At 43.3% G+C, this 144179-nt stretch overlaps 1 protein-coding gene and 1 long non-coding RNA gene across 3 annotated transcripts; both read right to left on the bottom strand.

Annotated features, from left to right (window-relative positions):
* Positions 1-26359: 26359 nt before the first annotated feature.
* On the bottom strand, positions 26360-115777 carry SORD (sorbitol dehydrogenase). 2 transcript variants are annotated; one of them, XM_073586864.1, is made up of 10 exons: positions 115637-115776; positions 96036-96233; positions 84956-84989; positions 78066-78230; positions 74115-74274; positions 72071-72189; positions 70429-70494; positions 55372-55547; positions 28170-28291; positions 26360-26869 (listed from the first exon to the last, which is right to left on the bottom strand). In XM_073586864.1, the coding sequence occupies exons 2-10, from the start codon at positions 96108-96110 to the stop codon at positions 26704-26706; spliced, it is 1083 nt and encodes a 360-aa protein (XP_073442965.1). In that variant the 5' UTR covers positions 96111-96233; positions 115637-115776; the 3' UTR covers positions 26360-26703. The 2 variants fall into 2 exon arrangements, with proteins under 2 accessions (XP_073442965.1, XP_073442966.1); XM_073586865.1 differs by lacking the exons at positions 26360-26869; positions 28170-28291 and adding an exon at positions 28486-28674 and having other exon boundaries at positions 115637-115777.
* On the bottom strand, positions 58399-60934 carry LOC141098990 (uncharacterized). The gene is made up of 3 exons (XR_012234398.1): positions 58923-60934; positions 58747-58813; positions 58399-58668 (listed from the first exon to the last, which is right to left on the bottom strand). It is a non-coding gene; the product is annotated as an uncharacterized lncRNA (long non-coding RNA).
* Positions 115778-144179: the final 28402 nt, after the last annotated feature.

Genomic DNA, 144179 nt, shown 5'->3' with positions numbered 1-144179 from the left:
GCCCCGGGGCTGAGGACTCTGTTCAGCGGTTAAAAGATACATGGGCAGAAGTCTAGCGGCGTATATCTAGGTCTCAAGGCAGGTATAAGTTTTTCGCGGACAGGAAACGAACACCTGGTCCCATGTTTCAGGTGGGAGAGAAAGTTTGGCTCTCCACGTGAAACATTAAGTTAAAGATTCCGTCAGCCAAGTTGGGCCCCAAATTCATTGGCCCGCACAAGATTGTGGAAAAAATCAACCCAGTAGCGTACAGGCTGTGCCTTCCACCCTCTTTCAAGATCCCTAACGTCTTCCATAGATCTCTACTGAAGCCGTTTGAAGCAGTCCGGGGAGAATCCGAGTCCGCTGCTCCTCCGGTTTCGGTTGAGGGACATGTGGAATATGAGAATGGTCACATCGTAGATTTTAGGTTGGTACTGCGGTCAGTACAGTACCTAGTTCATTGGAAAGGGTATGGGCCGGAGGACAGGTCCTGGGTGCCGGCCCGGTTGATGCATGCAGATCGTCTGGTTCGGGCCTTCCATGCTAGGTACCCGGGCAAGCCTGGGGGTCCAGAGGCCCCCCGTTGAGAGGGGGGTACTGTCATGATACCAGTGCTGGATGACCGGCACTTCTAGGGTTAATGTTCTGATCTCAGTGCAGACTCACACCTGGGACCTATTATGGTGGCCTCTCATTGGTTCTGGGGAGGCTTCTTATAGCCTCAGGAAGCTCCCATCCCCATCAGTTATACTTTCGCCCTTGGCATTGTGTGGTGACCCCTGAGTGTGTTAGTGCTGTGTTCTGGTTGCTTGATTCCCTGTGTATGACTCAGTCTGTTCTCTGGATATCGCTTTGGATTCGTCTTGGTACCTTCTACGTCTGTTTGGTTTTGATCTCTGCTTGGCCCTGACTTTCCGTTCTGTCTCATCCCTGGTACTGTACTGATATCTTGTGTATGACCTTTGGCTTTGTCTGACTTTCCATCTGTTTATCCCTCCTGTACCTCACTTGCCTGTATTGTGCTTGACCTCTGCTTTGCCTGACTCTGAGTTTTCTACCTTCTCTGAAAGCAGGATGCTAAGCCCCGCCCCTAGCAGTCACATGACCGTTCACATGACCATAGGTCCTATGCCGGCTTGCTAAACTTCTACATTCAGGTCCTGTGCATCTTTATTTTCCGGCTGTTCTTGTCCCCAGGGGTCCCTACGGTGCGGGTGAGTCCCTGCTTAGCGGAGGCTGTACGCCGGTGCTGTCAGGACCCTGACACTTCAATTGCCTTTCATTTGCTAGAATTTATTCTTATGACACAGCAGACTAATAGTCTCCGCTTCAAGGAGACTATACTTGTTATCATATATGTTCTCAATAGTCAGCAACAACATGTTCTGGATACATGGTAAACAAGATATGACCCTGGGGTAAACGGTGAGAGCCACATGAGCTCCATAGAATTACATATTGTGGTAAATGGTATAAAACATTGCCTTGTGTTTCATTACGTCGGATAAAAGTGATTTGCCCACGACCTGTGTGTGCAGTCTCCTTTGCCTCCAAGCGATTGTAAATTAATGGCGCAAACGCCTAATTTGGCCTCACTGGTGATCTAGCATATCTGGCTCTGGGTCAGAACGAAAACAGCTACAACACTCTCAAGCAGAGCCTATCTCTCGCTCTGTACATCCACAGCTGACTTGTTTTGCCTGCGGGCAAGTCAGTCACTTTGCCAATAAATGTACCAAGTGTCAGAAAGAGTCACAGCCTCAAGTGGCCTTGGGGAGAGGCTCACTAGTTCCTGTTGTGGTGTCACCCAAATTGGGTCTTGGGGTATCTCTGATGTTTGGGTCGGATATTCTTGCAGCGCAGGCTTGTGTGGTCTCAGGGGCTGAGGGCAATTTCATGTCCACTACCTTTGCCCAATGGCATGCTATCCCATAAGTTATGCTACCTAAGCCAATGTCTTTTCGGGTAGCTAAGGGGTCTGTATTGCCAACCCCATCAGACAGTACCCCTTAACCTCACTGTGTCTCAAAACCATCAGGAGATAATCTCTTTTCTTGTTATTTCCAAGGGTATGGATGAGGTACTTTTGGGGATACAGTGGCTGCGCCTCCATTCTCCCCAGGTTGATTGGGCAACGGGGAGCATACAAAAATGGGGTAGTTTTTGGGAAAGCCTGTGTCTTAAAGCCCAGGTATCCCCAGGCAAGCTTTATATACCTCCAGGAGCTTCGGCCGACCAGCAAAAGCACATCTATGCCTCCCAGCGTATGGCGGTTTTGAAGCATGTCAAATGTCACGGGGGAGGGGGGTAAAATTAGGTGCTGGGATTTTTCTGCTGCACGGGATAGATCCCAATCCTTGTCTGGTGCTGTGGTCTCCCATTCAGGCTCAACCACTTAGATGACTGCTCAGCACAGACTCCAGCCCCAGTGCCTTGCCCAGGCTCATACTGCACATGTAGTTGCGGCTGGCTCTCCAATTAAGCCTATGGTGACTACTAGTTTACACATGCAGCATTGCACTCTGGAGCCTAAGTCCACATTTCATCCTACTGAGCATGTCCGGGATGTGGCGCCTTCTCAATGGTGCTCAAGCATCACTTGGTCTGGTTATGTGGCAGTTTCTGATTGGTCCACAGGCAAGGTCCTGTCTGTCTGGACTTGAGCTGTATGTATAAAAGGTCCTCTGGAGCGCACACCTGTGCGTTAACATCATGTGTGTTTTGTGTGTTGGTGGCTACTTTACCACCTGAATTCATGTATGCTGCCAATAGCACTGTGAGTTTTGGTCTAGACAGGCAGTGCAGGGTGGGAACTCCCACTTGAACTTAGCATCTGCACAAGGTGTCCTCAGGCGCGCATGCTAAAGCACACCGTGTGTCAGAGAAGGGTCAACCACCAGCTTAGTCTTTCCTGGTGGGTTAAGTTATAGGGACCCCAATTAGTATTTTTCTATATGCCTGTGGAATCTAAAAGGGTATAGTCCTTTTTGCTTTGCTTCATAGTACTGCTCTGTGGGGTAACAGAGCTTGTTACTTTGCGCTCTGTGCACATTGATTAACATTTAACACAGTGTGCTTTGTGTTTTCTTGCAGCCTTTCTCTGCCATTGTGCTAGCTGCTGTTTCTCCATCACCACACAGTGGACCCCGGGTTGCGAACGCACCTTATAATTTCTTATTTGGTGCGTTCCACCAGTCCTAACACGCGGAATACCTATCCTGGTCTGAAGTACTGGTGCGCACCTATAATAACCCTTTCAGAGGATATGGGAAGCAAGATGTGCCACAGTCCGCGCTGCTGAATCCACAAAATCACCTGGGATGCAAGATGTAGTAACAAAGTACTGCTTTATTCCTTCCTACGTGTTTCGGCGCCCTTCCTGGCACCTTCCTCAGGGATATTACACCAGCCATAGGAGCAGGGAATTTATAGCCCCTTCCATTAGCAATTATGGGTGTGTTCTGTTTACATATGATGTCATAATGGTCATCACTGGGGGAGGGGCCAGCATTTTTGGCACAATTTCACACAAATAACATAATAAAACAAGAAAATCCTTCAAAATACTTGCTAAAATGTACATAAAAATCCTACCAGTAAAATGATATAAAGACCTTCATAAAAATTGCAGCGGAAACATTGCCAAAGTATCCAGACTGTCAATGCAAAAACAAAAAATTTTTTTTTAAAAACATTATCTCCCGACTTTCAGGGTAGTAGAACCCATGTGTTTACTGGTTTCATTGTTTTCTCTTGTGACTTATGTTGAGCGCCACCGTTCTGCTGGTATCAGTGCCTTTGGAACATAGGTTCTATGAACTATTTTTTCACAAAACTATCCTGTTAAATATGTGATACTATGGTTTGTTAAAAAATTATTATAAAAAATTGCAATGAACAATTTTCTTTATTTTTGTTTTGTAGGAGGGAATCAAGGAGCGATGCCACTATTAAATAAAATGGATTATTTCTAAAATTAACTGCTTTTAAAAAACTTTTATTTTTATTTTCATTTTTATTTTTATTATTTATTATCAATAAAGAATTATCTAAAAATTACTATTATATAATCGTATTATTAAAAATGGCCAGAAGAAAGTATCTATCATCTTCCGTATAGTTATGGTCACTATTTTATATATTAATTGTGGTGGTGTCACCCATGAAACGTGTGTCTTTTGGTCTAGCACACCTGGGTTCAAGTCACAGGTCTCCATGCAGGCATAAATGACATCGTCTTTTGTAATATCAGGAAAAATTATAAATTGTTATGAGCTTATGCATATTAAATTAGGGAATTGTGAAATTCTAGATAGGATACCAGCTTTGATATATATTTAAACAAAATAAATGTGTCATTAGGTGTATGTGAGACATTAAGTGTTTAGATATACCCGTGCGATCAAAAAAGTAGTCAGACGAAAAAATAAATAAAATGAAAAAAGATAGAATGAAAAAATAAAGTGAGGTTTGCTTAAGTGTGTGACATAAGGATGCAGGAATTCCTCCTACTATGGTGCGCCTTTCTTACCCACTCAGGATGTGACCAAGAGAGGGGGGGGGGTTGGGGGATTATAATTTATATTAGTTCTGAAATTATGTTTAGCCCTCTCGGTTTTAATGTGTCCAGTTTAAACATCCAATATTTTTCACGTTTTTTGAGCAGCTCGAATCTGTTGGGTATATTCACTGCTATATGATCGATCGGGGTTATCTTGATTGCTGTTGCATCTCTGTTATGATACGTGTCATAATGGAATGACACTCCATGTGCTCTATACCCACTATTTATATTTGAACGATGTTTGTTTAGCCGCTCATGAAGTGGTCTGATAGTTCTGCCAACATACTGCATGCCACATGGACACTCAAGCAGGTAAATTACAAACTCTGTAGAGCAATTCATGTCATGTTTAATGGTAAAGGATTCATTCGTTGATGCGGATTTAAAGCTGCTTGTCTGTTGGATGCTCCGACAACAAAGGCATCTATTTTTTCTACATTTTGATGTCTTTTTCTGCAGTACTTTGGCATAATTCGTGGTTGTCTTCTGTTTGAGCCTACTAGGAGCTATTATCCCTTTAATGTTTGGCGCCCTGCGGAAAGTAATTCCTGGTCTATCAGGTACAATGGATTTTAATATTGGATCACTTAGAAGTAAGTGCCAGTGTCTATGAAGGCATTTTTTGATTGACTTGTGACAATTATTATAAGTTGTTATAAAATTAAATGCTTTATTCTTCTCTGTCCCTTTTCTGTCTTTCTGTATAAGGAGGGTTTCTTGCGGGATTTCTCCACTGTGCTTTTGTGTGCTGGATATCAACTTTTTTGGGTATCCTTTCTCTAGGAATCTTTTTCTGAGTATTTCAGATTGAGAAGTGTAGTCATCCTTGGAAGTGCAATTCTTCTTAATCCTTCTAAATTGATTGGCCGGTATATTACGCAGCCATTTTGTGTAATGTCCACTCCTGAAGTCAATATATGAATTCCTGTCCGTAGGCTTAAAGTATGTTTTTGTATGTATCCTTGTGCCATCAGAGAAAATTGTTAGGTCCAGGAAATTGATGCTTTCTTCATGTATTGTTCATTCAAAATTTATCCCCCAGTGGTTATTAATGATGTCACTGAAAAACTCCTCCATGTCACCAACTTCCGTGTCCCAGATCAGGAATAAGTCATCAATAAACCTTTTATATAAAACCAAGCCATTCTTGTATTTGTTTCCACATATATGTATGTCTTCAAAAAGACCCATAAAAAGATTAGCGTACGAACAAGCTGTTTTCGAACCCATAGCTGTACCATACTTTTGATGGTACATGTCACCATCAAAGGTGAAAAAGTTATTGTTTAATATGAAATTTAGGCCATCCAGAATGAAGTTGATGTTCCTTATATCCAATTGTATGTCTCTTTTTAGGTAGTATTCAATACAGAGTAATCCTATTTCATGACCTATATTCGTGTACAATGATGTAACATCCATGGTGACAAATCTATATGATTTTTTCCATGTGATTCTTCCCAAAATCCTGATCATATCCGTAGAATCCTTAATATAGCTTTCTAATTTCACCACGTATTTCTGTAAATTTCTATCAATATAGGTGGCAAGGTTACTTGTCAGGGAATCAATTCCTGAGATTATTGGTCGCCCAGGGGGATTGTCCAAGCTTTTATGAATCTTGGGCAAGTGGTATAGGAATGGAATGGGGGGTTGCCTTTTTATTAGAAACTTCTTTAAGTCCTTATTGATTATCCCCTGTTGGAATGCCATGTTTATTTTTTGATTGTGTATTTTTGTTAATGTGGGGTACGGGTTATTTTTTACTTTCTCATAGTATTTAGTTTCCGACAATAATCTTAATGCTTCTTTTTTATAATCATTGGTGTTTTGTATCACTATGCCGCCCCCCTTATCGGCTGCCCGAATTACTATTTCACTATTCTTACCCAAATTTTTCAGGGCTTCTCTCTCTTTCTTCATGAGATTATTCTTATCCCCCCTTAAGTTGCCGGCTTTCTTCATTAAGGTGTCCTTTTTAAGATCTTTTAATAGTAAGTCTTGGAACGTCTCTAGTATATGACCCCTACTTTCCAAAGGATAGAAATTGGATTTTGTTTTCAGAGTAGGATCAGATGGTGCTTCACTTTTGTTATCTTTCGTGTCATCTGGCTTTAATAAGAAATGCCTTTTGAGAGTCAACCTCCTAATATACTGATGCACATCTATAAAAAGTTTAAAATCGTCTGGTTGGTTCGTGGGGCAGAAAAGTAAGCCCTTATTCAGAAGCTCCTTTTCTTCTTCTGTCAATGAATAATCTGATAAATTAATGACATTATTATTAGTTACCGTTATCTGTTTCAATCCCGGAAAGTGATCTTTGCTTTTTTCTTTATTTCCTCTTCCTCTCTTTCCTCTTTTTTTCTTTTTCCAAGAGCGGGACTGAAAAATTTCGTTATATTTTGATTTGTTACGTTTACAGCAGCTAAAAAAGGAACTATGCCATTATTTTGATTTTTTGAGTTGTCTAATATAACCTTTTGTGTAGGGGTATTGCTACCTGTTTCTATAGGTGTTGGTGTTACTATACTGATTAAATCCTCCTGGCTCTGATCAGTTTCTGTAATAATGATTAAGTCGGGTACAGAGTTTTTATTGTTTTTCAATGGCTTATTATTGTCATGTAATATGATTGGGTCTAGGGGCCTCTCTCTGTTGATTCTATCGATGAGTTCTTTGATTTTGTTAAGATGTTCATCAACATTAACTGTTCCAGTTCCAACAGGTTTTGGATCCTCTGCATTATTATGTACTTGTGCTACAGTAATGACTTGATTGCTGCTAGCTGGCTCGTTATTGGATGCTTCTTTGTTTATATTCCTATCCCCATTGATTAATCTTGTCATGCTGCTAGGTAATTTCTCTATCACAATGAAACCCTCATCATCCAATATTTCATCTGGCAAAAGGCTTGACTCCTCTTTGCTATCTATTTCCTCCTCATCCATTGTCTCAATTTCATTAGTGCTCACAGTCACCGTAGATCTTAGGTTCAGTCCCTGTGTGCTGGATTTTTCAGGGCCGTACCTAGACACTGTTTTTGTCTCTGTCTGCATTTTGTTCCCGGTAGGTGCTATCTCCATATTATTCTTCCTAAAATCTATAGTATTTTGACTGTCTTGACTATTACTAGTGTTATTTCTTGTATCTCTCTCACCAGGGGTCTTACCCCTCCTGAAGATGTTGGAGAAACTCCTTCCTCTATGCTCTTTGTGGTGTGTGGGAGTTCTATTCCTCCTATATGTATTATTCTCCATCTCAGGTTTGTACTGGGAATAGTCCTGTCTATCTCTGTTGAGCTTCCTGGACTTCCTAATTACTGTATCGTGTTCGATTTGCGTCAAACTAGTGCTGATATTAGAATATATTCTTTTAAATTCAGTACATGCATTAAACCTATTCAAGCTTGCACTGATTATGTTAATTTCTTCTGTTGCAGCATCTGCAAGTTTTGACCTTTTATCACATAAAATACTCAACAGCGTGTTCATACATTTTCTCAAAACAAAGTTCCAATTTGTAGTAAAGTCATTATCATCAGGAAATGGAGAATTCAATACCAATCTTAGCCCCCTGGGGCAGATGTTCTCCTCTATGTAAACAGCCAAAAACCGGGCATCAATGCCATACTGCACCTCCTTTTTGAGGGCATCCTCCAAAGCATGCAAAAGTTCCTTCATAGTCTTAAGTTCCTCATCGCCAAAGTTCACACCACCAGTCACATTATCCTCAGAAGATGTTCGACCAGTACCTATGGTGCGTTGTATCAACTTCTCTCTGGAAGCAAATCTTCCATGCAAATAGTCCATCTTATCACGCAAAATTTATGCAGCACTCTGTTCCAAAACGGGATGCTAAGCCCCAACCACCGTCACTCTCCCACAGAAACGATGATTCACTGTATCAATACAAAAAGGGTGGGGGAACAAGAGGCGCAATAGTGCCCTATCACTAGTGACACTACGATGTGAGTGGTGTAATGCAGTTCCACTCACCTATTCTGGTTGTGTGACCCACAACTGGCTTCAAGACATAACACAGTATCAGCTGCTGCAGGACCTCCACCGACCACTCCAAAGTGGAAAAACTGCCAGAGAATATGGGAAGCAAGATGTGCCACAGTCCGCGCTGCTGAATCCACAAAATCACCTGGGATGCAAGATGTAGTAACAAAGTACTGCTTTATTCCTTCCTACGCGTTTCGGCGCCCTTCCTGGCACCTTCCTCAGGGATATTACACCAGCCATAGGAGCAGGGAATTTATAGCCCCTTCCATTAGCAATTATGGGTGTGTTCTGTTTACATATGATGTCATAATGGTCATCACTGGGGGAGGGGCCAGCATTTTTGGCACAATTTCACACAAATAACATAATAAAACAAGAAAATCCTTCAAAATACTTGCTAAAATGTACATAAAAATCCTACCAGTAAAATGATATAAAGACCTTCATAAAAATTGCAGCGGAAACATTGCCAAAGTATCCAGACTGTCAATGCAAAAACAAAAAAATTTTTTTTAAAAACATTATCTCCCGACTTTCAGGGTAGTAGAACCCATGTGTTTACTGGTTTCATTGTTTTCTCTTGTGACTTATGTTGAGCGCCACCGTTCTGCTGGTATCAGTGCCTTTGGAACATAGGTTCTATGAACTATTTTTTCACAAAACTATCCTGTTAAATATGTGATACTATGGTTTGTTAAAAAATTATTATAAAAAATTGCAATGAACAATTTTCTTTATTTTTGTTTTGTAGGAGGGAATCAAGGAGCGATGCCACTATTAAATAAAATGGATTATTTCTAAAATTAACTGCTTTTAAAAAACTTTTATTTTTATTTTCATTTTTATTTTTATTATTTATTATCAATAAAGAATTATCTAAAAATTACTATTATATAATCGTATTATTAAAAATGGCCTGAAGAAAGTATCTATCATCTTCCATATAGTTATGGTCACTATTTTATATATTAATTGTGGTGGTGTCACCCATGAAACGTGTGTCTTTTGGTCTAGCACACCTGGGTTCAAGTCACAGGTCTCCATGCAGGCATAAATGACATTGTCTTTTGTAATATCAGGAAAAATTATAAATTGTTATGAGCTTATGCATATTAAATTAGGGAATTGTGAAATTCTAGATAGGATACCAGCTTTGATATATATTTAAACAAAATAAATGTGTCATTAGGTGTATGTGAGACATTAAGTGTTTAGATATACCCGTGCGATCAAAAAAGTAGTCAGACGAAAAAATAAATAAAATGAAAAAAGATAGAATGAAAAAATAAAGTGAGGTTTGCTTAAGTGTGTGACATAAGGATGCAGGAATTCCTCCTACTATGGTGCGCCTTTCTTACCCACTCAGGATGTGACCAAGAGAGGGGGGGGGTTGGGGGATTATAATTTATATTAGTTCTGAAATTATGTTTAGCCCTCTCGGTTTTAATGTGTCCAGTTTAAACATCCAATATTTTTCACGTTTTTTGAGCAGCTCGAATCTGTTGGGTATATTCACTGCTATATGATCGATCGGGGTTATCTTGATTGCTGTTGCATCTCTGTTATGATACGTGTCATAATGGAATGACACTCCATGTGCTCTATACCCACTCTAACCCGTACCCCACATTAACAAAAATACACAATCAAAAAATAAACATGGCATTCCAACAGGGGATAATCAATAAGGACTTAAAGAAGTTTCTAATAAAAAGGCAACCCCCCATTCCATTCCTATACCACTTGCCCAAGATTCATAAAAGCTTGGACAATCCCCCTGGGCGACCAATAATCTCAGGAATTGATTCCCTGACAAGTAACCTTGCCACCTATATTGATAGAAATTTACAGAAATACGTGGTGAAATTAGAAAGCTATATTAAGGATTTTACGGATATGATCAGGATTTTGGGAAGAATCACATGGAAAAAATCATATAGATTTGTCACCATGGATGTTACATCATTGTACACGAATATAGGTCATGAAATAGGATTACTCTGTATTGAATACTACCTAAAAAGAGACATACAATTGGATATAAGGAACATCAACTTCATTCTGGATGGCCTAAATTTCATATTAAACAATAACTTTTTCACCTTTGATGGTGACATGTACCATCAAAAGTATGGTACAGCTATGGGTTCGAAAACAGCTTGCTCGTACGCTAATCTTTTTATGGGTCTTTTTGAAGACATACATATATATGGAAACAAATACAAGAATGGCTTGGTTTTATATAAAAGGTTTATTGATGACTTATTCCTGATCTGGGACACGGAAGTTGGTGACATGGAGGAGTTTTTCAGTGACATCATTAATAACCACTGGGGGATAAATTTTGAACGAACAATACATGAAGAAAGCATCAATTTCCTGGACCTAACAATTTTCTCTGATGGCACAAGGATACATACAAAAACATACTTTAAGCCTACGGACAGGAATTCATATATTGACTTCAGGAGTGGACATTACACAAAATGGCTGCGTAATATACCGGCCAATCAATTTAGATGGATTAAGAAGAATTGCACTTCCAAGGATGACTACGCTTCTCAATCTGAAATACTCAGAAAAAGATTCCTAGAGAAAGGATACCCAAAAAAGTTGATATCCAGCACACAAAAGCACAGTGGAGAAATCCCGCAAGAAACCCTCCTTATACAGAAAGACAGAAAAGGGACAGAGAAGAATAAAGCATTTAATTTTATAACGACTTATAATAATTGTCACAAGTCAATCAAAAAATGCCTTCATAGACACTGGCACTTACTTCTATGTGATCCAATATTAAAATCCATTGTACCTGATAGACCAGGAATTACATTCCGCAGGGCGCCAAACATTAAAGGGATAATAGCTCCTAGTAGGCTCAAACAGAAGACAACCACGAATTATGCCAAAGTACTGCAGAAAAAGACATCAAAATGTAGAAAAAATAGATGCCTTTGTTGTCGGAGCATCCAACAGACAAGCAGCTTTAAATCCGCATCAACGAATGAATCCTTTACCATTAAACATGACATGAATTGCTCTACAGAGTTTGTAATTTACCTGCTTGAGCGTCCATGTGGCATGCAGTATGTTGGCAGAACTATCAGACCACTTCATGAGCGGCTAAACAAACATCGTTCAAATATAAATAGTGGGTATAGAGCACATGGAGTGTCATTCCATTATGACACGTATCATAACAGAGATGCAACAGCAATCAAGATAACCCCGATCGATCATATAGCAGTGAATATACCCAACAGATTCGAGCTGCTCAAAAAACGTGAAAAATATTGGATGTTTAAACTGGACACATTAAAACCGAGAGGGCTAAACATAATTTCAGAACTAATATAAATTATAATCCCCCAACCCCCCCCCTCTCTTGGTCACATCCTGAGTGGGTAAGAAAGGCGCACCATAGTAGGAGGAATTCCTGCATCCTTATGTCACACACTTAAGCAAACCTCACTTTATTTTTTCATTCTATCTTTTTTCATTTTATTTATTTTTTCGTCTGACTACTTTTTTGATCACACGGGTATATCTAAACACTTAATGTCTCACATACACCTAATGACACATTTATTTTGTTTAAATATATATCAAAGTTGGTATCCTATCTAGAATTTCACAATTCCCTAATTTAATATGCATAAGCTCATAACAATTTATAATTTTTCCTGATATTACAAAAGACAACGTCATTTATGCCTGCATGGAGACCTGTGACTTGAACCCAGGTGTGCTAGACCAAAAGACACACGTTTCATGGGTGACACCACCACAATTAATATATAAATTAGTGACCATAACTATATGGAAGATGATAGATACTTTCTTCAGGCCATTTTTAATAATACGATTATATAATAGTAATTTTTAGATAATTCTTTATTGATAATAAATAATAAAAATAAAAATGAAAATAAAAATAAAAGTTTTTTAAAAGCAGTTAATTTTAGAAATAATCCATTTTATTTAATAGTGGCATCGCTCCTTGATTCCCTCCTACAAAACAAAAATAAAGAAAATTGTTCATTGCAATTTTTTATAATAATTTTTTAACAAACCATAGTATCACATATTTAACAGGATAGTTTTGTGAAAAAATAGTTCAGAGAACCTATGTTCCAAAGGCACTGATACCAGCAGAACGGTGGTGCTCAACATAAGTCACAAGCGAAAACAATGAAACCAGTAAACACATGGGTTCTACTACCCTGAAAGTCGGGAGATAATGTTTTTAAAAAAATTTTTTTTGTTTTTGCATTGAGAGTCTGGATACTTTGGCAATGTTTCCGCTGCAATTTTTATGAAGGTCTTTATATCATTTTACTGGTAGGATTTTTATGTACATTTTAGCAAGTATTTTGAAGGATTTTCTTGTTTTATTATGTTATTTGTGTGAAATTGTGCCAAAAATGCTGGCCCCTCCCCCAGTGATGACCATTATGACATCATATGTAAACAGAACACACCCATAATTGCTAATGGAAGGGGCTATAAATTCCCTGCTCCTATGGCTGGTGTAATATCCCTGAGGAAGGTGCCAGGAAGGGCGCCGAAACGCGTAGGAAGGAATAAAGCAGTACTTTGTTACTACATCTTGCATCCCAGGTGATTTTGTGGATTCAGCAGCGCGGACTGTGGCACATCTTGCTTCCCATATTCTCTGGCAGTTTTTCCACTTTGGAGTGGTCGGTGGAGGTCCTGCAGCAGCTGATACTGTGTTATGTCTTGAAGCCAGTTGTGGGTCACACAACCGGAATAGGTGAGTGGAACTGCATTACACCACTCACATCGTAGTGTCACTAGTGATAGGGCACTATTGCGCCTCTTGTTCCCCCACCCTTTTTGCATTGATATAATAACCCTTTGGCTCATCTTAAAAATGCGAAACTAGGAGCTCTGGAGCAAAGATGAGTGGCTAGGATGGCAAAGTTTCGATCTAAAATCACCTACTAGAGATGTGTTGGACCTCCAACCAATATCATAAATTATCTATCCAAAGGATAAGTCACTAACCCCCTGAGGACCCCTTTACCGTGACAAAGACCGTGACAAAGATGTGCAGTACTGTCAGTGACCGGCTACTTCATCCTAAATGTGAAAGGGAGCGCTATCGAAAGTCCTTCCTTCCTGCTGCAGTTAGGCTGTATAACCAGCACTGTTCAAAATGGAGAACGAACCAAACAGTGAACTGATAGATCCAAAGTTGTGATAGTCCGGTTATATCTTTTTTTTTCGTATATGTACCTACCTACTGTCAATGTAATGCCTTTATGCATCTGTATCTGTACTTGTTCCTGCCTTGCTGCTGTAATGCTCTGAATTTCCCCATGGTGGGACGATTAAAGGATTATCTTATCTTATCTTAAATGGACTTTCCTCTCTGCATCAATGTCATACATGTTGACATTACAGTGAGATTTGTGCACTTTGTGGGGCTTAAGGGGGTTTTACACTAAGCAATATCGCTAGCAATATCGCTAAATCGTCACTGGTTTTGTGACGTTATAGCGATATTGCTAGCGATATCGCTATGTGTGATACTTACCAGCGACCGGCTCCCCCGCTGTCCATCGCTGATCGCGCGAGAATGTCCGGCTCCATTTCTCGTCATCTGCTTCCTGCTGGGCTTCCTGCTGTGACGTCCAGCGACGCGTGGAGGCGGGCGGGAGGACGCAGGATCGCTGTGTGTGAATGGTAAGTATCGTGCGCTGCGTCGCTGCTGCATCGCTGTGAGATCTTTCTGTATGAAAGCTCACTAGCGATCATTTAGCGATGCACCAGCGATCCTGACCGGGTCGGATCGCTGGTTGGATCGCTGGTGCATCGCTAAATGTAAAAGGGCCTTTAGAGTTGGGGGCAGTATTTGGATTTGGGAGTGAGGATTTCCTGGAATGTTTTTTTTGAGAGCTACATTGCTATTCCAGCATCTTTGAGCCACTGTAACTTCACTTTTTATTCTGATTTTTGGGAAGCAAATAAAAAATAAACAGCAATTTAGGAATTGTCTATTTTTAAGGTCATTTTGCAACATTCACTGTGCAATTATAAGAACGTTATTATTCGGGTACATGTGATTACAGCGATGCAAAGGTTAAATAGTGTATTATATTTTGCTATTTTTGCATACAAAAACTTTTTTTCCCCATAAATGTATTTGATTTTGCATCACCCTCTTGTGAGAGCTATAACTGTTTTAATTGTCCACCAAAAGAACTGTGTGGGGCTTGTTTTGTGTGGGAACAGTTAGTTTTTATCAATATTTTGAACTAGATAATATTTTGATGATTGACTTGTTCCCGATTTTTGTTTCCATTGATACTATATTGAAATTGGATTTTTCTTATACTTTGCTGTTTGCATACTAAAAACTATTAATTGCCTTAGGCCTGTTTCATACTTCTGTTGTTGGCGGACAGCTTACATCCGCCAAAAATAAAAAGTAGTGGATCCGCCTCCGGATGTCAGCAGCCGCTAAATTGGTCGGATCCGGCAAAGATGAAATGTGCAAGAGAGAGAGAGAGATTCTCGCCGCTCCCGGAATGGCATTTCATGGTTAAAATTCTTCCCGGAGTAAAGCTTCCGGGCATGGCAGATCTGTCAAAAAATGGGTGGGACGGACGACCGTCAGTCAAGATCCGCCACTAATGTAAGTCTATGGGGGAAAAACCGGATCCGCCCCTTTTTTGACGGATCCGTTTTTTTCAAAAATTGGCGGATTTTAACTGACGGCAAAAAACGGAAGTGTGAAACAGGCCTTAATATTTTTTTTAGAATCACTATATTTTGATAGCTATAACCGTGTTATATATTTTTGCCAACAGACTAGTATTAGATACTGTTTTTGCTGAACAAATTGATGTTTTCAGTGATACTAATTTTTTTTTGTATACAACTGTTTGATCATTTTATTCCATTTTTTTATATGTCAGTCTTTTTTTCCATGCTTTTTACTGTATAGTTTAGACAAAGGGACAGTTATAGCTCAAGTTGCAGCAATGTTAAATGTATAATTTTTTGTTTACTTTTTGTTACATAAGGACTTTATTTAATTTTTAGTACATTATATTGGAATTTTTAGCTTTCTAACATAGACCCTCTATGTGACTTAACTTTTAGATAGTCTGATCAGTGATCTTGTCATACCACTATGTTGCAGAATATTTAGACCTGTCAGTTATATTGTTAATGGAGGATTGTTAGACTTTGCTTACAGCAGAGCCTTACAGGCCACCATAGCTGTTAGGCCTGGGGTTGCCATGATCAGGTTAATGAGAGAGCCCCTCCCTGTAATAACAATTTAGTGTAGAGGCCGCTGTCGCTATTTCTCCTAATGCCTATTTCTATAGCATCATCATATTCCCCAATGCTTTACAGATATGGTCATCACTGTCCCCATTAGAGCTCAGTATCTTAATACCCTATCAGTTTGTTTTTGGAGTGTGGGAGGAAATCAGAGTACCCAGAGGAATCCATCGCAAACACGGAACGAACATACAAACTTCTTGCACATGTTGTCATAGGTGGGATTTGAACAAAGTGCTGCAAAGTAACAGAGCTAACCACTGACCCACTGTGCAGCCCATATTGTTTTTTATGTCAACATCTAAAGAGTTAAATGGCCACAATCAGTGAGTGCTGAAGACTAATTGTCTGGGGTTTACCGAAAAAGAAGAGGAGCCATAATAACTGCAGCATCTGATTTCTCTCTCCTACTCCTGCACTGATTAGAAGCACTTCACATTCATATTAAACTGTGTAAGTTGGTTTTGGCAGTACAGAGGTTAATCTGTTCAGTTGAGAGCTTCTGGACACTTTTCTGGGTTAAGGCTCTCAGCTGTGCACTGTTAGCCACGCCAATCTCCTATATAATCTGGGCCCTGGCTAGCACTCATGGTCAGAGTTAGCTTATGCTGCATGGCTGGTGGTGGTTGTTATTTGAGAAGGCATTCAGTGGATTTATCTGTGACTATTGCTAGGTTTTGAGTGTGTGAAAATTCCCTTGCTTCTTCTACTTTGGTTTAGCGCCATCCTCCACTCCCCGGTGTTTACCTCTGTGGTTTATGTGTGTATATTTGTATGATTGGTATTTTCCTTTATCCTTGTTCGTATTACCTTGTTAGTCTGGTTGCTGTATTTTGGTACACTACTACTCCCCTCTTCCCTGGGTGGGGCAAGGGTATAGACAGAGGTCGAATTCAGGAGCTAAGGCAAGGTACGTGGCCCCGGCATCCTCACCATCAGAAGTAATCCAGGGAACAGAGCGAGCTAGGGCACCCCTAGCGATAGGAACAGTGAAGGAGCCCCTGCTATTGGGACATCCGACAACAGAGTCATGACAGTAATAGCTATAATATACAGCCGACACCAACAGTGGAAGAAGCTTGCTCGGTTTGCGACCTGCTTCATCATCTTGCTGAATATATGCGGCGATGGTCGGGAACCTCTTGCCATACATGTATGGCAGATGTTGGAAGGCTAACAAAAAGTTCCATGTCATTCTAAAACTGAGTTACATCTGGAACTGGAGTTGTCATATACAGTCATGGCCAAAAGTATTGACACCCCTGCAATTCTGTCAGATAATATTCAGTTTCTTCCTGAAAATGATTGCAAACACAAATTCTTTGGTATTATTATCTTCATTTAATTTGTCTTAAATGAAAAAACACAAAAGAGAATGAAGCAAAAAGCAAAACATTGATCATTTCACACAAAACTCCAAAAATGGGCTGGACAAAAGTATTGGCACCCTCAGCCTAATACTTGGTTGCACAACCTTTAGCCAAAATAACTGCGACCAACCGCTTCCGGTAACCATCAATGAGTTTCTTACAATGCTCTGCTGGAATTTTAGACCATTCTTCTTTGGCAAACTACTCCAGGTCCCTGATATTTGAAGGGTGCCTTCTCCAAACTGCCATTTTTAGATCTCTCCACAGGTGTTCTATGGGATTCAGGTCTGGACTCATTGCTGGCCACCTTAGATGTCTCCAGTGCTTTCTCTCAAACCATTTTCCAGTGCTTTTTGAAGTGTGTTTTGGGTCACTGTCCTGCTGGAAGACCCATGACCTCTGAGGGAGACCCAGCTTTCTCACACTGGGCCCTACATTATGCTGCAAAATTTGTTGGTAGTCTTCAGACTTCATAATGCCATGCACACTGTCAAGCAGTCCAGTGCCAGAGGCAGCAAAGCAACCCCAAAACATCAGGGAACCTCCGCCATGTTTGACTGTAGGGACCGTGTACTTTTCTTTGAATGCCTCTTTTTTCTCCTGTAAACTCTATGTTGATGCTTTTGCCCTAAAAGCTCTACTTTTGTCTCATCTGACCAGAGAACATTCTTCCAAAATGTTTTAGGCTTTTTCAGGTAAGTTTTGGCAAACTCCAGCCTGGCTTTTTTATGTCTCGGGGTAAGAAGTGGAGTCTTCCTGGGTATCCTACCATACAGTCCCTTTTCATTCAGACGCCGACGAATTGTACGGGTTGACACCGTTGTACCCTCGGACTGCAGGGCAGCTTGAACTTGTTTGGATGTTAGTGGAGGTTCTTTATCCAACATCCGCACAATCTTGCGTTGAAATCTCTTGTCAATTTTTCTTTTCCGGCCACATCTAGGGAGGTTAGCCACAGTGCCATGGGCTTTAAACTTCTTGATGACACTGTGCACGGTAGACACAGGAACATTCAGGTCTTTGGAGATGGACTTGTAGCCTTGAAATTGCTTATGCTTCCTCACAATTTGGTTTCTCAAGTTCTCAGACAGTTCTTTGGTCTTCTTTCTTTTCTCCATGCTCAATGTGGTACACACAAGGACACAGGACAGAGGTTGAGTCAACTTTAATCCATGTTAACTGGCTGCAAGTGTGATTTAGTTATTGCCAACACCTGTTAGGTGCCACAGGTAAGTTACAGGTGCTGTTAATTGCATAAATTAGAGAAGCATCACATGATTTTTCAAACAGTGCCAATACTTTTGTCCACCCTCTTTGTTATGTTTGGTGTGGAATTATATCCAATTTGGCTTTAGGACAATTCTTTTTGCGTTTTTTCATTTAAGACAAATTAAATGAAGATAATAATACCAAAGAATTTGTGTTTGCAATCATTTTCAGGAAGAAACTGAGTATTATCTGACAGAATTGCAGGGGTGTCAATACTTTTGGCCATGACTGTACATATGGGTCGCCCTCCCACACCCAGGGCAGTGGGGTACTCAGTACCAGGCCAGTGTCAAGGTGGGAATGTGTCACAGCAACGGTGACCCGGTCCGTGGCCCTGGGTGCCCAATATCAATGGCGGTGATGTTAATGGTGTTAAAGTTTATTAGAATAGTTCGTGACGCCACCCGTGGTGTTTTGGCAAGTAAGATGTTGAGCCAACGCTGCATGCAGATCCGCTGGGACTGATGGTGTGGTGCAGCAAAGATGGTGTAGCTCCCCACAGGTGGAGCTGTAGTCCCAGGGCAGTGTAGGTGCAATGGATGAGGAGAGGCGCAGAATGGTATGGAGGCTGGTACCCAGGTGTAGTGGTGTGGGAATAACTGGAGGACACCCGAGTATGCCGTTCTAAAGATTTACTCAGTTTGCAGTTCACTCAACAGCCTGCCTCCGTACCGTGTTCTCCAGGTCAGGGCTCCAGCCAATCTCCAGGCAGGATAGGATTCCACACTCCGCCAACATGTACCTTACTGAACGACTCCTCCAATGCGCCTTTAGGTGCGAAGTACTCCAGTACTTAGTTACCCTGGAATGCCTCTCTCTAGGTGTTCCTAGTCTTTACTTGTATGACAGACAGCTGTAGCCTGCTTCGGGGACTCCTCACTGCGTCCCGGCTCTCTATTCAGTTGCTGTTGTGTCCCAAGTCTATGATGGGAGCAAGGCGTTAGTGGCTCACTGCTCCTCCGGTGTCTGTTGACGGACATAAAGATCCAATCAACCTCGGGGACCAGGCCCCGGCCTTTGCGTTCTATTCTCCTTCGTTCCGATCTGTTCTCTCTCTCTTATGGAAGGTTAGGTTATCAATCTTATCAGTCTCTTTCTCTGGTCTTTCTCGTGCCAGCAGCCCAGATCACTGGGACCTGCTGCAGCATGTCCTTCAGACACCCATCTTCTCTCTACTAACCAACCAACTCACCCCCTAACTCTCACTCTTCCCACTCTTTTATATCATCTCACTCCACCCGCCTCCCAGCACATCTCGTGTTATGAAGCAGGGTTCCACGAGGGGTGCTCTGCTAACCCCCAGCCTGAAGCTGTTAGGTGGCCCCACTGAACTATCCTGTGTGTGGAATGCAGGTGTGGAGCATGGTCAGGAGTTCCCACCTTACCTGGATGGTGGGGCACTACACCTTAGGAGAAGGTGCAGTACCTCTGTGGTGACTGAAGCCTCAGGGGCGCCACACATACTCAGCTTATACCGATATGACTTGCATAATAAGGTGACAAAAGTATGTTTCCAGCGCAAATAATATACAAGCCCTGTAAGCTCCCTGTCCTATTAGTAACTGAATATAATAGGATCATATTAATAAGTATATTATACATTTGTTGAATTTGTGCTGATTTTTCTTGTTTAGTACAGGCCATGTTCCAATTTAACTTAAATTCTGCGTTTTTGTGCAGAAAAGTTGTTGCATTCAGCAGATCTAGAAAAGTACATGTGATTTCATGAACAAGCATTCTCAGGGCTTTTAAAAACATTTTGGGGAGTGTTTTTTCCTCTACAGCCTCTAAGTGGAAAGTGAAAAAACAAATGTGAAAAATGTAAATGCCTTGTTAAATGCGGAATCACAGCATTTCCGTGTAACAAAAAAGCATTACAAACTGCTGTGTCAAATCTTCACCAAACTTCAGTGAAAAAAAAAAACAAAGTGCAACATATCTCAATAAGAAGACAAGATTGCTATTGTGCATTTTGGGGTGGACATCTATTGAAAACGTGCTGAAAAAATGCAATACTAGAAATCCATGAGGTTTCCCCAGTATTGTGTGTTTTGTCTAATAACTAATAGTTTTTTCATGAAGCAGCCAAGTGATTATTATGGACAGCCAGGTTGGCAGGTTATAGCTTATCTACAGACTGGATAAGACAAAATACAGTAGATAAGATATCAATGAGTAAAGGCCCTTTTACATTTAGCGATGCACCAGCGATCCAACCAGCGATCTGACCCGGTCAGGATCGCTGGTGCATCGCTAAATGATCGCTAGTGAGCTTTCATACAGAAAGATCTCACAGCGATGCAGCAGCGACGCAGCGCACGATACTTACCATTCACACACAGCGATCCTGTGTCCTCCCGCCCGCCTCCACGCGTCGCTGGACGTCACAGCAGGAAGTCTCAGCAGGAAGCGCCCGACGAGAAATGGAGCCGGACATTCTCGCGCGATCAGCGATGGACAGCGGGGGAGCCGGTCGCTGGTAAGTATCACACATAGCTATATCACTAGCAATATCGCTATAACGTCACAAAACCAGTGACGATTTAGCGATATTGCTAGCGATATTGCTTAGTGTAAAACCCCCTTTAGGGAGAAGTTGTGAATTCTTGAGAACAACTCACACTTATTACATAGAAGGATCTAAATTTAAACTGTTAATCATTACAGTTTCTGTGCTTCCAACAAACTCAATGTTCCTTTTAACCAGGGCAGTGATTTCGCAGAGAAGATCGAAACCTGCAATTTATATTTACACAAACATTGTCTAATACATGCTGTCGTACCCACATCATTATTGAAGCAGAAAAGTGTCAGGAAAATGCCAGCAGTGTTTGTCCTTAACCCCTTAACGACCAAGCCATTTTGTAGGTTAATGACCAGGCCTTAATTTTGAAATCTGACCACTGTCACTTTATGTGCTTATAACTCTGGAATGCTTCAATGGATCCCGCTGATTCTGACAATGTTTTTTCGTGACATATTGTACTTCATGATAGTGGTAAAATTTCTTCGATATAACTTGCGTTAATCTATGAAAAAAAAATGGAAATATGGCGAAAATTTGTTAAAATTCTGCAATTTTCAAACTTTTAATTTTTATGCCCTTAAATCAGAGAGATATGTCACAAAAATAGTTAATAAATAACATTTCCCACATGTCTAATTTACATCAGCACAATTTTGGAAACAAATTTTTTTTTAGGAACTTATAAGGGTTAAAAGTTGACCATTTTTACTATATTCACAAAACCATTTATTTTTTTAGGGACCACCTCACATTTGAAGTCACTTTGAGGGGTCAATATGACAGAAAATACCCAAAAGTGACATCATTCTAAAAACGGCACCTCTCAAGGTGTTCAAAACCACATTCAAGAAGTTTATTAACCCTTTAGGCACTTCATAACTTTTTTTCCCCACAATTTTTTTTTATTTTGTCAAGGGATTCAGGAGAAAATGAATCACAATATTTGTTGTGTAATTTCTCCTGAGTACATTAATACCCCATGTGTGGAGGAACACCAAATTTTAGGCGCACGGCAGTGCTCAGAAGGGAAGGAGCATCATTTGAGAATTTGAATGTCAAATTGGCTGGAATCGAGAGCGGACGCCATGTCGCATTTGGAGAGGCCCTGACGTACCGAAACAGTAGAAACACCCCATAAGTGGCTCCATTTTGGAAACGAGACCCCCCAAGGAACTTATCTAAATGTGTAGTGAGCACTTTGAACCCCCAAGGGCTTTACAGAAGGTTATAACGTAGAGCCGTAAAATTAAAATAATCATATTTTTTCCACAAAAATTATCTTTTCATCCCCAATTTCTATTTTCCCAAGGGTAACAGGACTCCAAAAGTTATTGTGCAATTTGTCCTGAGAATGCTGATACCCCATATGTGGGGGTAAAACACTATTTGGGCGCATGGCAGAGCTCGGAAGGGAAGCAGCGCCATTTGACTTTTTTTGGCTGGAATTGAGATCGGACACCATGTCGCGTTTGGAGAGCCCCTAATATGCCTAAACAGTGTAAACCCCCCACAAGTGACCCCATTTCAGAAACTAGACCCCCCCAAGGAACTTATCTATGATGTGTGGTGAGAGATCTGAACCCTCAAGGGCTTCACAGAAGTTTATAACATAGAGCCATAAAATTAAAAATCATATTTTTTCCACAAAAATGATCTTTTCATCCCCAATTTTTATTTTCCCAAGGGTAAAAGGACCCCAAAAGTTGTTGTGCAATTTGTCCTGAGTAAGCAGATACCCCATATGTGGGGGTAAACCACTGTGCGGGTGCATGGCAGAGCTCAGAAGGGAAGGAGTGCCATATTGGAATGCAGAATTCGATGGAATGGTCTGCGGGCATCATGTTGCGTTTGCAGAGCCTCTGATGTGCCTAAACAGTGGAAATCCCCCACAAGTGATGCCATTTTGGAAACTACACCCCCCCAAGGAGCTTATCTAGATGTGTGGTGAGCACTTTGAACCCCCAAGTGCTTCACAGAAGTTTATAATGTAGAGCCATGAAAACAAAAAAACTCATTTTTTTCCACAAAAATGATCTTTTTGCCCCCAATTTTTTATTTTCCCAAGGGTAACAGGAGAAATTAGACCCCAAAAGTTGCTGTGCAATTTGTCCTGAGTACGCTGCGATCCTTGGGAGGCAGAATGCACAGATCCACAAAAGGTGAAGAATTGGTTTTATTTTTTATGCCGTTCCTCATGCGGTATTAGTGATTAGGCGACTGTATTCTTCGGGTCGTTGCGATTACAGCGATACCAGATTTATATCATTTTTTCATGTTTAGCTTCTGTCACACACTAAAAGACGCTTTTTTTGGAAGACTATTTTGTAAGAAATTTTTGCATCGCCGTATTTTGAGAGCTATAATTTTTCCGCATTCTGGCCGACAGAGTCATATGTGGGCTTGTTTTTTACAGGACGAGCTGACATACTCGTATTTATTGGTATCATTTTGGGGCACATAACGTTTTTTGATCACTTTCTAGTCCGATTTTTGTGGAGGCAGAATGAACAAAAACTAAAAATTCAAGAATTGTTTTTTTTTTCCTCTGTTCCGCATGTAATAATAATAAATTTTATTTCTATAGCGCCAACATATTCCGCAGCACTTTACATTTCAGAGGGGACTTGTACAGACAATAGACATTACAGCATAAAAATAATCACATAGATCATAACAGATACCAAGAGGAATGAGGGCCCTGCTCGCAAGCTTACAATCTATGAGGAAAAAAGGTAGACACGAAAGGTGGGTGGTAACATTTGCCCTGATTGTTTGGACCAGCCAAAATGTTAAGTGTGTAACAGTACAGACACAGAGGGCTAATAGATGCATAAGGCATGTGGGAACATGATGCAGGGAACCTGGTTATGGTAAAACTATTGACTGTGCCACACAGGGATATTTAGGTTAATGTGTTGAGGCGATAGGCCAGTCTGAATAAATGAGTTTTCTGGGCACGCTTAAAATTGTGGGGATTGGGGACTAATCGTATTGACCTGGGAAGTGCATTCCAAAGAATTGGCACAGCACGTGTATACTCGTAGTCTTGGAGACGGAAGTGGGAGGTTCTGACTATTGAGGATGATAACCTCAGGTCATCAGCTGAACGGAGGGCGCGGGTAGGGTGGTATACTGAAACAAGGGAGGAGATGTAGGGTGGTGCTGAGCCATGGAGAGCTTTGTGGGTGAGGGTAATAAGTTTGTACTGGATTCTGGAGTGGATGGGTAGCCAGTGTAATGACTGGCACAAGGTAGAGGCATCGGTGTAACGATTGGCGAGGAATATGATCCTGGCTGCAGCATTCAAGACAGATTGGAGAGGAGAGAGTTTGGTAAGAGGGAGACCGATTAGAAGAGAGTTACAATAGTCGAGACGAGAATGAATAAGAGAAACAGTAAGAGTTTGTGTGGAATCAAAAGTAAGAAAAGGTCGAATTCTAGAAATGTTTTTGAGATGCAGATAACAAGAGTGAGCCAGTGATCAGATGTGGGGGGCAAAGGAAAGCTCAGAGTCAAGTATGATCCCAAGACAACGGGCATGTTGCTGGGGAGTAATAGTGGAACTAGATACACATATGGCAATGTCGGGTATCAGTACATTAGTAGAGGGAGGAAACATGAGGAGTTCAGTCATTGACAGGTTCAGTTTCAGATATAGGGAGGACATGATGTTAGATACAGCGTTTAGACAATCGCTGGTGTTTTCTAACAAGGCAGGCGTGATGTCAGGAGAAGTGTATAATTGGGTGTCATCAGCATAGAGATGGTACTGGAACCCAAATCTACTGATTGTTTGACCAATAGGGGCAGTATACAAAGAGAAGAGTGTGGTAAAATTAGTATGGCAGCTTTATTCTTCGGGTCACTATGATTACAGCGATACATCATTTATATCTTTTTTTGTGTTTTGGAGTTTTTTACACAATAAAAACTTTTATAGAAAAAACAATTATTTTTGCATAACTTTTTTATATTCTGCTGATGGACCTGTATGGCAGCTCGTTTTTTGCAGGACAAGATGACGTTTTCAGCGGTACCATGTTTATTTACATCCGTCTTTTTGATTGCGTGTTATTGCACTTATTCCAAGTGGTATAAGCGAAAAAAGTATAATGTGCTACTTTTTTGTGTTTTTTTTATGACGCTCATTGAAGGGGTTAACTAGGGTGACGCTTTTATAGATGGGAGTTTTACGGATGCGGCGATACCAAACGTGTATTTTTTTGTTTATTTTATTTTTTTTACATAAAAATGTATATTTTTAGGGGAATTTTTAGGAGATTTTTTTATTGTTTTTTTACAGTTACGATTACAAAGTTTCCTTAACACTCACCTGGGTCTTGAGGGTCTTTTTTAAATTACCTACAGACTAGTATATCAGTGTGGTTTTACAATGCAGAAACCAAGAACAGAGAGGAAAACAACACATTCAGATGCTGATCTGGCAAAATATAAACTAAAGACAAAAGTCAAGTTCACATGATGAGTTTGTGATGTTGCGTATTTTCACTGTGCAAAAAGTTGCAGCGTCTTACAATTCCAGCAAAGTGGATAGGATTTATAGAAATCTCATGGCCACTGTGATTTTATTTTTCCGCTGTGTAAACTCACCTAAGTGTGTGTTCAACCCCTTTCCGACATTGAGCGTAACAGTACGCCGATGTCGGACACTATCCCTTTGATGTGGGCTCTGGAGGTGAGCCCACCTCTTTTCCAGCACCTGTCAGCTGTCTTGAACAGCTGACATGAGCCTGCAACAGCCATGGGTGGAACTGCAATTCACCTACGGCTGTTAACCTGTTAAATGCCACTGTCAAACTCTGACAGCGGCATTTAACATGCGCTTGCGGCAAGCGCGCCAGAAATCCCGCCCATCGGCATCCGTGTCACATGATCACGGGTCGCCGATGGGTTGGCATGACAACTAGAGGTCTCCAGCAGCTGACTGGTGGTTGGTGCTCGTAGTAAATAAGCAATTCTGCTACAGAGGTGATCTGATCATCGCCTGTATGTAGCAGAAGCGATCAGGTTATGGCAGCTTCTAGTCTCCCATGGAGACTATTGAAGGATGCAAAAATGTAAAAAAAAAAGTTTTTACAAATATTAAAAAAAAGTTCAAATCACCCCCCTTTTGCCCCATTCAAAATAAAACTATAATAACAAATATCAAACATACACTTATTTGTTATTGCAGCTTTCAGAATCACCCGATCTATCAATATAAAAAAAAGAATTAACCCGATAGCTAAATGGTGTAACAAGAAAAAAAGTCAAAAAGAGAAATCAAGCGGCAGTATCAACAAATTTAAGAAAAACACATGTAGAAAATGCAAGAAAACTGATAAATTTATTAGGTGCAAAAAACTCACGAAAAACTCATTCTGGGAATATAGTCCAACGATCATCCTGTAGTGTAATCTAAAAAGGTACCATACTTAAATAAATGGCTAAATACATTTTGAGAATTTATTACATTTATTTTGTGGAATTACATGATTGGTCAGAAATATAAATTCAAATACTAGTTTCTATACATTTTTATTTAGGATAAAATTTATGAAGGAAGTATTTCTTGAAACACGATGCAAGGTACAGTTCATTTTTTATATTACTAGCACGTGCCCTCAAATGTAGCTCAAAGGAATATTACAGGTGACGCTACTTGTTTCATGGATTCTGGTCATTCTGGTCACATTTCAACATAACTTTCACTCCTTCTCCTCTCATTGTGGTTTCAAAGGCTTCCAGTGCTTTTTCTAAGGGAAAGCGATGTGTAACCAAAGGAGCCACGTTCACTCTTTTAGAAGCCAGCATTGAAATAGCCATTGGCCATCTGCAAGAATAGAGATTGTACGTTTTCATCAATATACACTCACTGGCCACTTTATTAGGTACACCATGCTAGTAAGGGGTTGGACCCCCTTTTGCCTTCAGAACTGCCTCAATTCTTCGTGGCAGAGATTCAACAAGGTGCTGGAAGCATTCCTCAGAGATTTTGGACCATATTGACATGATGGCATCACACAGTTGGCGCAGATTTGTCGGCTGCACATCCCTGATGCGAATCTCCCGTTCCACCACATCCCAAAGATGCTCTATTGGATTGAGATCTGGTGACTGAGGAGGCCATTTGAGTACAGTAAACTCATTGTCATGTTCAAGAAACCAATCTGAGATGATTCGAGCTTTATGACATGGCGCATTATCCTGCTGAAAGTAGCCATCAGATGTTGGGTACATTGTGGTCATAAAGGGATGGACATGGTCAGCAACAATACTCAGGTAGGCTGTGGCGTTGCAACGATGCTCAATTGGTACCAAGGGGCCCAAAGAGTGCCCAGAAAAAATTCCCCACACCATGACACCACCACCACCAGCCTGAACCGTTGATACAAGGCAGGATGGATCCATGCTTTCATGTTGTTTACGCCAAATTCTGACCCTACCATCCGAATGTCGCAGCAGAAATCGAGACTCATCAGACCAGGCAACGTTTTTCCAATCTTCTACTGTCCAATTTCGATGAGCTTGTGCAAATTGTAGCCTCAGTTTCCTGTTCTTAGCTGAGAGGAGTGGTACCCAGTGTGGTCTTCTGCTGCTGTAGCCCATCTGCCTCAAAGTTCGACGCACTGTGTGTTCAGAGATGCTCTTCTGCCTACCTTGGTTGTAACGGGTGGCAATTTGAGTCACTGTTGCCTTTCTATCAGCTCGAACCAGTCTGCCCATTCTCCTCTGACCTCTGGCATCAACATGGCATTTCCGGCCACAGAACTGCCGCTCACTGGATTTTTTTTCTTTTTCGGACCATTCTCTGTAAACCCTAGAGATGGTTGTGCGTGAAAATCCCAGTAGATCAGCAGTTTCTGAAATTCTCAGACCAGCCCTTCTGGCACCAACAATCATGCCACGTTCAAAGGCACTCAAATCACCTTTCTTCCCCATACTGATGCTCGGTTTGAACTGCAGGAGATTGTCTTGACCATGTCTACATGCCTAAATGCACTGAGTTGCCGCCATGTGATTGGCTGATTAGAAATTAAGTCTTAACACACAGTTGGACAGGTGTACCTAATAAAGTGGCCAGTGAGTGTATATATATATATATATATATATAAAATATTATTAGAACTTACGTATTGCAGTATCTGAAAATGCCCCTGATATCAACCTCTCGCACAGCAGCATTCACAATAGGTACATTGACCATCGCTGGACCCAAACCAACAAGTATTAAAGTACCGCCAGAACGTGTTGCCTGTGAATAAGCATACAAAAAATAAATAAATTAAGCAGAAAGTAAAAAAATCACCACAATCACTACTGACATTAAGAGGAAACTCGACATTTCCAGAATTCAGAGCCTCTCACCAATCTAAAAGGTGTTTCTCAGTCTTTTGATAAAAGTCTGAACACTCTATGTGACTGCAGACTTCTGAATCGAGATAGCGTGCGGTTTGCACACGGTCAAGATTCACCTGGTGATAGCAGACGATCACATGTCTTCAGGCCACATTCTGAATAGACATAACTGGCTTCTCTCAATACAAGTGAATTAAGATAAGCTGAGCAAATACTTACGATCATGTGACCGCCTGCTGTCGCCAGCAATTCTGGTGAATCCGGATAGAGCACCGTATGCTGTCAAAATTAAAAATGTTGAAGTCACACAGAGTGACTGCAGACTTTTACCAGAAGACAGGACAACCCCTTTAATGTCTGACAGTTTACAAAATTAAAGGGAAAATGTCAATCAATTCATGCTATTCAAAGAAGGACAGCGTGTATCACGAGTCACAACTGCAGACAGGTATATTGTGGTCTGAAATGTGTTTCAGAAAAAAACAGTTTTAAACTCCAGCCGGGGACCATAGGAAGAGATAAGTCTAGTCTAGTCTGACTGACAGGTCTGCCATAATTTTCATGAAATCTCAGAAGCTTTCTGCAGCTTATGGTGTAATCTTGTCATTTTAATGTCTTTATCTTTGGTTTTATTATGATGTTTCTGTTAATGCTTTATAAAGATTTGAGCAGTACCACGTGAAAAGGATCTTGAATCCCTCTATCTAACAGAAAGCCTAGCTTGTGTCAAATGGTATATATGAATGCGCATACAGCAATTGTCTGCATATTTATCTAGACCACTGCCAGCACTTTTATTCTTGTGCATAAGCTTGCTTAGTCAAACGTGAACCTGTATCTGTCAAAGGTTCTATTTGTTTGCAGGCTGATGACAAAAAAAAAATTCCTGTTAGCTTTAACCACTGCCCATAATGCAAGTATAATGTTGCCCAGGGAACAGATGAGATAGGATTGGATCGGTGTACTTGTAGATAGCCAAGGACTGATAAATATGAACCCACCGGGCCACGTGATATGGGCCGACGCATTGAGCACATGGATGGGAAATTAAGTTGATAAGTGAACTATCATGCTAATTACGTTCTCTCCCTCCAGTAACGCAGGAGATTTTTACGTTCCAGATTTATATTTAGTTCCATGACTGAGTTTGTTTAGTTGCATATAGTAAACTCCGGCACACTAAAGGGGCCTTTACACATAGCGATATCGCTAAAGCGTCACCGACTTTGAGACGTGCTAGCGATATCGCTATGTGTGATACTTGCCTCCGACCAGCTCCCCCGCTGTCTGTTGCTGATCGCGCGAGATCGTGCAGCTCCATTTCTAGTCAGGCGCTTCCTGCTGGGCTTCCTGCTGGCGCCGAAGAGCGACGTGTGGACACGGGCGGGAGGACGTCAGGATCCCCGCGTCTGAAAGGTAAGTAACGACCACTGCTGCGTCGCTACATCACTGTGAGATCTGCCTGTGTAGCAGCTCACTAGGGACCATTTAGCAATGCACCAGCGATCCTGATCGGGTCGTATCGTTGTCGGGATCGCTGGTGCATCACTAAATGTAAAGGGGCCTTAAGAGTTCAAGAAAATATCCAATTTATTGAAAAAATGTTTTACACTCCGCAGCCACAAAAAATACAGGTAGTACAGGTACATAAGTCAACGTTTCGGCATAATCCCTACTTTATCAAGAAATACCTGTTTCTTAAGTAACGTGAGTCTCCGAGCGACTGAGTCCTAGGGGTAGTGAAGCGATAAGATGCTGTCCCCCAGCTACGATTGTTGACAGGGCAATATATTTGTAAATAAAGGATGGCTGGGGGGATAAAAAAAGGCAGAGATGAAGGGGGTTTGCCATTTTCTATCACTGCCAGAAGGAAATGCTGCCCAGCTGCTGTACCTGCTATGGAGGCCACCCTGGATGAGCTTCGTATGAAGCTGGGAGAGGAAGGTGCTCTTGTATGCTTGCAGCACTTCCTGCAGGAGCCAGAGGGCGATGCTGCCTGACCAAACACCGGATACAGAGTGAGCGGTGAGCAGGAAGCGCTCAGACAACACCATGGAGAAGTGCCAGAAGCTGTGTCGACATCATTCCGGGGCACGGACATGCACACTGGATCCAGAAACAAAAGGAGGAAAGTGTTCTATTTTCCTTCCCAGATACGCAGTCAATGGAGCTCCGGAAGATGGTGAGGACAAAAGGGGTAATCCGATTCCCCACATAAAGAAAGGACAAGGCTGGTCCCAGTTGACCACCGGCTGGAAATGGCCGTTGCTGGTCTTGGGGCTGCCAGTACTGCAGCTGAAGGACCAGCCAATGGAGAGGTCTTCAGGTGGGACCAAGCGCAAGACACCTTATCTGAAGGTGGTGAGTATGAGCCTCAATCTGCAAGCACCTCACACACCTTACACAAACTGTCACAGGTGCTAGGTTCACTCAGGGATCTACTCCAGCCCCCCCAACTAACATCACATGCTCAGCCAGTGTATACTCCAGGGGCCCAGGTGTAGCAGAGGTATGGAAGCACCTGGACGATGGCCTGGAGGATGAAAATAGAGATTACAGGTTTTCAATTACTCCCATTGCATCTGGTGTTAAAGGGGTGGGACAGGACTGTTACAAGGAAGCTCTAGTTTGTACAGTTTCTCCCTTAGGCTATCACTTATCTTCAGCTATTAAAGGTAAAATATGAAATAATGAATTTATTGCTATCCTGTCCTTGTTGCCAGCCTCTAAGGAATTTTTAGCAAGGCTGGACAAGGACGAGAATAGGCATAAACCTATTGCTAGGTCCTTTAATAATTGGCTTCAAGCATTTTGTATATACAATAGTGTTTTGGGGAGAAGTTCCCCAAGAAATGCTCCGGGATATTTCAAAATGTGGAAATAGTTTTGGAGGCATATAACAAATTTGATAACTTGAGTTGGAATTTTTATAACAAAAACTTTATACAGATGTTGGCTATATACCCATCATTGAGATGGGGTGTTAAAGATGTGGGTTTATGGCTTAACCTAATGCTTCCAGGTAAGCCATCTAACTTCCAAAAGTCAGGTACCAACTCAAACCACCTTTAAGAAAGGTACATGTTTTGCCTTTAATGAAACACAATGTAAATGGCCTAATTCTTGCAGGTACAAACATGAATGCTCCTTTTGCGGAGGGTCGCACCCGATGGTGAGGTGATTTAAAAAAGCAAACCTGCCGGGTCCGCCATCAGCAAGGGAGTATTTCAATAAAGGGATCGAGTCCAGTAAGTCTGGAGAACATGCAGCGGTGGCTCGGACGGCATCCAGATTGCAGGATGGCCAAGCTGCTAACTGAAGGTTTTAATTACGTTTTTTAAATCCCACAGTTTATGGGTGAGGGTTGTGTCTGGGTGAATAATTTAAAATCTGCTGAACTGCATCCAGAAGTCGTAGGAAAGGTGGCGGGTCCTTTTATGGCACCACCCTTTGTCAATTTCCATTTATCACCTCTTGGCATAGTTCCTAAGAAAGAGCCAGTCGCTTTCCGTTTAATCCATCACTTATCCTACCCATACGGTTCGTCTTTGTATGATAGTATGGATAACACTGCTATATCTGTTACTTATCTTTTGATAAGGCTGTCAAGCTGATTAGAGGGCCAGGAGCGCTAATGGCGAAAGCCGATGTAGAATCAGCTTTTAGATTGTTGCCTATTCATCCTAGTGGTTTTAATTCCTTAGGTATTCAGTTCCATGGATGTTTTTACTTTGACAAATGTTTGCCAATGGGATGTTCGGTTTCCTGCTTTTACTTCGAGGACTTTACCTTAGGGATGGGCGAATCCTGAAATACTTGGAATCGCTAGACTCTAACGAGTCCGACTCGGAAAATCGCTATTCGTTGCAAGTCTAGCGAGTCCAATGTTAATGAATGGGGATGCGAGTATTGCAGCAATTCCTGTGCTGCCATTTTTTTTACTCTTTACTCTCGAAAGTGGCCCCTAGCTTAGCGATTTATCCCTAGAGCACAGAAAATCGTTTCTACATCACACTAGAAGCTAAACAGGAAGTCGCCTGTGCTAACCGATTTACTGCACAGGCTGATCTGATATTCTGCACACACAGGCAGATCTGATCTGCACACACAGGGCGATCTGATCTGTACACACAGGGCGATCAGATCTGCACACACAGGCCCACCAAAGATGTGTAGCAGACGTGATGCAGAGAGGCTGATCGGCCTGGTTGAAGAGTGGCCCCAGCTGTGGCAGCCCACCCACCCTGGCTATGGTGATGAAAGACAGTGAAATATGGCTTGGAGGTCCATCGCCAGAAGTATGTTCCCGTCATTTGATCACGCTAGAGAAGATGGGCAGGCAAACATGGGTAAGAGTTATGTGATGTCATTTCTTCTATTTTCTTTTACTGTTCCCTTTTTTGGATTAGGAGAGAGTGAGATTTCTTGTGTCACCATTGGCGTCTGTGACGCACTGAAACCGTGGTACCCAGCACCGGGCCGGGGTCTGCTTCACTGGGGGATGTGATGTGACCCGTGCTGTAGTCTCAGGGGATGCACAGTGCAAAGGGGATAACTACAGGGGATGTTTTAATTAAACGTTTTTAGGAGTTATTGTTGGGACGCCACCCAGAATAAATGTGGCTATTTACTGCCACCGTTGCTTATGACTGGCTGGGGATGATGGTGAGGGGCAGCTGAGGTGGAGAAGCCCTTTCTGGGTAGGGCTGGGATCCCCAGGCAGGTTGTAGTAGATGGATCTTGATGTTGGTGATGGGGAGGCTGATGCAGGTCTATGCTTGCCTTAATTGGTCTTGCAACACTTGTCTTCACACTGGATCCTGCTGCAGCTACTTTATTAAAAGCGACTCACACACTGGTCAGTGTTTACCGGATGTAACTCAGCTCTGACTTTCTGGGTCTTTTACAATCACAGATGTTACAATTCTTTTCACCTTCCTGTTACAGAGGTTCAATTCTTTACACTTCTCAATTACACCTCTTTACACTTCAACGGGGACACTCTCCTTTCCCTCAGGGACTCTCCTAAACTGCAGACAGGTTCCTTCTCTTGCCAGACCCCTCTCTCTAAATGGTCCTTCCATGTTTCTCCTTCTTCTCTCCCTTCTCTGTACGTGTACGGTATACTTAACCATGGGTACAAAGAGGGCAAGAAGTGCATGTCTATTGTATGTTTGGGCCTATTGCTTGATACCTGACAATGTGTGATCAAATCTGATGTCTGTATTTTATTTATCTGCTTGCAGTTAAAATGATAATCAAGAGATGGAGGAGCTGCCGAGACCAGCATAAGAAGGAGTACGAGCGGCAGTTATGCCGGGGCCCACATGCTGCACCACCGTTGCGGGTTTATGACCACTATCACAGATTGGCATTCCTTCGTCCATTTGTGCGCCTTAGAAGGTAGGATATGTCAGATTTTTATTTGCCCATAACTTTAACATTTGTAAGATTAGACACTATGTCTGATGTCCCTAATTTAAAAATGTTACTTGGCCCATTACCTTAATCAGGGCTGGCAAAGTTATATTTGTTTATGTTGGACACACAAGGGTAAATGTAAGTGTAGGTTTGCATTAATGTTGGTAATTTTTACCTTGTGTTTTTCCTATCTCAATCCAGCAAATGTGGGCTGACATTTTTTTTGTGCTTACAAATAGACCTCACCGGCAAAATCCCCAAAATGTGGAGGTTCCCCAAGGCCAAGGCGCAGATGAGGAGGCCGGTGTTGCACCTTTGCAACAACGAGACAGACCAGCCCAGCAACAGCCTGTGGAGGAAGCATGGGAGGGTATGCAGGCGGATGACAACCAACCCGTAGCTGATCAGCTTCCACCACCTTCACCACCACGGGCTGCAGAAGAACATGCTGTGAGTGGTATGGCTCTGGCAGCTCCACCAGTTCATGGGCCATCCGGTTTTCAAGATGCTGTGGTCCCCTTTAGCTCTGGCCATGATCTTGAGAACTCCAACAGTGGTCCTGGTCCAGTTCCCTCCTGCACTGCCCCAGCTAGTTTTCTGGTTAGCTCCACCCCAGCTCCATTAACTTGCTCCTCTGTCCCTGCTCTGGCTCCCTGCCACTATGTTCCTTTGCCGCTTGTGTCCACCTCTGGCCTCACTGCTCCATCCTCGTCATTTGGTCTGGATTCTGTGGCCTCCTCCAGCTTGCCCAGTTTCCTTCACCCCCAGCTTGGCACCTTTCCCCAGATATGTAGCCCGTGAGGTTGAGGAGAATTTCTTTGCTCCCTGGGAAGGGGGGGGGCTGGCCATCCAATGCAGAGACCAATGCAGTACAGTGGGCGGCTGCCTTTGCACACAGTCTCATAGGTAGTCTCACACATATTCCACGTGAGCGGAGACGGCATGCAAGGGCAGCCTTCCAAATACTACTTGAAGCAAATGTGCCCCCCAACAGCCCCACACGGGTATTAAATATGCTTGAGGATTGGCAGCGTTCACCACACAACCTCATGGCTACTTCAACCCGCCAGCAGCCAGGGCAACCAAGAGCCGTGCAGGGCTACCAGAGTCAGGATGGACACCCTGTGGAACATAACATATGGCGTCCATATCAGCCATTACTTAATGTGCCCAATGTTGGAGGTTTGCCAGAGTATCACAGGCCCTTGGCTGAGGAGATACAACAGGCGCTCAACGTGATCAATGTTCCTGTAGATGAGGGTGACCTGGATGTCAATGTGGAACAGAGTGGTGGGCCAAGTTACCATGTACTCTAATTGCATATGGACATATGGAATTTTCTGTCCAAAACTTTTGTTTTTTTTTGACAATTAAACATTTAATTGTCTATATTTGAGATACTGTAACATTCTTTATTTTTTGGTTTGTTTTATTTTTTTTTTTTTTCTTATCCCCTTTCTGTAATTTTTTTTTGTTTTTTACGTTTAAGAAATGTGGCTTTTTGTGGCATTGTGATACATATGTGGAAAGAAGGAAAGAGCAAGACAAAAAATTTAAGTAAAAGAAAGCCAACAGGCATGAAAGTGAACCACAGAAATAAAAACAGGGTTTTGCCAGCCACACAACAGCTGTATGTGTCATGTGTTCAGTACACCACTCAAAACATGTTTTTTGAACTATCACACACTTTTCACATGAGCACTTAAGCAAGACAGTTTATGTAATACATGGAAGGTGGGATTTCGGCTGCGGTTACATTTGCATTTGGAATTGGCAATCATGATCTATTAATTGGGGCCACACCACGAGGAACTCCAAAAATCAGATCCGGGTAGATTCTCCAAATTATACTTTTTCTCCAATAGGTCAACACCGGTGTTTTCTCAAAAAAACATGAACGGCATCTGCAATTGTAAACGCAAATGTAACCGTAGCATTAGCCATTTTTGAGACCCAACACGAAGCGCTTTGACAGAGGCACAACGCTTGAGTCAACAAGTAAAGTGTAAGGCTGGCCAGGCCATACGGGTGCATATTCGGGCCAATGACTTAGAGATACAGTGTAAGAAGAATGCTGAGGGCCTAGCTGCATTTGGTGACATGTTGCCAGTCCAACACCACAACATGTCCACATAGCCAAACTGATGTATGTATTTCCCCAGAATATGTACTTCTCCAATGTGCAGATGGTTTGTCAAATTTTGTACGTCAGAGTAAGGCCTCTTTCACGAGAGAGAGAGAGAGTCTTGTTTTGTCCGGCACCCAGAAAGAAATTCGGGTTAAATCAGTGTCTGGAGGATCCGCCAGAGAAAAAAACGTTGCAAGCTCCGTTTTGAATTCTTTGAGGATGGTGACGGACAGCAACTTTTGGCGGATCCTCAAAAAAACCGGATGCAACGGACAGCAATCCGTCACAATCCGCCATTAATGCAAGTCAATGGGGAAAAAAAACGGATCCTCAAAAGAAAATTGAGGATCCGTTTTTTTCAAAACCTGGCGGATTGTGACTGATTGTAAAAAACGGAAGTGTGAAAGAGGCCTAAAGTGTTTGGCACCCCTGCCGAAATGCACATGCGAGTTCATGGTGAAAGACATAATTTGGGCGGACATGTGTGTGCCTTTTTTCCAACCAAAATCAAAACAGTTAGTTGTGGTTTGGCAACTGTTGAGCAACTAATTTGATGATGTGTATTGTTTACATTGCCACATGGAGTATTACCCCCCAAAACCAATGATGATCAGGAGGACCATGTTGTGTGATGTTTGCTAAGGTTAGCAGATATAGTATTTATGGCAACACTGGTTATCCATGAACATTCCAGGGAAATGCCCCCTCTGGGCTATTGAAATAATGTATAAAACATTCACAGACACGCAGTCCCTAGTGCTCATACAATATACTTGCTTGTACTGGGAGCATAGTACATGCAATACCCACTATGCAGGCATAGGCTTGGTGCCTGGAAAAATTAGCCCAAGGGGCTTTAGAAAAAATGTATTAAAGAATAAAGGGCGCGTGGCCCATACAATATACTAGCTTGCAGTAAGAGAAATTCCCACTATGTAGGCATAGGCTTGGTGCCTCCAAAAATTGGCTCAAGGGGCTTGAGGAAAATTTTTTAAATAAAGCAGGGCGCGTGGCCCATACTAAATACTGGCTTGCAGTAAGAGAAATGCCCACTGTGCAGGCATAGGCTTGGTGCCTCCAAAAATTAGCCCAAGGGGCTTTAGAAAAAATGTATTAAAGAATAAAGGGCGCGTGGCCCATACAATATACTGGCTTGCAGTAAGAGAAATGCCCACTATGTAGGCATAGGCTTGGTGCCTCCAAAAATTGGCTCAAGGGGCTTGAGGAAAATTTTTTAAATAAAGCAGGGCGCGTGGCCCATACTAAATACTGGCTTGCAGTAAGAGAAATGCCCACTGTGTAGGCATAGGCTTGGTGCCTGGAAAAATTAGCCCAAGGGGCTGTATGGAATTGGATGCAAATACACAACTCTGAAAAATCCTCACAAGTGGATGCACTTGTAAATTAAAATGAATCAAACTGATTGTGTATTTGTGTTATAATGCAGCAAATGTTGCATGAACATTACTAATCAAAGCGACTGAGATGAGGGACATAGAGATATTTCCAGTTAGAAAAGGGCATAATGTTAAAAGCGCAATCTCACAATCCTAATAATCGTGATTATGTTACCCTAGGTTTGGGTACTGTCATCTGGAGGGCTTAGGAACTGTGATGATATCCAGTCCTTGTTGAACTTTATGAGAGTCAGCCTGTCGGCATTTTCTGTAGTAAGGCGTGACCTTGTCTCAGTGACTATACCCCCAGCGGCACTGAAAACACGCTCTGATGTCACGCTAGCAGCTGGGCAGGCCAGCACCTCCAAGGCATACAAAGACAGCTCTGTCCAAGTGTGAAGCTTCGAAACTCAGTAATTAAAGGGTACAGACGGGTCGGTAAGGAAGCTGGTACTGTCACTGACATACTCGTTCACCATGTTTGACAATGTTTGTCTCCTACTCAAGGTGACCGCATGCACACTGCGTTGCTGATTGGAAGGTCTGTTGAACATCGCCCAGTTGGTGGACATCTTACCCCCACCTCTTCTTGACATTGTGGGCATTTGTGTCCCAACCAATTGCTGCTGTTGCAAACTGCTGCTACTTCGGTGTATAGCGAAGTCAGACGGTGATATTGTCATCAAATTCTCTACAACAAGACTCTTGAAATGATCCATAGTTAAGCCCCTTGGTGACTGCAACAGCAGCGACGGAAATTTATCTTTGTAGCGTGGGTCCAGAAATGTTGACAACCAGTAGAGGTTGCTGTCATAGATGTTAATGACGCGTGGATCTTGGGACAGACATTGAGACATGAAGTCAGCCATGTATGCTAAGCTGTAAAGACTCATCTCTTCGGTTTCACCCGAATGATGGGCACTACGCATCATGGCCTCTAAATCTGTCTCCGCCTCCACCTCCTCCTCCTCTTCAGCCCACCCATGCTGTACCAACATAAAGCTGGGGTTGGGAGTACCATCAGGGTTCACATCAGTGCCACGGAACAAGAAATCTTCATCCTCATCACCCTCATCGCATTCTTCTTCCGGACCCAATATTGCCTGCTGATGTTGGCTTGGCTGCCTAGGATCAGCGATGTTCAAATCTGGCTCCATAGCCATCCGCTGGGCCCTCAAAGCTTCTGTTTTCAGATTCATGAGGGATTCTTTGAGCAGACAGAGCATGGGGATGGTGAGACTGATAATCGACTGATCACCGCTGACAAGTTTGGTGCAGTAATCAAAGTTCTCCAGCACCTCACAAATGTCAGCGATCCAGACCCACTCCAGACCACTAAGGTGTCTTGTCTGACTTCCGGTGTGACGGGCATGTTGCAGCTGATATTCCGCTATTGCCCTCTGCTGCTCATTCAACCTTGCTATCATATGGAATGTAGAGTTCCAGCGTGTGGGCATGTCGCAAATTAGCCGGTGTTTGGGCAAATTCAATTGGTTTTGAATGGCAGAAAGACTTCCAGCCGCCGTGGAGGAATGTCGGAAATGGGCGCAAATTCTCCTCACCTTCTCTAGTAGGTCAGATAATTCGGGGTATGTTTTAAGGAATTTCTGAACTACTAGGTTCAGCACGTGAGCCATGCAAGGTACGTGTACAATGTTCCCAAGCTTCAGTGCCGCCACAAGGTTTCGACCGTTATCGCTGACAACAAGACCTGTTTGGAGTTGCAGTGGGACCAGCCACTCATCAGTCTGTTGCTTAAGACCTTTCCACAGCTCTGTTGCAGTGTGAGGTGTGTGACCTAGACAGATGAGCTTCAGAAGAGCCTGTTGTCGCCTTGCTGAAGCGCTACTGCAAAGCTCCCAACTTGGACGTGATATTGCGGGCAAGTCAGCAGTGCCAGAGGAAGTTGAAGAAGCCGATTGGGTAGTGGACGTATATGATGAGGCGGACACCCGGAATGATGTTTTGCCCACTATTCGCGGAGTTGGTAGGATCTCACATGGTCCACTTTTAAAATTTGGGACACTCTCCACCAGGTTGATCCAGTGAGCCGTTAGTGATATGTATCTGCCCTGTCCACAAGTACTTGTCCACGTGTCCGTAGTTAAATGGACTTTGCCGGTTACAGCATTTGTTAGTGCACGCTTTAAGTTGTTTACCACGTGCTGGTGTAACGCGGGGACGGCACAACGTGAGAAAAAGTACCGGCTGGGAACGGAGTATCGTGGTGCTGCCACAGCCAACAACTCCCGAAAAGACTCTGTTCCCACAAGCCTAAACGGCAACATTTCGACAGCTAACAACTTAGCAATTTGAGCCGTCATTTGTTGAGAAAATGGGTGCGTCGATTGGAACTTCCGCTGCCTCTCATACAGCTGTGGCACAGACAACTGCACGTTTGGCGCAGACTGACAAGTGGCTTGACTACTGTCATGTCTGTCTTGTAACGCAGCTTCGGAGGAGTACGTCTGAGCATGACCTGCTGCATGAACACTAGATGGTGAAGGATGGATCTGAGGTGGAGTGGAAGTGTTGGGATCAGAAGCCACTGATTTTGAAACCTGACGGGCCGACCACTGAGTTGGGTGCTTAACAGACATGTGCTTACGCATACTGCTGGTGCTCAAGTTTCCTTTTCCCTGGCCTCTGCTTAGCCTTGCATAGCAGATGTTACAGATCACTACATTTGGTACTGATGGGCTATCCTTAAAAAATTCCCACACAAGGGCTTTTTGTCCTTTATGTTGTATTGGAGGCACAGGAGGATACCTCTGTCCAACACCAACTGTTGATACAGTTTGGGCAACAGTTGACACAGTTTGCCTTCTGGAGAAAGGAGTAAGCCTTGGTGCTTTTGGCGGTGGTACATAGCCACTTTCCTCCTCCGGGATGCTCTGTTGGCTATGCATTCCAACAGTCCATGTTGGATCTGTGGTCTCATCAACCCCTTCCTCTTCAAAGTCTTCAGGATAACGTGACTGTTCAGGCTGGCCAGATGAGATGAGTGTCTCCATCATCATCATCATCGTCGGCAACCTCCTGAGATGCTGTATGCCTTTGGTGAAAGTGGCTTTCTACAGTAAGAGGTGATTCCAAACTTTGTCCATGAATAGACCTTACGTCTTCTTCAAGTATCTCGTCAGGCAGTGACAAAGAAACTCCAGATTCAATCAGGGGCTGGTAAGAAGCAAATAAATCATCAGAGTGACCGAATTCGCGGTCACAATATTCCTCTGTCTGCCGATGGGTTGAGGAACTAGGAAGAGTTTGAGGATTGGATGACCCTGCGTTGTCTGTAGCGACACTAGACCTAGTTGTCAAGGACGATTGTGTGCTGCAAGAACCAGTGGTTGAGGTCTTCTCAGCCATCCAAGATGTAATCTGGTCTTGCTCTTCCGGCCTTAAGAGACGTTTTGGTTGAGTACTGGGAAATTTAGACAGAAGAAAGGTCGATCTATCAATCTTCTGTCTACCTGTACCAGTGCCTTGTTGTGCATGACTGCCAAGGCCACGACCTCGTCCCTGTCCCTTTGCAACCTCTTTTTTGGGAACTTGTTTTTTTTGGGACATTGATGAGAAATGCAGATGTTAGCTGTAATAATCTGAACAATAATTAGCAGTTAATACTTGCTAATAGGAGGACAATCAAGGCTAGTGATGCGTATTGGCACAGCAGGAAGGTAACGTGCGTGCTATTAGCTGGTAACAGAGAAGCCCTGCACTCTCCCTGAAAAAATTGTTTAGTGCGCAAAGGCAGTCACCTAGGTGGACTGTGGTGCTGTCTGTGTCACCGCTCTGGGGTGAAGTGCGTGCTGTAACTTAGCAGAGAAGCGACGCACTGTCCCTGAAGAAATTGTTTAGTGCGCAAAGGCAGTCACCTAGGTGGACTGTGGTGCTGTCTGTGTCACCGCTCTGGGGTGAAGTGCGTGCTGTAACTTAGCAGAGAAGCGACGCACTGTCCCTGAAGAAATTGTTTAGTGCGCAAAGGCAGTCACCTAGGTGGACTGTGGTGCTGTCTGCGTCACCGCTCTGGGGTGAAGTGCGTGCTGTAACTTAGCAGAGAAGCGACGCACTGTCCCTGAAGAAATTGTTTAGTGCGCAAAGGCAGTCACCTAGGTGGACTGTGGTGCTGTCTGCGTCACCGCTCTGGGGTGAAGTGCGTGCTGTAACTTAGCAGAGAAGCGACGCCCTCTCCCTGAAAAAATTGTTTAGTGCGCAAAGGCAGTCACCTAGGTGGACTGTGGTGCTGTCTGTGTCACCGCTCTGGGGTGAAGTGCGTGCTGTAACTTAGCAGAGAAGCGACGCACTCTCCCTGAAAAAATTGTTTAGTGCGCAAAGGCAGTCACCTAGGTGGACTGTGGTGCTGTCTGCGTCACCGCTCTGGGGTGAAGTGCGTGCTGTAACTTAGCAGAGAAGCGACGCACTCTCCCTGAAAAAATTGTTTAGTGCGCAAAGGCAGTCACCTAGGTGGACTGTGGTGCTGTCTGCGTCACCGCTCTGGGGTGAAGTGCGTGCTGTAACTTAGCAGAGAAGCGACGCACTCTCCCTGAAAAAATTGTTTAGTGCGCAAAGGCAGTCACCTAGGTGGACTGTGGTGCTGTCTGCGTCACCGCTCTGGGGTGAAGTGCGTGCTGTAATTTAGCAGAGAAGCGACGCACTCTCCCTGAAAAAATTGTTTAGTGCACACAAGCAGGCAGCGTGCGTGCTATTAGCTGGTGGGATAGATAGCAGCAACGCACTTGTCTGCCACAGAAACAATAACGCTGCAGGGGTAAATATGACCCCAATAATATCTGGTGGAAAAAAAAAAAGAATTTGCTCAGCTATGCTTCTGATTTCAGCTCTGATGGAAGCTGAGTGAGTAAGCTAAGCTCTGAGAATGGTGCTGTATGCACTGTAAGGCTGCTCCTGCCTTTCTCCCTGCCTACAGTCCTCTACAGTACTCCTCCGTCCTGGTAGTTCTGAAAATAATTTTTGTGTTATATGTGAGGAATCTTGAGGTCCTACACTGACTAACAGTCCCTAGATCTGCTCTGTCTCCAACTCGCCCTGCACTAGCTCAGATCGTCACAGGAATGTGCCCAAAATGGCGGGGGCAGGGTTTATATACAGCCTTGCCTGTGATACATGACATAGGCATCACGATGGACAGCAGACAATCATAGTAGTGCTCTTCACAGTTTTCTCACCTAACAAACTAGGCTGTCTCTGAAAATTAACATATTCTGTATTCTGCGAGTCCCGAATACAGTATATAGGAGTCCTAGAATCGCTAAGAGTTGCTGCTGACAGCGGGACACAAAATCGCTAAGAAACTAGGATTGCTTGTATTAAACTCTGAAAAAACTAGGATTGCCATTGATTTGCATTGGACTCGTTACTGTGCGAGTAATCGCTTGGAAACTCGCAGAGTACCGACTCCTGCGAGTCCCCTACTACTCGCAGAGTAACGAGTCCTAACGAGTAGATTCGCCCATCCCTACTTTACCTCTTTTATTGAATGGGTAACAGCGTTGAAATGTATGAAAAGGAGTATAGAGCACTATCTCAATGGCTTCATGTTTGTAGGTTCTAGAGATTCATCTGTATGTGAAAAAGTCCTGAATACATTCCAGACTGTTTGCAATGATTTTGGTATCCCATTAGCGGTAAATAAAACAGTTTTACTAGTTAATTGTATTGAATCCCTAGGCATAACTATAGATTCTGTTACCGGTGAGTTACGTTTACACGTTTACCTTTAGCTAAGGTTTTTAAATGCGATACAATGCTTGCTTGTTGCATAAGAAGAAACCTTCTGCTAGAGAAGTGTAATCCTTGTTGGGTTCTTAAAGCTTTTATGCAAAGAATTAGGCATCTGTCTTCTTGCATCCATGCTTTCATGTTAAATTATTGAAGGATGCAAGGGAGGATTTGGAGGTTTGGCTAGAATTTTTTGAGTCGTTCAATGGTTTGTCAATGTGGCGGTCACAGTTTGTCCTGGATGAACAGTTGTTTTTCTTTACGGATGCTAGCAGCGTTGGTTTTAGTGTTTTTCTGGATGGCGAGTGGTGTGCTGGTAGGTGGCATCAGGCATGGATAGATAAGGGTATTACAGATAATGGCCTTCTGTTAGCATTATTTCCCATACTGGTAGCAATAGTTATTTGGGGTAGGATGTTGGCCAATAAAAATATTATTATAAGGTCTAGTAGCAAGGGTGTTTTATATTCTACGAACTGTCTTTCTAGAAAGCAAGAACCCCTTAAACATGATATGGCGTAATGGGGAAGGGGAACATCCAACCACCATCACAATGTGCATAAGCTCAGGAAATCGAATGAAAACCAGGAGAAAACACAGAACATGCAATAAAAAATAGTCAAATTTTATTAGCGTAAAGTACTACAGATAACATGTATATAACGATGTGCTAATGAGAACAAAAGCAGACAGTATCCACCCAAATTACCCTAAACCTCCATGTAGATGGAAGACATAGCCCCAGACCATGTCCCTGAGAAAGTCCATAAACACCAATGCAAGGTAAAAGAAACGCCCAGGCATAGTGACCTCAATGTAAACATCATGAGGTTTACAATAATGAAGGGCGTCAGTATAATAGAATAAACTGTCGAAATGAGCTGCGAAGGAGTATGGAGAAAAGAGACCTCAGTGGCACTTACCGGGGCTGGGAGGATAGGGGAGACCTGGCTGTACCACCTACAGGTCTCCCCTATCCAGTATGCTTATGCAGGAAAAATATTAGTATTCGTCCTCCTGGGAGGAGCAACTTTCTCATTCAAAGTTCTGGCAAGCCTTTAACGCAGTTCCAATTTGGGAGCATACTGAGGAAGTGTCTGCCCAGGCTTAGCTTGGGTGAGAGATATTTTTCTATCTCTTCTTTCCGGATTTGAGCTGCGACGGAGGCTGCCAGGATTGCTTTAGGTGAAGCATTTATTAAGAAGTTATGGAGATGGGCTCAAAGTGTTATAAATTGTACATTTGTAAATAATGTGAAACTAACTTTTGTTTGTAGCTTTCTTAAGTCTCACAGTGTGGATACTAGGCCATCCTTTCATTCACTGGGCTGACTGGAGAGCAAGGCAACAATGTTATGGATTGAACCTGTCCATATCCCCTGATTTGGTCAGGGTGTTTAGGTTTGGCATCAGGGGACAGAAATGTAACAGTCTCATGGAACAAATGTCTTTTGATGTACAGCAAGTTTCCATCCCCAGATGTTATCATTATTCACCTCAGAGGGAGCGACATTGGGAAATTTGGAACTGTTGATTTATAATTTCAGATGAAACACGCTTTGTTAGAGTTAAAAAAAATATGTTTCCTAATACCATGTTAGTGTTTTCTGAAATTACTCTGAGGTTGCTTTGGTCTGAACCTGTGGACTTGAAATTTTGCGAGAAGATTCGCAAAAGATTAAATAGGTCCATGAGCAAATTTATGCCGTCAATCAGCGATTTTGCTTTTTGGCATGTTGACTTGGAAGGTGGAGTGCCAGGCCTTTTTTGGAATGATTCAGTGTATCTTTTGGAAATAGGCATTGACTTCTTTAACCGTGATTTACAGGCTATGGTGGAATTGGCCCTTGGTGGGGTGGGGCCACTCTTACCTACATTTGGTTAGGCAAGGTGGCCGTGGGGTAAGTCCTTCAGGAAAATGAATGAACATCAGGTTTTGTATATGGTTAACGGGCTTGAGCTTTTGCTGAGCTGTATTTAGTTATAATTTTAAAGTTTGGTATGTGAATTTTTAATAAAGGCCATGGCCAAATAATTTCCAACCAAGTCAACTTGTCTTGTGTATTAATTAAATATGGTATGGTAAGTTTATGAATGCTAAAAAAAGGGGGTTCTTTTGCAGGAATTGGCTTTGTAGTGCCATGATACAACCTGGACATTTAGGAGGGTTATATGTAAGGGGGTGTGGGCTTTACCCCTTAAATTCTTATGCTGCTACTTATGTTCACCTATACATAATTGCTTTGTATCATATATTTATTGCTGTTATCTGCATTATACTATGTGTAAGATAGGGACAGTGCAGTTAGGGAAAAGGGCCACTAGAAGGGGGCACTGAGTACATTTCATGTTATGATTTAGCTGTAGGGCACTTAAGAGTTAATACTAGGAGGAGAAGCTGGGGAATAAGATAGAGAGACTTCCTGTACATAGTTAGTCAGGGGTAGACCCCTGTGTGCTGCTCAGGTGACCTATGGCCTGGGCTGCTCAGCTACCATGAAACGTTCTAAAGCAGAAGCCCAGCCATCCCTGGAAAGGAGTGGGGGTGTAACGAAGGAAGAGAAGAGTAAAGAGCACAGTATGCGCAGCAACGCACTGAAGAGTGAAGCGATTTACAGAAGAAGTTAGAGTAGGTCACTGTGAAAGTGCGCGAGCAGGATAACCATAGAAGAGGTGGATGACCCTGTAAACAGTATTTCCGTGTCTGAAGCAGGCTGCAGGGAGATATATTGCAGTGGCGTTTTCACCGGGCTCCTCGTCCTGTTATATCTTTGTGGCCTATTCCATGATGCAGAAGAAGTAGTAGGGAAAGACGGAGAAATGTATTGCTGGTACTGTGACAAATGTCCTGGAAGTGTTATGGGTGTGCTGTGTCCTGAAGACAATAAACCTGTATTGTTTAAAGTTGCTTTGGACTCTGCATCCTGTCCTTTGAATGCAGGGAAGAATGGGGGGACACAGCAGTGAAGAAGCAGCTGACAACACATTGAGTACGGGTTGTGCGGACATGACTACTACCCTGTCGCTATTTTACATATACATGGCTTTACCAGGCAATAATACAACTTACCTATTAAAGGGTTAAAGCTTGGTGGGAAAAGTTCTCCTGTCAAGCTTTCCCGGTATTTTTTTTATATCAGGGATTGGTGGAAGTGGTTAGCCTGTCAGTGGCACGTCACTGGGCAAAGGATAGCTTTTTCCCCCAGCGACGGCCATTGATAGGACAATCTATTTGTAAATAATGGTGGGCTGGGGGTATAAGAAGAGGCAGAGATGAAGAGGGTTTGTCATTCCCCATCACTGCCAGAAGGATGTGCTGCCCCTCCCTCCCATAATTTTTTGCTTTAACACGGGCCTGGGGTAAGTCGTTCAGGAAACTGAATAGACATCAGGATTTGAATATGTTAACAGAATTGAGCTTTTGCTGAGCTGCGTTTTGTTACAAGTTTAAAGTTTGGTATGTGAATTGTTATTGGCATGTGATTTTTTAATAAAGGCTGTGGCCAAATAATTTCCAACCAAATCAACTTGTCTTGTGTATTAACCCCTTTACCCCCAAGGGTGGTTTGCACGTTCATGACCGGGTCAATTTTTACAATTCTGACCACTGTTCCTTTATGAGGTAATAACTCTGAAACGCTTCCATGGATCCCACTGATTCTGACATGGTTTTCTCATATGCAAATAAAGTCCGTGGAGCCTCATTTAAGAGTCTCAAACACGGGACTAGCCAGATCTTCCTCCAGGGAAGGACCCGGTCAAGGGGTGGCTCCTTTTCGGAAACCACCATTACCACCATATTAAGTGGCCCTTTAAGTCAATATCCAGCTCTTTACAAGTTTACAGATATGACAAGGGAAATACCAAGGCCAGGTATCCATCCACAGACAGCTGTTTCGGGGTGTTGCCCCTCATCAGTATGGAGTAGGATTCTGGCTAGGTGGGAGCAATGCCTAGTAGACCAACATCACGAAACAATCACTGACCTCAGAGAGACCAGTCAAAGAAAACACTGCGGCAGCTGGCAAAGGCGCTCAATGAGTGAAATCCTAGGTGCAGTGCTCCCTGGGAAATACAAATATGCAAATAAAGTCCGTGGAGCCTCACTTAAGAGTCTCAAACACGGGACTAGCCAGATCTTCCTCCAGGGAAGGACCCAGTCAAGGGGTGGCTCCTTTCGGAAACCACCATTACCACCATATTAAGTGGCCCTTTAAGTCAATATCCAGCTCTTTACAAGTTTACAGATATGACAAGGGAAATACCAAGGCCAGGTATCCATCCACAGACAGCTGTTTCGGGGTGTTGCCCCTCATCACTGTGGAGTAGGATTCTGGCTAGGTGGGAGCAATGCCTAGTAGACCAACATCACGAAACAATCACTGTACTGTACTGACACTTCACACAGATGTGTGAAAGCAGCCTACTTGTACATATTGACAGATATTTCCTAAGAGAGGAAATCTTTCAATTCTGGTGCTAATATTCTGGCCGAGTTTGATGGTGTTGTACAATGGAGGTAGTTATTCAGCCCCTAGTGATGTTTTTCAGTAGTTGCTGAAGTTATTCAGATTACTGTAGGGTAACATTTTCAGATGACTCAGTGATTATAGGGGGCATTGTGGGGGACCGGGGTGAGGAGGAATATAGAAGGGTGGTTTCTGACTTTGTGGATTGGTGTCGGACTAACAGTCTAGAACTAAATGTAAAGAAAGCCAAGGAGTTGGTGGTGAGTTATAGCAGGAAAAAGGATGATTACTTACCGATCACTATTGCTGGCCAGGAGGTGGAGATGGTTGAGAGCTACAAATATTTGGGGGTCCACCTTGACAGTAAACTCGATTGGAAATGTCATACAGAAAAGGTTTACAAGAAGGGAATGAGCAGACTGTACTTTCTACGGAAGCTCAGGTCGTTCAATGTGTGCAGTAAAATGCTCAAAATGTTCTACCAGTCCGTTGTGGCAAGCACCATCTTTTTTGCTATCATATGCTGGGGCAGTAGCGTGTGATTATCTGACGCTAATAAGCTCAACAACCTTATCAAGAAGGCCATCGCGGCTGTTGGCCTCCATCTTGACTCTTTTGAGGAGGTAGTGGAAGACAGGATTCAGAAGAAGTGCAGGGCTATAATGAACCATAATACACACCCACTAGACAAGCTGTTCTTGAATCAGAAAAGCACATTCAGCAGCCGTCTAATCCTACTAAGGTGTAAGAAGGAGAAATTCAGGAAATCGTTTGTACTTATTGCTATGAGGATGTATAATAATTTCCTAAGGGTGGTAGACAACAATGACTGATTGCAGATGTACTAATGTCAATAAACAGTGACTTATATACCTGAACTACCCACATTTATTTGTTACGTAATGTTGGTATACTTGTGCAAGATTTGTGTCCTAATATTTTATGTACTGCTGTTTGTATTGCTGCTGTAATACTGTAATTTCCCCCGGGATCAATAAAGTGTATTGTATCATATCGTATTAGTATCTCCTCAATAAAGAGCTAAACAACCACAGCATTCAAATAATCCAGAGTTTTTACATCACTGTATGGTAGTATTATTCATTTACAATGTGGCATTCGTATTTTTCGTATTTATTTTCAGTCCCCATTTCAATCCTCTTCTCTTGCCTATATACGTTAGTGTCACCGAAGATGTCATTTTATTGTAAGGTGTAATGTAACACACTAGAACTCAGATTTTTTAAGACTAACAACTAACCATGATGGCTGACACTGCCTCAGTCCCACACCATGCCAGTTTCTCTGACATTGCTTAGCTGTTGGCTCAGCTAGGAGCTTGCGAGGCAGCAGACATCACCACAATATCAATTGAGTATGGGGTGATTACTGTCTGCAAATGCTATGAGAACAGCTATTATATTAACAGGTGGAATGGCAAATGATGGATTAATATTCTCATGAACTTAGATGTGCTTCACAGAATTTGATAACATTGAGCCGTTAAAATGAAAATATATGTTTTTTTACAAAAATGTTGTTTCAGCTCCAAATTTTTCATTTTCACAAGGGTAACAGCCAGGAGAAAATGGACCAAAAAATCTGTTGTGTGATTTCTCCTGAGTATGTTGATACCGTATATGTGGTGGAAAACTACTGTTTAGGCACACAGCAGGGCTCCGAAGTGAAAGAGTGCCAATTGATTTCTGGGGTATAATTTTGGCTGAAATAGATTACGGATGCCATGTCATATTTGGGAAGCCCCTGACATGCCAAAACAGCAGAAACCCCCACAACTGACCCCATCTTGGAATCTAAACTTGAGAAATTCATCTAAGGATGTAGTGAGCATTTTTAACCCTCAGGCGATTCATAGAATTGTATTACACTGGGATGACTCATTGGAAGATTACCATTTTTTCCACTAAAATGTTGATTTGGCCTCAAGATTTCAATTTTCAAAAGGGATAATAGGAAAAAAATGCACAGTGCAATTTGTTTACAATTTGGTATGTAATTTCTCGTAAGTAAGCCAATAACCCATATGTGGTCAAAAACTACTGTTGAGGCACAGTGCAAAGTTCTAAAAAGGGAAGACGTACCATATTGGAGTTAAGGAGTTAACATTTTGCTGGAATGGTTTAAGGGTGCCATGCCACATTGGCAGAGCCCCCAAGGTGTTAGAACAGCAGAACCCACATAAGTGACCCCATTTTACAAACTACATCTCTCCATGAATTTATCTAAGAGTGCAGTGACCATATTGACAACCACAGATGTGTAACAAAATTTCATACCATTGTGCGGTGAAGAATAAATAATGACATTTTTAAGGCAAAAAATGTTTTAGCCCCAGATTTTACATTTTCTCACTGGGAAATGGGTAAAAATGGCACAAAAATGTGTCACATAATTTCTGCTGGACGTGGCAGTACCCTATATGTGGCTGTAATGTACTGCTTAGCCACTCGGTGAGACTCGGGAGGGTTGGAGTGTTACTTGACTTTCAAAGAACAAATTATCGTAGAATAGTTTGTCATCTCCATAAAAAGAGGCATCTAAGTGCTAGAACAGACGAATCCCCTCCTCTTCAAGTGACATCATTTTGGATTTTACACCCCTCTGGGATATTATCTACAGGTATAGTGATGATTTTTACTTTCTGGGTGGTTTCCAGAAACAAGCAGCAGTGGATGTTGCTGAGTGAAAATTGCAAATTTGCCATTGTAGTACGTGAACATGGCAGTGCTCGAACATTTTAATGCCCATACATTGGGTCCAGCTTGAGCTTCTGGATACATGCACCAGCTACAGAAATGCCAAACATATATCCTACAAGAGACATGGAGAACAAAAATTTAAAAGATAGCAAAATAACAATTTTATTACAAATCACATAAAATGATGACAGCAAATATCTTCAGTATACAAAGAGTAGAGGCAATGGTGCACAGTGTCAAAAATAATTGACATGTCCACAAGAAAAGTATAGGGTATGGGATACAAGATGCTCTAGTAACAATGAGTCTAGTAACAATAGACTCAAACATACATTATCAAATGCCAAAAGGTCATATAGTAAAAGGATCAGAAAGTAAGATGGAAAACCTCCCCCCTAGTAACCTAAATTAGTATGCCATGGTATATAATGAGACAAACAGTCGCAGCAGTAATAGTTATGGCTGATAGTGGTAACACATCATGATCCAGTAAAAGCTGTCCAAGGCAAACTCAAGTAGAGAGAAAAGCATCTTACTCATGGTGACCCATATGTGGAACCATAAAAATAGCAGCCCCAACGTGCGTTTCCCGTGGGCTTCATTGGGGGGGGGTTGTCCGAGGAAGCCCATACGATATGTACATTGGGGCTGCTATTTTTTGCATTTACAAATATGGGTCACCAATCACCATGGGTAAGATTCCTTTCTCTCTACTTGAGTTTGCCTTGGTCAGCTGTTACTAGATCATGATGTGTTACCCCTATGAGCCATGACTATTACTGCTGCAACTGTTTTTCTCATTTTATACCATGACATGCTAATTTAGGTTACTAGGGGGGAAGTTTTCCATCTTCCTTTCTGATCCTTTATCTATTTGACCTTTTGGCATTTGATAATGTATGTTTGAGTCTACCTGTTACATATATTTCTATATCTATTGTTATTAAGACTCATTGTTACTAGTGCATCTTGTATCCCATACCGGGTACTTTCCTTGTGGACATGTCAATTATTTTTGACACTGTGCACCATTGCCTCTATTCTTTGTATACCGATGATATTTACTGTCATCATTTTATGTGATTTGCAATAAAATTGTTATTTTACTATATTTTGGATTTTTGTACTCCATGTCACTTGTAGGATATATGTTATAGTGAAGTGTCCACTTTCTGTTGAAAATATTGGTCCACTATTTAAATATACGAGTAGATATGAGACACTTTTGTGCCACTATATTGAATTCAGTTTGCATGATATTGATAGAAATGCCAAACATGTAGATGCTAAATGTGGTTTAGGCACACTGGGGCTCAGAAGGGAGAGGGGCATTTGGATTTGCAAGCAAAGAATTCACTGGATTTCTTTTGAGGAGCCATAGCGCTTTTCCAGAGCCTTTGTGCTACAACTAACATGAAAGCCTTCTATATTTCCATTGACTCAAGATGGACCTGAGTGGATTTAGTTGATGCTCTTTTAGGAACATTTTGCATAACATTTTAGATCACATTTATCCTGCACACTACACTGAGCACTTACTGTACATCGAGGTTTCCATCTAAATCTCCAAATGACACAATTCATATGAAACCTTGAGGGATCCATTCACTATAGTGAGTTAGCAGAGTTACTCTGGACTCCGTCTGGTCTCTGTTCAGCATTGTCCTTTTTTTAGAGGTCTACAAATCTGTGACTAGCAGCGCTTTTATGCATGCCTAAAAAGATAGATACCCCTGGATCATAGGCCAGACGGCTTTAGTAGTGACTCGATCTGCCTCATTATAGGAAATCTTCCACCTGGGATTTCCTCTGAATGACGTATTTCAGAAATTTAAATGGAACTCCAGGTGTAAGGTCTCAGCGTAGCGTGCAGGATAAATGTAAGCTGAGCCTTACTGCAATCTTTGGGAGGCATAATGAACAAATCAACAGCAGGTGAATATTTTTTAATTTTTTTACACCGTTTCTTGTGCAGTATAATTGATTAGACGACTTTATTATGCGGGTTGGTGTGATTACAGCGATACCAGATTTATATAGTTTTTCATGTTTGGCTACAAGAACACATTTAAAAATGCCATATTTTGAGAGCTATAGTTTTTCTATATTTCTGTTGACAGAGTCGTACTGGGCTTGTTTCTTGCAGGATGAGTTAACATTTTTATTGGTACCATTTTCGGGCACATGACAGTTTTTGATTGCTTTCTATTCCAATTTTTGAAGGCAAAATGAACAAAAAAATCAATTTGGGAATCGGTTTTCGTGTTTTTTTATGATATTCACAGTAGGATAAAAGTGATAAAGCAGCTTTATTCTTCAATAGAATATGATTACAATGACACCTCATTTATGTCATTTTATTTCTTGCCGCTTTTACACAATAAAAACTAGAAAAATACTATTTTTGCATTGCTGTATTCTGAGAGTTATAAGTTTTACATTTTCTTCCGCTGATATAACTGTAGAGTGGCTTATTTTTTGCTGGAAAAGATGACGCTTTCAACTATACCATTTTTCTTTCCATTCGACTTTTTGATCATGTTTTATTTTTGTTCGGCAGTATAATTAAGAAGCATAGTTTTTTGCCCCCTTTTTTTTTTACAGTGTTCACTGAAAGGCTTAACTAGTATGACAGTTTTATAGCTGTCATACCCATTTATTGGTAATATTGATAATATTTATTTATATTATATAGCTTTTATATTCCCATTTATTGGCATATTATTATTTTCATATTTTTTTTTTTGTGATATTTTATGAAAATATTATTACTTTGTTTTTTACTTAGTTCATATATGGGATTTTAACTTTTATTAGTCTGATCATTAAAATAATGCATTGCAATGCATTATACTTGTCAGTATTACTCTGAAAGAAACCTCTTAGATAATTTTCTTCCAAAATGCTGCAAGTGATATTGATAGCGGCATTCAGGGGGTTAAACAGCCGGGGTGGTGCAGGCACTGCTCTGTGACCACTGGGTCTCGGCTATCACAAAAGCCAAGCTCCCAGTGACGATCACGACGTCAAGATTACCATGGCGTACCCATACATCAAAGGTTGGGAACCCCTACCTGACCATGACGTTTGGGTACATCAAAGGTTATGAAGAAGTTAACATAAATAGCAACATGAAAAATAAAATAAAAAACAATCAAAAAATAAAAAAACATATTACATAAAACCCCCATTTAAATAGTAGTTTAAAGTAGTTTGAAGAGCAATGTGTCAGCAAAAAATGTCCTAATTTTGAAATTAGGCTTTATGTTAAATTATCTGGTAATTAAAGGATTTGTCCCACAGACCAAGTACATTTTAATTGATTGAGGAATATTAATAAGTTCCACAATTAAATGTGTTAAAAAACATTCCCTTCCTGAGATAATCTTATAAATGTGCCCCTGCTATGTACCGTTAATTCAATGATTTATGAGTTCAGCAGCCTCCTATGATGAGCTCACCAGACTGGTTATGCAGCAGAAGTACTTGCTCCTGTGATAAAACAGGCAGAAAAATGTGTTACCTCACAGGAAGAAGCAGCTGCGAGCTTCTGATATGTAGTCTGTATATTTTTATGCTTACTAGAGATAGTACAAAAGAGGACAACAAGGGGATGGGGAAACTACAATACCCAGAGAGATGAGCAAAATTGGGATTATTTAGTCTAGAAAAAAGACGACTGAGGGGCGATCTAATAACCATGTATAAGTATATAAGGGGACAATACAAATATTTCTCCGAGGATCTGTTTATACCAAGGAATGTGACTTAAACAAGGCGGCATTCTCTGTGTCTGGAGGAAAGAAGGTTTTTCCACCAACATAGAGGATTCTTTACTGATAGGGCAGTGAGAATCTGGAATTCCTTGCCTGAGGAGGCGGTGATGGTGAACTCAGTCGAGGGGTTCAAGAGAGGCCTGGATGTCTTCCAGGAGCGTAACAATATTGTATCTTACAGTTATTAGGTTCTTTAGAAGGACGTAGATCTGGGGATTTATTCTGACGGAATATAGGCTGAACTGGATGGACAAATCTCTTTTTTCGGCCTTGCAAACTATGTTACTATGTTACTCGCATGGCCAGGAGCTTTGGTATGCTATGCTCCAACCATTAATATGAGGAAAGAGGGAGACACAAGCGCAATATAGGGTCTTATCCCACAAATAAAATAAGCGGTTTGACAAAAAACTGCTCACCTGGTAGTAGGTATTCAAAGCATGTATAGATAAGGGCTGCCGCAGATCCACAAGTTGGTCACCGACTATATGAAACAGAACTCTGCAAAGGAATACGTGGATTTCGTCCGCGCTGCCAAAATGATGAAATTCCAGAAGGTTAATAAAGTTTGACAGTGGTTTATTCTACCCGTTTCAAGGGTTTTTGCAACCTCTTCTTCAGGAAATACCAGGTGTTATTTCCACAAGAAGAGGTTGCAAAAAAACCTTGAAACGGGTAGAATAAACCACTGTCAAACTTTATTAACCTTCTGGAATTTCATCATTTGGGCAGCGCGGACGAAATCCACGTATTCCTTTGCAGAGTTATGCTCTGACCATGAAATACATGGTCAGACAAAGCAAATAAGACAATACATAGGGGCACATTTCTAAATTTATCTCAGCACAGGAATAAAAAAAAGTCACACAGTCAATTGTGGTGATGATTATTTCACGTTTAATTAAATGTGACCTTTGTTTGTGGGACAATCTCTTTAAGGAGTAAAAGTAATAAGTGTTGAACAGTCACTTGTTTCACTTCAATGATGCCAAAAGGTACAGCACACTCATTCTTTAGGATACTCAAGATTTCTTTGGAAGTCATAAATAAATGATCTACAGCCAAAATTAAAAAGAAAATTGTAATAGTAAAATCAATTGCTTCTCACGCCTTCTGACATGACCCATTGCTGGTTTGTATATGTTGCCTGGACACAGGTACAAACATGTTTCGATTACAATTGCAGTATTAGTACAGAATTCCATTCAGGATGAGGTCATATTTGCAATACATAAAATCGTGATATCCTTCGAAGCTGTAAGCGAATTCCACAGTTAGGGAGGTTATACCTTTCATGTAAATGAATGAGCTTGCCTCTACTTACATAGATTCCTGTCTGAATACAAGCTTCAGCTCCAGTGCACTCAATGGTGATCTCGGGCATGCATCCTAGTAATTCTTCAACTTTCTGAGCAGTTTGCTGAGGGGTTTCTTTGGCAACTTGCAAAATAAAATCTGCTCCGACTTCTTTGGCTTTTTCTAGTCTTGAAGAAGATAAATCTGAAAAATGGTTGCATGGTCATTTACATTGGAGAGACAACAATATAGCCATGTCAGATACATTATGAACAAACACCACACTGAAACATAAGACAGAAAAGACAGGAGCTGATACACTATGAACATATTAACAGGGTTAATCCCACTGACTTATATAGGGACCATGATTTTCCATAAAAGTTTTCATAATCAACCAAACCGCTGCACGACCAGCTCTACCCTCGCCTACTGTATTATCACCCATCCCTTGAAGATTGTGAGCCCTCGCGGGCAGGGTCCTCTCTCCTCCTGTACCAGTTATGACTTGTATTGTTTAAGATTATTGTACTTGTTTTTATGTATACCCCCCTCACATGTAAAGCGCCATGGAATAAATGGCGCTATAACAATAAATAATAATAATAATAATAATAATCCTCCTTGTGCAATGTGATTGTGCCAAGAAACACATCTATATATATATATACACTCACTGGCCACTTTATTAGGTACACCATGCTAGTAAGGGGTTGGACCCCCTTTTGCCTTCAGAACTGCCTCAATTCTTCGTGGCAGAGATTCAACAAGGTGCTGGAAGCATTCCTCAGAGATTTTGGACCATATTGACATGATGGCATCACACAGTTGGCGCAGATTTGTCGGCTGCACATCCCTGATGCGAATCTCCCGTTCCACCTCATCCCAAAGATGCTCTATTGGATTGAGATCTGGTGACTGAGGAGGCCATTTGAGTACAGTGAACTCATTGTCATGTTAAAGAAACCAATCTGAGATGATTCGAGCTTTATGACATGGCGCATTATCCTGCTGAAAGTAGCCATCAGATGTTGGGTACATTGTGGTCATAAAGGGATGGACATGGTCAGCAACAATACTCAGGTAGGCTGTGGCGTTGCAACGATGCTCAATTGGTACCAAGGGGCCCAAAGAGTGCCAAGAAAAAATTCCCCACACCATGACACCACCACCACCAGCCTGAACCGTTGATACAAGGCAGGATGGATCCATGCTTTCATGTTGTTTACGCCAAATTCTGACCCTACCATCCGAATGTCGCAGCAGAAATCGAGACTCATCAGACCAGGCAACGTTTTTCCAATCTTCTACTGTCCAATTTCGATGAGCTTGTGCAAATTGTAGCCTCAGTTTCCTGTTCTTAGCTGAGAGGAGTGGTACCCAGTGTGGTCTTCTGCTGCTGTAGCCCATCTGCCTCAAAGTTCGACGCACTGTGCGTTCAGAGATGCTCTTCTGCCTACCTTGGTTGTAACGGGTGGCAATTTGAGTCACTGTTGCCTTTCTATCAGCTCGAACCAGTCTGCCCATTCTCCTCTGACCTCTGGCATCAACAAGGCATTTCCGGCCACAGAACTGCCGCTCACTGGTTTTTTTTTCTTTTTCGGACCATTCTCTGTAAACCCTAGAGATGGTTGTGCGTGAAAATCCCAGTAGATCAGCAGTTTCTGAAATTCTCAGACCAGCCCTTCTGGCACCAACAATCATTCCACGTTCAAAGGCACTCAAATCACCTTTCTTCCCCATACTGATGCTCGGTTTGAACTGCAGGAGATTGTCTTGACCATGTCTACATGCCTAAATGCACTGAGTTGCCGCCATGTGATTGGCTGATTAGAAATTAAGTCTTAACACACAGTTGGACAGGTGTACCTAATAAAGTGGCCAGTGAGTGTATATATATATATATATATATATATATATAATCTCAAGTTGGCTGCCGTCCCCAAATCCCATAAGGCACCACGGCAATCAGTTGCACAGGTGTAGTTCATGGATGAGCTGGTCTCCCAGCCGCTGGCACCCTGGATACAGCCCGGGGCAGCCTGACACAGGGGGAAGGGTCTCCAGCACATCAGCCGGCCTCTGGACAGGATGCAAGTTGTGGAGAAGTTCTGCCTCTTGCCAGCAGCCCTCCTGGGAGAGTATATACAGTGCTACATATCTATCTATATAATCCCCAGTTTGATACTTCCAGCCACTGTTCCTGAATCCCATAAGGCACCACAGCAGTGTCACTTGCACCTGCGCAAGTGACATTCACGTCACCGCTATTCCCGCGCATGTGCAGCAACAGATAATTTCACCACACTCCCGATGCGATAGCATTGGGCCTATTTCTACTGTATTACATAATTACATAGATTGCAAAAAGGTTCATCGAGTTCATTCTTTCTCCACCAGTTATACATTCTCTATTGCTAGATTATTTATAATCCACAATGCCATTTATTGTGAGTTAAGTATCTCACCCTTTTTAAAATACTGTTATGGCAACTGCCATTACTATCTCTTATGGTCGGGTATTCAACCACAGTCAGACTACTCTAACTGTAAAGAATCCTTTCCTATTTAGCTGCCGGAATAGCCTTTATTCCACACGCAGTGATTGTCCCCTAGCCCTTTTTAAGGTCTTTGGAATAAGTCATTTGTTAGTCCGATGCATTGACACAAATAAATGAGATCGCCTCTGAGGCGTATTTTTTTTCCAAGCTAAACAAGCCTAATTTTTCTAACCTTTTTTATAGGGGAGACCTCATCCCATGTAATAATCTATCTGCCCTCCTTTAACTGACTAACTCTCCAATATCCTTTTTTTTTAAATGCAGAGCTCAAAACTGGATCTCACATTCAAGACGTGGCCTTGTAGTGATTTACACGGGGTGAAAAATGTATAATACACGTCACCAATTTTCTAAGTAAATCAATTTCTAAAGGTGTTATTGGCATGAAATTCTCACCAGATGTAGGTAATCCGCACAGGCAAAGAAATTAAACCATAGATGTCTATAAGTTAAGTTATGTGAAAAATTGAGAAATGACACAGGGGAAACAGTACTGAACACAATTACTGAAATTTATTTAAAGGGGTTTTACAAGTAACAAAGTTAATTTCAAAGTTAATTTTAATCAATAGATCTTGGAATAATCTTGGAATAATAATAAGTTCCACAAAAAAAAATAAAAAAAATGTTCCTGTGCCAAAATAATCTTATAAATGTGTTTAAATAATAGAGTGACACACTGGCGCTAGTCCACTTGGCCCAGAAGAAAAAATTGGGTGTTCCCAGATGCTGCTGGTGATTGACAGGTTCTGTGCTAATACCTGCTAAAAAGAGACAAGCTTAAAATAGTAATTACACCGCGCTATACTGGGAAAGACAAGGGTTAATATTAGACTACTCACTTGTATAATGTATAGAAAAAACAAGATGTCCTGGAGGCAGGTTGCCTGGTCTTGGAAATATGGATAGCTGGCACAAAAAGTGGGATGAATAAATGAATGAATGAATAAATAAATAAATAAAGCCTATTTTTTTTTTTTGTTTTGTTTTGTTTTGTTTTAGAAAATAAGCTACTCACTTGTTAGTGTATAGAAAAAACGCAATGTCCTTAAGGCTGATTGCTTTGTCTTGAAGATGTAAGTAGCTGCCAATAAAGTGAATGAATAAATAAACAAGTAGAGTACGCTTATCTTACAAAAGGGGGGGGGGGCAACCCCTTAAGGCTTAAAAGAGATTATGCTAGACTTACTTATCCAGTGGCTGGATGAAAGATGTCTAAATCCCAGAAACTCACTCAGCTTTTATGCTATCAAGCCGCCTCTGCATACTCACCCGGCCTCCGCTCCCACGCCGCAGCCCCCCACCGCCCGACAGCCACGGCGGTCCCTTCTGACAGGCTTGCGGCCGACGGGGTCTCTGCATGCAATGCACATGTGCCATAGGCCACGACCGCGCCTCCCTCCTGTTACTTGTGCTCCGGGAATGTTCTTTCCCGTAAGCACCTACTGACCAATGGCAGACCAGACAGGGCCATATCAGGCCGTTCCCTCCTGAGGGAGGCGCCTGATCGTTGTGTTTGCTAGCACACTGGGCCCTGCTTCCTTGTGTGCTCTCTGCAGTCTCACAGTCCTGTCTTCAGCGATTCCTGCAGTAGCCTCGCAGTCCTGCCATCTGTGGTCCCTGAAGTATCCCCGCAGTCCGGTGCTCTAATGGCCCAGCTATCTATACTCCAGTCCTCCCTCCTGTGTTCCTGCTTCGTCCGGCCATCCACGCTCTCATCCTTCAGTCCTGCTCAGTACTGCCTCCGGTGTTCCTGCTCCATCCTGCTATCCACACTCCAGTCCTTCAGTCCAACTCCAGTCCTGCCTCCAGTGTTCCTGCTCCATCCTGCTATCCACGCTCCAGTCCTACAGTTCTACTCCAGTCCTGCCTCCTGTGTTCCTGCTCCATCCAGCTATCCACGCTCCAGTCCTACAGTCCTACTCCAGTCCTGCCTCCCATGTTCCGGCTCCGGCCTGTTGTCTATGCTTCAGTCCGGCACTCCTACTCCAGTTCATCCTGAGCCGCCCTTCTCGGTACCGGCTATCGTGGTACCCGAACCCCTGGGCCTGCTCCTAACGATCCCTGTATAGGGGTCGGCTCCACCTGGCAGCTCGCCCAGGGCCCCTTGGTGCCATGGTCCAGAGGGTCCACTCCTGGAGATCCCATTTCTGACCAGCCGTGGTAACAGTATGATCAGGCCATGGACTCCGCCGGTACTACTGCTGCTACCCAAAAGGAGTTGCTCTTTTTGCGGGAGAATTAAGGATGCATCATGTCTGTCATGGAGTCTATGGACACCCACGTGTCGGCCCTGCAGGTGGCTGATCCTGGAAATGCCACTCAACTGGCCAGTCTTCAACAGGAGCTGGGTCAGCAACGAGATACTCAAGCCGATAATTTGAATTACATGGCCACCTTTGATAGCCGCTTGTCGGTCCCCCAGTCTGCCGCGGCGATCCCGACTCCTCCCGTGTCTACAGCTGTCCCGGCGCCCCGCCTCGCCAAGCCGCCTCGGTTTACTGGTGATCCCAAACTCTGCAGGGGGTTCCTAAATCAGTGTAGCCTCCATTTTGAATGGTTGCCTCAGCAATATTCCTCTGAACGGGCTAAAGTGGCCTTCATTATGTCCCATCTGGAGGGAGAGGCCCTGTCTTGGCTGAATCCTCTCAGAGAACGTGACGATCCCATTGTCACTAGTCTTCCGGTCTTCTTGGATACTTTTTGCAGGGTTTTCGATGAGCCGGGTCGGTTAGCCTCTCTCACTGAGTCTCTTTTTAACCTACATCAGGGTTCTTTCACGGTCGGACAGTACGCGATTCGCTTTCGCACTCTCTCCTCTGAGCTCGGCTGGAACAACGCTGGCTTTGGTAGGGGCATTCTGTCGTGGTCTTTCGAGCAGAATAAAGGATGAACTCGTGGGTCGGGATACCCCAACCACCTTGGAGGACCTTATCTCGCTGGCCACCCGCATCGACCTACGCTTCCAGGAGCGCGCTTGGGAGTCAGCGAGAGACAGGAGGTCCACTAGGCCAGCTTCCTTTTCCACCCAGTCTGTCAGTCCCCATCCTGCCGGGTCCTCGTCTCCCTCTTCAGTCGAATCCATGCAGGTAGATTGCCTTAAGTAGGACGAGTTGCGTCGGAGAGAGAGGCGGGCACAAGGTCTATGCCTCTTTTGTGGAGGCTCGTCACACTTTGTTCGTACCTGTCCTGAGAAACAGGGAAACTCCTCCACCTAGGTCAGGTAAGAGAGGCCTCCCTAGGTGCTAATGATTCCTCTCAACCTCTTACTATAACTGTTATTTTGGTTTCAGGGGAGAGACGTGGGTCCGAGGTGGCCTACGGGGATTCGGACTCGGCAGGTAACTTCATCCAGCGTGAAGAGGTGGACAAGTACCAAATTCCCGTGGTTACCATATGTAATTCTCGCCTGATTGCTGCAGTGGATGGCAAACCACTACAGGAGACCGTCACCTTGGTCACTGAGGAAGGGGAGTTGCAAGTCGGAGCCCTCGAGAGAAGATAGCCTTTTACGTTCTGCCTAAGCTCTCCCATGCGATTATACTCGGTCTTCCATGGTTAAGGACTCATCAGCCGGTTCTCGACTGGTCTTCAGGGGAGATCCTCCGCTGAGGGCACCCGTGCCAAGCTCGCTGACTGCTGTCCGTCTGGCGAGCGCTCCTCGGCCACCTCCAGACCTTCCGGGCCTTCCTTCAGCCTACAGTTCCTACGCTGATGTCTTTGATAAGAAGGAGGCGGAGGTTCTTCCTCCACAACGGCCTTTTGACTGCCCAATTGAACTAGTTCCCGGTTCAACCCCCCCAAGGGGCAGAATCTATCCCCTGTCTCCCGCAGAGACCGTAGCCATGACCGAGTATGTCCGGGAGAACCTCGCCAAAGGCTTTATGTGGAAATCTTCCTCGCCCGCGGAAGTCGGGTTTTTCTTTGTCAAGAAAAAGGATGGATCTCTACGGCCGTGCATTGACTATACGGGCTTGAACGAGACTACCATCAAGAACAGGTATCCTCTTCCACTCATTCCGGAGCTGTTTGACCATCTCAGAGGGGCTCGGGTCTTCTCCAAGCTAGACCTCAGGGGATCCAATAATCTGGTTCGTATCCGCGCAGGTGACGAGTAGAAGACAGTTTTCAACACTCGAGACGGCCATTACGAGTACCTGGTCATGCCCTTTGGCCTCTGCAATGCTCCTGTGGTATTTCAAGAGTTCGTCAACGAGATCTTCCGGGATCTCTCGTACTCCTGGGTGTTCGTGTACTTGGACGACATCCTTGTCTTCTCGCCGGATCTCTTGTCCCACAGAAAGAGTGTCCGCCTGTTGTTACAGCGTCTTCGGGAGAATCGCCTGTATGCTAAGATAGAGAAATGTCTCTTTGAACAGACCTCTCTGCCGTTTCTGGGATACATTATCTCCGACACTGGATTAAGGATGGATCCCGAGATGTTGACTGCCATTCTCAAATGGCCTCGCCCCGTCGGAGTAAGTGCGATACAATGGTTTCTCGGATTCGCCAATTATTACCGTCAATTCATCTCTCACTTTTCCGCAATAACTAAACCTATTTCTGCTCTCACCTGTAAAGGTACTGCTCCCAATGATTGGACTCCTGAGGCGGAGGAGGCCTTTCAAACCCTAAAATGGGCTTTCTCCACGGCCCCGGTCCTGCATCGTCCTGAGAGCAACTGACCATTTGTACTCGCGTTGGACGCTTTCTCGACGGGGCGGGGACAGTGTTGTCCCAGAGATCCGCCTCTGGTTGTCTGCACCCCTGTGGCTTCTTCTCTAAGGCCTTCTCTCCATCCGAGTGTAACTACTCAATCGGCGACCGGGAACTCCTGGCCATATAGTTGGCTTTAGAAGAATGGCGTCTTCTCCTGGAGGGGGCTGTCCATCCCTTTGTCATCTTCTCGGATCACAAGAATCTGGCCTATCTCCAGTCTGCCCAGAGACTCAACCCTCGTCAGGCCAGATGGTCCTTATTTTTTGCCCGATTTGACTTTGAGCTCCGTTTTCGCCCCAGCAACAAGAATACCAAAGCCAACGCTCTGTCCAGGGTCTTCCAGCAACACGAAACAGCGAAAGAACCTTGGCATATCATTGACACCACTAGATTCATCACAGTGGCTCCAGTGAACTGGCTTTCTCCACCTCCTGGCAAGACGCTTGTGCCTGAAAACCTCAAGCAAAAAGTCCTTCTATGGGGGCAATCCTCCAGACTGGCGGCCATGCCGGAACTAAGAAGACCCTTGCCCTTATCACGTGTCACTACTGGTGGCCCACGCTTCGCCAAGATGTACTTGATTTCGTGGCCTCTTGTCCCTCCTGTGCAAAAAACAAAGTGCCGCGACGACCTCCGTCCGGCTTGTTGCTTCCGTTGCCCGTCCCTGCGGTTCCTTGTGAACACATTGCCATGGATTTCATCACCGACCTACCCCGTTCTTCTGGCTGCACAGTCATCTTGGTGGTGGTGGATCATTTCTCCAAGATGGCCCACTTTGTCCCTCTGCCCGGTCTCCCCTCGTCTCCTGAGTTGGCCAAAGTTTTCATCCATCAAATCTTCAGACTCCATGGACTACCTCAATGCATTGTGTCTGACCGAGGGGTTCAGTTCACCTCCAAGTTCTGGCGGGCACTTTGTAAGCTCATGAACGTTTCCCTCGACTTCTCCTCTACCTACCACAGTCCAACAGGCAGGTGGAGCGTACCAACCAGATGTTGACTGGGTACCTACGTCATTTCTCCAACGCCCACCAGAACGATTGGATAGACTTACTCCTCTGGGCAGAGTGCGCCTATAACAACCATGCTGGCGAGTCATCGGCCAAGTCTCCGTTTTTCATTGTGTTTGGCAGACATCCTGGTGTTCCCCTTCCGTTAGCCCCTGCCTCCGAGGTACCCATGGCCAACGCCTTGTCCTCTGAATTTTCCAAGACTGGGCTGAGACCAACACGTCACTCAAGAGGGCCGCTGATCAGATGAAGAATTATGCCGACAAGAAGAGATTGGATTCCCCACCGTTTCGTATCGGGGACAAAGTCTGGCTCTCGTCCAAATTTATCTGGTTGAAACTGCCTTCTTACAAGTTGGGCCCACGCAACATCGGTCCATTTGAATTTCTTGGACGTACCAACGAAGTCGCCTACAAACTGAGGTTGTCTGCTTCGCTCCGGGTCCCGAACACCTTCCACGTCTCTCTCCTGAAACGTGTTGTACTGAATCGCTTCCATTCCTTGTCTGATCCTGGCTCTCAGCCGGTTGGTGCCGATGATGTCTTTGAGGTGGAGGACATTATCGCCATGAAGAAGGTTCGAGGTAGGACTCTTTTTCTTCTTGACTGGAAGGGCTTTGGTCCTGAGGAGAGATCCTGGGAACCTTGGGAGAATATCAATGCTCCCTGTATCCTCAAGAGTTTTTTTGCTAATATCAGGGGAGGGCGGCTTAGGGGAGGAGGTACTGTCACGCCGCCTGTGCATACTCACCCAGCCTCCGCTCCCACGCCACAGCCCCCCACTGCCCGACAGCCACGGCGGTCCCTTCTGACAGGCTCACGGCCGACGGGTCTCTGCATGCAATGCGCATGCACCATAGGCCGCGGCCGCGCCTCCCTCCTGTTACTTGTGCTCCGTCAATGCACTGACCCGGAAGCACCTACTGACCAATGGCAGACCAGACAGGGCCATATCAGGCCGTTCCCCCCTGAGGGAGGCGCTTGATCATTGTGTTTGCTAGCACATTGGACACTGCTTCCTCGTGTGCTCTCTGCAGTCTCGCAGTCCTGTCTTCAGTGATTCCTGCAGTAGCCTCACAGTCCTGCCATCCATGGTCCCTGCAGCATCCCCGCAGTCCGGTGCTCCGTGGGCCCAGCTATCTATACTCCAGTCCTCCCTCCTGTGTTCCTGCTCCGTCCGGCCATCCACGCTCCCGTCCTTCAGTCCTGCTCCAGTCCTGCCTCCGGTGTTCTTGCTCCATCCTGCTATCCACACTCCAGTCCTTCAGTCCTACACCAGTCCTGCCTCCAGTGTTCCTGCTCCATCCTGCTATCCACGCTCCAGTCCTACAGTTCTACTCCAGTCCTGCCTCCTGTGTTACTGCTCCATCCAGCTATCCACGCTCCAGTCCTACAGTCCTACTCCAGTCCTGCCTCCCATGTTCCTGCTCCAGCCTGTTGTCTATGCTTCAGTCCTGCACTCCTACTCCAGTCCGTCCTGAGCCGCCCCTCTCGGTACCGGCTATCGTGGTACCTGAACCCCTGGGCCTTCTCAAAACGATACTTGTATAGGGTCGGCTCCACCTGGCAGCTCGCCCAGGGCCCCTTGGTGCCACGGTCCAGAGGGTCCACTCCTGGAGATCCCACTTCTAACCAGTCGTGGTAACATATGCACACACTCTGCTTACAAGCAAACAGGTCACAGGTGAGGATGTTACCTTTATTAGCCATTCAACCTCATTTGTGTAAATGCAACGACCGACACGTTGGTCGTTGCTCGGGACGAAAATATGGCGCTGCTATGAATGACTCAAAACTCAATATGATGGTAAACCAACTTTTTCTCTATATTTACTGCAAGAATTAGAGAATTTTCTCTCCCAATACAATATGGGCCACACCAGCCACAACTCAAACAATACAAGTTATGCCGCCTGAGAGACCCCAAGTGTCAGCTTCACAGTAAGGAAACAGACTACCCCAAGACTATACCACTCTCTCCCTTATCTGTAACGGGCCTACACGAGGTTATACTGTGCCTGTGACACGTGGTCCTCTCAGGAATACAAACTTACACCCGCCTCCTGACCAATTTACAATAAATCCCGGGTACCCATTTTTATATATACATATATCACAGTATAAGCTCAATGTATACGCAGTGTACTGTATTATTATTGAGCGCTCAGAGTATATTCCTTCACAAAATATACTTCAACAGTAAATAACTGAATTTGTTATACAGATGTCCAGCAGCGGATAAAATAGCTCATTGAGCCACCAATTCTTTTGATGCAGATCCAGATAAAAGTTCACAAATAATTCCAGGAATATCTCACAGCCAGAATCTTGAAGTACAGGAATCCACACAGTCTCTATTAGTTTGTATGCAATTCTTAGTACAAGAGTGTCCTTAAATAAGCTGTGATTCCTATCTATCTATCCTTAGCTAACTACACAGTTGGTGACCGGTCTTGAAATCACACGGTCCCAAAACAGGAATGCATCAAGCTCTGGATTCCCCTCTCTCCATCACCGTGCTGCTTCTCCTCAAAAGATGCCTGGAAAACTCTCTGAGGTAATATGTCCTGTTTCCGGAATCTTCTTGTCTGCAACTCAAGGGTAACCTCCTGTGGCTGAGCAAAATTGCTGCAACAGCATTGTAATTATCTTGTCTATTACTCAAGGGTGACCTCCGGTGGCTGAACAAAGTTACTGCATCAACATTATTTATATTAGAAAAACATCACCATACTACATCAACTTCTGTGCATTTTAGAATTTTGGATAACTAGAGGAGGAAGACCTGTGAAGACTCAGACGTCAAGGTTAGATTTCAGAAAGGCAGATTTTAAGGGATTCAGAAAGAGAGTTGGAGGGATCCAATGGCTGGATATCCTTAAAGACAAAAATGCCCAGGAAGGATGGGAAATCTTGAAAAATGAAATTCTCAAAGCACAATTGTTAACAATTCCGAAAAGAGGGAAGAATATGAAGCATTTAAGGAAGCCAGGATGGATGAACACAGAACTTAAGCACATGCTAAAAAGGAAGAAAAAAATGTTTATAAAATGGAAAGAGGGAGGCATATCTAAAGAAGAATATAATGATGTCTGCAGAACCTGCAGGGCACAAATCAGATTATCTAAAGCTGACTATGAATTGAGGCTTGCAAGAGATGTCAAAAGCAATAATAAAGGATTTTGGGGATATGTCAAAAGTAAAAGAAAAGTCAAAGATGCTAAAGGATTTTTACAGGATGAAAATGATGAAATGGTAAGACAGCATGTATGTCAGTACCTGGATAACAATGAAGTGATTAAACAGAGTCAGCATGGGTTTGTAAATAATAAGTCATGTCAGACTAACTTAATTTCCTTCTATGACGGAATCACTGATTGGGTGGATCAAGGAAATGCTGTAGATATAGTATATCTTGACTTCAGCAAAGCATTTGACAAAGTATCTCATACAATCCTTATTGAAAAAATGACTAAGTATGGAATGGACAAGGCAACTGTTAGGTGGATTCATAACTGGCTTAGTGATCGGACCCAAAGAGTGGTCGTAAATGGCTGCACATCCAGTTGGATGAATGTCTCAAGTGGGGTACCACAGGGCTCTGTCCTGGGCCCTGTATTGTTCAACATCTTTATCAATGATTTAGATGAAGGAATTGAGGGTAAACTGATTAAATTTGCTGATGACACAAAGCTAGGAGGGATAGCTAATACTAGAGAAGAGAGAGAGATGATTCAAAAAGATATAAATAAACTGGAGAAGTGGGCAGCAACTAACAGAATGGTTTTTAACAGGGAAAAATGCAAAGTACTACATCTGGGCAAAAAAAATGAAAAAAGCATATACAGAATGGGAGGAATAGGGCTAAGTGACAGCACATGTGAAAAAAACTTGGGTATACTAATAGATCACAGACTGAATATGAGTCAACAGTGTGATGCAGCAGCAAAAAAGGCAAATGCAATTCTAGGATGTATTAACAGAAGCATACAGTCTAGATCACGTGAAGTCATTATTTCCCTCTACTCCTCTTTGGTCAGACCTCATCTGGAATATTGTGTCCAGTTTTGGGTACCACATTTTAAAAAAGACATCAACAAACTGGAGCAAGTTCAGAAAAGAGCGACCAGAATGGTGAGCGGTCTGCAAACCCTGTCTTATGAGGAAAGGTTGCAGGATTTGGGATTGTTTAGTTTGCAAAAGAGAAGACTGAGAGGAGACTTAATAGCTGTCTACAAATATCTAAAGGGCTGTCACATTGTAGAAGGATCAACTTTATTCTCATTTGCACAAGGAAAGACTAGAAGCAATGGGATGAAACTGAGTGGGAGGAGACACAGATTAGATATTAGAAAAAACTTTTTGACAGTTAGAGTGATCAATGAGTGGAACAAGCTGACACGAGAAGTGGTGAGTTCTCCTTCAATGGAAGTCTTCAAACAGAGGCTGGACAGACATCTGACTGGGATGATTTAGCGAATCCTGCTTTGAGCAGGGGGTTGGACCGGATGGCCCAGGAGGTCCCTTCCATCTCTACGATTCTATGATTCTATGTTATCAGGCCAAACTCACCAGGGTATGCAAACTTTTGCTCAGGGTCAACTGGATGTTTTGAGTTGTCATTATGATTTAAAAAGAGAAAACACAGTATTTTGACAATAAATGGCTTCACCCAACCACTAACCATAAGTGGAGAAAAATTTTTGGTTTTATCATTCATATTCTCTGAAATAAGGCTAAGAAAGCAAAAATTCTGCAGGGTATATAAACTTTTGAGCACAACTGTAAATCCATATGACATCAAGTGGTTATAAGTAGCTGGGGCTTTATTGTTATTTTTGCTACTTTTCCAGGATAGTTAAAGTATTAATCTTAAAGAGTCATCCCTTTTATTGGACCGGAATTTAAACTGTTGACCAGATAATTGTGAGAGCCCACAGCTGAGCAAATTTTTGGGTGGTGTAAACATTTGTATATTAGTAGTCTTGGCTGGTCAGGAGAAATCTCTTGAGTGGCACATGGTGGTTGTCATGATAGCTGTCGGTCATCTTGGATACAATGTTACCTCTTAGAGCAGTGTTCCCCAACTCCAGTCCTCAAGAGCCACCAACAGGTCATGTTTTCATGATTTCCCTTATAATTGCACAGGTGAAATCTGCTCACCTGTACAGGCAATAATTACACCACCTGGGTGATACTAAGGAAATCCTTAAAACCTGACCTGTTGGTGGCTCTTGAGGACTGGAGTTGGGGAACACTGTCTTTGAGGATACATATAAGGAACAGGCGAACCACAGGAGTTTTTGTTAAATATAAAATTACAAAAGTTTTATTGAATGTCAAAAAGACCATAGTAAACACACAAGGATAAAAAACACATGTGCTCAGTTAGACACCACCAAGGGACAATGGGCCTCCATATGAAATAACTTGTATACATGTCATCCTGGTACATTTATCTCCTGGTATCACATTCCCCCACATCAAATATGTAAGTTACCACAACCTATAACAAATCCCAAAAGGCACCACAACTATAATGGGGCCACTCATTAAGTAACGGGGGATAAGTTAACCCTCCCTTTTTGTCCAATAATGCACAACCCATACAGTGCTATGATGCAATTTGCTCGGACCTAATAACAAAAGGGGGGGAGGAAGAGAAGAAAGTTCCTTCTTACCAAGATCGTATCAGCGCCCAGTTCCTAACGCACCCCGACGCACGTTTCGCTTAGGTTAACTTATCCCCCGTTACTTAATGAGGGGCCCCATTATAGTTGTGGTGCCTTTTGGGATTTGTTATAGATTGTGGTAACTTACATATTTGATGTGGGGGAATGTGATACCAGGAGATATATGTACCAGGATGACATGTATACAAGTTATTTCATATGGAGGCCCATTGTCCCTTGGTGGTGTCTAACTGAGCACATGTGTTTTTTATCCTTGTGTGTGTTTACTATTGTCTTTTTGACATTTAATAAAACTTTTGAAATTTTATATTTAACAAAAACTCCTGTGGTTCACATGTTCCTTATATGTTAATTGCAGTGGAGTTAATATTTTTGTCAGGGCACAGCACATTTGTGCATGGCATACAATGAGTCTGGATTTCTGTATAATATCTTAGAGGATACATAGTGTGCTACACGTTCCTTTAGACCCTTTTAAGAGACTGCTATTTACAAAACTTAATTTAAGTTGTGCAACTGCTAATGTTTTCAAGTGTATAATCCCACCAAGTGTGTGTAGCCGACAATCACTTGCTCATGTTTTGCAGCAAAATGTATTTAAGGTACCTTCCCTAAGCCCAGCCCCTTGTGCCTTAAAGGGCCCACGGACCTGGAGCCACAATTTCTGATGGCTCTTTAAATTTGTGTTAAACTCCAGGAGCTTAAAAGTGGTATTCCCATCTTGTACATTTATGGCATCTCCCCGAGGTTTGCATCTACTATGAGACTGGGGCCCTGATGCATTCCACTGTCTGAAGAGATATAATCGGAATACTCATTTATGTGTATGGAAATTCTGACCACCTTTCCACCAGAAACAGTGCGACGGGACCGTTTTCAAGATGGAGGTCCTATTAGTGGGATCCAGCTATTCAGCATTTACGGCACGTATGAAATTTTCCTTATATGACTGTTTCTGGAGAAGTACAATAAATAACAGAAATGCTACATATAGCACATATTCGTATTTAATGCACCTATTAACCATTTTGTATCAATGTTATACCATTTTCATTTAAGATGAAGCTAAATAGAAATATCAAAGCAACAATTTACTTTCCTTACCACTTATAATTACTTGTGAAGCTCCCATCATCTTTGCAACAATTAGAGAAACCAAGCCAATAGGTCCTAAGATGCAAATTTTAGATAAAAAATACATATTAATAAATTATATCACATTGAAAAGCCACCAAAACATGGACCTAGAGAAATTACAAATCACTAGCCTTAAAGAACCAAGACTTATGTATGCTTATTTTTAGAGTTACAGTGTATTAAAATGAAATAATGAAGAAACTGGTCAAAAACTTCCTGAAAATTTTATATCAATATCTCTGTACAACAATTACATAGATTTATGTGTCTTCATGGTTAGACTACAAAAAAGTACTGTGTAGACAGCCTGCAGTGTTAGGTCCAAATTTATTAGGATGTTTACACCAGACTCCTGTCGCAAAACACATCAAATTTAGAAAATCTGTGCACAACATAAATTTGTGTTGTCACCAAGTTTTTGGCAGTTTTGTCAAAAGGAACAGAGCTGAGAAGGAGCAGGAGCAGGACAGGGAGTGGCAAATTAATTAAACGTGGTGGTGTTCCTTAAGCCAGAATTGTTATTCCAGTACCTGACTGGAGTAACATTTCAGTCGAGTTGCACGGCACTGATGAGATGCACCAAATTCATTAAGTTTCATGAACCTCTTAATGAATTAGACATGTGTTATTCCTACATGCCAATCATTAAGACTGGAATATAAAACACCAGTCTTAATGAATCAAGACCAGAATCTCTTCTCTCTTCAAATGTATGCTACACAGATGTAGGGATAGATGGAAGAGAGACCGACTATAGGATCAGACAACACGTGAAGACTGGACACACAAGAGCCTTCCCTGGAGCTGTAGGTAATGAGCCAAAGAGGACAACTTGAATAAGTACATAACAAATAACGATACTGAGTGTATTTGTACTTAAAAATTGGACTAATATTATAGCATTACACCAAAACATATTCAATGGATCATATACTAAAGAGGCACAATTTAAAGCCAAGTAACCAAAATTATGATAAAATATCTTTATTGAGTTATATGAAAAATTGAGACATACAGACCAATAAGATAACAAGGCAACAAACCCAGCACAGCTTGTAGTTAATATAAAATATATGCAACAACATGCAGTCACACTCACCCCTAGAGAAGGCAAGTGTCAAAATGCGCGTAGGGGTACTAGCACTGGTAAAATGCTTTCTGTATATCCACTAAAAGTTTTCTGCTATCATCCTATCATGTGACTGTAGGCTATATGAGTTGAATTGATACTTTTATTGTGCTAGGCTTCTACTTTGATTACTGTAATATTACCACTTAGATACGGTCATCATATCTTCCCATCCTTTGCTGTGTGTGCTTCAACAATCTCTATACTTTTGCACACTATTTCATATTAACTACATCCTATGCTGGGATTGATGCCTTGTTATATTATTTATCGAACAGCATGTCCCAATTTTAATATGACTCAATTAAGATATATTCTTTTATTAGAATTTTGGTTACTTGGCTTTAAATTGCGCATCTTTGGTATATAATCCATTGGAGCTGTACGTCGCAAAGTTGCTTTTTTAATTTTAGATACACAAGAACAAAAAAACACGGTTGCAAAGTTAGACATACTAAAATACTAAGTTCTTAATCACACCTGAACCACAGATGAACACTTTGCTTCCAAGGGTAACTCCAGCTCGTCTACAGGCATGAATCCCAACAGAAAGAGGTTCGATTAGAGCACCTTCTTCAAATGTTACATTGTCTGGGAGCCTGGAACAAGCAATGAAAAACAACAATATACAATGTGAATGTGATTATACAGAGTGGTTGGGCTGTGGGGTTTATGGCTGTGACACCTGAAACAGAGTTGGGGTTGTGTCTATGACTTTAGGATGGCAGATAAGTTGGAAATGTGGAGGCCTGATGTGGCTACTGAGAACGTTGGGTATTGAGGAGCTTCTGTGTCTACTAACAAAGTGGGCGGAAATGATGAAACAGAACCACACCATGACACAACCAGGGAAACAAAAGAATATAGTTTATGTAACTGTGGTGGGAACAGACAGGAAAAAATGCACAACTGGAAATGAAAATGACCAATGTTGTAACTTCCACAGACAGCTCTGCTCTTTCTACTGGAAAGGAAAATCTAAAGTCATCAATTGGGCCAGGCCTGCATATCCCTGGTTGTATTGTAGACCTGGCCCTACAACACCTCATTAAGGACTCAAACTTGGAAGCTGGTTCCTATACCTGGCTAAGATTTGTTTATACATGTCTTAGAGCAATGTTCCCCAACTCCAGTCCTCAAAAGCTACTAACAGATCACATTTTCAGTAATTTCTAAGTATTGTACAGTTGATGGAATTATCATCTGGTCAATACTAAAGGGGGTTTTACATATAGCGATATCGCTAGCAATATCGCTAAAACATCACTGATTTTGTGACGTTATAGCGATATTGCTAGCGATATCGCTATGTGTGATACTTACCTTCGACCGGCTCCCCCCCGTCCATCGCTGATCGCGCGAGATCGGGCGGCTCCATTTCTCGTCGTCAGCTTCCTGCTGGGCTTCCTGCTGTGTGAGACGAGCGACGCTGGACGCGGGCGGGAGGACGTCAGGATCGCTGTGTGTGAAAGGTAAGTATCGTCCGCTGCGTTGCTGCTGCATCGCTGTAAGATCTTTCTGTATGAAAGCTCACTAGCAATCATTTAGCGATGCACCAGCGATCCTGACCGGGTCATATCGCTGGTCGGATCGCTGGTGCATCGCTAAATGTAAAAGGGCCTTAAGGAAATCCTGAAAACATGACCTGTTGGTGGCTCTTGAGGACTGTAGTTGGGGAATATTGCCTTGGAGAACAGCCACTCCCAATGAATGGAACATACATCCTGTTCAGCCAACTGCCAGAGGTGACGGAAAAATCTAATCTGATAACAAGATGCAGTGTTTCTTCAGACCATTAAAGAAATATATATGGTTACAACAGAATATGCGTCATGGAGACCCAGGGGCCAGAAAATGTAGGTGCTGTATCAGATGATCAAGGAAGCATTAACAGTTTATTCTGTCAAATTTCTATATGTCAGAAGATGCCCTAAATGGAGGAGTCCATCCCTTTTTAAGTAACCCACAGTGGTTTAAAAATATTTAAAAAAAACACATGAATAATGATCCCTGAGCACTGGTGAGGAACCCCAGCAGCACCACAGAGGAATGTTGGAAGATCAGTCGAGGAGTATGTGATTTTTATAATTTTGAAAGCATACATTGAGCCCATTGTTCAATGAGGAAACTGTGGACAACCCTGTAAACTCTGGTTTTACACATTTTCCTTTATTGCTCAATATTATTTGGCACATTCTTTAGTGACATATTGTAAAGTCTATCTTTCCAGCTCTTTAGTTTTCGGTGTGTTTGTAGAATTTTGGGGATTAGTGGGGTTTTTTTTTACGAAAATGTCTTTTATATGATATTTTTCTCTATAACCTTTCCTATGAATCTCGATTTCTTTTTTTAAAAGTAAAAATAGCAGCTCAAAATCAAACCACTTGAAATATTGGTAAAAATATGCCATGAAAATCAATCACATTTTTCACAATCATTTTGAAAAGCAGGAAAAGGCCAGATAATTGTTGAGGACATGACAAAAAAAAAGTTATAACATTTCCCAAATTGATGGTGTCCTTACTTATAACAGAAGCTGGCATTGTGCGTATAGTATCTGCATAAGTTCCCGTCATCAGGTGGCGTTGCACAGAAAAAGATAGTGGGAGACAGGTTATAGCGCCCATTTTTACAGAACTCGTCATTTTCTCTTGGAACTCCTGGTTCAATAGCCACTCTGTCACCTGCAATGATCACACATGCAACATCTTCAATATATTGTATCTAGTGTAGCTAATCCCAATCAAACCAAAATCATATATAATGTAATATTTAGCTCTTAGAGGCTTTGACACTAGTGATGAGCGAGTATACTCGTTGCTCGGGTATCCTCCTAGTATTTTGGTGTGTCGGAGATTTTGTTTTTGTCGTCTCAGCTGCATGATTTGCGACTGCTAGACAGCTTGAATACATGTGAGGAATGCCTGTTTGTTAGGGAATTCCCACATGTATTCAGCCTGTCTACAAGTCACAAATCATGCAGCTGAGACGACAAAAACTAAATCTCCGACACACCAAAATACTCGGAGATCACCCAAGCAATGATGCTACTCGCCCATCGCTATTTGACACCCAACTTTACAAGAATCCTGAATTAGAGAAATCAGGTAATATAACTCCTGACCTGACCCTCGATCACCACATGGCTAGGCAGATTTTCATTTCGAGAGTCTGGGAATTTGGAAGAAATAATAGGAACCAGAATTGTTGTAATTTAATATTGTAACTAAAAGATTACTAATTAGTATATTCAGCAACTGAAAGGAAATCTGTTATGTTGTATTCACTATCCTAAATATGAGCAGCATATAATACAGCAGCAAAACTTGAAGATATATAGGAAAAGATTCAGAAGATAATAAAAATTCATCTTCTCAATAATAGACATTCCCAGTGTAAAAATGCTTATAAGCATCAGTATTCACAACTTGAACCCACAGTGAGAAAGTGACAAGTCCATTTAAAGGGAATCTGTCAGCTGGTTTTTGCTACCTCCTCTGAGAACAACATGATGTACACAAAGAGAAGCTGAATCCAACAATGTATCACTTAGTTTACTGGGTGCAGCCATTGTGACACAATCAGAGCTTTTCGATTTATCAGTGCAGCAGAGCTGGAAAAGCTAACCCCACCCACACAAAGCTCTGTATGTTCATAGCTTATTGACAGAAAGCTGCTTATCACAGTAGGGGGCGGAGTCAGACGAGCAGTCACATACACATCAGGCCTGGCAGTGATAATGTCCTAGTGATAAAACCTTCACTGTAAGTAAACAACAGCACACTGCCTGAAAAATGACACATCATTGAATTCTGTGTTTTAAACCCTACTTTATGCTGTCCTCAGATTACAAAAATCTGTTGACAGATTGCCTTTAACATGATTACTGTACTTTTTTTTTACCCAGGTTTACACAACAGAATATAGCAAAAATATATTTATTGTAGTTAAAACTTTCCTGAGGGTCTCAGAAAGGGGTCAATATCTCTAACTAAGCATAAAAGTTGCCTAAGAGTTTGCTTACAAGGACGTATAAATCGGACGAGTGCAATGTGAGAAAAAAACCGTATTGCGCTCTCATCAATGTTAGTAAATGAGTCAGTGCACATCACTGAGTTTTTATTCAGCTCTAATTAGACTGAGGAAAAAAATCACAGCATCATGCGAGTGGATGCGAGAATAGGATTGCACTTGCCAATGCAAGTCAATGGGTGAGAGAAATTTTTTTTACACACGCATCTTAAAGGAAACCCAGTATTTCATCAGCCAAGTACAGTATATTCACAGCCAGAACCCTCAGAATAGAATAGACAGGATATATGGAATAGATATGATAGATGTACTATACATATGTAATGTCACAAGTCCCCTACATATAATAAACTAGCACCCTTAAGTGCCTTTTATGTGGCACTGAAGGGTGTTTGCCTTATTTAAACACCCTTGTTATTATTACTACCTTCATGCAATTTTTGCAATTTATTTTTACTTTTTTATTTTAGGATATTTGCTTTTTGTTTTTGGTTTTCTCTGTTTAAAGGTCGTGTGTTTATATGCATTTACATTTTGCATACACATTAATTTACTTTTTTCAGCTCAGACCTAGTTTCTTATTGAATTATTATGTAATTTATGTTATTTGAAAGATGAAAAAGTTGTATTTGGAGTTTTTCAATAAAAACTATATGATTAAAAAAAGAGAATTGAAAAAACACAAGATGACTGCCAATCTTCCTTGGTATGGGGCTCCATGCAAGATCTCATCACGTGTGATATGGATGATTGTTAAAAAGGTCAGGAATCAGCCCAGAACTACACAGGAGGACCTAGTCAATGACCTGAATAGAGCTAGGATCACAGTTTCAAACATTACCATTAGTAACACACTACGCCATCATGGATTAAAGTCTTGCATGGCAAATAAGGTCCCCCTGCTCACGCCAGCACGTCCAGGCCTGTTTGATGTTTGCCAATGACCATCTTGATGATCCAAAGGAGGCATGGGAGAAGGTCATGTGGTCAGTTGAGACCAAAATAGAACTTTTTGGTATCAACTCCATTTGCCGTGTTTGGAGGAAGAAGAAGAATGAGTGCAAACCCAAGAACACCATCCCTACCGTGAAGAATAATGGGGGAAACATCATACTTTGGGGGTGCTTTTCCACAAAGGGGACAAGAAGACTGCACTGTATTAAAGGGAGGATGGATGGGGTCATGTATAGAAAGATTTTGGCCAATAACCCTTCCCTTGCCCGCAGTAAGAGATTTGAAAATGGGTTATGGTTGGGTCTTCCAGCATGACAATGAAACAAAACACACATACAGGGCAACTACGGAGTGGCTCTGAAAGAAACATTTCAAAGTCCTGGAGTGGCCCTGCCAGTCTCCAGAAATTATCCCAATAGAAAATCTTTGGAGGGATCCGGAACTCAATGTTGCCCAGTGACGGCACTGAAACCTGAAAGATCAGGATAAGATCTGTATGGAGGAATGGGCCAAAATCCCTGCTGACATCTGTGCAAACTTGGTCAAGAAATTGAGGAAACGTCTGACCTCTGTAATTGCAAAAACAAAGGTTTCTGTACCAAATAATTAAGTTCTGTTTTTCTATTGCATAAAATATGTTATGTGATAAAATGAAAATAAATTATTTAAAATTCATACAATGTGATTTTCTGGATTGTCTTTTCAGATACTGTCTGTCACAGTTGAAGTGTACCTACGATAAAAATTACAGACCTCTCCATTCTTTGTAGGTGGGAAACCTTGAAAAATCTGCAGTGTATCAAATACTTATTTTCCCCACTGTGGATGTGGAAAAATCCTAAGAGCCCAAGGCAAAATTCACACTTGCATTTTGACATTTTGTCAATTCTGTTTAAAGGGACATGCAAAAGGAATTAAAGTCAAAAACAAATTGGCTACATAATTGGCCTAAATGGTAGCAGAGGGAACCCATTGATGATTATGGGGTTCATCTAGTTTACGTATATGTGTCAGTTTTTAGAAAGAAACTGTTTTGCTGCTCTTTTTCCTCCATTCTATCATTTGTGCATTTGCCTCAAAGTGAAAAAAAAAGCTAGAGAAACATTCTGTACATGACAGCATGCCATTATTTTCATATTAGCAGCTTTGGAGTGAAACAATGCGGTTGTTAACACACACGGAAATATTTCTTTCAGTGCCATTTCCCTATATATGACTAAGGCTATGTGCACATCTCTGCACCAGGAAGTATTCCAGAAGTACATGCTGGACAAGTAAAGGAATGCTCACTTAACATATTTCTAGGGAGTGCACACTGTCATATGCTAAATGGGCACTGTCCAGTTCTGTGGGAACATGTTACAATTAACACATCAAAGTTGTATAAGAATGCAGAAAACCTTCAGAAACAAATTTTTGCTGCAAATATTTTGAAAAATGCAAAAAAGTATAACAATCATTTAAGAGAGTAATTATTACTGTTCTGTACCTGGTTTTAGTTGGGTCACTGAGGCTCCCACTTTCACCACTGTCCCAGAGGCTTCGTGTCCAAGAACCATAGGTTTTTTCACTATGAAATCACCAATGCGACCATGTTGCCAGTAATGTACATCTGATCCACATATTCCAACTGAATGCATCTGCAGCAAGACCTCTACAAATAAACGGCATTTAAAAAAATTATTTTGCATTGGGAAATGTCTTTGTTTTTAAAGGGAAAGTCTCATCAGAAAATGGCATTTTTAAATCAGGTTTGTTTGTTAGAGAAGAACTGCCATGAAAATGTTCATTCATTAAATGTGTGTATATATGCATGTAACGCAGTGAGTGTATTAATATGGTCACTAACCGTCGCTCTCTCTGGTGTCCAGCACCGCTCTGCTCCTCTTCTCAGTGATGTCATGGCTCATTAGACAGCAGAATATCTAGTGTTATGAATAGGTCACCGAGGAGGAACAACAAAAAGTTAAGTCCCAGAAAACCAGAGAGGTTGGTCCCTATGCAGATTGCAGATCCCTGATCTTAACCACACAACTAATAGTAGCAGTGGAGCGTTCCTACGTTGTTCCTAGACGCCTCGTCACCGCCGGAGGACTACATAAACCTAAAGAAAGAAAAGGTAAAACTAACTGCCCCAGAGCAGACCCCAAAGGAAAAGACAGCCCCCACACAAGTACTGACGGTGAAGCAAGATGAAAACACATACATAGGCAGGAAAATAGGCTGAGCAAACGATGGGGCCCGACTAACTAGAAAGGACAGGAAAGGAAAGCCACTGTCTGCAATCTGCCAAAAAACCCTACCAAAAATAATGTCCAACAGGTCTGAAAGCAAAATTAACCCTGAAGTCCCTAGACTTCTCCCATTATATCAGCACTCTGAAATATTCTGAAACAGAGCAAAAAGAGGCCAATCTAATAAGGGACAAAAAGGCAAAAAAAACAAACTTAACTTAAGAAGACTGGAAGAGAGCTGAAGTCCAAGTCCTGAGAAGCAGACTGAATCACCAGCAGCAGGATAGGGCGTCAGCTGTCTTATATCCAGTCTGATACTCCAGAGATCCAATCGTTATCCTTCTCATCAGGTGGCAGATCACTACCACTTAAACCAACCTCACTACCTCCTGTCACCACCAGAGGGAGAACGGAAGAACTCTCAACTGGAGAAGCAGAAAATGAGCTCATAACAATCTAGGCAACTTGAGCCGGAAGTCTCTATTTCAATGTGTCTATAGAGCCTCGTTCTGACGCTCTATAGACTCACCTGATAAAAGACACTTCCATGTTGCACAGAGCACAGTACGATTTGGAGAGATTGCAGCGGTGATGTCACTGAGAATCGGGTCAGAATGGCGGTGGTCACCGGAGAGAGCTGCGGTAGGGGGAGTATAAAACATTGACACTAAACACCACATACACACTCATTTAATGAAAAAAGTGCCCCAGTTTTCCTCCGTTTTTTGTCTAACTTTGTGCCATTTTTTATTTGCACTTAATTCTTTATTCTATTTGCGCCTTTTTTCAAGACTATTTTGCATGCGCTCGCCTGTTTTTAAAAAGTTGCAAAATGTGACGCAACTTCAATCTAGTCCCCCACATCTGGGGTATGTATGAGTACACCAACATTTTGGCTCAATTTTTGTTACTTGAGGCATCAACATGCATCTTTAGATGCCAAAAGACCCAAAAATGGTTTAAGATGTGAAGAAAGTCCATTTTTTACTTTGTGCCAAATTCATGGATCCCGTGTGCCATTTTGATGAATTTGGGACCAAAATCGGCAACTAATACCATAAGACACAAAAAGGAAAGTGACTTTAAAAACAAAATGCAAATCGTGAAGCATGACCATACTTCTTATTCTTTCAGGAAAAGCTACTACAGTTTTCTTATCTTCAGAGACAGGATTGCAATAACAGACTAAATACACAGCTGATAAAGAATCCACCCATGATTTCACAGCTCCCCTGCTCCCTCCTCCATCACAATAATCTTTGCACACACGCATTAGATGCTTCTATATAAAATATAGAGTCTCTTTCTGCTGGGGTAAATGTGGCCAGGAAATCATTGCAGAATAACTTAGCGGCCAACGTGAAAATGTCAGATTTCTAATTTCTGTTTTTAATTCAAATTGTAATACTGGGAAAAACTATTGCCAAAGATTGGAAAAAAAAAACACTTATCACAAAAAATGGTTTAAACAATAGGTCATTTTCTGATATCACTTTCCTTTTAGTAGGGGCAGCAGATTAAGCTGCTGGCAGAAACCTCTGACCGTAACCTATTTCCAGTGGAGGCAAAATGATTAGGCATGAGAATTTGATATGCCTGATCCTTCTATTGGCAGCAACTTAACCCAATTTCCCCTGTATTCTGAGTGAAAGCTCTTGGTAAAGACATCAGCTGATAAAGAAATGTCTCTCAGGGGTGGAGAAAGAGGGGTGGCCACTGACAAATAAATGCATAGTAAATCTTAACAGGGTTTGTCCACCTTCATTTTTTTATTTACTTTATGTCTGAGAAAAAAAATTGTATTTTTGACCTTTTTTCAATTTAATCATATGAAAAGTAATGGATGGTAAAATGTTGGATAAGGTCAGGAATGTCTTTATTGAATGTTCCTCCTAAAATCTCTGGCAAATTCCACACCAGGCTGCTTCTTTAACCCCTTCACCCCCAAGGGTGGTTTGCACGTTCATGACCGGGCCAATTTTTGCAATTCTGACCACAGTACCTTTATGAGGTCATAACTCTGGAACGCTTCCATGGATCACGGTGATTCTGACATTGTTTTCTCGTGTCATATTGTACTTCATGTTTGTGGTAAAATTTCATTCAAATAACTTGCGTTTATTTGTGAGAAAAACGGAAATTTGGCGAAAATTTCGCAATTTTCCAACTTTGAATTTTTATGCCCTTAAATCACAGAGATACGGCACACAAAAAACTTGATATCTAACATTTCCCACATGTTTACTTTACATCAGGACAATTTTGGAACCAAAATTTTTTTTTGTTAGTAAGTTATAAGGGTTAAAAGTTGACCAGTGATTCCTCATTTTTACAACACCATTTTATTTTTAGGACCACATCACATTTGAAGCCACTTTGAGGGGTCTATATGATAGAAAATACCCAAAAGTGACACCATTCTAAAAACTGCACCCCTTTAAGGTGCTCAAAACCACATTCATGAAGTTTATTAACCCTTTAGGTGCGTCACAGGAATTTTTTTGAATATTTAAAAAAAAATGAACATCTAACTTTTTTTCACAAAAAAAATACTTCAGGTTCAATTTTTTTTATTTTACCAAGGGTAACAGGAGAAATTGGACTGCAAAAGTTATTGTACAATTTGTCCTGAGTACGCTGATACCTTATATGTGGGGGGGAACGACTGTTTCGGCGCATGGCAGAGCTCAGAATGGAAGGAGCGCCGTTTGACTTTTTCAATGCAAAATTGGCTGGAATTCAGATCGGACGCCATGTCACGTTTGGAGAGTCCCTGATGTACCTAAACAGTGGAAACCCCCTACAAGTGACAAGGGCTTTACAGAAGTTTATAACGTACAGCGGTACAATTAAAAAATCATATTTTTTCCACAAAAATGATCTTTTACCCCAATTTTTATTTTCCCAAGGGTAACAGGACCCTAAAAGTTATTGTACAATTTGTCTTGAGTACGCTGATACCCCACATGTGGGGGTAAACCACTATTTGGGTGCATGGCAGAGCTGGGAAGGGAAGCAGCGCCATTTGACGTTTTTGGCTGGAATTGAGATCGGACATCATGTTGCGATTGGAAAACCCCTGATGTACCAAAACAGTGGAAACCCCCCACAAATGACACCATTTTGTAAACTAGACCCCCTAAGGAACTTATCTAGATGTGTGGTGAGAACTTTGAACCCCCAAGGGCTTCACAGAAGTTTATAACATAAAGCCGTACAATTAAAAAATCATATTTTTTCCACAAAAATGATCTTTTCACCCTCAATTCTTATTTTTCCAAGGGTAACAGGACCCTAAAAGTTATTGTGCAATTTGTCCTGAGTACGCGGATACCCCACATGTGGGGGTAAACCACTATTTGGGCGCATGGCAGAGCTCGGAAGGGAAGCAGCGCCATTTGACGTTTTTGGCTGGAATTGAGATCGGACACCATGTCGCGATTGGAAAACCCCTGATGTACCTAAACAGTGGAAACCCCCCACAAATGACACCATTTTGGAAACGAGACCCCCTAAGGAACTTATATAGATGTGTGGTGAGCACTTTGAACCCCCAAAGGCTTCACAGAAGTTTATAATGCCAGGGCATGAAAATAAAAAAATCGTATTTTTTCCACAAACATGATCAATTAGTCCCCAATTTTTTTATTTTCCCAAGGGTAACAGGAGAAATTGAACCCCAAAAGTTGTTGTCCAATTTGTCCTGAGTACGCTGACGCCCCATATGTGGGAGAAAACTACTGTATGGACACACGTCAGGGCTCGGAAGGGAAGTAGTGACGTTTTGGAATGCAGACTTTGATGGAATGGTCTGCGGGTGTCATGTGCGTTTGGAGAGCCCCTGATGTACCTAAACTATTGAAACACCCCACAAGTGACCCCATTTTGGACACTAGACCCCCCACGGAACTTATCTAGATGTGTGGTGAGCACTTTGAACCCCCAAGTGCTTCACAGAAGTTTATAACGCTCGGATGTGAAAATAAAAAAATCATCTTTTTCCACAAAAATGATATTTTTGCCCCCAATTATTTATTTTCCTAAGGGTAACAGGAGAAATTGGACCCCAAAAATTGTTTTGTAATTTGACCTGAGTAGGCTGATACCCTACATGTGGGGGTAAAACACTGTTTGGGCGCAAGGCAGAGCTTGGAAGGGAAGGAGCACCATTTGACTTTTTCAACTCAGAATTGGCTGGAAATGAGATCAGACGCCATGTTGCATTTGGAGAGCCCCTGATGTGCCCAAACAGTGGAAACCCCCAATTCTAACTCCAACACACCCCTAACCCTAATCTCAGCCCTAACCCTAGCCCTAACCCTAGCCCTAACCCTAGCCCTAACCCTAGCCCTAATGGAAAAATGGAAATAAATACATTTTTTTAATTTTATTATTTTTCCCTAACTAAGGGGGTGATAACGGGGGGTTTGATTTACTATTTATGGCGGTTTTTATATTTGGCAGCTGTCGCACGCTAAAATACGCTTTTTATTGTAAAAATAGTTTTTGCATCACCACATATTGAGAGCTATAATTTTTCCGTATTTTGACCCACCGAGTCATGTGAGGTCTTATTTTTTGCGGGACGAGTTGACGTTTTTATTGGTACCATTTTCGGGCATGTGACATTTTTTGATCGCTTTTTATTTCGATTTTTGGGACGCAGAATGAACAAAAACCAGCGTTTCATGAATTTCTTTTGGGGGGGTGCGTTTACACCGTTCCGCGTGCGATAAAATTAATAAAGCGGTTTTATTCTTCGGGTCAGTACGGTTACAGCGATAACTCATTTAGGTCTTTTTTTATGTTTTGTCGGTTTTATGCAATGAAAACTATTTTATACAAAAAATAATTATTTTTGCATCGCTTTATTCTGCGAGCTATAACTTTTTTATTTTTTCGCTGATGATGCTGTGTGGCGGCTTGTTTTTGCGGGACAAGATGACATTTTCAGCGGTACCATGGATATTTATATGCGTCTTTTTGATTGCGCGTTATTACACTTTTTGTTTGGCGGTATGATAATAAATCATTATTTTTTGCTTCGTTTTTTATTTTTATTTTTTAAGGGGTTCGCTAAAGGGGTTAACTAATGGGACAGTTTTATATTGCAGGTCGTTACGGACGCGGCGATACCTAATATGTGTACTTTTATTGTTTTTTTGTTTTTTTTTATTTCCAAAAAATGGATTTATTTGGGGGGAATATTTTTTTTTTCTAATTTATTTGGCGATTTTTTTTAGTTTATTTTAACATTTTTTTTTATTTTTTTTTAACTTTATTAAATAGTCCCAGGTGGGACATCACTGTCCTGTGACAGATCGCTGATCTGTCACATCACAGATCACTGTGACAGATCAGCAATCTGTCACAGGCAGTGCAGAAGGCTTCCTCATGCCTGCGCTTTGCAGGCACTGAGGAAGCCAGCTTCCTGCAGGCCCCCGAAGGCCCCCGTCGCCATCTTGGATTCGGGGGCCTGCAGGAAAGGAGCCCCCCGCAGCAGCGCTGCACATTGCTCTGCCGTGGGGGGCTCAGGGAAGCACGGAGGGAGCCCTGCTCCCTGCCGATGCTTCCCTTTAACCCCTGGTACACCGCGATCGTGTTTGATCGCAGTGTGCAAGGGGTTAACGTGTCGGGGGCGGTCCGTGACCGCCCCTGACACATTGTGCCAGGTGTCAGCTGTAATAATCAACTGACACCCGGCCGCGATCAGCGGCGCTCACCACGTGGGCGCCGCTGATCGCTGAGACGTACTATCCCATCCATGGGCATAGGGGCCCGGGTCCCATGGACGGGATAGTACGTCGGATGTCAGAAAGGGGTTAAACACTGACGGCAACATTTTTTTTTTTAAAATATTTCTAGTCTGGAAATGAAATGGGCCACCGACTAGGTCTGGTCTTTGTTTGTGGATTAAGGATATTTGGGCTTTGAAATATCTTCTCTCTCTAATCCACAATGCTAGGGAGAAATTTCATGACAAAGTTTCTTAAAGAAAAAAGCAGCCATGTTTTTCTGATCTTGGACATCTCCTTTAATGAAACATCAATCACCCTGTTATTATGCTGTGTGAGCATCAATTATACAGCAAAACGTAAGAATTATCTACCACCATGCTATTAAATTGTTGGGATTAGACACTCACCATTTGGGCCTGGTTCAGGAACTGGACGATTTTCCTAGTATCCAAAAGTTATTAAAAGAGAAACAAAATCAAATTTAGAAGTTACAATGGTGACATTATATAGTCTTATTCTTACAGGTTGCTACAGCTAGCTAGATAATCTGCAATTTTTGAAAATTGACCAGAAAGTTGGAAATGCATTAATGTAACAAAGTAACTTACACTCACCTGTTGAATCATCTGCAGCTCCCTCCCTAGCCAGAACTGGTGGCTCTGATGGTGTTTGTTAGCAGCTCTACAGTGATTATATATCAACTACCCTCTGATGGTCACTACAGTCGCTCACTGGCCTTAGCAGTCACATGTTGATTGTGCTACCATAGCAAATGACAGTGATTGTCTGCAGCAATCATGGAATAATGGAGTTTAAGGCTGTGTGCACATCTTCGGATTTTTAGCGTTTTTCCCGCGTTTTATCGCCGCAAAAACGCAGCGGAAATGCTGCGTAAACGCTAAAAATCCACAACCCATTGTATTCAATGGCATTCCGCACATGCTGTGCTAATGCTGCGTATTTTTCCGTGGTGGAATCGCATCGCGGAAAAATACGCAGCATGCTCATTCTTTTTGCGGAATTGTGGGGATTCTGCACACCTAGGAATGCATTGTTCCGCTTACATTCCGCATGTGGCTAAGCCCACCATGTGCAAAGTAAGCAGAAAATGTGCGGATGGTACCCAAGGTCTGGAGGAGAGGAGACTGTCCTCGAGCCACTAGGTACCATATCCCTGCAAAAAATAGAATTAAAATAAAAAAATCGAGATATTCTCACCTTCCGGCGGCCCCCGCAGCGTTCCCAGGCCTCAGCGATGCTCCCGACATCTTCGGGTCCCAGTGATGCTTTGCGACAATGACCTGTGATGACGTAGCGGTCTCGCAAGATGCTACGTCATCTGGTGTCATTGTCGCAAGGCATCGCTGGGAACGGGACTTGCCGGGAGCATCGCCCGAGGCCTGGGAACGCTGCGGGGATGACGGAAGGTGAGAATATCTTGATTTTTTTAAATCATTTTTAACATTATATCTTTTACTACTGATGCTGCAAAGGTAGCTTCAATAGTAAAAAGTTGGTCACACTCGTCAAACACTATGTTTGACAAGTGTGACCAAACTGTCAATCAGTTTTCGAAGCGATGCTACAGATCGCTTGCAAAACGCTAGCATTCTGCAAGCTAATTACGCTTGCAAAATGCTAGTTTTTTGTGGGAATACCGCATGCGGATTTCCCACAGCAGGAAGTTGCTGAATTGCCACGGAAATTTCCGCGGCAATTCCGCACGTGTGCACATAGCCTGAATGTTATATCTGCAGGACAGGTAATAAAGAGTGGGAAGACAACCAGAAGCTCTGGAGTGGTGGTGGATATGAGGAAAAATATTTTGATAATTTATTGTAGTCTCTTCACTACACTGTGAGAGCTTCGTAATAACTCCTCGGCATTTTTTATTGTCAGCCTGCTCTGCAGCATGTGTGCAGAGCAAGCTGTCAATCAATGTACCAGGGAGTGATTCAGTGTGCTTACTGTGCAAAGAGTGGTGACTAAAACAGCACCTTGCACCACCCTGATGGCTGGAAGCAAGCGGCTGCAGGGAGAATATATCTTCATTTTTCTCTCTATAGTCATGCTTCAAGTAAGCAAGCTACACAGGAATTAAATGCTATTCATCTGCAGATCACCACTGTGTCTGCAGGTAATCTGTGCTTCTGGAGAGGACAAGTTCCCTTGAAAGTACAATGTCCATCTGTTCTCACCTGGCGTAACTTGCATGACAGGTTTTTATCTTAGAAACAATGGCTCATTCATTATACAGCAAGTTTCACCAGATTTTTGAAAAATCAAAGCATTTCCACAAACTGAACACAAACTAAAAATGACAACCAAACTTAGGCCGGTTTCACATTCACGCTTTTAAGCGCAGAGACGGCCTGCTCACGGCCGCCGCTAAGCCCTGCCCCCTGCCCCACCTCCACCAGTATCTCCGCCTCCGGGAGCATGACGTTGCATGCGTCATGCGTCCCCTAGCTTCATCACAGAGGGTGCAGGCCGTGCGCAGTCTGCACACAGTCTGCGTTTGGCGGCGCATGCTTCCTTTTGACCTGTTGCATTTTGGTTGTGCTCGGCGCACCATCAAAAGGACGCATGCGCCGCCAAACGCAGACTGTGCGCAGACTGCGCACGGCCTGCGCCCTCTGTGATGAAGATAGGGGACGCATGACGCATGCAACGTCATGCGCCCGGAGGCGGAGATACTGGTGGAGGCGGGGCGGGGCTTAGCGGCGGCCGTGCGCAGGCCGTCGCTGCGCTCAAAAGCGCGAATGTGAAACCGGCCTTAGACATATGCCATATAATCTCCTGACGTATTTTACTCAAAAAATAAGTTGAAACAAACTACCTGTCTGCTGAAAACAGATCTGAATTTTAGACTCTGTTAACCAAGAGGAAATACTTGACCCAAAGTTTACATATTTCTGAAGCCAGAAATTCTACAGAAAACACAAAATTCTCTTGTATTTACTATAGGAGTTAACATTTGACCAAAGTCAATTATTACAAAGAAATGTCAATCAGTGACTAACTACTAATATCTTTTAATGGCTAACTGAAAAGATGGTAACACATTGCAAGCTTTCGAGACTACTCAGGTCTCTTCATCAGGCTAGACTAATACAAATACTAATACAAAATTAGTCTAGCCTGATGAAGAGACCTGAGTAGTCTCGAAAGCTTGCAATGTGTTACCATCTTTTCAGTTAGCCATTAAAAGGTATCAACTACTGAGGACTCTCAATCCTGAATATTTTTCTATCTACTGGCTAACATGGTACAAAGATATACATCTTTCCTGTAACTACTAATATATAACCCATAGAGAGACAGGGCTAAGAAAAGGTGAAAACTGTGCCCCAGACATCTCCTTTCATGTGCAAATGTTTTAAACAGTAGCTCAGTGTCACAGCTATGTTTTGATTAAAACGTGCTAAAAAATTAATCCCTTTCCTAAAACCTAAAAGCAATGACTGCTATAAGCTGATACAACTAGGGATGAGCGAGTAGTGTAGTATTCAGACTCGATGTACTCATTACGAGTAACTCCTAATACTTGGGTACTCGTAGCGAGTAGCGAGTCCAATGTAAGTCTATGGGAAATGCGATTAATGGGCTGTGTGTGTGCTGGGCGGAGACTGTGCGAAAAGTGTGGCGGGCTGTGCGGGACTGTGCTGGCCTGCACGAAAACTGTGCCGGGCAGTGCGGGCCTGTGCGAAGACTGTGCCGATGCTTTGCGGGACTGTGCTGGCCTGTGAGAAGATTGTGCTGGGCTGTGCGGGACCGTGCTGGCCTGTGCGAATGTGGCGCCCCTGAGGCTCAGTCGCCACAGAGGTACAGCACCTTCTCCTAAGGTGTAGTGCCCCACCATCCAGGTAAGGTGGGAACTCCTTGCCACACTCCAACACCTGCATCCCACACACAGGATAGTTCAGCAGAGGACCAGATTGCAGCTCAATGCTTAGTGGGTAGCAGAGCACCTTTCGTGGATCCTTGCTTCGTAACACGAGATGTGCTGGGAGGTGGGTGGAGTTAGTATAAAAGAAGGGGAAAGATAGGATTTAGAAGTCAGTCAGTCCAGTTCAGTCAGTCAGTATGACTGGAGAGGAGAGAGCAGGCTGACAGGAGGTCAACCTGCCGGGAGGTCAGGCGGAGGAAAGACCGTCAGTCAGGAGAGGCTGAGGACTGGTCTTAGTGGAGAGCTCCCGAGGAAAGGAATAGAAGAAGGAGTGCTGCAGCTGCCTCAGTGACCTGAGCCAGCTGGCACGGGAAAGGAAGGAGAAGGAGAGACGTAGAACTGTAACCTGCATTTCCATAAGAGAGAGAAAGACAAGTATGGAATGAAGAGGAGAGAGAACAGAGAGGAGGAGTGGGTTGGATAGGAACCCTGCCTATAGGTTCTCAGCGCAAGGCCGGGGCCCGGTCCCTGATGTTGTATGGACACTTATGGTTCTGCAGCAGACACCGGTGGAGTAGAGGCTGTAAATGCACTACTCCCATCGAAGACTTGGGACACAACAGCAACCGAATAGAGAGCCGGGATTCATGAGAAGGGAGTCCCCGAAGCAGGCTACAGCTGTCTGTCATACAAGTAGAGTTGTTAGGAACATCTGACAGGAGGAACTTCAGGGAACCACGGTACTGGAGTTCTTCACACTAAAAGGTGCAATAGAGGAGTCGTTCAGGAAGGCACATGTTGGCAGGGTCCTGGCAGGGAGAGTCCTATCTCGCCCGGAGGTTGGCTGGGCCTCTGCCCCGGAGGACATGGTACTGAAGCGGGCACCTGTGTGCACTACGAACTGTGAGTAAGGCTTTGAAACTGCAAGCTCTGGTGTCCTCCATTCATTCCCACATCAGCACCGCTACATCTGGGTACAAACATCTATACCCGTCTGCGCCTCTCCTCATCCATTGCACCTACACTGCCCTGGGACTACAGCTCCACCTGTGGGGAGCTACACCATCTTTACTGCATCACACCATCAGTCCCAGTGGATCTGCAAGCAGCGTTGGCTTACCATCTTACTTACGGGTGGTGTCACGAACTTTCCATATAAATTACTTTACAAACATCATCTGCCATTGATATTGGGCGCCCAGGGCCACGGACCGGGTCACTGCTGCGGTGACATATCTCCCCCTGACACCGGCCCAGTACCGAGTACCCCACAGCCCTGGGTGAAGCGAGGGCGACCCACGAAGACTGTGCCGGACTATGTTGGCCTGTGCAAAGACTGTGCCGGGGTGTGCGAAACTGTGCTGGCCTGTGCGAAGACTTACCGGGCTGTGCTGGGCTTTGCAGGTACTGTGCGGGGACTATGCCGGGCTGTGTGGGACTGTGCAGGGCTTTGCAGGTACTGTGCGGGGACTATGCCAGGCTGTGTGGGATTGTGCAGGGCTGTGCAGGTATTGTGCGGGGACTATGCCCGCTGTGTGGGACTGTGCAGGGCTTTGCAGGTACTGTGCGGGGACTATGCCGGGCTGTGTGGGATTGTGCGGGGCTTTGCAGGTATTGTGAGAAGACTGTGCCGGGCTGTGCGGGACTGTGCCAGGCTGTGCTGGCCTGTGAGAAGACTGTGCCGGGCTGTACAGGACCGTGCTGGCCTGTGCGAAGACTGTGCGGGACTGTGCTGGCCTGTGTGAAGACTGTGCCGGGCTGTGCGAAACTGTGCTGGCCTGTGCGAAGACTGTGCCGGGCTTTGTGGGACTGTGCTGGCCTGTGCGAAGACTGTGCCGGGCTATGCGGGACTGTGCTGGCCTGTGCCGGGCTGTGCAGGGCTTTGCAGGTACTTTGCGGGGACTATGCCGGGCTGTGTGGGATTGTGCAGGGCTTTGCAGGTACTGTGCGGGGACTATGCCGGGCTGTGTGGGATTGTGCGGGGCTTTGCAGGTATTGTGAGAAGACTGTGCCGGGCTGTGCGGGACTGTGCCAGGCTGTGCTGGCCTGTGAGAAGACTGTGCCGGGCTGTACAGGACCGTGCTGGCCTGTGCGAAGACTGTGCGGGACTGTGCTGGCCTGTGTGAAGACTGTGCCCGGCTGTGCGAAACTGTGCTGGCCTGTGCGAAGACTGTGCCGGGCTTTGTGGGACTGTGCTGGCCTGTGCGAAGACTGTGCCGGGCTATGCGGGACTGTGCTGGCCTGTGCCGGGCTGTGCAGGGCTTTGCAGGTACTTTGCGGGGACTATGCCGGGCTGTGTGGGATTGTGCAGGGCTTTGCAGGTACTGTGCGGGGACTATGCCGAGCTGTGTGGGACTGTGCTGGCCTGTGCAGGACTGTGCGGGACTGTGTTGGCCTGTGCTGGGCGGGACTGTGCTGGGCTGTGCAGGTACTGTGCGGGGACTGTGCCGGGCTGTGCTGGGCTGTGCGGGACTGTGCTAGGCTGTGCTGGGATGTGCAGGTACTGTGCAGAGACTGTGCTGGGCTGTGCGGACACTGTGCTGGGCTGTGCGGGGACTGTGCGGGGCTGTGCGGGTTCTGAGCTGGGATGTGCGGGGACTGTGCTGGGCTGTGCGGGGACTGTGCGGGGTTTGCCGAATATTGGGAGGCGAGTAGTGAAATACTCGCCAGGATTCGAGCACCGCGAGTACCGCATTACTCACCGAGTACCGAATCCTAACGAGTATACTCGCTCATCCCTAGATACAACGACTCACACAGTGCAAGATAACACAACACATTTTTCTACTTTGGTGTTCTATGCATTAGTAATAGAAATAGTTTAAAGCAGCAAACCAGCAGTCACTTCCTTCCCTATATTCTGCTGCCAGCGACCAACATTGGGAAAGTCCATATGGCAGGAGCGCTAATATATGAGCAATCGGGCGAGCGACTCAGGAGCCATTACTTCCCAAAACTCAGCTTTGGTGCAAATTTCTATGATGTAGTTAATTTACTGTATTTATTTCCTGTTGCTTTTAAAGCAGCGTCATATTCTATTTCCATTATGTGTCAAGTGTTTACCTTCAGAAAACATGAATATTGGCGAGCAATGTGATTGTTTTTATCTTATGGCTCAAGATTGACTTGTGAATGTGAAAAGTTGGAAAACTGCCCCACAACCCACAGCAGCAAAACTTTTGAAGATGGTTTGTCAAAAATAAAGGGGAAGGTCTTTCTTTGTTAAATAGGATACATATAAAGTGGTTTGTGAAAATATTCACCCCTTGACCTTTTACCTATTTTGCTAATTTAAATATTTTTGTAATCGGATTTATATGTGATGCATCCACATTAAATAGACTAAGTTGGGGAAGTGAAGTGATAGGAATATAGGCATAAATTATATTTCTGGTATCAAATAAATAAAAATTGTCATATGCATATGTATTCATGCCTTTTGCTATGAAGTGCCTAAAAATTTCTGGTGCAAGCAATTACCTTCAGAAGTCACATGCTTAGTGAAAGGACGTCCACATGGTCTGTCAGTATAATCACACCTTTTCTAAAAGGCAACAGAGGCTGCAACAGCATTAAACAAGAGGCACCACTAACCAAACAGCACCATGACGACCTCAAAATAAATCAGGGACAAAGTTGTTGAGAAGTACAAGTCAGGCTTGGGTTATAAAAAAATCTCTATCTTTGATGATCCCCCAGAGCACCATCAAATGCATTATCGTCAAATGGAAAAAACATGGTACCACAATAAACTTCCCTAGAGAGGGCCACCCACCAAAACTCTCATCACGGGCAAGGAGAGCATTAAGCAGAGGGGCAGCACAGACACAAAAGATAACACAAAAGATAACACAAAAGGAGCTGCAGAGTTGCCAAGCAGAGACTAAAGTATCTGTCCATAAGATCACAATAAGCCATACACTCCATACAGTAGAGGTGGCCTTTATGGAAAAGTGGGCAGAAAAAAGCCTTTATATACACACAAAAATCGTAAGGCTCATTTTGAGTTTGCCAAAAGACATGTTGGAGAATCCCAAAATGTATGGAGGAAGGTGCTGTGGTCAGATGAGACCAAAATTGAACTTTTCAGCCACCATGGTACATGCACATCTGGCGCAAAACCAACATAGCTTATCACCCCAAGAACACCATCCCTACAGTGAAACATGGTGGTGGCAGCTTCATTGACAGGAACAGGGAAAATGGTCCGATCTGAGGGGAAGATGGATGGTGCAAAATACAGGAATATTCTTGGGCAAAACCTGTTTCAGTCTGTCATTGCTTTGAGTCTAGGACGGAGGTTCACCTTCCAATAAGACAATGACCCACATCAAACACGGGAGAGATCCATCAGATCACAATCTGCAAAAGACCGACTGAAGCAGTGCTGATAATAGATAAAGAAGCGGCTGGTAAATAGAATACTAGGGGCAGGGAACATAGACTAGTGACTCCACTCCAGTGCTAAAATTTAAAAAAAAAATACTGGAGTGATGCTTTAAAAGAAGAATTAGGTGTTAATGAAAAACAGATTAAAATCACAAAAAAAGGTGCAAAATCTTACTGCTGCTTCAGTAACTGACCGTGCATCCCCAGACACACAATCAGTTAACATCTGTTGCTGCACAGGAGATTCCTCCAGCACGGTAACAGTTAACAGCCACCAGTCAGTCATAGGCAGGCAGCTGACGTCAGCGTGCACGTTGCTGACGTATGATGTTGGAATGATGCTACATGCCTCAGTCAAATCAGAGAGGAGGACACACCACAAGAGCTCAGCCAGGTAAGGAAAATATTTTTTTTTGTAAAGCCGAAGTATGGGGCATATTATACCGGTGTGGAGGTGCATTACACTACTATGGGGGGGAAGGGAAAGGGGATGCATTATACTATGGCATGCATGATATCCATATGAGGTTGCTGCATTATACTATGAGTGCATTATGCTATGGGCTGCTGCATTATACTGTGGGGTGCATTATACTATGGGGCTGCTGCATTATACTATGGGGCTGCTGCATTATACTATGGGTGCATTAAACTATGGGGCTGTTGCATTATACAATGGGTGCACTATACTATGGGGCTGCTGCATTGTACTATGGGTGCATTATACTATGGGGCTGCTGCATTGTACTATGGGTGCATTATACTATGGGGCTGATGCATTATACTATGGGTGCATTATACTATGCGGCTGATGCATTATTCTATGGGTATCAAATCAACAATGTGAATCCAGACAATCACCACCGTCCAGAGCACAAAACATGAACCTTGAAAGCAATTGTTTACGTTTAAAATAATTTTTATTAATTAATATTAAAAGTTAATGAACCAAATTAACAGCAAAAAGTCAAATATCAGGTGCCTCTAAATTTAAAGGAAACAGAACCATCATGCAATGTATACATATATAGATGAACAGACCATCCAATATAGATTACATAGAAAAAAGCCTTTTGGACTATAGTTGAGAAAGGTAATTAATAATTTATCTTCATACTGGATATCTTTCAAAGGCCTATGTATAGGTGAAATCACAAATCAATGTGCAAAGTACATATAAATTGTCTTTTTGTGCTAAGAATTATCACTCAAGAACATCTACTATAAAAGAAATATATGCACAAAATCCCTAAAGATAAAGTTTTACCTGTTAGGAAGGAAAAAGTAGGCAGAGAATATACAAAGTCACTATAGAGATATCTAATAAGCCAAATATAAGCGCTATTACATAAAGTCCCCTGTTAACAATTGTGCTGTTAAATTGGTTCATTAACTTTTAATATTAATTAACAAAAATTATTTTAAACGTAACCAATTGCATTCATGGTTCATGTTTTGTGCTCTGGACGGTGGTGATTGTCTGGATTCACATTGTTGATTTGATGTTCTGTTTAGAACCATAAGATATTGTAAGGACTTTCTTATATTGATTTCTCATTATTCTATTGGTGCATTATTCTATGGAGCTTCTGCAATATACTTTGAGGCTGTTGCATTATACTATGGGGTGCATTATACTATGGGGATGCTGCATTATACTCCTATGGGGGTGCATTATACTGCTAAGGGGGTGCATTATAATACTATAGGGTGCATTATACTGCTAGGGGGTGCATTCTACTGCTATTTATGACTATGGGGTACATTATACTATTATGAATGACTATGGGGCAACATGAAGAGACATGAGGCAGAATGGGAGGACACATAGGGTCCAGAATATCCAGAATATGGGATATTATTACTGTAGTGGCTAATTAAATGATAATATTTTTGAGGATACTGTTTTCAGTGTGGGTGAGGAGATGTCCTCTTTCTGTACATGGTGACATGGTCGCTCATTTTGTTCTTTTGGCGTAGTGTAGAGGTTGGTGAAAAATTGGGTCATGTGCTCTACATAACTGTTATTTTCTGCAGAAATGAGTCCTGGCTGGAAGAAGTGATGTTGGTGTGTGCTGGATGAAGATGAAAAGCGAAGATGAAGTACTTCACCTAGAGATGTCACCAGTGAGTCCTTGTGTTACCTGTACACTTGCACTATATGGCACTGTATACTTTTTACAGAGTACCTGTGCATAATGTCACTGGTGATTACTGTATTACCTATACACTGACAGTATATACAGAGCTCCTGAGTATAATGTCACTGGTGATCACTGTATATTACTTGTACACTGAAACTATACACAGAGCTCCTAAATTATGTCACAGGTAATCACTGTATTACCTGTACACTATCTACAGAGCTCCTGTGTATAATGTCACCGGTGATCACTGTATTACCTGTACACGGACACTGTATACGAAGTACAGATCTCCTGTGTATAATGGCACTTACGGTGATATTAGTTTTGTGTTTTTTTTGTTAATGATTAGTATTGTAGCATTCGGTCACTATGTTGTTGTAATATGTGATCTGGTCATGGTGTGGCGATATTTGTTCCCTGCATGTAATATTTTCAAGTCACAATGTGGTGGTAACATGTGGTTTGGTCATGGTGTGTCGGTTTTTGCTACTTGTTTGTGATATTATTGGTCATTTTAAAAATTGAAAAATAAATAAAAATATACCTAAATTGTATTGGATATTTTAACAAATGTTCAGTAAGTTACAGTAGAGTAGAGTCCGGAAAAAAAAAGAGTCTACCTTGTCATAGTGATGGATTAAAAAATCTTTTGGTCAAAACAAAACCTGCTGGTTATGTATGTAGCGATGGGTTGGAGCCTAGGTGGAATCTCAAGGGGGCCGTGAAAATTTTGCCAGTATGGGGCCCCGAAATTCCTAGTGGCAGACCTGAGTATAGGTCAACAATAATAGTGGACAATCCTTTTAATAAGCCCTCCTTGGTGAGACTTGGGTGTTCTTGTTCCAGCTATGCCTTGGTTCAGATCTTTTTGCAGATGCCACTCCACAGTAGATGCCACTCCACAGTAGGCGTCATGTGCTTTAGTCTCCCTGCAGCTTACAGTCCTCTATGACAGAAAAGTGGAAAAAATACGACAGTATATCCCTCATACCATTGTAGTAGTGCATGCAAATAAATATCAGTCTTACTGACTACAAGTTATAGAGGCAGTTAACAACTTACCAACCGTAGATCTCCGACTCCATGGACCACAACAGACAGGTTCTCTACAGCTTGGCCCCGCTTTGCTGCTGCCATAGTCCTCTCCCAGACAATGTGTCCTCGTTTATCAGTAGCTCCTATTTTAGCTCCACATCAAAGAGTCGGTTAAAGCTTGATCTGTGCCTTGTGTTTGTCAGATTTTAGCTTTTGACCCTGGTTCTAAAAGAGAGGAATGTAACTTTCTGCTTAGTAGGAGAAAATTATCACCTCTACAAGCATTGTATTAATATTTATAGAGAATTCGCTCTCTATGCCATAATTCTGGTAAACATTAAAAGCAAAATTACTGTAACACCCCAAAGTAAGAAGTCCATATTAGATAAATTGCCTTTCAATAACCGCCAATATTCAGCTGTAATATTTTAGGTGGTTTGCTTTGATGCTATCAGATTATGTCCGATATTGTAACAACAATAGCAATATAGTTTATTAGTGTATTTATTACAGTAAAGCGATAAATTATACTGAGACTTAGTAGAACAAGGCCAGCCTTGTATGGAGTGAGGCAGGAAACATGACGCCAATTTTCTCCAGTTTTATGACCCAAAGACTAAAGTGGATCCAGCATTATAGTAAAGAATGAGAAACAATAAACAAGAATAAGAAATGTTCCCACGGTGTGCAGGCACAGAGGATATTCAGTGCAGATTCACTAGCCAGAAAATTCACCTGTGTTTTACATGTGACAATTGAAAAAATCTTTTCTGCAGTGTGCACGTCAGATGAGCAGCATAAAATGACCAATTTTCAAATATAACTATATTCTGCAGATAGCGATGATGGATTTGCAATGGAAAAGGTGAAAGGCGCAGCTTAATGTCACCATAATAATATATGCAGCGGTATTTTCTTTTTTTCTCCGTGATTGAGCACTGCAGCAAGTCAATTCTTTCAGTGTTTTAGCGGCATTTGTGCAGTGAAAATTCACTCCCAAAAAACGCAACAAATACTCTTTCGGTGTTTTTGGAGAATAAAACTATATTAAACATGTATTGTAGAGAAAGTGCATATGCAATCTGCTGAAAAAAAAGCAACAAAAAAGGCAGAGAGAAATGCAGCAAAAACATGGCAAAACAAGCAACGCTTTTACTGACAAGAGAGCAGGTTCTGGCTGCAGAAACAAATGCAGCAATAATGCTGCATGAAAATATAACATGGCGTGGGGTGGTAACCGTGAGCGAGATACTAGTCTCTCACACCCCGGCACGTTACATTACGGTGGCAGTCCTTGCTGGGTGCGAGGACTTTTGCTGTGGGGGTGCTAGGCCCTTGTAGGCTGCATTTAACTCATGACTTTGGTTTGTCTTGACTAGATGTTTGACAGTTCAAAGAGGGAGATCACCAGTAAAAAATAAATGTTTTACTCAACTATGATTTAGGAGGGATAATATAAAGTAAATAGCGGTACACAACTTAATGGACATTTCAGTCATTTACAATAAGTATTATTTTCCACCCATAGTTTCAATTCCTTCCTCTTGCTCATTTATCCTATACTTCAATGTTCCTTTCTACTGTACTTCACCACAGCCCAGCTCAGTACTGCAGTCCAGTTAGCAAGAGTCTGAGGGAGCCCGGCTTTATCTGCGGGGGGGCGTCTGACTGGCCAGCAATTCTAGGATATATTTTGCCTGCTCTTTTTTCCTCTGGGATGCTGAGAAAGGGTTAACAGGTGTTTTTTTCTCCTTACCTTAATGTGAAGGATGTTCATTGGTCTAGAAGGTTTCCTTCCTGGTTCGGGCCCTCCCCCTGCAAGGGGTATAAATTGTGCTGCCTGAGGTGTCTCCTCCTCTTTGACCGCTGGGATCGAGAGCGGAGGTACCCTGTGGTGTGAGAGTCAGGGATGGCGGCGTTAGAGGCTGCCATTAGGGAGAGAATTAGCAAGGAAGGCGCTGGGTGGATTGCAGCAGTGGAGGAGCAGGCGGCAGGTTCAGTGGAATATAATGCAGCTCCTGGCAGGCGGCGGTCAGGGCGTGGGCCACGCCCCCCAGAGCACTGGAGCCCGGCTTCTTGTCAGCCGGGTCAGGCGGAGGGCATAGCAGCGGTTGTGAGTAGAACGGCTTGTGTGCTTGCTGGGGAGACGGGCGGATTATCTGTGGTCCCGCCCCTCATGAGTGCAGGGAAGGCAAAGAGCGGGAAAGTGTCCGGGCGTGGCCGCCCTGCATCACGGCGCCCACCTCAGAAGTGGTCCCTGGCCGCATATCAGCTGCCAGCTGCTGTTTCTCACACTGGGGGAGGGGGTGTATTAGCAGGACACACCACATTACCCAGGGCGGTTAAGAAAGCCGCTGCAATGGGGGGTTACGCATAGTGCCAGTTCATCAGCTAGTGATTAAGCTGGGCGCAATAGGGCGGATAAAGGGCAGCATAGTGCTTTACAGCAGCAGAAGGGTTACCAATTGGCAGGGGAGGGAGCTAATAAAGGGAGCCAATTAAGTATTCAGCAGCCAGCTCCTATGCCTCAAATGCTGGCATAGTGCCCGCTCAGCCTGGCCTGCAGCAAATGCCGCAAAATGTACAGCAGAACTTGTATCCCTCTGTGTCCCTTTCATCACAGACACTCACCCTCCTGCCAGCAGTAGTGGCACCGTCGGTGTCAACAGGAGCCGGCATTACCTCACAGCAGCTGGGGAGGTTTTGTCCTCGGCACAAAATCAATTGCAGTCATGTATACCGGCAGCTAATGCAGTTCCTGTCAGTAATGTGGGTGCATTGGGTCCCTCTCAACAGCAGGGTGTGCTGGCTGCCCCTTCGGGGGGGTTTAACCCCTTCATGCCCAACTCCTGTGGAATTTTCGGCTGAAAGTCGAAGTCGCAGGGGCATTAAAAGAAGGAGATGTAGCAGGTTGTCGTCCTCTTCCTCTGAGTCATGTAGAGGGTATGCCAGACGTCGTAGTCGGCACAGCCATCATAGTAGGAAGAGGTCTGTGTCCAGATGCAGTCGCCGGTCAAGGTCCTCAAGGTACCATTCTTCATCCTCATCGGGGTCACGAGGCCGGAGTCGGGCATCTACCCGTCAATCAGCTCATATCCAGCAGGAGCAACAGAGGGTGCACAATGAAAAAGTGGTTGAAGTTCCATCGTCATTTCCGGTTACTGAAGTGGCGAATGGTGAGTTTAATTATGCGGGAGCCTGGGAGTATTTTGGGAGGAGAAAAATTGGTGCTGAACCCAAATTTATTAGCTCAAGTAAAAGGTGCCAACCTTCCTCCTCCTGTTTTGCTTTCGGATATTCATAGAGATGTATTTTATTGTGGGGTAGCCCCTTTAGGTTCGCATTTAGAAGAGGAGACTATAGAAAAAATATGGTCAAATGACTATATAGGTATATGGTCTCTTGTTTCTACAGAGCAAAGCACAGTGGACCGTGAGCGGCGGCCTAATGACAGGCCTTATGAGCGCCGGCCGAAAGTGGCTAAATCAATTAATAATTGGCTCCAAGCCTTTTTTGTTTTAGGCTGTGCTATGGGTAAAAAACATCCTGAGCGCTGTTCAGAATTGTTTTCATACATGGATACTATTTATAATTCATATAAGATGCATGGTGCGTCAGCATGGTGGAAGTATGATGATGCCAGGCCATTAACCCACAGTTGGGTTGGGGGGGTTAAAGCTACGGATTCTTGGTTGCGGCTCATGATGTCGCAGAGGAGTACTCAGCCTTTTCATTCCGGGGCCCCTAGCCAGCAGTCAGGCTCGGGGCCAGTTTCTGCACGAAGGTCGGGAACCTGTTGGCTGTTTAACGATGGTCACTGCAGGTTCTATGGCTTATGCAAATATAAGCACGAGTGCTCATCATGTGGGGGTTCGCATGCAGTCACAAAATGCCCGCGTGCTAACACGAAAGGAGGATTTGCTAGCACAACAAGACATTAAAGACTCCAGTGAAAATCACCGCGATGGAGCCATGGTTAAACAGGTATCCCAATAAGGTGGCTGCAGCACAGCTGAGAGTGGGTTTCAAGCATGGTTTTTTCATACCATTTAAGTTTTCCAAATTTTTCATTTAATCTGAAGTCAGCCAGGGAGATGCAGTTGATTTTGGCAGCAAAAATAGAGAAGGAGGTGTCCCTTGGTCGTATGGTGGGGCCTTTTGTTTTTCCCCCATTTTCAAATTTCAGAGTTTCCACCTTGGGTATTGTTCCTAAAAAAGAACCTGGGGAATTCAGGATGATTCATCATCTATCTCACCCGAAGGGTTCGTCAGTAAATGATGGAATCAGTGCTGAAGAGTCTTCAGTAGTATATGCTTCTTTTGATCGGGCGATTGTTTTGGTTCGTCAGGCAGGGCAAGGGGCATTATTGGCCAAGTCAGACATTGCGTCTGCTTTTCGGCTGTTACCTGTTCACCCGGATTATCATTTATTGGGCTGCTGTGTGGATGGTGAGTATTACTATGATACCTGCCTCCCCATGGGTTGTTCTATTTCATACAAGTATTTTGAATTATTCAGCAGTTTTTTGGAATGGGTCTCCAAGGTTGAATCTGGGTCTCAAAGTATTACGCATTATTTGGATGATTTTTTGTTCGTAGGCCCAGCAGAGTCAGATAGTTATGCTAAGGTTTTGTCTAAGCTTAAGGAGCTTATGAGTTGTTTTGGAGTCCCTTTAAATGAAGAAAAAACTTTTAGTCTGGTCACCCGTCTTTCCTTTTTAGGAATTGAGATTGACACGGTGGATATGGTTTTTCGTTTACCAATGGATAAGATCACGAAACTGTTGGGACTTATAGATGATTTTTTGTCATTAAAAAAAGTGACATTGGTGCAAATGCAATCCCTTCTTGGTTTGCTTGCTTTTGCGTGTCGAGTTATGCCTATGGGCAGAATGTTTTCGCGGTGTTTGGCTATGGCTACAAGGGGTGTAAAATTTCCTCATCACAGGATTTGTCTGGGCCTTCCTTTGTTGGAGGATTTGAGGGTTTGGAAGAATTTTTTGTTCAAGTATAATGGTTGCACCTGCTTTCAAGGTTCAGAGAAGTCCTCCCAAGAGATAACCCTGTTTGCGGATGCGGCTGGATCTGTGGGATTTGGAGTTATATTTTGGAATCAGTGGTGCGCCGAAAGATGGCCAGCAAAATGGGTTGATAACGGCTGGACAAAAAATGTAACACTTTTGGAACTTTTTCCGTTGGTTGTGGCTTTGATGTTATGGGGGGAGCAGTGGTGGAATTCCCGGATCTGTTTTTGGACTGACAATGAGAGTGTGGTTCATGCATTGAATCACTTGTCTTCATCTTCGATTCCAGTTATAAAGATTATTCGTTTCCTCGTGTTAAAATGTCTGTATTTTAATATTTGGTTCCAATCACAGCACGTCCCAGGAATTGAAAACACTTTGGCTGACTCACTGTCATGATTTGATTTTCAGAAGTTTCAAGAGATCGCTCCAACCGCCAATCAGATAGGAGTGCGGTGCGCGGAATACATTTGGGAAATACCGGAAATCTCATGATGCCGTTGGTCCGGGCTTCATTAGCTACTTCAACGTGGAATGCATATGGTAAGGCATGGCAGGAATGGTTGGGATTCGTGTGAGACTTACCGGTGGGCTCCTCTAGTGAGGCCAGGTTTGATGTTACTGTTTCATATGTTCAACATCTGCAGGACAATGGGTCTTCGGCAATGCTCGCAAAAAACAGGTTATCAGGTTTGGCTTTTCAATTTAAATTACGGGGATGGGAGGATGTTACAAAATGTTTTATTCTGCATCAGGCTTTAAAGGGTTGGGAAAAATCTAGGGTTTTGTATAGCACAAGGCGGCCTATTTCATTATCCCTTTTGGCTAGAATCATTGAAGGCACGAATGCAGTCTGCAGCTCTTCTTTTGAAGCTACATTGTTTTCAGTGGCTTTTGGAGTTGCCTTTTTCGGGGCTTTACGCGTCAGCGAGCTGGTGGCACCGTCGGGTCGGGTTCCTGGTGCTCTGCAGCACAATGATGTGACATTGTGTAGTGGGGGTTTACGTATCCGTATTCGGCATTCTAAAACTGATCCCATGGGTAGCGGATTATGGTTTTCTTTGTCTTTGATCTCGGGTCCTGTTTGCCCCAATGTTTTGGTCTCTCGGTATTTGGAAATTAGGCCAGATATTCACTCGTTTTTGCACATGCTGATGGGTTATCGTTAACTAGATTTCAGTTTTTGGCATTGCTGCGGAAAATTTTATTCTTTTTGGGTCTCCCTCTGGGTGAATTTGGTACGCATTCTTTTAGAATTGGCGCAGAGACGGAAGCAGCTCGCGCGGGTCTCAGGGATGAGAAAATAATGAAGATAGGCAGGTGGCGTTCCGAGTGTTTTTTCTGGTACATCAGGCCTGAATTGTTAACTTCATAATAAGTTAGTGTTATTAATTTCTAATTGTCTTCTCTTTTTAGGTTGTTCCAGACCCAGTGTTTGGATTCTAGGACATTCTTATGTCTTTTGGGTGGAGTAGAGAACTGAGTTGCGCCCTGGCGGGAGGTCTCTTGGTTTATACAATGTGGATGTAAACTGGAGAGGTATTTGGGGATTGATGTGATCACAGGTGCTACTTGAAGTGGTTCAAATATCGAGATTATTGTTATCTCCTCTTATTTTGGTATTGCATGTGGGAGGAAATGACTTAGGGTCAATACAGTTCACGGAACTTATCACGTTAATGCGTGCAGATATGGATAAGTTTCCAGGTTTATTTTCTCAGTTGGTTATGGTATGGTCCGAGATAATTCCCAAAGTGATGCGGGGCTCGAGATGGGGCTGGTATAGAAAGGGCACGCAGAGTAGTGAATCAACGCATATCTCGTTTCGTACACTTTAAAGGAGGCATTATAGTTAGGCACAGACAGCTAGAAGTTAATAATGTAAAACTTTTGCACCCGGACGGGGTCTATTTGACAGACATTGGGTTGAACATTTTTCTTTCAGGATTGCAGTATGGTATTGAGGAGGCAATTTTTTCTTTGGGTGGGGGGGTCGCAGCTCCTTTTGTTGTCGCTACTCCTTGGTGGAAGAGCAAGCCTGGGTAACATGTGCCGGGAGTCTGGTGGCATATCCTCATAATTTTCCGATGGTTAACATGGAGAGCTGCGACCTTACCCCTCCAACGATGGGTGTTTAAAAAGAAGTTGTTATAACTGGTTAATTTTTAATAAAGTTGTGTTTTTTGGAACAGTGTTTTCAGTTCTTTCTTTGCGTCGGGGAAAAAAGAGGGCAGGTTTTATAAGGTATGGACACTCCTTGTCTCTACCTGCAGTTCTGCGTCTTATTTCCCCTCTACGGAACTATATTGTCAGCATGGCCGGTAGTTATCTTCCCTGTCTTTGACGTTCTGGAACTCCCACCTAGGGAACTCTCTTCGTCTCACATACTCTGTCCCGTCTAGGCCCATTACCTGTGTGAGTTATAAACTTTGGAAGGTAATGCTAGGTGTCCTGAGCCAGGATGCATTGATCACTCTGCACCTTCAGTCACTTTTCTCTCAACTAGGATTTCGCCATCTTTCATCTGTCTCCTCTCTCAATATGGACACCCATGTCATGCATCACTGCTCACATCAGAACTTAGGTCTACTTTCTACACACTCTGGGCCATTTCTGACAGGAAACTCTCTGTCTCTTCAGCCTAGACCTTCCCACTCTGAGCTAATCCCAAACATTACATCTCGCTTTCCCTACTGTCAGGCTACACAGATCATTAACATCCTTAACAGAAGACATAATTCAAATTATACAACATAACATTACACTTATTCTTCAAGGGGGAAATGTGGGCACTATGTGCATCTCCTTAGACGAACATAGCCTAAGTCTTCCATTTATTTCCCATCTCTATAGAACTCTCTTAAGGGCTGTGACTCAAAAACTGCATCTGTACTTCCAGGAAACCAGAGACAGAAATGTACTGAATGCAGCTCAGTGTAGAGCCCCGCCCACTCCACATAGCCACATTCACTATAATATCCCACATCATCCCATCAGCCAAAGCTACCGGACTACTACCCCTAATATCCCACATCATCCCGTCAGCCAGAGCCACTGGACTACTACCCCTAATATCCCACATCATGCCGTCAGCCAGAGCCACCGGACTACTACCCCTAATGTCCCACATCATCCCGTCAGAGCCAGTAAAAGTAGAATAGTGAAATTGCACATAAACATGGTTCACTAAGATCCCAGGTTTTCTACTGATCAGGCTGATATTCTCACTTATCTGCCACCATAAATATCACAGTCATGCTTTTCACCAATGGACAGGCACAAACCTTATACATTAGTACAGTAGAGAAACCTTCACACACATTTTCATGCACCGTCAACTTGTAATTTGAGTTGCTCATGGATGTATAGCATCTGCATGCAGTATAGTATCATATTTAGTGGGTTGTTATGGGAAAAGGATTATGTGTTAAATGGGTTTATTCAGGTGAATTATGGGGAAAGTAGCACTTTAAAAACACTCACAGCATCAGAGCACAGTAACACATCAATAATGCATAAAAGTGTCTGTGAGAAAATATTAAATCCACATGACATTTAATATGTGCACTTTCCTACATTCATGTGTGTCACTTAATGATACCACATGGGGGGGGGATTCATTTCTGTCATGTACTCACTGCTCCTTTCTGGGGGACAGATGATGGCTGGAGCTTATGTTCCTGGGGATGCTAGATTTCTCCCACCATGTCAGTGTCTGCAGAGGTGTTGTCAAGTGGGAAAACTTGCGCATAGCAACCAATCACAGCTCAGCTACTTTTAACCAGCTCTGGTGAAATGAGAGATGCTTAGTGATTGGATGCAAGGAAAACTGTTGCTCATAGCAACCAATCACAGATCAGCTTCTTTTGAACAGCTCTGGTGAAATGAAAGATGCTCGTGATTGGTTGGTGATACACACACACATACATTGATTTTAATATATAGAGATATAGGTACACTGCAATTCTGTAATATAGGAAACTCTAAATTATCTTGTAAATGATGACTAACTGCTGCTGTAAAGAAACACGAATTGCACACAGACGACAAGTGAGAAAAACAATCGTTCCTGTTTTCCAGACAAAATTCTGAACAATTTATTTTTTTAAGCTCATGTGGACCAACCCTTTCTGTGAGCCGAATGACAGATTGCCGGCTCAGAGAAAATGTAAACCGTCGGCTCATTAAATTCAATTGCATTCGTGTCTTCCAGGAATTAGTGAAATTGTAGACTTGACCATCAGTACTTCCTGGTCTGACAAATTAATGATTACCACATCTGTATGTATGTGTGTTAGGAGCATTAATTATAAAATTACTAAGACTACTTTTATCTTCCTGCTTCCCTCAATGAAGAAGGGCTGTAGTTTTCACTGAACATTGATAGAATAAGGAAGACCAGCTAGTCGGCAAGTGACTATTAGTATGCAAATTTCATATGAATGATCATATGACAACTATGCAATTTACTTAAAGAGAACCTGTCATATATAACGCTATTAACCTGCAGATATTGGATTAATTTTCAGGTTGATAGAGTTCTGACACCTTGAGGCGCTGGCACTTTATTTGTCCCTGTAGCGTTGGGCTTCCAAGTTACAGAGGCAGCGCGGGTGCAGTTTCAGTCACCGCCTTGTCTATAGATAGGCATCGACTATAATCGCGCCCCTGGCACTGACTGACAGCTGGCCCTAATGCTAAGTTGCTGTCAGTAAGTTCTAAGAGTGCAGTTACAGCAGATGGACTCTATAGATTGAGCGGTGACTGAAACCATGCAGGTGCCATCCCTATGACTGACAGCTACCGGGGGGAGGGAATACAGTTTATTTTCCTCTCAGCAGCATGCACCACGCGATGTCTGAAAGCAATGCTTAACCTCATATCTGCAGGTTAGTAGCATTATTTTACATGACAGGTTTCTTTAAAGTGAATTTTTGCCCCAGAGCAGGAAAACCTAGATTAACGTCTGTCCATGGCTTTCTGTTTTTCACAGGCTAGATGGATTGTAATAATCTGCAAACTGATTAATAGACCATGGATGAAATATATTCTGTTTTCTGCGGATACAAGTGGACACAGATCTGAGAGTAAAGCCTTAGGTCCCTATTTATAAAGTAACTACCCAAAAATTATTACAAATTTATTATATATTGAACATTTTAAGAATCCGTTTTAGTATTTTAAAAAATAGGTGTTGGAAGTTTGGCTTGCTGCGCTCACAATCCTGATTGCTTTACCCCTTTACCCCCAAGCGTGGTTTGCACGTTCATGACCGGGCCAATTTTTACAATTCTGACCACTGTCCCTTTATGAGGTAATAACTCTGGGACGCTTCCATGGATCCCGGTGATTCTGACATTGTTTTCTCGTGACATATTGTACTTCATGTTAGTGGTAAAATTTCATTCAAATAACTTGTGTTTATTTGTGAAAAAAAATGGAAATTTGGCAAAAAGTTTGCAATTTTCCAACTTAGATTTTTTTATGCCCTTAAATCACAGAGATATGGCACACAAAAACTTAATAAGTAACATTGCCCACATGTTTACTTAACATCAGCACAATTTACAAACCAAATTTTTGTTTGATAGGAAGTTATAAGTAGGGATGAGCGAGCATATTCGTGGGTATTCAGTACTCAGCGAGTAATGCAGCACTCGCAGTACTTGGTACATCGCGAGTATTTCACTACTCGCCTCGCACTATTTGGTTCTCCCGCCCAACAGTTGCCAATCACAGTAATGCCGCACCCTTCTTGGTTGTGGGCGGTATTACTATGATTGGCTGGCCGCCCAGCGTCCTATGAGTCATCAATCATAGCCTGGCACTAAGCCCTGCTGTCGCCATTTTCTGTACATTGCATGCAGAACACAGCTAGTGTAGGGAGAGTGTGAGCAGCTGATAGGGAGAGTTGTGTTTTTTGGTGCAAATCATCCAGAAATCCTCTGTGAAACCCAAAAGCTCTTTTCAGAGCTGAAAGTATAAGGTCAGGGACTGAGTAGTGACAGTTTTCCCAGCATTTCTGGGGGTTACATTTACCCCTGCAGGGCAGTTTTTTTGTGCAGTTGCGGTGCTGTGTTCACAGCGAATAGTAGTCACGCACGGTACTGCACGACTGACACGCAGCCAGCACCACTGTCTTGTGTGGTGTCTGGACTGCGTATTCTTGCCTTAAACCTCAGGGAAGTATTTCTGTGCAGTTGCGGTGCTGTGTTCACAGCAAATAGAACGCACGCACGGTACTGCACAACTGACACGCAGCCTGCACCGCTGTCTTGTGTGGTGTCTGGGCTGCGTATTCTTGCCTTAAACCTCAGGGGAGTTTTTTTGTGCAGTTGCGGTGCTGTTTTCACAGTGAATAGTACGCACGCATGGTACTGCACAACTGACACGCAACCAGCACCGCTGTCTTGTGTGGTGTCTGGGGTGCGTATTCTTGCCTTAAACCTCAGGGGAGTTTTTTTGTGCAGTTGCGGTGCTGTTTTCACAACGAAAAGCACACACGCACGGTACTGCACGACTGACACGCAGCCTGCACCGCTGTCTTGTGTGGTGTCTGGGCTGCGTATTCTTGCCTTAAACCTCAGGGGAGTTTTTTTGTGCAGTTGCGGTGCTGTTTTCACAGTGAATAGTACGCACGCATGGTACTGCACAACTGACACGCAACCAGCACCGCTGTCTTGTGTGGTGTCTGGGGTGCGTATTCTTGCCTTAAACCTCAGGGGAGTTTTTTTGTGCAGTTGCGGTGCTGTTTTCACAACGAAAAGCACACACGCACGGTACTGCACAACTGACACGCAGCCAGCACCGCTGTCTTGTGTGGTGTCTGGGCTGCATATTCTTGGCTTAAACCTCAGGACAGTTTTTTAGTGGCAGCACCGCTGTCTTGTGTGATTACTGGGATGCGTAATCTCACCTTAAACCTCAGGGCAATTTTTTTCTGCTGCTGCGGTGCTGTTTGTAAAACACAAAGCAGTACTAGGCTGTTGTGCTACCTTCCACAAAGCACTAACTGCTCCTTGTTCCCCAATATCTGCATCTGAACATCTGCAACTATGGCAGAAAAATTCAAAATTCCTAAAAAGGCTGTTGTGAAGGGACAGGGACATGGATGTGGGGTCGTTGGTGCCCAAAAAGGCAAAGTCTGGGAGATCGAAGAAGGTTGATGCATCTAGGTTCCTGGCAAAATTTCCCGGTCTGTAACATAAACGGGCCTGGAAGCCAGAAGAACAAGAACAGATACTGTCTTGGATGGCTGATAAGGCCTTAACGAAATGTTCTAGCAGCACCCAATCGTCCATGACAAAACAGTCTACTGTCCATAAAGATAATGCTGGGTCATCCTATTCTCAACCTATTCCTAGTTCATCACCCGGTCAGGAGTCACAGGAAACATTTGACCCCAAACTTGGACACTCTGAGGATCTCTGTTTGATCCATTTCCTTGCACTGACTCTGGCCTCTCACCGCATGACATTGAAGAGGAACATGAGGGGGTATCGTCTGTTGAAGATGGCCAAATATTTGAAACCCCACGTCCAGAAGAAAGCCACTTTCATCCACATGATATACCGGGTGAAGATGTGGAGGCTGATGGTGATGACACACAGTTGCCATCTGACCAGTCGCCAATATCAACACGGAAGGAGGATGACATGGACGACGAGGTGGTCGATGATGAGACCACCGATCCGACTTGGGCCGTTGGCATGCTTAGCCAGCACAGCAGCATAGAGGATGAAGGTGGATACATAGCACCAACAAAGGCACCAAGGGCTACTGGTTTGAGCAGAGTGCGGACTGTGTCAACTGTTGCCAAGAGCAATCCCTCTGTGCCCTAAGTCAAGGCAAGGGTGCGTTCAGCTGCTGTCTGGAAATTTTGTTCCGATAGTCCTTCTGAACCAAATGTTGCCATCTGTAGCATCTGCCATAGAAACCTGGGCAAAGGCAACCAAAGCACCACCAGTATGTGGAAACACATGGCAGCCAAGCACCCTAGTCGGGGGGCTGAACAACAGGGTACCAAATCAGTGTCGGCGACTGCGGGTCAAACCACTGCCATGTTGCCTGTGATACGTCCTTTCCAATCTGCTGGGCAGGAAGCAGGTGATCATCATACCTCTTGCTCACAAGCTGCGGTTGCACAGACACAGGCCACAACAAGCTCATCCACTTGTTTTTCCCAGGAAAGCGTCTAATTGTCAGTGCCCCAGATGTATGAAAGGATGCGTAAATACCAAGCCACACACCCACGAGCACAAATACTGAAAGCACAAATTGCCAAGTTGCTAGCCATGGAGATGTTGCCGTTTAGTCTTTCCATGATCTTTTGGATGTGGCTGCCCCACGATACTCGGTTCCCAGTCGGCACTATTTTTCCCTGTGTGCCGTCCTCATGTTACACCAGCACGTCTTAAACAATCTAAAGCGTGCTCTCCCCAACGCCGTAACCGGGAAGGTCCATCTTACAACAGTCATGTGGACAAGTACTTGTGGCCAGGGACGATACATCTCTGTCACGGCACACTGGCTCAACCTTGTGGAGGGTGGGACAAAGTCTCAAACTGGACCATCAACACATTTCCTACCCACGCCACGAATAGCGGGCCTAACCTCAATCAGGGTTTCCGCCTCATTATATACGTCCAGTCTCCCCTCTTCCTCCTATGCTGAATTACCCTCCACATCACTCCCAAGTTGGGAGCTGTGCAGCAGCGCATCGGCAAAGTGGCAAAATGCTCTGCTGAAGCTGATCTGCTTAGGTGAAACACCACACACTGCAGCAGAGCTGTGGCAAGGAATAAAACAACAGACCGATCAGTGGTTCTCCCCACTGCAACTCCAACCTGGTCTGGTTGTCTGCGACAATGGGCGTAACCTGGTGGCGACTTTAAAGCTCGGGAAGCTGGTACACATGCCATGCATGTCTCACCTGCTGAACCTGGTGGTACAGAAATATATAAAAACATACCCTGACTTGCCGTACCTACTTGAGAAGGTGTGCCATATTTGCGCCCATTTCCGCCACTCCTCAACCGCTGTTGCTGGTCTTGCAGCGCTTCAAAAGCAATTTAATTTGCCAAACCACAGATTCATTTGCGACCTGCCAACACGGTGGAACTCAACATATCATATGTTGGCAAGGGTAAGTGAGCAGCAGAGGGTACTTTCTGAATACCAGTTTAAATATGCCCGTCACACTGAGACTCAGCCAAGGCACATAACAACTGTCGAGGGGGTGTGGATCGCTGAAATTTGTGAGGTGCTTGATAATTTTGAGTACTGCACCAAGCTTGTGAGCGGTGATCAGGCTATTATCAGCGTAACCATCCCTATGCTATGTCTGCTGAGAAAAAATCGCTGCAGAATCAAAAAATGGAACCTTTGAGTGCCCAGCTGCTGGGTATCGAGCAAGATTTCACAATGGGTGATCCTACCCAGCCCAGCCAATATCATCAGGTAACATTGGGGGATGAAGATGATGATGAAAATGAAGAGGGAGAGGACTTCTTTTTCAGTGGTACCGAGGGGACACCTCATGCTACAGAGGGGAATCCCAACCCCAGCTTCATGTCTTTCCAGCATGAGTGGGCTGAAGAGGAGGAGGTGGAGGAGGAGAGTCCGTGTAAGGAGAGGATGGGTATTGTTCCTCCGTCAGGGGTCACAGAACATTTCCCACTTTGCAACTTGGCACACATGGCACACTTCAAATCTGACTGTCTGTGCCAAGACCCTCTCGTAATCCACATTTTCAATAGCAGCCTATACTGGTTGGCCACCTTTCTAGACCAATTTTTTATTTTCCCAAGGGTAACAGGAGAAATTGGACCCCAAAATTTGTTGTGCAATTTGTCCTGAGTAGGCTGACACCCCATATGTGTGGGTAAACCACTGTTTGGGTGCATAGGCAGAGCTTGGAAGGGAAGGAGCACTGTTTGACTTTTTCAATGCAGAATTGTCTGGAATTGAGATCAGATGCCGTGTTGTGTTTGGAGAGCCCCTGATGTGCCTAAACAGTGGAAACCCACCAATTATAACTCCAACCCTAACCCCAACACACAACTAACCCTAATATTAGCCCTAACCCTTGCCCTAACACACCCCTAACCCTAGCCCTAACCCCAGCCCTAACCCCAACACACCCCTAACCCTAATCCCAACCCTAACCCTAGCCCTAACCCTAATGGGAAATTGGAAATAAATACTTTTATTTAATTTTATTATTAGGGTGGTGTTAAAGGGGGGTTTGATTTACTATTTATAGCGGATTTAAATGTTTGGCAGCTGTCACATGCTAAAAGACGCTTTTTATTGTTAAAATAGTTTTTGCATCACCACATTTTGAGTTATAATTTTTCCATATTTTGACCCACAAAATCATGTGAGGTCTTAATTTTTGTGGGCGAGTTAACGTTTTTATTGGTGCCATTTTTGTGCATGTGACAGTTTTTGATAGCTTTTTATTCCAATTTTTGAGACGCAGAATGAACAAAAACCAGCATTTCATGAATTTCTTTTGGGGGTGTGTTTACACCGTTCCCTGTGTGGTTAAATTGATAAAGCAGTTTTATTCTTCGGGTCAGTACGATTACAGGGATACCTCATTTATATCATTTTTTTATGTTTTGGAGCTGTTATACAATAATGACAATTTTATATAAAAAATAATTATTTTTGCATCGCTTTATTCTACGAGCTATAACTTTTATTTTTTTCGCTGCTGACGCTGTATGGTGGCTCATTTTTTTGCCAGACAAGACGACGTTTTCAGCGGTACCATGTTTATTTATATTCGTGTTTTTGATTGCGTGTTATTGCACTTTTTGTCTGGCAGTATGATGATAAAGCATTGTTTTTTGCCTTGTTTTTTTTGAAGGGGTTCACTAAAGGAGTTAACTAGTGGGACAGTTCTATAGGGCGAGTTGTTACAGATGCAGCGATACTAAATATGTATACTTTTATTGTTTTTGTTATTTATTTACAATTAAAATAATTTATTAGGGAATATTTTATTTATTTTTTTTATTTATTTAGGAATTTTTAAAAAATTATTTTTACACTTGATTTTTTTTTTTTTACGCTATTGTCCCAAGTGGGGACATTACTATAAAGTGTCAGATCGCTGATCTGACACTTTGCAGTGCACTGTGTCAGATCAGCGATCTGACAGGCACTGAAGAGGCTTTCTCAGCAGGCACTGAGAAAGCCGCCTCCCTGCAGGACCCGGAAGGCCCCTGTGGCCATATTGGATCCAGGGGCCTGCAGGGAGGAGGCCCTCGGAACAGCGCAATCGCATCTTGGTGTCACACTAGCAATGAAGACAGCAAGTGCTATGCAATAAAACACTGCATAGCACTCGGACAAGTATTCTTCTATGGGGAAGCTCCCATCAGCATATATTTTCTCGGCCATTTTCGTCATGCAAGTGAAATCACAGCATGCTGTGATTGTCACCAACACTCGGCCAAGTCTCGGCTTACTCGCACCCATATAAGCCTATGGGTGTGAGTGAGACAATGCACATCACTAGGATATCATCTGAGTGATGTGCCATATACACTGACCCCGGCAATGGAGGAGATGGAGAAATTAATTTCTCCACCTCTTCCGCAGTTGTGCTCCGATCCATTCTGTGCACAGACGCATGACACCCGGCTTCCGTTTGCAACAGAACAGGAGCTGAGGGTCATTAACATCTCACATCGGATACCAAATGCTAGTCTGACCCCGGCCTTACACTCACATACATGATCCCTAATGCTACCTACTCACCTACTCACGTATGCAGAAAATTCCAGACAAAAAAACGGACTCCTTCCCAGAAAACGTGCGTTTTTTTCCACGCGTTTTTGTAACAATTTTTGCGCGTCTTTGCCGCTTTTTTTCCCGGAACATCCACAGTCTCCTAGAATATAGTTAGAAATGCAGATTTTTCTGAGCATGCTGCGTTTTTTACCGCAAAGCGTTTTTTTCGCGGAAAAAAATGCATCAATATGCACAAAAAGTGCGGAATTCATTCAAATGAATGGGATGCTTCTTGTAAGCGTTTTTTAAGCATTTTTGCCTGTAAAAACGCTTAAAAAATGCAAAACAAAAACCACTCACGTGTGCACACACCCTAACAAAGAGATCGGCAAAAAAAACTGAAGTGGGGCTCTAACCTAATACTAAAGTAAAATACTGACATGTGAACGTCACATGATCAGTGGACTCTATATCTGTCCCTATAACAGTTTTCAGACACAAATTCTGGTGCACATGATATTTATACCAGAATTTGCACTTTATTTCCTTTAGATGACGCTCACGGCACTTTTCTGAAAAATTACACACAGCTATGGCCTGTTTCACATTTCCGTTTTTTTGATCAGTTGCAATCTTCCAAAGATGGTGAAAACGGATCTGTTGCAGGAGATTTAAAGGAACCGCGTCCTGGAGAGGGGGAGAGAGAGAGAGGAGGAGAGAGAGAGGGAGAGAGGGGGAGAGAGAGAGGGAGAGAGGGAGAGAGAGAGAGATTTTTTTCCTGCTTCACGGCTTTTCCGGAACGCTATTCATGGTTAAAATCCCTGGCAGAGCAAATCTGGCGGGCATGCGCAATACAAAATAACGGACCGTCTTTCTGAAAAAACGTTTCAGAGTCAGTCTCATCCGCCCGGGAGCTGCTACAATTCTCACAGATCTGTCAAAAAACGGATGCGACGGACGACCATCATTCAAAATCCGCTGCTAATGTAAGTCTATGGGGGAAAAAAACAGATCAGCCAAAAAAGGGGCGGATCCATTTTTTTTCAAAAAGTGACGGATTTTGACTGACGTCAAAAAACGGAAATGTGAAACAGGCCTTAGTAGAACTGTTATGAGTTATGCCAGGAATTGACAGAACTATCCTCTTCCCTAGAAGTTGCCAAGAAATGCCTGTGCCTGACGTAGAGTGGACTTTCTGGTGCATGTGAACACGCTCTAAAGCCATGGCTATATTTCTGTGCCTCTCCTGCCTTTGCAAAACTACAGCTTGCAGACAGTCTGTGACTGTCAGAACATGCTGGGAGTTGTATCTCTGCAGCAACTGGTGACTTACATATTAGAGACCCTTAGGCTGGAGTCACACTAACCTGCGCAAAATGCGGTCAGTATTTTACATGCGTAATACGGATGACAGACCCCTAAACAGTGCTCCGTATGTCATCCGTAATCAAGGTGTGGTCGCGTATTTTGCGCATGTCAGCATCCGTATGTAATCCGTATGGCATCCGTATGGTGAGATTTTCTCGCAGGCTTGCAAAATGGACATATAATGGAGCCCTATGACAGTTTTAATAAAGAAATGAAAGAATAGATATACACACATAGAATACATATATATATATACTGTATATATATATATATATATATATGTATGTATTCTATGTGTCTATATCTATTCTTTCATTTCTTTATTAAAACTGTCAGTGTGAGTTTACTGTATCGCGCACTGAATTGCCGGCTTTGCTAAAAGACACCGGGTGCGTATTTCTCGCAAGTCACACGTGTGGTCCGTGTGTAATTCATATTTTTTGCACACCCATAGACTTGCATTGGCGTATTACGGGCGTAGTACGCTGACAATCGCAGCATGCTGTGATTGGCACGGAGCGTAGGATACGGATGAGAAATATACAGCTGGTGCGAGGGACCCCATAGAGAATCATTGGTCCGTGTCTAATGCGTGCTTTTAGCGCCTCTCACTCTCCCGTATTCCTCGCCAGTGTGACCCCGGCCTTACTCTTAGGCTATGTACAAACACTGCGGATTGGCCTGCGGTTTTGTATCTTCGGAACCGCAGGTAAAATGACCTGCGGATTGGCCTGCGGTTTTCCCCTGCGGCTTATCACCTCTACAATGGAGGAGATGGTAAACTGCAGCAGAATCCGCAGAAAAGTGACATGCTTTTCCGCAGTTAAAAATCCGCAGCATGTGTACAGCAGATTGTAAATCTCATAGACTAACATGCTACTGTACACTGTCTGCAGAACTGCTGCAGATCGGCAGCAGCAAAAACCGCAGCGTGTGCACGTAGCCTAAGGGTATGTTCCCACGGTCAGTAAACAATACGGGTTGGAAGCTGCGTGCATCCGCAGCGTCCAACGCACAGCAGCGAGATGTTGCAGCATAGTGGATGGGATTTCAAGAAATCTCATGCCCACAATGTGGACAACGACGCCCACGACGTCTTTCCAGACCGCAGTATGTCTATTTATCTTGCGGAGACGCGAATCTCTGCAAGTTAAATATCACCTGTGCAAAGTATTAGATTCCGCACGGTTCAATGAACACATAGGGAATCACCTGCATTCAATACCCGGCAGCGTTTTGGCCGCAGCAGACATGTGCTGTGTCCAAAGCGCTGACGATGACCACGTGCACATAGCCTGAATAGCAGAGCTACATTTTATCGATCAGCGTAATAGAAAATGTTTGCCATTCTAGGAGTACATTTTATGGGACAACCTCAGGAGCAGAAATCAGTTTGAGTAACTCAGGATTATAGTGCAGCCATGGAAGCCTATCACCCACATAACGGAGAGCAGCTGCAGTCCCAGCACAGCAACAACCCACATTACACACCTCATGTATCAGCCAGCAGCTCACTCACTTCCTTCTACCTTGTTCTCGCTTTCTCCCACAGGCATTTTTTTTTCAATGAACTTTACTCAGCAGCTTTGTCACTGCAGTTACCTCACCATTGTCTGCTCACAGCTACAAGTCAGAATAAGGCTGTAATGTCTGACCCTGGAACATTGGTGACCCCATAGCGAGCGTCTGCACTTACAGTGCATCTTCGCACATACCTTGTATCTTCTGCCTTCACACTCAGGAGATTTTTTTTGTTTGTTTGTTATTTTCTTCCCATAACTTTTTTATGTTTCTGTCCATATAACCGTATGAGGGCTTGTTTTTTGTGGGACGAGTTGAATGATATCATTTATTTTATCATCTGATGTACTGTAAAGTGTTAAAAACATTCCAAGTGCATTGAAATTGCAAAATAAGTAAAATTTCACAGTTTTTTGAGGGGGTTTTAAGTATCATGTACATATACTGTAAAACTGAACTGGCGATATGATTCTCCAGGTCTGTACAATCACACAGATAACAAACATGTCTAGTTTTTTTTATTTGATTGGTGAAAATAAAATCAAAACATTTGTTAAAAAAAAAAGAAAGTGCTTATCTTGCATATTCCAAAACCCACAACACTTTAAATTTTCGGGATATGGTGATTTGTGATGACTTATTTTTTGCCCCCTTAGATGACGTATTTATTCTGGCATTTTGATTTTTTTTCTCAATTTTTTTTCTTAACATTTTACTGATCAGATTAATTTACTTTATATTTTGACAGAGCCGACTTTTACAAATGCAGTGATACCAAATTTATGTACTTTTATTTTTTGTTTAACTGTTTTTTAGATTTTAAATGTGGCAAAAGTGGAATGATTTAAATTTTTGTTTATATATATTTTTTAACCCCTTTCCTACAATGGATGTAATATTCCGTCCATGTGACCCTGGACCTAATTCCCATGGACGGAATACTACGTCATAGCTATCAGCGGCGCCCACGTGGTGAGCGTCGCTGATCGCGGCCGGGTGTCAGCTGATTATCACAGCTGACACGCGACACGTTAACCCCTTGCACAACGCGATCAAACACGATCGCGGTGTACCGGGGGGTTAAAGGGAAGCATCAGCAGGAAGGGGGCTTCCTCCGTGCTTCCCTGAGCCCCCCACTGCAGCGCTGCTGCGGGGGGCTCCATCCCCGCAGGTCCCCGGATCCATGATGGAGACGGGGGCCTACAGGGAGCTTACTTCCTCAGTGCCTGCAAAGCGCAGGCAAGAGGAAGTCTTCTTCAATGCCTGTGACAGATCACTGATCTGTCACAGTGATTTGTCACGTGACAGTTATGTCCCCCCTAGGACAATGTAATAAAGATATAAAAAAAAAAAGTGTAAAAATAATTTTTAAAAAATCGCTAAATAAATTAAAAAAAATATATATATATTCCCAAATAAATTCATTTTTTGGAAATAGAAAAAAAAAAAACAATAAAAGTACACATATTTGGTACCGACGCATCCGTAATGACCCGCCCTATAAAACTGTCCCATTAGTTAACCCCTTTAGCGAACCCCTTAAAAAATAAAGATTAAAAACGGAGCAAAAAATAATGATTTATTATCATACCGCCGAACAAAAAGTGCAATAACGCGCGATCAAAAAGAGGCATATAAATATCCATGGTACTGCTGAAAACGTCATCTTGACCCGCAAAAAACCAGCCACCTCACAGCGTCATCCGCGAAAAAATAAAAAAGTTATAGCTCACAGAATAAAGCGATGCAAAAATAACATAAATAAACAAAAACAACATAAATGAGGTATTGCTGTAATCGTGCTGACACGAAGAATAAAAGCGCTTTATCAATTTTACCGCAGGCGGAACAGTGTAAACGCACCCCCCAAATGAAATTCATGAAACGCTGGTTATTGTTCATTCTGCGTCCCAAAAATCGGAATAAAAAGCGATCAAAAGATGTCACGTGCCCGAAAATGATACCAATAAAAACATCAACTCGTCCCGCAAAGAATAAGACCTCACATGACTCGGTGGGTCAAAATATGAAAAAATTATAGCTCTCAATATGTGGGGATGCAAAAACTATTTTTACAATAAAAAGCGTCTTTTAGCGTGTGACAGCTGCCAAACATAAAACCCACCATAAATAGTAAATCAAACCCCCCATTATCACCCTCTTAGTTAGGGAAAAATAATAAAATTAAAAGAAAATGTATTTATTTCCATTTTACCATTAGGGTTAGGGTTAGGGCTAGGGCTAGGGTTAGGGCTAGGGTTAGGGCTGAGATTAGGGGTAGGGGTGTGTTGGGGTTAGGGTTGGGGTTATAATTGGGGGGTTTCCACTGTTTGGGCACATCAGGTGCTCTCCAAATGCAACATGGCGTCTGATCTCAATTCCAGCGTATTCTGTGTTGAAAAAGTCAAATGGTGCTCCTTCCCTTCCAAGCTCTGCCATGCACCCAAACAGTGTTTAACCCCCACATATAGGGTATCAGCGTACTCAGGACAAATTGCAAAACAACTTTTGGGGTCCAATTTCTCCTGTTACGCTTAAAAGTTGGGGGCAAAAATATCATTTTTGTGGAAAAAAATGTTTTTTTTACTTTCACGCCCGGGCGTTATACACTTCTGTGAAGCACTTGGGGGTTCAAAGTGCTCACCACACATCTAGATAAGTTCCGTGGGGGGTCTAGTTTCCAAAATGGGGTCACTTGTGGGGAGTTTCAATAGTTTAGGTACATCAGGGGCTCTCCAAACGCACATGACACCCGCAGACCATTCCATCAAAGTCTGCATTCCATAACGTCAATACTTCCCTTCCGAACCCCGATATGTGCCCATACAGTAGTTTTCTCCCACATATGAGGTACCAGCATACTCAGGACAAATTGTACAACAACTTTTGGGGTCCAATTTCTCCTGGTTCCCATGGAAAAATAAAAAAAATGGGGACTAAAAGATCATGTTTGTTGAAAAAATACGATTTTTTTATTTTCACACCCGGTCGTTATAAACTTCTGTGAAGCACTGGGGGGTTCAAAGTGCTCACCACACATCTAGATAAGTTCCTTAGGGGGTCTAGTTTCCAAAATGGGGTCACTTGTGGGAGGTTTCCACTGTTTAGGTACATCAGGGGCTCTCCAAAAGCAACATGACACCCGCAGACCATTCCATCAAAGTCTGCATTCCAAAACGTCACTACTTCCCTTCCGAGCCCTGACGTTTGCCCATACAGTAGTTTTCTCCCACATATGAAGTATCAGCGTACTCAGGACAAATTGGACAACAACTTTTGTGGTCCAGTTTCTCCTGTTACCCTTAGAAAAATAAAAAATTGGGGGCAAAAATATCATTTTTGTGGAAAAAATGTTTTCTTACTTTCACGCCCGGGCGTTATACACTTCTGTGAAGCACTTGGGGGTTCAAAGTGCTCACCACACATCTAGCTAAGTACCGTGGGGGGTCTAGTTTCCAAAAAGGGGTCACTTGTGGGGAGTTTCAATAGTTTAGGTACATCAGGGGCACTCCAAAAGCAACATGACACCCGCAGACCATTCCATCAAAGTCTGCATTCCAAAACGTCACTACTTCCCTTCCGAGCCCCGACGTGTGCCCATAAAGTAGTTTTCTCCCACATATGGGGTATCCGCATACTCAGGACAAATTGGACAACAACTTTTGGGGTCCAATTTCTCCTGGTACCCTTGGGAAAATTAAAAAAAGGGACTAAAAGATCATGTTTGTTGAAAAAATACGATTTTTTTATTTTCACGCCCAGTTGTTATAAACTTCTGTGAAGCACTGGGGGGGTTCAAAGTGCTCACCACACATCTAGCTAAGTACCGTGGGGGGTCTAGTTTCCAAAAAGGGGTCACTTGTGGGGAGTTTCAATAGTTTAGGTACATCAGGGGCACTCCAAAAGTAACATGACACCCGCAGACCATTCCATCAAAGTCTGTATTCCAAAACGTCACTACTTCCCTTCCGAGCCCCAACGTGTGCCCATAAAGTAGTTTTCTCCCACATATGGGGTATCAGCATACTCAGGACAAATTGGACAACAACTTTTGGGGTCCAATTTCTCCTGGTACCCTTGGGAAAATAAAAAAAGGGGACTAAAAGATCATGTTTGTTGATAAAATATGATTATTTTATTTTCACGCCCGGTTGTTATAAACTTCTGTGAAGCACTGGGGGATTCAAAGTGCTCACCACACATCTAGATAAGTTCCTTGGGGGGGTCTAGTTTCCATAATGGTGTAATTTGTGTGGGGTTTTCACTGTTTTGGTACATCAGGGGTTTTCCAATTGCGACATGGTGTCCGATCTCAATTCCAGCCAAAAAGTCAAATGGCGCTGCTTCCCTTCCGAGCTCTGCTATGTGCCAAAATAGTCATTTACACCCACATGTGGGGTATGAGCGTACTCAGGAAAAATTGCACAATAACTTTTAGGGTCCGGTTACCCTTGGGAAAATAAAAATTGGGGTGAAAAGATCATTTTTGTGGAAAAAATATGATTTTTTTTTAATTGTACCGCTGTACGTTATAAACTTCTGTGAAGCCCTTGTTGGTTCAAAGTTCTCACCACATATCTAGATAAGTTCCTTGGGGGGGTCTAGTTTCCAAAATGGGGTCACTTGTGAGGGGGTTTCCACTGTTTAGGTACATCAGGGGCTCTCCATACGTGACATGGCGTCCGATCTGAATTCTAGTCAATTTTGCATTGAAAAAGTCAAACGGCGCTCCTTCCCTTCTGAGCTCTGCCATGCGCCGAAACAGTGGTTCCCCCCCACATATCAGGTATCAGCGTACTCAGGACAAACTGCACAATAACTTTTGCAGTCCAATTTCTCCTGTTACCCTTGGTAAAATAAAAAAAATTGAACCTGAAGTATTTTTTTTTGTGAAAAAAAGTTAAATGTTCATTTTTTTTTAAAATATTCAAAAAATTCCTTTGAAGCACCTGAAGGGTTAATAAACTTCTTGAATGTGGTTTTGAGCACCTTAAGGGGTGCAGTTTTTAGAATGGTGTCACTTTTGGGTATTTTCTATCATATAGACCCCTCAAAGTTGCTTCAAATGTGATGTGGTCCGTAAAAATAAAATGGTGTTGCAAAAATGAGAAATCGCTGGTCAACTTTTAACCCTTATAACTTCCTAAGAGAAAAAAATTTGGGTTCCCAAATTGTGCTGATGTAAAGTAAACATGTGGGAAATGTTACTTATTAAGTTTTTTGTGTGCTGTATCTCTGTGATTTAAGGGCATAAAAATTCAAAGTTGGAAAATTGCAAAATTTTCAAAATTTTCGCCAAATTTCCGTTTTTTTAACAAATAAACGCAAGATATATGAATGAAATTTTACCACTAACATGAAGTACAATATGTCAGGAGAAAACAATGTCAGAATCACCAGGATCCATGGAAGAGTTTCAGAGTTATTACCTCATAAATGGACAGTGGTCAGAATTGTAAAAATTGGCCCAGTCATGAACGTGCAAACCACCCTTGGGGTTAAAGGGTTAAATTCACTTGTCAGTTTCTTAGGCATGCACCATGTCCTTATTTGCCACTAGTGATTATTATTAACATATTCATATTTGGCACTTAGTAGTTAAAATGTCCTGCATAAATAATTAATGCCAGCACTTTCCCATATACCTCAGTGTTCTGAAACTAAATACATTTAAATGATCTTAAAAATTATGCAAAGTACATACACAAGGAAATGGAAAATAAAGATGAATTTTATCACGTGAACTTTGTATCTTGCTTCCATGCAGGAAATCATTAGATAATATTTTTTTAAAAATTTTAGGTGTGTCTGATGACAAGATTAGAATAGAGATCAGCAGAACTGTGAATGCAGCGCTGGACTACAGGCTGTAGCTCAGTATGAATAATGGAAGTGGTAGTACTTTTATAAATTTGCATGTATTCTTGGCTAAAAATATCTTCTATCTTGAGTTATATTTATTCGGCAGAGCTAATAGTGTCTCCATGGGTGTAAAGAGTAAACAGTAGCTATCCTCGTCCACATGGCTTGTTGCCTCATAACATGGATTGCTCGCTGGTGGGTGCAAGCATCACAGAAAAAGTGAAGTGTGATCCAACAGAAGGTTGAAAACTTCCAAGCTTTATTTCTATATTCAATAAAAATATTTCTCACCTGTCCTTGCACTCTTGTTGGGCACAGCTTCCTCACCTTATGGTCATCTCCCTCTGTGCTAGTCTACGCGAGTCAATATGGGGCACCTCTGATGTCATGGCTGGCTCAGGCGGCCCTGCGCTTCCTGAGTAATGAGATAGTGGTGCTGTCCACGCTGCTAGCACTGCTATCAATATTCCAGAAAACAAACTTGTCTCTGCTCTTCCTAGTTTTGTCCTCAACTAGATTATCAGATAGCCAACTCATCTTAGTTATTCAGGTTGCTGTCCAACTCTGCTGAATGAAGATACCTTATCTCATCTTCGCTAATCCTGGTGTATTCTGCACACACAACTCTGCTTTTCCTGTGTGTTAGAGAAGAAAAAGGTATTCAGCTCACCTCTTGTTAGTTCATTCTGAACTTTGGCACATCTGAGCACGGACACGTCTCTGCCAAAACGTCCTTAAAGTATTTCAATGAAGAAAGGTCCAGCTCCAAGAGTAAAATGTAAAATATTTATTTGATATCATTAAAAAATATATACATGGCTGCTGTGATCATGAATCGGTATATTCTAAAAAAAGATTAACGCATGGGGATAGTCTAGATATGCTCTGAACGCGTTTCGAGCATTGTCTGCTCTAAACCCCCCGTTACACATAGCGATATCGCTAGCGATATTGCTGTAACGTCACCGATCATGTGACGTAGCAGCGATATTGCTAGCGATATCGCTATGTCTGATACTTACCTCTGACCGGCTCCCCCGCTGCTCATCGCTGGTCGCGCGAGAACGTCCTGGATCATTTCTCGTCGGGCGCTTCCTGCTGGGCTTCCTGTGGCAGCGACGCGTGGATGCAGATGGGAGGACGTCAGGATCGCCGTGTCTGACAGGTAAGTAACGACCCCCGGCCCATGCTATGTCGCTGGTGAGATCTGCCTGTGTGGCAGCTCACTAGCGACCACTTAGCGATGCACCAGCGATCCATATTGTTGCGGGGATCGCTGGTGCATCGCTAAGTGTAACGGTACCCTTAACACAATCTGAGTCTATCTGTGTGTTTCCATGGATTTACTGCAGATCCTTAAGAATTATTTTAATTTTTAACCCCTTCCCGACATGCGCCATACTAGTACTGCTCTGTGGGAGATGCGTTCCTGCAAACAGCAGTACTACTACGGCGCAATGATAGCGCGGTCTCACTGTGAGACTGCGCTATCGGGTGCGGGTGTCGGCTGTATGTGACAGCTGACACCTGGAAGCAATGCCCACAATCGGTGCTAGCAATAATTGCGGGCATTTAACTCATCTGATGCTGCTGTCAGTAGTGACAGCCCCATGGAGAAGCACCGCGCATGGAGGGGTCTCCCTGAGCAATTCTATGAGGACATCACGACGCGATACCATTGGCCTGATGGTCTCTTTAGAAACCAAAGCTGGCATGAACCTCAAAACTATTACTCTGATTGCCACTGCACCAGGGCAATAGGGAAGAGCTGAGGATAAGCACCAGAATTAGCTCATCTATTGGATGCTTTATTTCTGGGGCATTTGATGGCTTATGCTAATGTGGCACCCCTGAGGCTTCAGTTGCCACAGAGATACTGCACCTTCTCCTAAGGTGTAGTGCCCCACCATCAAGGTAAGGTGGGAACTCCTGACCACGCTCCACACCTGCACCCCACACTGTTGTGAGTTCATTTTCCCCTTCGTCACTGAGGTCTGGTGAACTACCTATTCTGGTGAAGGAAGGTAATGAGCCTGATTATCAGGCACCTGAACCTGATGAGGATGACTGGCTGAGTGGAGTCACGGACTGGATATAAGGCTTCCGACGCCCTTCTGCCCTGCAGGTGATTTCTCTGTGGACTTCTAGGACACCAGTCTGATTCCTGCTCCGCTAAGCTAAGTTTTTCTGCTTTGCCTGTTTGCATTAGTGTTTTGTTTTTGTTTTCCTTGCTTTTCTGGATTCTGCCATTCCCTGCTGGGGTGAGCTGAATCTCCTTTTGCCTGTAGCTCTGTCTTCAGAATATTCCTGAGTACTGACATAGCTTTTTTGAAGCCTAGCGTCTTCAGGGCCTTTTTCACTGTCAGTCTGTTGGCTCTTATTTTCATAGGGTTTTTCACGAATTGCAGACAGCAGCCTTCCTGTCCTTTTCTATCTAGCTAGATTGGGCCCTGTCTTTGCTCAGTCTATCTTTCTGCCTGTGTTAGTGTTTTCATCTTGCTTCACCGTCATTATATGTTGGGGGCTGCCTATTGCTTTGGGGTCTGCTCTGGGGCAGTTTAGTTTTCCCCTTTCTTTCTTTAGGCCTAGCTATTTCTCCGGCTGTGATCGAGGGGTCTAGGGCATCGTAGGAACCCCCCACGGCTACTGCTAGTTGTGTTGATAGGTTCAGGGGTCTGCAATCTGATAGCTGCCAACTTCTCTGGTTTTCTGGACTTAGCTAGCATTTCTGTTTTTGCCCCCTACGGTGACTCAATCATAACACCACACACAGGATAGCTCAGCAGGGACCCATCCATGCTTTATGCTGGAAAGGTCATAGGGTGCCTTTTGAGGTCCCTGGCTTCGTAACACGAGAGGTGCTGGGGAGGTGGGTGGAGTTAGATATAAAAGAGAGGGAAGGTATAGGATTTCAAGTCAGTCTGACAGAAGGTCAGTCTGGGGTGGGTCCCAGAGAAAGCAGGCTGACAGCAGGTCAGCCTGAGAGGAGCTCAAGGCGGAGGAAGGCAGTCAGTCAGTAGAGGCTGAGGACTGGTCTTAGTGGAACGAGCTCCTCAGAGAAGGAAGAGAAGGAGAAAGAGACGTAGACTGAACACTACAGATTCCATAAGAGAGAACAGATCGGAACGAAGGAGAATAGAAGGACGGTGGGAAGCAGGTTGAGAAAGAGAGAGAACCCTTCCAGTCCAGAGAGCACAAAGGCCGGGGCCCGGTCCCCGAGGTTGATTGGAACTTTATGTCCGGCAACAGACACTGGAGGAGTAGTGAGCCGCTAACGCCTTGCTCCCATCATAGACTTGGGACACAACAGCAACTGAATAGAGAGCTGGGATGCAGCGAGGAGTCCCAGAGCAGGCTACAGCTGTCTGTCATACAAGTAAAGACTAGGAACACCTAGAAAGAGGCATTCCAGTGTAACTAATTACTGGAGTGCTTCGCACCTAAAGGCGCATTGGAGGAGTCGTTCAGTAAGGTACATGCTGGCGGAGTGTGGAAGGGAGAATCCTATCCTGCCTGGAGGTTGGCTGGAGCCCTGACCTGGAGAACACAGTACGGAGGCAGGCAGTTGTGTGAACTGCAAACAGTGAGTAAAGCTTTGGAACTGCATGCTCTGGTGTCCTCCAGTTATTCCTGCACCACTACACCTGGGCACCAGCCTCCATACCATTCTGCACCTCTCCTCATCCATTGCACCTACACTGCCCTGGAACTACAGCTCCGCCTGTGGGGAGCTATACCATCTCTGCTGCACAACACCATCAGTCCCAGCAGATCTGCATGCAGCGTTGGCTTACCACCTTACTTGCCAAACACCACGGGTGGCGTCACAAACTCTTCATATAAACTTTAACACCATTAACATCACCGCCATTGATATTGGGCACCCAGGGCCACGGAATGGGTCACCGCTGCTGTGACACATTCCCGCCTCGACACCGGCCCGGTACCGAGTAACCCCGCTGCCCTGGGTGAAGCCCGCGGGGGCGACCCATTAATAGTAGAGATAAGCGAATATTTCAATGTTTGGTTCAGATTACGATCGCCGAATTTGCAATATTTGATGATTTATTTGTTGAATATTCGCCAAACATAGACAAACACCATTCAAGTCAATGGGAGGCAAAACAAACGCATGCACAACACTCAGTTTAGTTTTCCCCTTTCTTTCTTTAGGCCTAGCTATTTCTCCGGCTGTGATCGAGGGGTCTAGGGCATCGTAGGAACCCCCCACGGCTACTGCTAGTTGTGTTGATAGGTTCAGGGGTCTGCAATCCGATAGCTGCCAACTTCTCTGGTTTTCTGGACTTAGCTAGCATTTCTGTTTTTGCCCCCTACGGTGACTCAATCATAACACCACACACAGGATAGCTCAGCAGGGACCCATCCATGCTTTATGCTGGAAAGGTCATAGGGTGCCTTTTGAGGTCCCTGGCTTCGTAACACGGTGGACCCCAGGTTGTGAACACATATTATTATATTTCATTTGGTGTGTTCTGCCAACCCTAACACAGTCACAGATTGGGCAGACTAGGCGATGTTGTCATTTCTAGTGTCATGTATTGATCTCGCTTTATTGCTTTATTGCCTATTATACTGTTTCTACTCTGTGGAAATTGATGCCACTTTAGTGCTGTGTGACAATTATTTTTTGAAATGTGGAGACTCCAAATTGGGTGTCCATCTGGTGGGTTGCCTGTGGCGGAAAGATTGTCACAGGTCAGATATTTGTGCCATCTTAGAATGGCTGGAAAAGAAAAAAAAATTGGAGGTGTTGCATTAGGTGTGAGGTCTCCAAGCTAAGAAGGCTTACACCGCTCCCTTAACCACCAGATCCTCATTAAACTTCAATTCCAAGCTGTAATTGCTGGGCCAAATCCTGATACCTCATGCATGGCCCATAGCTGACTGCTGCGGTGCCATTTGCAAATTTCTATTGTGGGTCATTTGATGCCCCTTTTCCTGGTGTTTAGCTGTTTGGGAAGCTTTTTGTCACCCCTTAAGGTGTTGTTTATGCATTTGTTTTTGCCTCCCATTGAATCTAATGGCGTTCAGGAACATCCGTCGAACACTTTGACGAACTGTTTGGCGAATGGAGGTTCGTTCGGCGAATCTGAACCGAACCTTGAAAGGTTTGCTCATCTTTAATACTTTATGGCAGTTACAGTGGGGAAAAAAAATATTTAGTCAGCCACCAATTGTGCAAGTTCTCCCACTTAAAAAGATGAGAGAGGCCTGTAATTGAAATCATAGGTAGACAACAACTATGAGAGTCAAAATGAGAAAACAAATCCAGAAAATAACCTTGTCTGATTTGGCAACATTTATTTTGCAAATTATGGTGGAAAATAAGTATTTTATCACCTAAAAACATGCAAGATTTCTGGCTCTCAAAGACCTGTAACTTTTTCTTTAAGAGGGTCCTCTGACCTCCACTCACTACCTGTAGTAATGCAACCTGTTTGAACTTATCAGTATAAAAGACACCTGTCCACAACCTTAAACAGTCAGTCACACTCCAAACTCCACTATGGTGAAGACCAAAGAGGTGTTGAAGGACACCAGAAACAAAATTGTAGCCCTGCACCAGGCTGGGAAGACTGAATCTGCAATAGGCAAGCAGCTTGGTGTGATGAAATCAACTGTGGGAGCAATAATAAGGAAATGGAAGACATACAAGACCACTGATAATCTTACTCAATCTGGGGCTCCAAACAAGATCTCACCCCGTGGGGTCAAAATGATCACAAGAACAGTGAGCAAAAATCCCAGAGCCACACAGGAGGACCTAGTGAATGACGTGCATAGAGCTAGGACCAACGTAACAAAGGCTACCATCAGTAACACACAATACTTTTTTCCCCACTGTATATGCTTTCTACAGACTGATGATTAATAGCAGAGTACAAATGTGTCCAAATGTTACTATATGAGTAATGCACCATCTATGCCAGTGCTGTGCTACCTGCATTCTTTTAACCATGGCTAAAGTCATATCCTTGCAGCAGATGTAAGTTGATTGCATGTAACTGACAAATGGTTAAAGAGCTTACCCAATATCTCCAGCTACTGTTCAATGCCTAATAATAATTCCTCTAAAGAGTCATTTATACAATTTTTTTTTTTTTGTGGCATTTTTAATATTGGTTTTTGCTTTACTGCTTAACTTTCTGTTCTCTTGCACATGCTCTGTTCTTCACTTATCCTCTGGTGGGCTCTGGGATATTTTTCTGGGGCATCCATATTGGAAAGCCTTGTAGCTGCTATGTAATCCCTGAGTTTAGAAGAACTTGGTGCTAAACAGGTTTTCAGCAATATCTGCATCTTGAGGATATTGATACTGTACTGTTGAAGATTATAGTGGTGGATATAGTGGAGAAGAGAGACAATGGCTCCCTCCTCCAACATTTAGCATGTGCATCTGAGACTGGTCACAGCTGGTGTGATGACATCACTAGATTGGGCTGGCGCTGGTCGGCGGCGTATATCGGGGGATGAGGGCCTTAACGGAAGGACGGGCTCCACCAGAAGTGCGGCCTGCTCAGGCTGAACAAGAGGCAGTGAGTGCCAGAAGAGAGCCCAGGAGCCGTGCTAGAGCATTGGCAGCCGCGGCCAGGACAGCGATGCAGAGGTGGAGACAGGCAGTGTCGGCAGACACCACTGTACACAGGGACAAGGCTCCAACAGCAGGTACCCCTGGAAAGGAGGCTGCAGGGGTACCTGTCAGACAGAGGGGGCAGCTGAGCGTTCCGGCAAGTGGACCAGCAATGCCCTGGATACCATGAACGGTCACAAGCAGCAGCGGACAGCAGGGCTGGGCTGCCTGGCAGGTCACTGGGACATGTTTTTGGACCAGGCAGGTGAGTCTGGGATTGGTGATCGGGAGCAGTCCCGGTCCAGTAGGAGATCAGTGGAGCAATGTGCTTCTTGCGCTCCGGTCCCCCTGGTGATGAGGAGGCCAGGGGCAACAGAGTGGCATTGAAGAGTCAGAGTCCGGGAGTGACCAGCATGGGGAAGGAGAGCAGCAGGATTCTTGATGTCCAGCTGGCAGGGACAGAGCACCTGCGCAGCCCAGTGATTATACTTCCATGTCTTGTTTATCGCCAGTTGGGGGCATGTCCAGGGAGGTTGGGGGGAGTCAGGTGTCAGGGTCAGAGGACAGGGGTTTGAGTGGATCTAGTGGTTTAGGGGCATCAAGTATTAGGGATATTTTGGTCGGAATGTCGCACATTTTGAGATTAGATGGTGGGGTGATGGATGGTGCTGGGGCATCACCAGTGGGGGCATGGCTGCAAGGGACAGGGTTTGGATCGCAATTGGTTAGTGAGCTGTCGAGGTCAAGTGAGTGGGCGCAGGCATCATCGTTGGGTGTATATGTGTCGGTTCAAACAGAGAAGGAAAAAGGAGACTCAGTGAAACTGGATGATAGGGCTAAGGGGGAGGTGTATGTGTGATTTGAGGGACCTGTGGGAGCACATTTGAAAAAGGAGGTGAAAGAGAAAATTTGGAGGGATGAGTATGTTGAGATATTCCCCCTCCTTCCTTTGGAAAAGTTTAATTTGGATAAGGGGGAAAAAAGGACAGCAGTAAGAAGGATGAGAAAGAGAAGAGGTGGCGGCTGATTCCGCAAACATTTGTTAATTGGTTAAAGGCATTTGCAATCTTGGCAAGCGTGATAGGTGAAAATTTTCCTGAAACTGCTCGGTCTTGTTTTGCTATCTAGATGCGATAGGTGAGGCACACCATACATATGGGGGTCAGGCGTAGCTGCGCTATGATGAGCACTTCAGGCAGAGGAAAGTGTTCTTGGTAGTCTCCCATGAAGTCCACTTTTGCTCATACAATGACGGATGATGCGATCTGACACTGATGTCCATTGAGCTTGAAGTTCACCTTTAATCAGTTTAGAAGTTTTTCTGGACTCTTTTGTTACCATTCGTATTATCCGTTTCTTTGATTTGTCATCAATTTTTCTCCTGCGGCCACATCCAAGGAGGTTGATTACAATCCCAAGAGGGTTTAAATTTCTGAATAATATGTGCAACTGTAGTCACAGGAACATCAAGCTGCTTGGATATGGTCCTATAACTTTTACCTGTAACATGTTTGTCTACAATTTTCTTTCTAATCTCCTGAGACAACTCTTTCCTTCGCTTCCTTTGGTCCATGTTGAGTGTGATAAACACCATGTCACCAAGCAGCACAGTGAATATCTTGTAGCCCTTTATACATGCCCAATCACTGATTCCAAGATTGTGGATACCTGTGATGTTAAAGACTGGACACACCGTGATTTAACATGTCCCTTTTGTCACATAATTTTCAGGGTACCATCATTTCTGTCCAGGCCTAGTTCATGAGTTTTATTTTTTTTTTAAAATTCTGTGGAAGCATGGTTGAAAAACAATGTCTGACTTTCATTTGTTCATTTTCATAGATATTTTATATATTATTACTTTTGTCAGATTCAAGTTATTTCTGTGACCATTGTGGATTTTTCTGTCATTAAACGAGGGGTACCAACTATTTTGACCACGTGTGTATGAGTTTCACTTTTTGTATTGACGAACTGAAATAAATTAACTTTTTGATGATATTCTAATTTTGTGAGAAGCACCTGTAAATACCATCTAAGTTAAATTTACCCATTAGAGAGAGGTTGTATCACTAGTGAGATACTCAGGCCCTTATGGTATTTTTTTTAATTAATAGAGAGGTTTCACTGATTTGTGATGTAACTTGTTAGTTCAGAAGTTCTTGTATAAAATATTTCCTGCTGTTACCATATGCCATGAGATTTATTGCATAGAAATTTTTGTTTTGTTACCATGTGGGGTAATAGTATTGTTGTAGTCCTCTGATTACATTGAAAGATGCCGAACAGTCTAAAGATAATTGTGGGTTTTGTGATGAAGACAACTGTAATGGTGATTACTCATACAGCATAAAATGCTGAATCGGGAAGCACTTAATCGTAAAGTGATTCATAAACTAGACAGAATGCTGCTGCATCTTTATAATAAAATTGTGTAATATGACCTCTATTACATCTCACCTTTTCATAATTTATGTTGTTCGCAGCAAGATCGAGGTAACCAATAATTTGCCAGACTGTGATGAACTCGGTGACATTTTATAGTTGTATGAAACAAGTATAACATAAAAGATCTTATGTTTGTGTGATACAAGACATGGAAGTTTTCCATTGATTTAGCAGAAACATTATGTAAAGCAGCGCATCGAAAAGTGGCAGAGAGCTTCTAGGAACTTTCATGACGTCTACACAACATATGAAGCTGTTACATCTGATGATTGATAGGAGGGCTAGGAGACCCCCCCATCTATCTGATTATGATGACCTAACCTACAAAGAGGCCATTATTATCACGTGAAAGCACATCCCCTAAGCTTGTTCACTCTTGGAGAAACTGTAACTGATATGTTTGCCTGCCTCATTTTCAATACTTAGACCTCATTCAGACACCCGTGATTACTCTGGTACAAAACAACATGAACCCATTATTCATCAGTGTTTTGGATATGATTTTACCATCAGTGTTTGATCAGTGTCAAAAGTTATGTTGTGACTTCGGAAATCAGAGTCTCATCATCTGGAAAATGCTTGCACTTCAAAAATAACTTCATTGTTGGAAAGAGGTGCGAGTCCAATGGTGCGAGGTGAGGTGAATAAGGGGCATGCAGTAGAATTTCAAAGCCACAGGACCATACTTCCATTTAGGCAACATGTGAGTTGTGAACTGGTGGATTGTCTTGCAGAAGGTGGACAACTTTGAGTCTCTTGGTTTTGATGGCCTCCTGCAATTTCTGTAGCAGTGAAGCATAGTATGCCCCAGTGATCATGGTACCCTTTGCTAGGAAATCCATCAATATTACTCCGTGCTGGTCCCAAAATACTATGAGCATGGCCTTGCCTGCAGAGGGCTGAATGGCATAAAAGAAATCTGAGGGCACCACAAAATAATACTAGGAATCACTAGCCCCACACTTAAAACATGACTATGTTAATACTCTCAAAAAGAAGTGTGTACAAAAAATGGCCAGGATCACCATAAATACATTTCAAATATTAGAAACAATACATTTTATTAACGCATGATTACACAGGATCACACAAACAAGATACAGACCACATGTTAAAAACAATTAAAAAACCATTGAAGGTATAAACCATAACACCTGATGGACCTGTTAAGTACCTTGCAGCTATCTCCACTGTGTGCACCAAAGTCCGACCACATTTGAATTGACAATGCCAGTTCTTGACTCCATCATATGATGGGCAATCATCACAATAAACTTCTTTCATATCATCAAACACCTCCTTTGGGTTACTGCTCTGAATTCCACTTGGTCCATTATCAAACCTCACACCATGTCAGCACCTGTAAAGTCAAAACCGTTATCAGTTCTGAATTACAAATTGGCAGATAAACTATAGAGAATTATATCATTACACATGTGCAGATTCAGCATCCTGTGATAAATACAAGTGGGTCAAGGGAAATCTTTAATGAACGCCCCTCGTATATATGCAGATGTGATCAAACTCTAAAAATACAAACTCCACGGCAAAGCAGAGCAAATGCTGTCCATTTGAACTTTATCATTGTACTGAATGGCTTTGCCATGGGCACATCTGAATCCTGCTTTTCAGGGTTTCAGATGGAAGCCATGAAAGCAAAGCTGAGCACAGTGTGAATCTAGATTTAAGGCCCCGTCACACACAGCGATCTCGCTAGCGAGATCGCTGATTTTGTGACGCCATAGCGAGATCGCTGTGTGTGATGGGGATCAGCGACCGGCCCCCCTGCCGGGTATCGCTGATCGTGCTTGATCGGCCTGGGCCATTTTTTGATCGCTGGTCTCCCGCTGGCCAGCACGCATCGCTGCATGTGGCAGCGAGAGACCAGCGATCAGCGATTATGTGTACACGCTGGTTTCCAAGGTAAACAGCGGGTATCCAGGAGTAGCGCGGCTCTTAGATACCCTATGTTTACCTTGGAAACCAGTGTGCATGCCAGTTTCTAAGGTAAACAGAGTGTGTGTATCCAGGAGCCACTAATGTTTACATTAGAAACCAGTGTCCAGTGTCGCTGGTCCTGATCGCTGGAGGGGCTGTCTTGTGACAGCTCACCAGCGATCAGCCTAACGATGTCCCAGCGATCCCATCATGTCGGATCGTTGGTGGGATCGCTGGGACATCGTTATGTGTAACGGGGCCTTTAGCAAGCCTTAGCAAGCACAAATCTTATCTGTTTAATGATATAAGGGGCCTCCCCTGTTTGGCACTTGTCCAAGCAGTGAACCAAGTAATTAAAATGTTGTCCACCTTCACTTTTTGTTTTACAAATGTACTGGGGAACATGATTTTCTCTACCCCACAAATCAGATAAATCTATAAGAAATCTGCATGTGTTACACATCCATTGCAAAGGGTAATATCTGCTATAAAAATCCACCACTTTTCCATAATCTAATGAAACTTAGAATGGGGGAGACATGGTGGACAAGAGCTCTATAATCAGGACACTGGTGAGACACTAAGTAGCAGGGCTCTGAAGAGCGGGACTCCTTGAGAAATGAGTGGAAGGGATGGAGTGAGGCCATAGGTGGTGACAATGGTGAGGCAGCAGGTTTTCACCATTACTCTTAAACTACCAGGGGTCCTATAAAAAAGAATATTGGTGGATGGTGGGGGTACTAGGAGACTTTAGCAACTCCCATCATAATCAAGTGTTTTCTTTACATAACTGGCCACTCTAGATTATTAGCTTCCAGTGGTTTGTGCTGATAAACTTCTAGCTGTCCTGGATTTTCACTCAAGCAGCAGCAAGGCATGTACAATAGTAGATGGAGAAGCCTCCAGGCAGCCACCTGCTTTGCTATTGGGAATAGGGAGGGGGGATCTGCTGATTTTAGAAGTCAAGCAGGAAAGAGCATATCGACTTTAGAAGATGCTGCAGCAAGGCAAGATAAAGCATAAAGCATGAGTGTTCTTTGTGATTAAGTGGAATCTGTCAGCAGATTTGTGTGTGTAATCTCAGGACAGCATGAGGTATGGGTTAAAACAGAGATTTCAAGGATGTGTCACATATCAGGCGATGTCCTGTTGTTTACTAACAATGATGGTTTTATCACCTGTTAATTATCATTGCCCGGACTAAAACAGCTAAAGCAACAAGTGCTTGCTAGTCCGACTCTGCCCACTTGATAAGCAGCTCACTGTCTATAGACAATGTACATAGAGAGTCTAGTTGTGGATGGAGTTAGCTTTCTCAGCACTGCTTCACCCAGTAAACTAAGCAATGCATCATTGAATTCAGGGTGTTTTGTCTACATTATGCTGATCTCACATCAAGTAACAAAAATCTGGTGAAAGATTCCCTTTAAAGTAGCCCTACTGCCAGCTGTTACTCCCTCCTCCATCATTTCTTTAAACTGTATTGGCATTCTGAATGACAGGCAGATGAGAGGCTCTACACAATACACTGGACAAAGTCATGTTTCTCCAGCTCTAAACACTGTTTCCAGCTGTTGGCTTCCAGAACTGATTGCTGCTGATTAATGGGGGTGCCATGGGTCGGATACCCACTGCTGTGATGACATATCCTTAGGATACAGTATTTCATTTTTTGAGTAACTTAGTGTGATGCCAGTTAATTGACCAATTTTTGTCCTGCATCAATCCCAGCCATGTACAGTCACAAAGATTAGATTATAATCACTGCAGAAATGGTAATCAGAATAATAGACAATAATGAAAACATTCACGGTTTATTCAACTCCCAGAGTGTTATTACTGTTATTTTTAATACTCTTTATGGATTAATTAGAGGTGTTAAACAGTATAAAAGCAAACCTCTGAAGATGATGAAATATTCTTGTTTCTGAGATGTAAATGTACAGCTTGTAATATTAACCACAAAGGAGTAGGAAGGACAGCAATAATCAATTTGAAAGATTTTTTTAAACATATTGACCAGAAGGTACACAAGAATAGAAATACGTTACAAACAATTGATTTTCTTATATATTCACAGAGACTGTGGAGAAAATATTTATTAGAATGTTTTTATTTGTAAAGAAGAAACATCCCTACTTTGATGTAAAAAAAATCTAACAAGTGACACTGGATGAAAAAAACCCCAGCAATTAGGGTATGCTCAGGTGAGTGATTTTCTGTCAGTGTGTGAGCCAACTCACCAATGTTGTTCAAAGCACAAGCACACAAATCAATTTCCACCATGACCTTAGATCCGCGTTGAAAAGTCACAGCTTGAACTATTCTCGTCTGTTTTCCAGATGAGAACTGGGCATGTAATGGCACATGGCTGCACATGATCCCAGTCACGACCACAATTGTCAGATGTGACTAGCATGAGAAGTTCAAAGTTCATCTGATCCCAGAATAATCATCAGATTCATAGACTCACGATCTATTACTGTATAGCTGCATAATAATATGAGAAGCCGTGTCATGAGTTCTGGATTCCCTAACATTAGAATGCCATGCAATCTTTTTCCAAATTTCGGCTAATAGAATTTTTTTTAAGAATATGACCACTTTTTTATTGACACAAGCTAAAATGTATTTGTTAGATCAAACATTAGTCCCTGCATATAGTACTAGATTCATATATGCAAGGTAGAACATAATGACTGAATACTGAATGCTGGAGACCTGTGAAAATACACAGCAAAGGGATAATTAGAAACGCGCCTCGGGGAAGTGGCATCATCGCTTGGCTCAAGTACAATATTGTCTCTCTTTTGCAGTATGTTTTTTGTTTGACTGAACTATAGTTTGTGTTATTTATATTCTGGCCTTGATATTGAGGTCATTGCACATGAATAGAAGGTCAGGTCTAGTTTGCAATATAATTACTAGTAGCTTTCATAACATTAAACTAGCTGTGTTTACTCACTCTGTATTAATCCTTGTAATCAGCCAATCTGTGATGCCACCTGTCATTGGCTTCTAGCCACACATCACCTGCCCACCTTTAAAATACTATAATTATAAAGAAATAAAGATTTGTGCTTTTATCCAGTTCTGTGTGCTCTTTTCTCTTACATGTTTTTTATTAAAGTATTTGTATTGATTAAGTTAGTGAAAGACCCTTAAGGATATGTTCACAAGGGTCGCAGTGGATTATCATTCCTGATTTTCATTGTAGAAATTCCACTATGTGTTCTAGTACTGTATCAGCATTGTGGATGAGGTTGTATAAAATGTCATCCATACAGTGCAGAAAAAATCTGCAGCATAAACTGATGCAGCACAATTGATACAATTGATATGCACAACATAGCAATTTCTACAGCAGATTTTTACAAAGGACACAGTAGAAACTTTATCTTCCAAAAGGTAGGGGAGAAAACAAGGGGAACGGCTACCTTGGATCTAATCCTTATAAACAGGGAGGAAATGGTTGAGGAGGAAAAAGTGGCTGGGACCCTAGGAGGTAGTGACGTTGCTATTTTAGAATTTTGGATAACTAGAGGAGGAAGATCTGTGAAGACTCAGATGTCAAGATTTCAGAAAGGCAGATTTTAAGGGATTCAGAAAGAGAATTGGAGGGATCCAATGGCTGGATATCCTTAAAGACAAAAATGTCCAGGAAGGATGGGAAATCTTGAAAAATGAAATTCTCAAAGCACAATTGTTAACAATTCCAAAAAGAGGGAAGAATAGGAAGCATTTAAGGAAGCCAGGATGGATGAACACAGAACTTAAGCACATGCTAAAAAGGAAGAAAGAAATGGAAATAAAATGGAAAGATGGAGGCAAATCTAAAGAAGAATATAATGCTGTCTGCAGAACTTGCAGGGCACAAATCAGATTATTAAAGCTGACATTGAATTGAGGCTTGCAAGAGACATAAAAATCAATAATAAAGGATTTTGGGGATATGTCAAAAGTAAAAGAAAAGTCAAAGATGCTATAGGATTTTAACAGGATGAAAATGACGAAATGTTAAGACAGGATGTTGAGAAGGCCAAACTTTTAAATTCCTATTTTCATCTGTTTTCTCTCAGAAAGGAAATGTAACATCAACTGTTCTTCACTGTCCTATAGGGAATAGAAGAATCCAGGATATCTATAAACAGAAGGATAGTGAGGAAACACTTAGCTAACCTAAATGAATTCACGTATCCAGGTCCAGATAAATTACACCCCAGAGTACTGAAGGAGATAGCAGAAGAAATTTTTGAACCCCTCTCCATAATCTTTGAAAATTCTTGGAGAACAGGAGAAGTCCCAGAAGAATGCATGAGAGCAAATGTTGTTCCGATCTTCAAAAAGGGGAAGAAGGTGGACACCGGCAACTATAGGCCGGTGAGTCTGACTTCTATACCAGGAAAGATCTTTGAACAAATTATTAAACAACATGTATGTAAGTACCTGGATAAGAATGAAGTGATTAAACAGAGTCAGCATGGGTTTGTAACTAATAAGTCATGTCAGACTAACTTAATTTCCTTCTATGACAGAATCACTGATTTGGGTGGATCAGGGAAATGCTGTAGATAGAGTAAATCTTGACTTCAACAAAGCATTTGACAAAGTATCTCACAAAATCCTTATTGAAAAAAAGGCTAAGTATGGAATGGACAAGGCAACTGTTAGGTAATTCATAACTGGTTTAGTGATTGGACCCAAAGAGTGGTCGTAAATGTCTGCACATCGAGTTGGAAGAATGTCTCAAGTGGGGTACCACAGGTCTCTGTCCTGGGCCTTGTATTGTTCAACATCTTTATCAACGATTTAGATGAAGGAATTGAGGGTAAACTGATTAAATTTGCTGATGACACAAAGCTAGGAGGGATAGCTAATACTAGAGAAGAGAGAGAGAGGATTAAAAACCTATAAATAAACTGGAGCAGTGGGCAGCAACTAACAGAATGGTTTTTAACAGGGAGAAATGCAAAGTGCTACATCTGGGCAATAAAAATGAAAAAAGCATATACAGAATGGGAGGAATAGGGCTAAGCAACAGCACATGGGAAAAAGACTTGGGTATACTAATAGATCACAGACTGAATATGAGTCAACAGTGTGATGCAGTAGCAAGAAAGGCAAATGCAATTCTAGGATGTATTAACAGAAGCATACAGTCTAGATCACGTGAAGTCATTATTACCCTCTACTAGTGTTGAGCGATACCGTTCGATACCCCAAAATATCGTATCGGATGGTATCGCCCGATACGAAAAAAATATCGGGTATCGCCGATTCCGATACCGGATGTCCCATTCAAGTCAATGGGACTTCTGGGATCGGAATTTAAAAAAGCCCTTTATTTCCTTGTTGGCTAATTCTACATAATTGAAAACAAATAAGAATCATGTAGAATGTATTGTGTGAGGTGGAGGAGACATTAAAGGCATAGTGATTTATTCAAATCACATGGCATAGCATTAATTCCAATTTTTTTTTCAAGACGTTCGGAGTTAAAAAGATATTGACTATGTTAACTTTTTTATATTTTGTCAGATATGTATGTTTCACAACTTCCATGCTCTTCACCTTCTTTTGTACTTCTCCCACACTTTCTCCTTCATGATCCGCAGCAGTAGCATTTTTTTCATCAACTTTTTCTTCACCTTATTCATCTTCTTCTTCTTCACCTTCTTCCCATTAATTTTTTTTTCCATTCTTCATATTCTTCTTATTCAGCTATTATTAATTTTCATATTCTATTTCTTCATCTTCTTCCTATTCTTCTTTTTCTTCATTTTCTTATGGTGACAGGCATTCCTGTAGTACTTATCTATAAAAGTTATAAGATTACACCTTACGTTCTGCCTGTCGCAAACGATTTACAACAGAATCTGTCCGCGTGCAGTTTGGCCTGCAGCAGCAGGCATTTTCCAGGTGCACCACGAGGAGGAACGGACTCACCCCCATTTACTGCTTAGTCTTCTTCTGCTTATAATTTTGATTTCTTCTATACTGATTTTTAGTCTTATGCTTAATGTTCTTCTGCTTTCTGTTCTTCTGCTTTTGCTTCTTCTGCTTCTTGTTCTTCTGTCTTTTGTTCTGTATCTTGGTGGTTGTCTTCATGTTCTTTGTCCTCTTGGTCTTATTATTTAGGGTCATATTTCTGGTCTTCTTTGGTGTGGTCTTCAGGGTCGTCGTCATGGAGATCAATAAGGATTACCAAAGACAATTTCAAAAAGCTTGATCTTGGAAATGTAGCAGAAGGTACAAGAAGGCTGAGAAACTAGCGAGAACCAGCTGACAGTACTGGAACCCGTAGTGGCAGCAGAAGGAACAATAGCCAATGACACTACTGAGGAACAGCTGACGGTGCTGGACCCCGGTTACTATGCAGGAGGTCCTGTGCTAGAAACCACTACCAAGGACCAGCTGACGGTGCTGGACCTCGGATACCGAGACGGAGGCATCTAGTCCAAAGGCTCTGGTGAGAACCAGCAGACAGTGCAGGAACCCGGATGGGTAGCAGAAGGAACAAGAGCCAATGGCACTACCGAGGACCAACTGACGTGCTGGACCACGGTTACTAAGCAGAAGGTACCTGTGCTAAAAAGCACTACCAAGGACCAGCTGACGGTGCTGGACTTTGGATACCGAGATGGAGGCACCTAGGCCAAAGGCTCTGGCAAGAACCAGCTGACAGTGCTGGCACCCGGATGGGTAGCAGAAGGAACAAGAGCCAATGGCACTACCGAGGACCAACTGACGGTGCTGGACCACAGTTACTAAGCAGAAGGTACCTGTGCTAAAAAGCACTACCAAGGACCAGCTGACAGTGCTGGACCTTGGATACCGAAATGGAGGCACCTAGGTCAAAGGCTCTGGCGAGAACCAGCTGACAGTGCTGGAACCTGGGTGGGTAGCAGAAGGTACCCATCCAAAGCAAAGTAGCTAGGCCGCAAGCCGGCCAAAGTTACCGAAACCCACAGTCCTACAGTGGGTCCATGTCCCATTGGCACTACGGATCCAGCCTTCAGTGCCAGTTCCCGCAGCCCACATAGGAGTCACCTAAACTGCAGGCACCGTAGAGTCGGCTAACCCGACCGCAAGATGACAGGACAACGGATTGGTGGCATAGTGACCTTGACACTACCCAGAAACAGCTGGCATGCTGGAACTAGGCTGGGCAACAGGGAGTACCCGTGCCAAAGACACTGCCGAGAACCAGCTGATGGTGCTGGAACCCAGATGGGTAGCAAAAGCTACAAGAGCCAATGGCACTACCGAGGAACAGCTGACGTTGCTGGACCACGGTTACTAGGCAGGAGGTACCTGTGCTAGAAAGCACTACCAAGGACCAGCTGACGGTGCTGGACCTTCGGATACCGAGATGGAGGCACCTAGGCCAAAGGCTCTGGCGAGAACCAGCTGAGCGTGCTGGAACCAGGCTGGGCAACAGGGAGTACCCATGCCAAAGACACTGCCGAGCACCAACTGGCGTTGTTGGAGCCCAGGGACAATCAAGGTGCTGGCCGAGGCCTACTAGGAGCCAGGTGTAAATCTGAGGTATTTTGACTTTGAAGGGAGCAGGAAACTTTGCCCTCCACACAGCTGGGGATCAGCTGACGTTACCGAACCCCAATTTCACATGAACGAGTGTTTTTTTTTTCTGTGTGGACAGCACTTCCGAGCACCAACTGGCATTGTTGGAGCCCAGGGACAATCAGGGTGCAGGCCGAGGCCTACTTGGTGGCAGTTTTAGATTGTTTGTAGGCTACAACAGACTGTCAACGTGCTCCAATTAGGCATCTGTCTCCACTCTGTTTCCAGGATTTCACGTGACCACCAACACCACCAGTTTATGCGTATAGCAGCCGTCTGCCCAATCCACACGTGTTCCTGTGTTACTGGGATTCTGTAATGTCAGCAGATCCCCTGATGTGTGTCTGCCAATGTCTCCTGCTCTGTCCACATTCCCACCACTTGCAGTGGGAAGATGGACAGCGCAGGAGACAGTGGCGGACACACATTGGGGGATCTGCTCATGTAACAGAACACCAGGAACACAGGAACAAGTGTGAAATGCGTGGACGGCAACTGTGAGCAGGAACTGGAGGTGTTGGAGGTCAGGGGAAATACTAGAGACAGAGTGGAGACAGAGGCCAAATCAGAGAATGTTTAAATCTGAAGTAGTTTGCCCTCCACACAGCAGGGGATCAGCTGACGTTACCGAACCCCACTTTCACATGAACGAGTGTTTTTTTTTCTGTGCGGACAGCACTTCTGAGCACCAACTGGCGGTGTCGAAGCCCAGGGAAAATCAGGTAGTAGGCCGAGGCCTACTTGGAGCCAGGTGTAAATCTGAGGTTGTTTGACTGTGGAGGGAGCAGGACACTTTGCCATACACACAGCAGGGGATTAGCTGACGTTACCGAACCCCACTTACACGAGTGTTTTGTCTGTGTGGACAGCACTTCTGAGCAACAACGGGCGTTGCTGTAGCCCAGTTAATAAAGTTCAGGTAATCGAAACATGAACACAACAGGAGACCTGGATCCTGTTGCCAGCCAATTATTTATTCTGGAAGAGGACTGGCAAATTCAGGTGAGATCCAGGCCTTGTTCATTTTCAGAAAAGTAAGCCGGTCAACATTATCGGCGGATAGTCGCGTGCTACGGTCTGTTACCACACCACTTGCAGCACTAAAGACACGTTCCGATAATACACTGGCAGCAGGGCAAGCCAGCACCTCCAATGCATACTGGCTAAGCTCTGGCCATGTATCCAGCTTAGAGACCCAATACTTGAACGGGGAAGAGCCGTCTGGGAGTACACTAACAGGGCAAGACAAGTAGTCTGTCACCATCTGACGGAAACGTTGCCTCCTGCTGACTGGAGCTGTCTGTGATGGTGTAGCCGTTTGTGGCAGTCCCACAAAACTTTTCCACATTTGGGCCATACTGGCCTTGCCTTGTCCTGCGGCACTGCCTCTGCTACCTCTTTGTGCAGAGCTTCCTCCACTGCCTCTACCCACATGGCTGCTTTGAAAAGCACTACCAGCAACACTTGCGGGGGGAATGGAGAACATGATGGCCTGCACAAGTGTTTCTTGGTACTCCCACATTTTTCGCTCCCGGTTCAACTGTGGTATGAGGCTTTGTAAGTTGTCCCGGTATCGAGGATCTAGAAGGGTGTACACCCAATAATCAGCCGTGTGGAGAATGTTGGCGATGCGGCGGTCATTTAACCAGCACTGCAGCATGAAATTAACCATGTGCTGCAGACTGCCAACTGGACCGGAAACGCTGTCCCCAGCTTGAGGCAGCATCTCAGCCTGCTCAGCATCACCCCACCCTCGCTGTACACACTGACTACTAGAGCCTTGTGTACCTCCCTCCTCTGAAGAGATGTGTTCCTCCTCCTCCATTTACTCCTCGTCATCCTCCTCACTAAGTGTCCCCTGCCTGGGCCTTTGTGTGGAGTTCACGTTGCGCAGACTTGCCAGAAGCAGATGGCATTTCTGACTCCTCATCCTCGACCTCTTCAATAACCTCCTCACTTAGTGCTTGTAAGGTTTTTAGAAGCAGACAGATAAGGGGGACAATCATGCTGACTAGTGCATCATCTGCACTGGCCATCCATTTGGAGTCATCAAAGGCATGCAAAACTTAGCAGATGTCCCTCATAGTGGCCCATTCAGTGGTGGTGAAGTGTGTCTGGCGCACAGTGCGACTTGTTTGCGCCTGATGCAGCTGGTACTCCATTACTGCTGCCTGCTGCTCACACAACCACTCCAACATATGTAACGTTGAATTCCACCTGGTGGGGAGGTCACATATGATGCGATGTTCTGGCAGGCGGAATCGGCGTTGCAGAGATGCAATGCGCGATCTTGCCATGCTGGAACGCCGCAAGTGAGCACACTCTAGGCGAACCTTGTGCAGCAGTGCATCAAGATCCGGATAGTCCCTCAGAAAGCTCTGCATGACCAAATTGAGCACGTGTGCCAGACATGGTATGTGAGTGAGGTTGCCTAGGCCCAGAGCTGGCACTAGATTTCGGCCATTGTCACTCACTACCAAACCTGGCTGGAGATTCGCTGGCACAAACCACACATCGCTCTCCTGCTTAATGGCATTCCAGAGCTCCTGTGCTGTGTGGCTCTGATTGCCCAAAGAAATTAATTTAAGGACGGCCTGTTGATGTTTGGCCACACCTGTGCTCATATCTGGCCTAACAGGCTCATGCAGTGCTGATTCCGAGGAACTAGAGTAGGAGGAGGACTCAATATGTACAGACTGCATTCCTGCAATCCTTGGAGTTGGCAGAATACGTATCAGAGCCACTCTCCAGATCTGTACCCGGCTCCACAACATTGACCCAATGGGCAGTGAGGGAAAGGTATCGTCCCTGTCCATGGCTACTGGTCCACGCATCGGTGGTCAGGTGGACCTTGCTACTGATGGCGTTTAGTAGCGCATTTTTAATTTTTACCTCCACATGCTTTTGCAGGGCAGGGACAGCTTGCCTGCTGAAATAAAAGCGGCTGGGCACATTGTATTTTGGAACTGCCAATGACATCAAGTTCCGGAAGGTGTCAGTCTCCACCAGCCTGAATGACAGCATCTCAAGGGCCAGTAGTTTGGCAATGCCGGCATTCAGAGCCAGTGCTCGGGGTTGGTTTGCCGAGTATGGCCGCTTTTTCTCCCATGCCTGTGCTACCGATTGCTGGTGAGTGGCCTGGGAGTGTGCTGATGACTGAGAACGTGGTTCAGTGGGTGGAATTTCACTGGGTCTCTGGACAACAGTGGCAGTGGTTCTTCCATGGTGTTCCAGTGAGGAAGCCGAACCAGCTGTGTGTGAGCTGGAGGAAGAGGCCCCAACACGAGCTGAAGAGGTGTTAGGTGCTGCTGAAGGTTGGCCTACATCTTCAGTGTGTCTGTGTAACTCCACCTCGTGCTTGGTACGCACATGTTTCCACATATTTGTGGTATTGAGGTTGCTCACATTTTTCCCTCGTTTAACTTTCTGATGACACAGCTTGCATTTGACAAAGCAAATGTCATCTGCAACTGTGTCAAAAATAGATCACGCACTGCAAGTCCTGGGAGCGCCCGTTTTCTGTTTTGGAAGAGGATTGCTCCTCACGGGTGCCAAAGTGGAGGCTACAGGCAACTAAGTCTGCCCCCGCCCTCTCCCTCCTCTTTTGGCCGTTCGGGGAATCTCTTCCTCAGAGCTGCTCCCACCACCTTCCTGTGGCTGACGCCACGACGGGTCAATGACCTCATCATCTCCACTCCCCTCTTCAAGCACCGGCTGGTCCTGGGTTGTCTCGCCAGCACCATACGCACCAGAAATTGGCAACTGAGTCTCATCATCATCAGATGAGCACTGAAGTGTGCTGACAATAGGCACTGGCCCACCCGCCTCTTCAGATTCAGAGGGACAAAGCAGTTGCGCATCACTGCATACTCCCTCTTCTTCACGCTCTAGAATGCTGCTTGGCTGGCCACCTCTTTCCAAGCCAACAGATTCTGAGAACAGAAGTAAAGATTGAGATGGCTCCTGTCCAGGGCTCTCAGACTGCCTGGGCAATTTGGAAGTGGATGCGTTAGCTGCCATCCATCCGACAACGGCTTCAATTTGTTCGTCACGCAGCAGTGGGGTACGGCGAGGTCCTACAAAGCTGCG

This window comes from Dendrobates tinctorius, unplaced genomic scaffold (assembly GCF_039654945.1).
Source record: "Dendrobates tinctorius isolate UK_male_01 unplaced genomic scaffold, ASM3965494v1 ptg000097l, whole genome shotgun sequence".
In the NCBI taxonomy this organism is placed as follows: Eukaryota; Metazoa; Chordata; class Amphibia; order Anura; family Dendrobatidae; genus Dendrobates; species Dendrobates tinctorius.
This window is presented reverse-complemented; position numbering and strand designations above follow the sequence as displayed.

Coding starts and splice junctions, on each gene's coding strand:
- SORD (XM_073586864.1), bottom strand. CDS start 96,110: ATGGCAGCAGCAAAGCGGGGCCAAGCTGTAGAGAACCTGTCTGTTGTG. Junction 84,990..96,035: donor GAGTCGGAGATCTACGGTTG/GTAAGTTGTTAA, acceptor TTTGGATACTAG/GAAAATCGTCCAGTTCCTGA. Junction 28,292..55,371: donor GTATTCAGACAGGAATCTAT/GTAAGTAGAGGC, acceptor GCTTATTCACAG/GCAACACGTTCTGGCGGTAC.